The following is a 144,179-nucleotide window of genomic DNA, read 5'->3' as shown; positions in this document are numbered from 1 at the left end:
TGATACAACAGCAGAGGACAAAAGCTGAGCTTGATTTCAAGCCGAAAAAGAAGGATGTGCTTGAGATAACTTGCCTGCTCTGTAACATTCCCCCACTGCAGAGGGGTGTTGTCAGCCTCCGGCATTCAGACCCTTTAGACCCCTTCTACTCTGTGTGTACAGAAGAGCCACAATAATAAATGTTTCCATCTGCTTCTGGTTAGGAGTGTGCGTCTTATCCTATCCTCCACAGCAATCCCTGCACTTGAGGCAGCCAGGCGTGATTATTTCCATTAGTGAGAACCAAGATCACACCCTGAAAAACCCCATGTGATCCAAGCCTGCTGCAGATTGCCTGCTGAGCAGTGCAGGCCACTCTGAGATCATCACACTGATGTCCTCTATGCTGACAAGGTCCCGTATGTTGACTGTGTTGCTGTTCCAAGCCCCCTCTGGATGGTTGTCCTGTTGCACGTGTGGCTTTCTGCGGCAGGTGTGTTACACCGTGGCCACACACCCGTGCAGCAAGTGTGGAAGATTTGCATAGAGGAGCCAGAGTTCACGTGTGAGCTGGACCTTGGCTTTGGACGTGTGTCAGAAGAGGTGCAGGGATGACCACAGGCTCTGAATGTTTGGCAGGGAGCATTCAGCTCCTCTAGTGAGCTTTCCTTGGTTGCCCTGCTTCTGTTTCCCTCCCCTTCAGCTCAGTCACCCATGTCAGGTAATTTATGCCTACCTACTGGAAGGAGGGAAGGAAGAAGGAAGGAAAGAGAGGTGATTGATGGGGATGTTTTTAGTTCTTGCAAGGTGGTTAGAGGCTGTGATGGTGGCTGCCAAGTGAGAACTGAAGCCTATAAACACCTGCAAATCTTGGTCATACCTCAACCATTTGTGAATTCTCTGGGAAGATTAAACACATGGGAATAAAGCTTTATACTGCATCATCTCATTCCTGAGTCTACTTAATATTTGATTAATGCAGAGATAGGAAGCTGGTGAATGCTTAGTTTCATAAGTACTTTAAATTTGGGGGCCAAAATGTGCAGTTTTTTACATAAAGCCATTTGATTTCTGGGGGAGTGCCTTGTGAGCTCTTTGGTCCCTGCCGTGCAGAGTTCCATGTGTGTGGCAGTGTCTGGCCTATGCACCTCTATGTGTAGTTTTTAGATCTTAATTTTCTATCTATGAAATCACAATATTGGCAAAATTAGTACTAAATAAGAATTCACAGCCTCTAGAAATTAATTTAATTTTTTTTGGAAGCTACTCTGTTTTTTTTTTCAAAACAGGAAAAGCCCCTCAGACTAGCATGCCAGTACTTGTATTAAGATTTCTAAATTCCAGTGTATACTTTGGTATGTTCTTCCATCCCCCTTCTTCTTGAAGTTATCTCTAAGAATGTGTAGAAACTACTTCTCCTTAATCTTTATATGTTCTCTCTCTCTGTATCACATATCCTTAGAAATAAGCTGTAAGGAGTAGGGTTTGCACACTGACCAGAACGTGCTGCTGTTTCAGATGTTAGCTCATCAACACACTGTGAAAAAAAATTAATTCTTGTGTCATTTTAAAGATGTTTCACATTACAAGTAGAAGTTTAACATTTTTAAGATGCATAATAAGTACTAAATGTAATACAATGCCCAACCCTTTCTGCTGTTTAAGGATTGACCAGCACAGTGAAGATGGTGAGAATTACTTGGGTGTAGGAACTAATTAGACTAACTCAAAAATCAGACTAGATGGTAGTTTTAATGTTTCTTAAGCCCACAACTGTGTCCTACAGTCTTAAAGTTTCATAGGTGGATGAGCCCATTTAACAACTGGTAGCGGTCAGAAGGGAGAGATAGTATCCTCTCACCTTGAGATGGCTTTGGTGTTTGTGACTGCGTTTAAATCAATTTAAAGCACTCAAATGCCTTTCTGGTCTGCTGAATGTTCCCACAGATATTCTGGCTTGTTTTCAAAACTGTGTGACGTGGGGTGTTGGTTTCTCTTCTTGATTTTTTTTTTTTTTTGGGGGGGGCGGGGAAGGGTTTAAAGTTCTGCTGGGATAGTAAATTGCATCAACCTCCTTCCACACTTGAATGAGTGCTGGTGTCAGCACAAGGGAGGGGGTGACCTGCACAGCTGGGGAGCGAAGGGAAAGGGCTGAGAAGAAGGTATTACAGAAGGGAAGAGGGAAGCCTTCCATCTCTGGAAGGGCTGGCATGTTAATTCGACTCAGTTCTATCATAGTGCTATATACTTGTCCTTCAGATATTATAGATGTCCCCTTCGAGAAGCTGAAGGAGTGCAAGGAGGATAGTGGGGAGATGTCCTGCCTGTTAAATGAAGGATGCAAAACCCTGCTATCTAATTAATTCACTGAGGAAATACATGTATCTTTGTCTCCCACTAATGTGTGAAGAAGGTGTCAAAATTTGCTTTAGCAGACAGAAGGCACCATAATAGTAACACTAAGAATGGAGCTTACCTGCTCTTGATTTATTAATGGCTCTTGTGGAATTTGAGCTGATTTATCAAGATGACATCTATCATGCTTAGTACTTCTACACAAATAGCCCATCAGTCATTCATCAGTGACACTTCATTGAAAGTTATGTTTTGTTGGTTTTTTTTGCTCAAAGCCCTCTAGGCACAGAAAATTGTTTTGATCTGTGTTCACACAGCTCTTTCCCCCTCTTCCTCCTCTTACAGTAATTTGGGTTTGGGTGGGTTTTTGTGGGTTTTTTTAATAATAAGGGTATACCAGATTCATACTACCAGCTGTATTAGTTTGAAAGGACGTGGGTTTGTGATGCTTATACAGAAGTAAGATGCTGTACATGGGCAGTCTGAGGTGTTCTGGGAAAGCCTGGTGTCCCAGGTCACCTGGGTAGTACTATTCCTAAAGGGATTGGATTAAGTTTTTTCTGGATGTTTGCAGAGTGAGAGAATTCTGCAGTTTAAAGATGAAAACTTGTCTCTATGATGTCACTGTCATCTTGCTTTGCATTTGATGTCCCAGCAGGTACCTTTTCCCCAGCGCTGTGAGTTGCAGAGTCCTTTTCCCACTCACCACCACTGGAGCTGAGGGTTATTTTAGTTCAGCTGCTCACAGGTATCACACTCCTTCCATTGCAAAAAGTACTACATGGCCTCAAATAGTGTCCTTGGCCTCCCAGCTTTCCCCCACGAGTGTGCAGTAGCTGCTACAAGAGGGTCCCCACACCTAGTGCAGGATTTACCTCTGGAATAGGAGCACAAGGAGGTGTATTTTGTGATTGTTGATAGAGGGGTGGAAAATGTCCTCGTGGTCTGGTGGCTTGCAGGGCATGAGGAGGAGGAGGACAAACAGTGGCTTTGGATTGGGTTTTGTTGGGGCTTCTTTTCTGGGAAGAGGAAACAACATTTCTTCTCTGGATCGGGCCTCATGGAAACAACAAACAAAAGAGGAAGCGCCCAGTTAGAAATGATTGACATGGGGAAGGGAAATATTGTTTGCTCAACAGATACATTTTGGGTGGGGAGAAAAGTGAGTAGAAGAAATAGAATAGCCAGTTCTAAATGGGTGTAAGAAGAAAAACTGCAGATTTAGAACAAGCTATAGCCAAGGAACAAGATGTCTAAATGCTCTAATTAAAACCACAGCTCTCTTTGGGAAGTGATATAGGCCCTTACAGCAGACTAGAATTAGTACAAGTACAAGCTAACAATACCAGGAGGGAAAGATTGCCTGAAGGGCTTTCATATCGTAAGTTTTAATACCTCAAGGCAAGCCAGTGTGAAAGCTGTTCACATCAAGGATGGCTTGGCAGTGCTTTTCCCAAAATATTATTTTTGGGCTGCTCGTCTCTAGTGCCTGGTGATGTGGCTTCAGGGAGGGAGACTGCACGTTTGTGTAGCATGTGAGTTCCTGAAACCATGCTGAGCTCTGGGGGATTCTTTATATGGCAACCAAAGCCAAGCCACAGCTGCCAGTAAGGACGGTGTCCTCCAGGTAGTGCTTGTTATTCAGCAAAAATAGTTGGGCTTTTCAGTCTATTTAAGGTGCTTCCTCTCCTTGAACACTTCATTCTGCCTGCCTGCCTACTACCTGGGAATGTTTGGATTGCTTGCTCGTGATTGGATTGAAATGCTTTACTGCATTGTGCCCAGGAAAGCCATTTTGGTTTGGAACTCAGTCCCTTCCTGCGTTCTACTGGGAGGACTGGTACAGCCTTCAGTGTAATAGGCTTTTGTTCTGCATGTGTACCCTCACCATCCAAGCTCCTGCATTTTTAGAAATTGTGTGCTAGGTATGATATCCTTCTGAACTTGTAATTTCCTTTTTCTTGGACTACTGTGAGAGAAGGTGAGAATAAACATTCAGCATGACGTATTAAATGGATATGCATAAAATGCATACCGAGTATAACATCTAAGCAAGGCAACTGGAACTGTGAAAGGAGCAAAGCTGACAGTGATAGAGCCTTATATTGCAAACTTGGTGTGAGGATCAAGTTAACGTGGACTCCCAGGGAAAGGAGAAAGAGGTCTTGTCTTTCAGATCAGATGTGAGAAAGAAGGAATTAACTCTTGAAAAGGAAGATTGTTAGATACATGGACAAAACTCCTGGAACAGAATCCCAAGTCACCTTGCATAACACTTCGGGAAAGTTGCCCATGATAATTGTATACCCCTGAATATACATAAAGAAGTCAGGAAGAATTAAAAGAAAACCAATAAAACCATAATGTCTTAAGAAAATAAGGTAAATTTATAAAACTTACAAAATATGCTTATTTAAAACACTTTATAAAATAACTTGAGGGAACGGTTAATGCAGACTAAAATAACCTTTAGTCAACAGGATGTAACTGGTCCTGTTTCCTTCTATTTTGAGCATTTTATACCAACAGGTAGGATTTGTGCAGTAGTTTTAAATTACTGTAACCATAAAAGAGAAATTGGGAATGTGAAGGGAATCAAAGTACTCACTTTGCCTAGTTTAGACCTGGCAGAGGAGATCATATTCCCCAAACTTACTCTGCAGCTGGTGGGAGGAAGGCTGGGCTGGTGGCTTTCCACGAAGATCTAAAGTTCATGGAAATTTAAACAGCTACCATAAATTTCCAGGCTTGACCATAAAGAAGAATCTGGATGAACTATTTTTAGTACCTGTATCAATGTAATTGTATGCCAGCAAATAGTGCTGACCTAATGAGGAGATTAGAAAGTAAACTCTCTCCTTACCTGGTAGCAGTTGGGGTCAGTTGGTTTTGTGTGACTAGATTAGATGTTGTCAGAGAAAAATAGACTGCAAACATAGTTTGTGAAAACCTGAACATTGATCTTTAGAAGTTTGATGATCTTGTTATCATAATCTGTCTCTTACTTAATCTTATATCATAATCTGGTTTAGGTGAGTATATAACAAATGGGTGAAGGTTTTCTTAAGGTTTCCATAATAGTTTTCGTGTTCTTTTTTTAGTGAGAATGTTGATAGGAGAGTCTAGGGGGAGGAAAAAGTGCCAGATATACAAACCTAGTGGTGTCTTCCAGGAATCTCTTACCTTTCTGGATCAATCTGAACGCTAAAATGGGACACCCACGGCATTTAACTTGGCATCCCTTCAGGAGGTGGCTGGGACAGCACAGCCCCCTCCTTTGGCAGCAGCTCTGGAAGGAGACATGCTGCTCCAGGACACAGGAAAGGAGATTCCAGCAGAGTACAAACACAGCTCCAAAATGCTAACTTTGAAATTCAGACACTCAGGCAAACAAACATCCACACACTGTGTCTTACAGGGGACCTGGAAGGGACACATAAGCCAACGTGCAAGTTGAGCTGCAGAGTTTTTGCCAGTGGTTGTGCAGTTTCTGTACAAAAATCTCAGCTTTCTGGAGTCAGAGCACTGACAAAGACATGGCTAAACTCTCTGTGATCAATCTAAGCAAGGAATAGTTTCTTGGCAGGAGATGCTGAATTAGACCTTAAGTAGAACCTGGCGATGAAACAGGAGAGAAGTCATTACACACACCTCATATCCCTGGGAAACTGGGATGGAGGGACCTGGCCAAAATTGTGTTGCTGTTGGTTAATCTGGTAGTTGTACTCTCAGCATTATGTCAGCTGCCCTATGCTTCTCACAAAGGGAAAAGTGTAAATAACTTATTTACCACTTAGTAGACAATTAGTAATTTACAAAAGAATTGTAATAAAAAAGACCCTGGTGTGGGTGTAAAGGCAGGAGCTTTGAAGTCTGGCTATGATTATAAGTTATGCATATTTGTGGCTGAGGGAATCTTTCTATCTATCATGTTTCTAAAGTTCAATTTTTTACAAGACAGCTATATTAGTTTTAAAAGGAAGCTGTTCTGAATGCCTGAGCGCATATGTCATTCCTCGTTCAAAACTGGATATTAAAAAAAAAAAAGAATATTAATATAGGAGACTCAACTTGGACTGCTGGGCTTTTGGATCCAGACTTTATGTATTTTAAACAAGGGACCACATGGGAAAGCCAGCTAGAAATGTGGGATTCTAGCTGAGTTTCCGAGTGAGCCTGCTCCTTCTCTTCAGTCTGGAGAAAGGATTTACATTTGTTCCTCTATGAAATTTGAGTGCAGACAGATACACAGGCAGAATTTCAGATCTAACCAGGTAGAGGAATATACAGAAAATGAGATCATATTTTTTTAGAATCTAGACCTACAAGTGTTGTACAAAATTTTTCCATTGAAAGTCAACAGGTTTTTCCATCCCACTAGAAGATCATCTGTGGCCGGAATTTTTGTTGAAAGCTTGGGATTTTTGCGTACATTGAAAACTCTGGAGTTTCCTTTTTATTGCTTTCTTCCCTTTCCCAAGTTAATGAAAGCATAAGAAACCATTGATGATGAAAAGCTCTGGGCTGTTGTGTTCTTAGGAAATGTAGATGGCAAGTACTTGATCAGTGGAACACCAGGAAAGGGGAAAAGCCTCTGTATTTGTTGCTCGCGTGGACAGCAGAAGTAGCAGAATTTACAACTGCAGAAGAAAAACCACATAACTGTCTCAAAACCTTCATACTAGGTATGCTCTGTGTAACTCAGGCTGTACCTCCTTTTTTACCAGCTATAAAACAGCAAGGATATTTCATCTTAAAAGGTATTTCATCTTAGGGAGTTATGTAAATGTACAAATGACTGATACATTATAGATATGCAGAGATATCAGGGTGAAAAGTAAGGAAATGCATTAGCATAAATCAATACTTGTTGTACCTACTATGCTCGCAGAAATAAATTTGGCTAAAAATTATTGCCTCTGAAACGCAAATCTTCTCATTATTAAACCATTGTTCACCAGTTTACAATGTGACTGGTTGCATGTTCCTCCTTTGGAGGAAAGATCAAATATTTTGCAAAGGAGTGATACCTTGGTTTGTGTGCTGCTGTGTGCCCCCACTGAGGAGCCCTGGGGATGAGGAAGATCCCTTCTCTTGAGGTTAAGATAAGGTGGTCCTAAAAACATATGTGCAAGGTCTAGATGCACTTTAAAGTGTATTTCTCCTGTCTTCAGAATCCAGAAATAGAATGAAAATTCAAGAAATGAACATTTCTTACCAACAGCATTTGAAGACGGCATGTTCTCTTAAGTAAGCAACATGTTTTCAGTAAATTGTTTCAAGCTGTACAAATGTGTTTGCCAATCCTCAAAGCAATCATTTGCAGCCAGTTTTTTGGATGATAATAAGATTAATGATAAAATAACACTGAAAACAATTTTAAAATAACCTTGGGGATTTAATACAAATCCGTAAATACAAGGAAATTCTGAGTTAAGGCAGCCAGAGTGTATTTAACTTTAGTCTTGTTTTGCTCCCAACTAGCACACATAGAATCATTCATTAGGAGAAAAAGGTCTAAGCACACTTGATAAAAGTACAGGCCATATGTGCTCCTTGCCAGAGCTGTGAGCAGGGCAGCACTAAGAGGATGTTGTGTTTATCTTAATTACAAGCGGTTCCCCATGTCTGTTAGAATGGATCAACAGTTTTAAAGAAAATATTGTGCTTTATTTCCTCTGCCTGTTTTATAATACTGTGTGAATAACATTGTCATCAGCTTTTCCCAGTGCCCAAGTTCACAGTGTAATAGTGATTACTGCAGCTAGACTTCAGGCCTTCCAAAATAAAAGGTATTCATTGTTCTATAACTTATTGCAATGAAAGGTTTGATCTTATGAAATCATTATTATCTTTGTATCTATGTGACATCTTTGTCGTACAAATATTTGCCATAATTACTGGGTGGCGATTATACTTTTCCAAGGTAAAATATACTAATAATTTCATACTATTTTTGTTCATACAAGCAAACAAGAGAGAAAACCCCCAGAAAGACTAAGCTTGTATTGAAATAGGTCTGACCAAATACTTCTTGGGAAATGAATACGCCTGTTTACATCATAGAAAGTTTAATCTTGGTGGGTAAGTTTATAGAAATATGGAGTTAAAAGAGTATTGCTGTCAGTCAGTCCTTGGTCAGGAAGTCTCTTTCCCAACTTATCTGTACTCCTCCATGTAATGCAAGGTCAGATACGGGCTGTGGGAGACCTCTTTCTCTTCCATGTTTTTCACAGGTAGTCTTTATCTCATACGTTTCCTGTTCTTTGAATGCCTGACTCTGAGACCTGAAACAGGTTTGCTGAAGTCTGAGAATACACAGGTACAGCTGTGTCAAGCCATGTGCTTGGAAAAATAATTTTAAAAAAATAAAATAATAAAAAAACCTAAATTTTACTTCTTGGCTGAATACCCAAAAACCAGTGGATACACTTGGCTTTAAACTTCACGTATCTCATATGAGAATCTGTATAATGGGGATAATAATCCTCACTTTGCATGAGTTTTATACTGTTACTGAGTTTTTTTAAAGCATTGTTTTTATGCCAAATTTCTTAAGCTTATGAAAGATGCAAACAAGGAAAATTCAACTGTGTAATTGTACCAACAATGACAGGATTTAGCAGCAGCCTCGAGACTTTAACTCTGCTGCGTAGACCTACGGCTCAGCCTGAAGGAGCAACTATTACAGGTGTTGGTATATAAACCTTCTTGCCACAGAAAAACCTTGTGAAGTCCAGCATGCTCATTGCAGACAGCATCTCTGAAGTGTGACCTCACACAGTTCTGGCAAGTCTCTACTGAACATGTGCAAACTCCTGTTTTTCCAGACATTCTCTGCATCGCTAAACCGTGTTTGATTTTCAAATGACAATCCCTTAACTCCCCCCCCCCGCACCCTGAATTTCTAGTCCCTGCTACATGTGAGCCACAGTTCTTATATGGAAGATTTAGCAGGAAAATAGCATCTCTCTTTTCAGCTGCATTCTTGGAAATTAGCATGGGTTTTGGCAGAAAATTTTATTAAAAAGAAAAGATTGAAGAAGGCTCACAGGATGAAATTTTGGTTGAAGAGTTAAAACTGCCAAACTACACACAATGCAAAAAGGGGTTTTATAATGAGAATCCTGGGACAGCTAACATAATAATGATCCTACTATATTAGTCTGTAATTAGATCACTTCCTTCTGTGGTGGCCAAGAAATAAATCCCTATAAATACAAGCTTTTGTGACACCAGTGGTGAGATAATATGTCCCACTCAAATCTTTGCCTGAAATCCAAAGATGTAAATGTATAGAAATATGAACTGCCATCACAGGAATGAACAGCACTTTGTAACATCACTCACTGAAGCAGGCAGGCACAAGAGGCCAAGGGAGGTGACATAATTTACCCCCCATTGCTGCACCCATTGTGGTGCAGCCAAAACAGAATCTAGCAGAGCTATAGCCCAGGCCCTGGTCTGATTGCACGGTATGAGGTGGGACTTTCAGGCAAACATGTGATGGAAATGAAAGACCCATTCAGCCTTTTCACACGAAGAGTTGAGGACACAAAAATGTCCCCAAAACTGAGTTGCAACTTATTCCAGAAGTCAGTCCTTCCCTAGGTGACTCAGCTCAAGGGAAAATTCAGCAAGCGGGACAGCCACAGAGAGGAAAGAAGTAACATCATGAAAGCAGAAGGACGGAGGAGAAGGGATGGGGGTGGAGGAGAGGGAAAATGCTCCTTTTCAGTGCCTGTGAAACTTTGGTTCAGCTTAGCTTTTCTGGGATGTTGTGATCCCAGGTAAGACCTAAGGAACAGTGTTTAGTCAGCTCAGAGCTGTGTGAACGCACATCTTCTCAAGGGATGTAGGTAGAGAGATTTGGATTGGATAGCCTTGGCAGTTTTTTCATCACTTTAACATAGCGCATATGTTGTGGAAAGAATAATTCCTATCGTGAATCTTCTGTTATTAATTATAATTGTTCAATTCTATGTCAGTAGTGCATATCAGAATTCAGCCTCATTCTTGGGGGTGGCTTGTGACTGGGTCTTCAGACCAAAAAAAAAAAAAACTCAGGAAGTAACATCCAGAACTTGGAGCATTGGAGGGAATATATTTAGGAAGTGCTGAAATGCTTGAAAATGCAACTCTTGAGGTTGTTGTGAGTGTCTCTAATTTAATCCTCTTGTTTTGTGCACGTTACGATACCTTCTCCAGTGGCATGATTGTTATCCTTCCTGCAGCTTCCCTTCACCTGCAGAAATTAGAGATTCTGTGCAGGTTTCAGGTGGTGGGTAATAAGTAGGTCACTAGCTGAACTGTGAAGACTAAATATCTTACAGCTATCTAGCTCTTTGAACAGGCAATTCTGTAATTAAGACAGACTCAGCTGTAAAAGAATAATTTATATCCCTGAAAGTAATGAATTTATCACAAAGCTTGCATGGAAGATGGGCTGGACGGCAATTGTATAGGCAATCCAAGTTTTGGCAATACCTGGGTTTGAGAGCTTGATTTTTGCCATCCTCATTGTGTGGGTAGGCCCTGCACAATTGCTTGTGTGTCATTAATATTACAGAAATGAATAACCATTCAGAAGGTCTTTCCTATGCATGTTCTGTTCTTTGGTCCATGAAGATTAACTCCTTTCTAGACAAAGCTTCAAAAGGGAAAATTATGTACTATTAAAATAACTTATTTCAGAGCTTCATATTTTCACTTAGATCTTAATCAAGCTATTATTGTTATTAAAATATTCTGAAGTCAATTCAGATTTCATAAATATGGAATTTTTTTCTCTGAGCTGCTTTTGCATGCAGAGCAAGTTAGAAATGTACACAGAGCCTCTAAGGGGGCTTAGTGGTTCCCATAGTGTTTGCTTATAGTTTCTTCAGTGACTCAGCTGGAGACTCCAGTGATCTCTGAAGTCTTTGCCACATTTATTTCTCTGACATCTCATCAAGTCCCAGTTGCAAGAGAGTCTCTTGCTAACTCTTCTACGTGTAGTTTTCTCAAGATTGTCAGAAAGACACATTAAAAATCTGAGTTAAATTGAGAAATCAAAATGAAATAGCTTGGGATGAAGCTCCTATTGCATGCTGAAATACCCTTTTCTTGTGGCTGAGTATTATAACATTCTCCCAACAGGGATGCATTATGCCTTTTAGCATCTTTATTTTTTTGTTGTTGTGTTAGTTTAACACCATATTTTAGTGTTTACATAGTATATCTGGGATGTGTTCTTTGAGCTTTTTCATAACCATGTGCTCGTAAGCCCGGCAATTGTGTGCTCTGTGCTTGCTCTTGTTGCCTTTCAGTAGGTACGAGTGGAAAGCTGTGCTTACCCTGACACACAGCAACCTTTTAACTTAAGCTGAGAGGGAAACAACCGTCTCCCCCACTTCCACACACACTTAGGCCTTCTCTTCTCCTCAGCATTAATTTTGCCCTGACCTTTGGTTCCATTAAAGCACATCTGTGATGAATGAGCCTGTAATAGCCAATGTATTCAGGGCATTCTACACCAGGCAACAGGCCACAGGAGGAGGCTGGTGATCTCTAGGTTTCTCTCTTTGGGGTTTTCCAGTTGCCTGCAGCCGTCCAACAGTCTTCCACTGGTGCGTGTGATAGCTAAATATTCTCTCATGTTAATATTTATTTTTCCCCCTGTCTGTCCCAATCGCCTTTTCTCTGTTTTCCCTGGAGTGCCTTCTAATTTTCTTCTCTTTTTTTTTTTTTTAATCACTACTTCTTCTAGTTATCATTACAAGTAACAGAATCATAGAATGAGTCAGGTTGGAAGGGACCACAGTGGATCATCTGGACCAACCTCCCAGCTCAAGCAGGGCCATCCCAGAGCACATTGCACAGGATTGTGTCCAGATGGTTCATGAATATCTCCAGTGAGGGAGGCTCCACAGCTTCTCTGGGCAATCTATTGCTGTACTTGGTCACCTGAGTAGTGAAGATCTTCCTAAAAAGAGGTGTGCAATCCAGGTCTCTTCCCTCCAGGTGACTGTAAGCTATATATAATACCTTTAGGGAGCTGAAGGAGATGTGGCTTTGGGACATGTAGTAGCTGGTGGTTGCCTGCAACATGACAGCCTGGTACCAGTGCAAACCAGGGAAGCCTAAACCCAGTTTCAGTTCCCACTTACACCCTCTAAAGCTGAAATAACTGACTCCTGATTTATAGGGATGCAATTGAGAATGGAAATATGAGCCAGTAGTGAAGAGCTCCTCTTTCTGGAGCTGTTGCCTGTGATGCCAGTTGGTGATGGGATTTCTTTTGGCAAAGACTTTTACAACTACAGAGTTGCTGAATACAACTGATTCACTGAAAAATTAACCCTGCCTATCCACAGGAAGTGGTGAGTGAATTCCTTATTTATGCTTTACTTGCACGTGTGGCTTTTGCTTTATTTGTTAAATTGTCTTTACCCCAAACCACGGGTTTTCCCACTTTTGCCCTTTCCATTCCCCTCCCTGTCCTGCCCGGGGATGGTCTGTGGGGGGCTCAGCTGCCAACTGGGGTTAAGAAACAACAAAAGGTTAACAGAATTAAGCTCCTATCTGGGTGCAATTCTAAACCACTTCAGAGGCCCAGGAAGCAAAGCTCTTCAGATAATTGTTTAAAACTGGATGGGATGCGCTCCCAGGATCACAAGAACTGCTGAGGGTGGCAGTCACCTCTGGGGTCGTCTTCTCCAGCCAGGGCAGGGGTCCCAGGTCTGTGCCTCTGAGGTTTGGTATCTTCAAGGATGGAGACTTCACATCCTCCCTGGTTCATCTACAAATTTGTTTGGAAATAGCTCATAACAAGACTAAATAGAACACACTCGAATGTACTGCTTTTCGGGAATGTTAAGAAACGTTATTTTCTGTTTTTCTAAATGAATTTCCAACCTTAAACTTGCCTCAAATAGGTTAAACCTTTTAGACCAATTACAGCTGACTTTGAGAGGGTATATTACGTGCAAAATGGATGGTAATGCTGCTTTCTTATTCACTTGCTCCAATCAAGCTGCTCTTGAATAATTTTTTCTCCATTTTCTCTATTTGCTGTCTTCAGTGACTTTGAAAGTATAGAGGGCCAAACTGTATTCTGTCATACATGGGATCATTGCCACTAAAAATAGGTCTTTTTTCAGTGATCTTGACAGGGGCTTTGGACCAGTTTCCCAGCAGTGCTGCAAAAGTCGTGCACCTGCTCCCATCCCTGATGCATCACAAACTCACATGTAAGTGTTCCACAGAAAGCAAAAGTACAATTATTATTAGTTTTTTAATTAAAAAAAAAAAAAGCAGCATTTTCTCTCTGATAGAAAAATCCCTACCAGATTAAAACATAACTGAAAAAGCTTTGCTTGTAAAACCAGTAATATGATTATAGAATATTTTGCCTATGAGTAATGGTTTGGAATCCAGACTTATTGGCCAGAAAGTTGATTTTGCTAATTTACACCACTGTGGCACTTCCAAAACCCCCTTTATGGTGGGGGTCCTGTTATGCCATCACCAGAGGAAGATGCCTACCCTGCCCCTCCTAAATAATCCCTTGTGCTCTGTAAATGAAACGAGCACAGGGAGGTTCCTGAGGATACAAAATAAAGATTTGTAATAAGAAATATACCTTGCCGTGGCCCAATAGATTTGGATCCAGATTTTCCAAAATTCAAAATTCTTTCAGATCTGAGTGCTTACCCCACAGCCACTTTTAATTTGAAAATTAATCTCCTCGTTTGTTGTTTTTTTTCTCCCAAGGTTGTCTTAAATATCTTTAGCAATTTAAAACTAAGTGTTGCCAGCTCTACCAACAGCTTCGTCTTTACGGATATCCCACGAATAACTTCTGCTTAAAGGAATAATGTAAAAAAAATACAATAAATTAAACCTTTTTTTCTCCCACTGTGCAGTCCACTCCCTTGCACTGAGTTCAACTCTCAGTCCAGACCACCCACATCATGAATGAATGCTCTGATCTTGCCCTCCAACCACCTGGAACTGGATAACTGCCTCTTAAAATAGACTACACCCTCTTTTACTTCCTAAGGTCACAGGTATATTTTTCAGTACTTAAAGGCTTTGCAGACAAGAGTAATATTCACTCTACTGCTATAATTATTACTGCAATGTTTACCATTGGGAGAAAAGGAAAAATACAGGATAAAAGCTATCAGCACACAATATTTTCACTAAACTCAAATTACACCTCGTTATCCATTTCTGCACAACAAGAAAGTCGGGCTTTCGATAGGGAGCCCAAGGAATCAGGCTTGCACACCTCTAATTCCTGCTGTTCTGGAGCCTGCAGAAATTTGGGGGTACATAACCTCTTGGCTCAGACAACTTGGGTGTTACTGGTTGGTGCTTGAGAAGAAACTGGTTCCTTGAATCTGCACAATGTCCTGGTGATTTGGTCCTCACAAATCTGCAAATGGATGTTCTGGAGAACTGACATCTCTCAGGGGCTGTTGTCACTCACACCCTTCTTAGATATTGGACAAGAACCAGTCTTGTCATTCTTAGGACTTCTCCGCTGAGAGAGGTATTGATGATGGGAATATTCAAGTTTGACAAGGTTGGGATGAGAGACCTGGGGAGAAGCACCATGAACAGAAGGACAAGAGAAATGTCACTCTCACACATCTGTAAGGCACTTTAGCTTCCTAACTCCTTGGCATACCCACTGAGAGCAGAAAACAGGCTAGAATGATATAATTATCAGAAGATACCTAATGGTCCATTCCCATCTGCCTAACATCTTCAGAGGTGAACTCTGGGAGGAAAACTGCCATCTGTGCTCCAGGAAAGAAAGAACTTTAATTTCACATCTGTTGGGAGTGTGCCTGGCTGCAGACAGAGAGAAGGGTCCTGCTCAAGGAATCACAAATAGCAACAATTTGTGAAAAATAGCAACAATCCATGGAAATACCATTGCAAGTTTGTACCTAAGAGCCTCCATTCCTGGACACGGCCACAGCATCAGCCATCGGGATTGTCCGCTGTTTCTCTACTTTCAACCTTTGTCACATTCAGAGAAAACAGCAGAGTTTTTTAGAAGATGGTTTCTTCTGGTGATATGCGGTGCAGAAGGGAGAGGATTAAGGAAAGTATGAAACTGCTGATAAAGACATCAGAAGGGAAATACTGATCAACACCTAACTACATAAATAAGAGATCATTTACTGTAAATGATGAACTTTGATCTTTGAGTCAAATTCAACCACAGTGTAACCTCAATGATAGACCCAAAGGATTTGTTTGGCCTTTATTTTTTAAATGTTCTCATCTTGTTTCTGGAGAAAAGATGTGATAACAGATTTGCAATGTGCCTGACCTACATTCTTCAAGTTTACAATGGCCCAGCCCAGTCCACATTCACATTCCAGTATCTCCTCCTGGACAAACCAAAGCACCTTCCAGATGTGTTTGATGTACTGATTATAATTCTACACTGCAAACGTTTTACCAAGGTGTCTTAATCACGAGCATTAGTTTTTATTTAATTTAGGATTTTGCCTTCCAGTAAACTCCTCTTTTCAAAGCGACAAAGCCAGTTCTACAAGGTGCAAACTGGAAGCCCTTTGAGGTTGATTCCCTGCCAGCATGGGAGGAGTCAGTCCCTACTGCATCAGCATCAGCAGGAGGTACAGGCGGAGAGGATTGCAGACCACCATCAGCCAAAGGAAGGGAGGAGAGAGAAACACAAACAAACCTCAAATTTTCTAAATTAATTCTTCACTGTATCCTGGCTTGTCTGTTTTGTCTTTCATCTTATAAACTCCATGCGATACAGAAACGTCTACATTTTAGGATCTGTGTCACAGTATTGTCACAAGAATAATAATTCAGTACTGATGAAAGAATCCTAGCTATCATGACTGGAGACAAAAAGGAAAATATTTTGAAATGCATCAGTACCACTTCTAATGAGTTATAAAGAAAAATTCAGCTCCCCTTACAGTCAGGGATTTAGAAAATATGTTAGCTATTCATAAGCCTAATATTTTAAATTTGTTCCTGTCATTATTCATGCAGAAGGCTAAATAGTATTTAAAAATGGGTTAATTAATACAGTTTTTGCTAATAAGTCTAAAAACATAACCTGTTTTCCCAGATTAGATAGTTGCTTATTGCAACACTGCATTTTAAGCCGCATTCCACTGCTTGGAAGAGATGTACTTAGCGCTTTGGAAAAGATTGCTAAGAAGTGAGAAATTCAAAAATGCTGGCCTCATCAACTTTTACAGCCAGAACATTCCCCTTTACTTGATGTTTGCCAAGAACTTTTATCCACTAAGAATATACACACTTACATAGATCCATTTTGCTTATGCAGATCTCTACATTTTGAGATTGCCAGCAGTTACCCGGCTGCGGAAATGCTGCCGATCCCTCTGGTCCTACGAGACCATCCGTGTAAATGGAAGCTCACATATTGTCAAGCAAACTTTGATAGATTAAATGGATACTGAAGGGGGGACGGGGGCGGATATTTCTAAAGTTATAAAAATTAATTTAGCACACTTGATGTAAATTTGACAGTCCCTTGCTTCTCTGTATGTCGTGACCCTTGCTTATATGTCAACCTGAGTCTAGAGATAAAACACTGTGATAATATAATATCTTCCTTTTTAATAACTGGAAATTAATTGTATTCTCTGTTCACATTCAATTACATTTTCCATTAGGGATGTTTTTTTCCTTTTGTATCCCTCAGATTCTCTTTATGCCCTTTATGCCCTTTCTGTAGTACCCTGCTATGTCAGCTGCACAAAGATTTCTGATTATAACCATTATCAAATAAATTGTTTTCCATTCTCCACTAGTTGTCCCCTCCCATCTTGCTATGGTAAGCTTTTTGTAGTTATTTTCGTTGCCATATCTGATACAACCAAAGTATCTCTGTGGCTGCTAAGGTCTGGAAACAGTCTACCTTTTTCTAGCAGTGTTGCTAACATTAGCATTCCTTTTTTTTCTAACCAGAAGGCACACAAGGACATTTGCCAGCACCACATTTCAGATTATCCAATTCTCTTCCTTTCAACAACATTAACTTCTTGTAATTCACATTCACCCGGCCCTGTGGGAAAAGCAAGCCTTTTGTCAGGGATATTGAGATGTCATGTTTTTATTTTAACTCTAATTTTTATAAGGGAAACTAGCTAAAACATGTTGTTCCCTGTTTTTCCCCAGTTTCTTTGGAACATCTGCCTTGGCTGGCCATACATGATTCCAGGCTAGCTGAATCTGCTCTTCATAGGGACTTTTTGCTTGCCTTCTACTTTTATTTAAAATAAATCATTTGAATTTTGGTTTTAGTGCATTCAGAGATGGCTCCTCACTACCTGATTTTATTGCCTAAAGTATTTGTTGTGTTGTGCCAGCGAGTGACAAAAAGAACAGCGTGCCATTTTAATTTCATAATTTAATTTCATTTCTTGTCCCCTTGTCAGCTGCTGGTAGTGGAGTCTTGGGATGAGCTCAGGGAGACTCCTGGAGATTTTGTTTTCTGAGGACAGTGCTGAACACCATTTGCTTCAGACTCATGAGGGAAACTTGCCCTCAAAAGTGCTCCCTTCCCTTTCCAGTGATACATTTGTCATTCCATAGCAGGCGCTTGATCATACCCAGGGATGATAGTGTGGGTTCTGTTGCTTCACTTCTCTATATCCTGGGCACATTTCACTCTGCTGAACAGAAATTATTTGCATGCAGTATCAAGGAATCCGTAAAGTTGTTACAACTTCTCTGATTGAATCTCCTCAGGGAGAGCAGCTCCTCTCATCCAGCCTGTTCTCCAGTTCCCAGACACCGACATGGGCAGCTACACAGGACCAGGAGAGATCAATATTTTGTTTGCCAGTTGCTGTACACAACAAGCTTTCTGTTATATTCTCTCTGCCTGGTGCTTTCCCAGTCTCCTTTCACAGAAGAGAAGATCCTGTCAGTTTGGTGGCTCATGAGGCTGGGTCCAGCTGTGCTCCTGTTGGGAACGGGGCAGCCACAAGCTGTTCCTGTGATCCACAGTGTGCAGTTTCCATCAGGAAATGCTAACAGCAGGCTCATAGCCCTCATAACTTCCTTCCTCCTTCCAGAAACAGGTGTCTGCCCTTCAGACCCATACTTTCTCTTCTGACCTCCTATACTACAAATCTTGCTGCTAAGGTCAATGCCTGAAGTATCTCCAATAGGATTTTAACACCAACTGGGTTCTTAGCAGAAATATGCTGTGATTTCAAGTTGTGTGCAATAAAAGTAAGCTCTTTCCCCCTTTCTGTTGTTTTTGTGGTGGCCCTCTGCATATCTACTGATCGAGAAGAAGAAACTCTCACTCTTCCATACAACTCTTCTGTTCTACATCTGTACATCTATACATAGAACATCTATAAATACAAGCTTCCCTCACACAGAAACTTCATATTGCATATTATGACATTAATTATTTTCTTGCAGAAGTTCAGAACAGTCCATATTTCAGTGCAGATGTCACCAGATTTTCCTCCCCTACGTGTTTGGTTCAGCGCTGTTTCAACACAGCCTGTAGCCTGGCCATGTGCCTTCCGCAGTATCATTTGCCATGTGTTTGTCTTGCAGGGGGAAAGTTGTATCATCCAGTGGCACACATGGATTATTCTGTTCTTGGGAGTTTGCTATGGTTTATTTTGTCCCAGTGGGGAAAAAACAAAAAGCAGTTTGTGGATACCACTGTTTAAGACACCTTTCCTTCAGCAGAGTGTGCCCCATCAACAGAGAGAAGGGACGATTCATTTAGGTACTCTTCTGCTGGATGCTGCTGGATGAGGAAGCCTCATCCCCTCAAGGTGTTAGCCAGCTTATTTGACCACTCTCTATGGAAACTTTAACAGTAAAAACATACATTTCTCGGCTCATTTTTTATTTGGAAAACTGATTTTAAAATGGTGCGCTGCCACATATCCATGCAAAACATACGTGCCGGTTTCTAACAGCTTTATTGCATGTGCATTATGCTGAGGTTCACTGCTTAAACACAGACCTTAACTGGAGTAATGTATACTTTGAATCCTATGTGTTTGGAACGCTGGCTATTACTCGAAGTCATCAAAATCCTACCTCTTTGGCTAATTTCATGGGGTTTCTAGTAGAAGGTGCTGAGTGACCGCAGTTTAAGGTGTGCCAAGAAACATTCCTCTGTGTCTGTGGGCCCTATGTGTGTGTCTGCCTGCTCCAGCGGAGAAGCAGAGATGTGACCCTCCCTCGTGTCTCAGCCTGGGAAGCCGTCTTTGCTCTGATGCAAGGGCAGAGGTGCTAAATTGCCCATCTCCATCTCGGGCAGTGAGGGGCTGAGCCTCTTTCTCTTCCCCCAAAGCCAGCTTAGCCAAGAAACACTCACATTCTGTGAGGAACACAGACAGCAAGAGGTGGGATAGGACTAAGAAGAGGGTGGCCTAGGGTGTGGCCCTTCCTGTGGTGATAAAGCCAGCTGGTTCACTTCCCAGCTGCCCTTGCTTTCCCTCTTCCCAGAGCAGAGCAGGATTCACAACGCAGCACAATTAACCAGAATCAACAAAGAAATTGACTTAGCTTGGTTTTGATCTGAGAGTTTCCAACCAAATTTGGCATGCTGGTTGTCCTTTCTGGGGGGAGAAAAGCCCAACACCTGCAAAAAATAACCTTTCTTGGGAATAAACCATGCTTCCGGATGGCATACATATTCTTTTAATTATCTTTTTTGTATAGTGCAAATCCCAGAAGGAAAAAAATCAAAATATTTCCCACATCCTCTAGTGAGCCTGAAAGGAAAGATTTAGCTGAAACCTGCCAGTCAACAAAAGGAAGAAATCAGGTCTTGATCTGATTAGACCATGACTGTACATGTATTAGGCCAGTCCTTCTGGACAGATCTATTAAGCATAGAGGCAGAGAAGGGCTGATACCTGAGTTCCATTAGCCCTGGCTCTCACAATAAGCCAGGCTCCACCATTCTGGAGGGTTCTCTGCTCCCAGAAAGAGCAACCAGGGCCCCCTAAGCAGATGGCAGGAATGCTACGGGATGAAGAGGCAGGAAGTTTGGCACTGTATGCTCATGAGGGCAAACAGCAGAGAATGAAGAGGGAATCACACACATAATGGGGCACATGCATAAATGAGGACTTAATAAGTAGTTAAGAATCTGAAACTGGTGAGAGAAAAGAGGAAGTCAAAGGGAAGGGTTAAAAAAAGACTACACCAGAAAAAAAAATTATTGTATGGGGAGTAAAAAGTGAAAGTTAGAGTCCTGGACTTCTTTTCACAGTCCTAGCAGAATGAGAAGAGGCAATATGAACACAAGGACCAACTGAAAATCAAACAAGGGAAGATAATGATAGTCTGAGAAGATATTTTAGAGAATTTCTGAAGTCTTTGAAATGCTGACAATGACCAAAGACACATTCAGTGACAGCTGTTCTGCACACGCAGGCAAAAATCTTTCAGATAACCATCCTGCTCATTCCTTGAAAAATCCCAGAAAGCAGAAAGGCTTTCCATACAGTTCTTATATCTCACAGATAAGTATTAATCTAAGAGAATATTTTTGTGAAAAAGGTATTATTTCAAGTCAAGTTTTACTTTCTGAAGGGTCAGTTGTCTTTGAAATTGGTTAAAGAGATTGGGGTAACCAGAGCTCAACCTGAGTACCACACACTTACTCTTCAGCCCCAAATTGAGAGGAAAAATATGGGTATGGGTTTGTTTGGTTTATTTTGCTTTGCCTGTTCAGGGAACACTCCATAACATCCCCTGGTGAAATGTTGTCTCTGCCATTTCACTAAGGGAGGAGTACACAGCTGATCTTTCTTTTCTAGAGAAGGGAATTATATTGAGGTTAAGGGAGATAGCTACTGGAAAAGAACCCTATTTAATAAAGAAACAAGCAATTTGTTTGGCAGAGTGGACAAAAAAGGCCTGACAAAGGAACAATAATAGCGTTAACCTCAGGCTGTGTGTGGTCCACAGATGAAGTGTTTTGAAAGCCACAGTTTGCCTGTCCTCACTGAGCAGGGAGAGAGAGAGAAAAACAACAAACTTTGTGCCATTGCTGCCTGAGAATTTTTCGTCCTGTTACAGGAAAGGCAAAGGAAACCATGAGGCCAACTTATTCTCTGCTTGAAATTGAACATCCTATTCTTGTGGTCATGGCAAAAACTAAGCAGTGGTTTGGGCTCAATAGATCCCACCCCAAGCTCTAGATTTCACCAAGAATACTCCGAATTTAACTAATAATTTGTTCCTTTAATCATTGTTTTCCAAGGGAAATTTAATTTAAAAGATGTATTTATAACTGACTGAAATCCTAAGCTATGCAAACAAAACAATTATTGTTTGAAATAATTCCCGTCTTGTTGGGACTAGGTCCAGAAGTCATATTTTGTCAGAGCCAAGCTGCAATGGAGTGACCAGCATTCCCTTCCAAACCTAGTAATCCCCAGCTTCAAGGGCCAAATCCTGCCTTCAGCTCCACCACTGTACGTTCAAAGTTACTCCACTGACTTCACATTTGGCCCTATATGTGGAAAACAATATTTCACCTCCGTGTCATGTTTTGCTCAATTTCTTCTTGGATTTCTCTTTGTCCATTTTGCTCTCATATTTAAAAACAAGGCTTTGATCCAGCCAGTAGATTAACTCAAGGAATAAAGAGTACATGTAACATGGGCCAAAAAACCAGTAGAATCTGGAATGTGCTGGTGCCTGGAACTGAGGTCCAAAGGCTAAAAGTGTCTTTTGCTCTGGCTGACGGGAAGCTGCCTCCTATTATTTTTGTATTTTTGAGGGAGGGAGGGAAATCCAGTGCATGCTGTTGCATGAACTAAAATTTGTTTTAATTGATTTCAATCACCAGGGACTGTCAGCTTTATGGATTTCATTTCACTATGATTTTCAGTAAATTGTTACCATGATTGGTTCTGCTTTCAGAGCCAAAGCCTGGCCCTTATGTGTGTGAAGGCAGTGAGGAGGAAGGAGTCTACACTAGCAGCCTTTCCCCTCCCATGGCTCACACAGAAGTGAAATAAAATTTCAGTCTGTGCCTTCCCCCCTTTCCTCCTTTCTGCTGTATTATGAAGAAGGCAAAGAAATGTGTGGGAAAATAACTTTGCTAACTTGCAATATTCCAAAATCATAAGACTGATTGAGTCATAAATTGTAGATCCATAAGGGGCTTAGGATTCATCTTTCCAAACTTTTGTCTGCAACCAGGAAATCTCAGACCTTTTTGGAGAAGAGTGGAAGGGGGGGCGATCAGATGTCCCCATGCTGACAAGTCTCTGGAAGAACGGGTTGTTTAAGACCAAGAAGTATGAGATTAAGCAACAAACACTCTTTCAGCTGCAAACTCATTACTGGAATGGGACAGACTTGCATGTGCAGGGAAAGAAATAGAAAATAATCCTGTCCCAGAAAAGTAATTCCTTTTCCATGCGTGTGAATTCAGAAACCTATGACATGATTTATTGCTTCCTTAATGGAAATTAAAACTCAAATATGTTATTACAAACATTTCTTGAAGGCAATAACATTAGAGGTGCAGAAGCAACTGCAAAGGATGATCAGTGATCAGCATATTTACACTTGGGAACTACCTAAGCAAAATATGTTTTCTTATGAACACATTGCCTCAGGGTTCACACTCCAGCTTTGGTTTCTATTGAAAGTGCAGATATCTTTAAACAAAAATTTAGCAAGGCTGCCTTTCCATATCAGAAACATATTCCTCTCCATTAACTGCATTCCCATCTGCTTTTTATTCTGTCTTCAGTTTTTTCTGTCCTCTAAAGCTTTGGCTTGCTTTATATAATTTCACAGGGTTCTGTGTGAAGGAGTTTCTATTTATTGTTGGGTTTATTATTACTATTGTGGTTAGGTAAACTTTCGCAGGGATTGGGGATGCTGAGCAGAAGGAGGGGGGTGGGAAACAAATGGCAAAGTAGTCGGTTGCTTTGCAACCCTTCCTACAGCAGAACATGTCCTGCCTCTTCCCACCTCTAATCAAGAAATGGGAGTCAAAAAGTTTATCAGACCCTAAAGAAGTTGCCTCATGTGACACATGGTCACAAGTTACTGCTCTGTGTTTCGTCTAATGTACGAGTCACTGAACGTTACCTTCCTCCCTTGGCTTCTTGTAGCAAAGCATTCTTACATAAACAGCCGATGGGAGAAAAGGAAAAACCTTGGGAAAAGACAACTGCAGCTGACACAGTTTTGTAATCACTCTGCAAAATTTCGATTTGTTTAACTTTCAAAAACTATTATTATTACGATTATTGTATTTTCTGCTGAGATTTTCTTTGCAACAATAGTGCTTGTCACTGCCATCACTCGCTCTTGTGCACAGAACAGTCAAGGGCCCAATGGAGCCCATTTCTCCATGATCCCCTATGCTCTTTTTTTTGTCCAGGAGAGCACTGGGGAGTGCAGTGATGCACAGCAGTGATGCTGCTCTGCATAACATAAATGCAGCCAGGTTTCAAGTTCACTTAGAGGCAGGAGAAAGACTGATCTGCTCCTGTTCCCCAGGTTAAAAGGGGAGATGATCCATTGTGTTTCAGTAAATTTACATGGAGAGAATATACCTAAAAAGCTCACACAAATCTTACGCAATTTGTGAAGTGCAATTTTTAAAGTGAGAAGCGAGTAATGTTAGTTGCAGAGAAATGTCAGGTAGGGCTTTGGAAGGGATTGCTGCTTCTTCAATTGTGTGTTTTAAATACACATAGTTAATGTCATTCCTAAATGTATTGCTGCTAGTGAGGTCTCCAGTACAGATGGTCTCAAATGATCTTCCATCAGCAACATTTGCTAATTACTTTGCATGGTTGTTCTAAGTAGATTTTTTTTTTATTAGAAGGTCCTTAAAAATACTCTCCCCCTCACAGTATATAAACTCTTCCAAAGCATTCTCCAGATGGTAATAGGAGAAGAAAGGCACTGGAAAGCCCTGAGATCCTGGCTAGTGCATTTCAGAAAGAAACAAGACAGCATCATTTTTTCAGTTCCAATATTGGTCTAAAATAAAAATTCAAGATATAAAATTACACTCCAAACATTCAGTGATATAATATTCAAGCTAGGTTTTCAGTCAGTTCAAGTGCCATGCCAGAAATTGTTATAGTGATTGTCAAAAGAAACAGTCATGGTCATTTAGGCAAAATAATTGCCTTTGACCTTTCCTTTCCTAGTGAATAGTCTTCCTTCTGAAAAAAAGCAGACTTCCTAATGGTGGCAGTTCTCCAAAATGGTATAGAAGTTCTTATTCATTAATGATGTGAAATGATTATCATTGGAAAAATCCATATTATGTTGGATTTTTACTATTTTGAGTCAATTCCAAAAAGCCCAATCCTGATTTCTATCACCTAAAAGAACCAATGACTTGAACAAGGGAAAAAAATAGAGCAAATCTATCTCAGCAGGGAGCAATGCATCCACTTCATGGATACAGCACACAGTGCTTTATCCGTGTTCAAGGCAGGTGCACTACCAGGTACATCCCATCGCTCGGGTCTCCCAGCCAAGGGACCGGTTGCAGCGTGATGTGTCTCCTGAGCAGTGCTGGGGGCACAACACAGCCTTGTCCTCACACAGATCTGGGTTGAGATCAAGCTGTTCCACAGGCGCTGGATGATGGAAACTGCTGCATACACAGACAATGTGCATGTTGTTATCAAGCCAAATACAGTTATACAATATTGCTCTTAATTACTCCTGTCACTCTGTTTGTTACTGAGGCCTCACCGTGCACCCTGGAAAATCTTGGTCCCCGTATGTTTCTGATGTATTTTGTTCACTTCAAAGCTCAGAGCACAGATTTGCAGCTTCCTAGAGCTGCCTGATTCCTCAAAAAGGTGTTTCTCCCCTGGCATTTTTCCCAGATTTGAGCCTTTGCTTGTGAAACCCTCCACCACCAGGGGTTTGCAGTGTGTAAATGCATTGTCACTGTGCACACCAAAGTCTGTGCAACTGGGCATTAATTTTTAAGCCTTCTGTGGGTGAAAATGTGTCTGATACAGTGTTAATTTTTTTTATATCGAGACAATCATTGTATCACAGAACGGTTTGAGTTGGAAGGGACCTTAAGGGTCATCTGGTTCCAACCCCCCTGCCATGGGCAGGGATACCTTTGACTAGACCAGGTTGCTCAAAGCTTCATCCAACCAGGTCTTGAACACTCCCAGGGATGGGGCATCCACAGCTTCCTTGGGCAACCTGTGCCAGAGTCTGACATGGTACTAAATCAAAAGCTACTATGGTATCATTAAAGCTCATGGTACAACTAGGATGACATGGCATCACTGAGGTTTGAAGGCTGTGTGAAGGACTGTCTGCCTTTGCTTCCCATTCTCTTTGGATTTGGTGGATCCACACTGGGACACTTCACCTTACAGTGAAATCTGTGGCACAAAGCCGCCCTGGAGATCCTCCAGCTCTGCACAGTCTCTGCAGAAGACTCTTTTATGCCTCCTTTCACCAGTTTGCCCCTAGGTCCTATAAGCCACAGTAGACTTCACGGTGCAGGGAATTTGATGGGATGGAGGGAGGAGCCCTGGAATCTGGATTCAAAAGCAGCACAGCCTCTATTCCCCCTGTACAAGGAGAAAGGCTACATGGTTACCACTGCCTTACCTCTGTACGGAGGGGCCTGTAAATGAAAAAAGCAATGTACAGCAATGCACAGATCTACTACTGTTAGCACTGACAAGCTGCAATAGCACTGGCCCTTATTTGTTTTAGTAACATTTGGCATCGTGCACACTTACAATTTTGATTAACCTGTGATGCACTCCCCACCACCGAGGAAGTGTCATTACATGGCTATACACCTCCCCTCCCACAAGCTGCACTGCTCCATCATCAGTAGCAGGTCTCTGACAATACACCAGCAAAGGTTTTGAGAACCTTAATTAATTGTTTCAGTGTATGAAAAAAAAGCATAAATAAATAGTATTGAAGATTTCAGTCTTCTAAGCTCATTATATCTGTGGATACTGAAAATGCTTCTAAGCCCAGGAGATTATACAGGGCAAAGCTCCTCCTGTAATGCTCCAGAAGATTACAGGAATATAGTTATAGATATACTCACACATGCACCTTGGTGGCATTCCACACAGTTGCAATGACTTGTAAATCAAAGTGATTCTCACTCCACTGGATCTCTTAGAAAGCTGCTGGTGTACCACACTGTGGTGTTTTGCCAAAGTTATGTTGCTGATTCCCATGACATATGGGCTTTCCTGATGTGGCAGATCTGTCTTGGTTGATGGTGGTTTGTGAAAACTAGCAGCGTGAGAAGTTGTGCTGTAATGATATTGTACATATGCAGAGCCCTGCCCTCTGCAGAAAGGCATCCCAAACTACTTTAGTGCTTGTTGGTTCCCTATCTACAGGCAAGATAAGGGAGCTGCTCTTTTTACCTTACCAAGCCCACGTTTCTGAAGGTCACAAATTCCAAAAAGCTTGATTGCAATGTGGTGCAAGCCTGTGTTTGTGTCTGTGGCCTCTTACCAATGGCATCTCCACCTCGAAGTGAAAAATGTTTTTGCCTCACATACAAATGGTACGTGCAGAAACAGCACATGTTTACTTACTGCTTCCCAGCTACTGCGCTTTCCACCTTTTCCATGCTGGTTACATCACAGCAAGTGAGAAAGGTCCCTCTCACAACTGTCATCTACGATGTTTATTATGGGCTGCAGCTGTTGACAGTTATGCAACTGGGATGAAATGCACCTCCATAAAAAGCGTGAGGTTGAGGCCTGTGCCACAACACAGAGTCTGTCTAAATCCTCGAAATAGACTCAGGTACAACATGCAGCAACTAGGAGTCTAAGTGGATGACTGTTATCCAAGGCATTTAGACCATATCCTATAATATTTTTAATGTGTGATCCACCTACTCCAAGCAGTTTCACTTCCCCATCTCTGGTGCTGCCTAGGCACTTTGACTAGAAAACAGCAAACGCAGCAACTTTCTTTCTCATTTTGCTGTTTTTCCCTCAGAGAAACTTAGGAAATTGTGGCTCTCAAATGATGAGTTACAGCTTGTTTAGACCAAATACTAACTTTGCTCACCAATATGGTCTCTTATTTAAATTTACACTTTCTTTTTATGCAGCTTTGAGGAACATGTCATGCACTTTCCTCCCTGAGTTTGGTATAGTGCAAAACTACTTCAGTTCCCACCAGCTTCAACAACTTGCAGGGCATTTCTCTTTTTTATGCTGAGATTTTACAGGGGCTTTGTGGAAACAGCAGTACAGATGTATGGTCATGTAAGAGTGGAATCATAGTTGCACACTAACTTTTTAGTGGTTTAAGTTCATTGTCATAAAGTCCCCTCACAACTAGGCTTTTCACAGTGTGTTAAGTAGAATAAATATGTATACTTGCAAGTGCATCTCTTCTGGCTGCTTACACAAATACAAAGCTGGTGTGAGTTAGCATCTGCCACTGGTACAACTGGGCCTGGGTGCTGCCAGTTTGTCACACACGTGTTCAGTGTCCCAGTCCCCTCCCCCAAAACAGCCCAGCTCATACCAGTCAAAGACAGCCCATCAAGAGAAGTGCAACAGAGCAACGTGTATCTGTGTGCTTTAATAAATCTTTCATTAAGTTTGGAAAGGTCACATAGAACACTCAACAACACTCTTCAATTCAACAAAGCTGACCCGTAGCACTAGGTCTTGTTTTTACACACTGGCTGAGGTTTTTCTCAAACGTTGCTATTGTGTATTTCAAAATCAGAGGCCACACTGTTATTGATTATTGTTTTCATGCTTGTAGCAACAAGGACCCACTCTCTGTTGAGCTGGACAAACACAGGCAGCTTGGGAGCAGGCAGGGGAAAACTTGGCAGTTGCTTATGCCACGAGGCTGAGTTGGATGCAGAACAGGGTTTATACAGTATTTCTACCACATCTCTGGAACACCATAATAAGCACCACTGTCATACTAAATTTCTGCTCCAACCCACCCTCCCCACCCCAAAAAAGTCTGAAGCAGAAGAGTTTCCAACATGGTCCCCCAGCCCTGTATCTGCCAAAAGATGTAGCGTGGATGAGGCCCTAGGACTCTGCCCCATGGCTCCCTATCCTAACACCTCTCTTGTTCCCCTAGGAGTAATGAAACTGGTTTTAATACTTGAAAAGTCCTGGAGTTAGATCTCAATGCAGAGTGGAAAGAAAAAAATCCCATGGGCAATACAGGCACTGCACTCTCCTTCAGCTTACAGCTTTATTTACTTTACCCCATCTTTACTTTTAATTTTATTATTTTTACCTTGTCTTTCTCTTTGCCTGACTAATAACAGCATCCACTTGTCCTATAGAAAATACATGTTCTTCACTTGCATGCAATGTGGCTTTGAGAATGCTATTGCAAGATTGTTAGAGAATAAAATTAAAGCAAAATCACTGTTGACCATTAATATCAATAGACTCTTAAATAATTTTCTTTCATGCTTTTGCACTCTGGTCTTATTAGATATGTAAGGCACTGTAAGATTCTTATTAAGATGATAGGATGTTGCAACTAATGAAAATAAACCATTGCAACAACTTTGACATTAGTAGTCAGGAACAGTTCACATTTCAAAACCTGTTTTATGGGAGGCTCTAATTATACATTAATAAGAAAATATGAAGTATATAGTTTGCAAGCTCTTTAATTTTCAGACAGAAAATTTCAGTGTAGAAGCTAGGTAATTTTCAGTAGGAAGAATGTGCTGTATTGGACCAGGATATGAAAGAGATTAACTGTTTACCCAGAACAGAACAACTTTTTCTTGCAAGCAAAACCACTGTTGAACAAAATGTGGGGGTGCAAATTTTGGTGTTTTGCGGTAAAGAGCCTGATTGCTCCATGGAGATGGAGATGTATAATCACTGTGATCGAGGTCATAAAATACAGCCGAGGTTATAATAATTCTCACCTTATCATGTAAAGTGATTTCAAGTCACTTTTAACCTTTGGTTAGGTTGTAAACAGGTCTTTATCAAGGTTGCACATGCGTGTAACAAATTAGACTTTAGCTTACCATCACTATTACTCTGACTGGCTTTGCTCAATCAGGTGTGTTGAGTGCTTCTCAAATGGGATTAAACACCCCATTTTTTACTGCCCTAAACACCCCAACAGCTGGGCCAGGAAGAGAGGAGAGGTACCACTAAGGCACCTCCATCCAACAGTGCACTGGGGAGTGACACTGCGAGTGTTGGGAAAGGAACCTCAAAGCTGCTACTTTCCTGGAAGAGGCTTGGTGGAACAAAAGTTGTGGGCTCACTGTCTCTTTGATCACAATACTTGGTTATTTCTAATCCGTTGCCTGTGGGAGGCCAAGGATTAGCACAGAATTTAGTGTTGCAAACTCAGATCTTCCTGCTACGTGACTGTGGTATTACACACATGTGATAGGACATTAGTAATACGTGGGATGTGTTATTCTCATGGAAAGGCTCACAACAGGTTAGAACCACGAGGGTCAAGACAGCTTTCAGAGAGTGAGCTGACTGTTCACATGCAGTTGCTTGGGACCACAGAAGGGTGACAGATGAGTCACTGCCCTCCCTGTTTGCATGCCTGGCTCCAAGCCCCCTATATGTCTGTTCCCCTCACCCTCCTGCTGTCCTCTCCACACCGAGTTTACAACGCTCCGCTCTTTCTTCCTCTCCAGGGAGAAACAAGAGGAGGTGCTGCACTCCTTTCACACTCCTGGCAAGGCATGGCCCTTTGACAGCACCACGAGCACTCTGCCATGCACCCTCTCCAACACTCCATTGGAAGCATTAAGAAAGAGGTTTGGAAATTAATACAGTAGAAATATTAAGAAATATAATAAGCATAACAGTGAGTTTTCCTCAGCAATGCACTTTCTGAAGGAAAAAAAAGTCAGACAGACACACCTTCAGTGATAACTTCACTCTGCCCCCTGGGTAGAGAGCAATGCTGGTCTTACATCTTTACATTCAGCAACATACTGCATGCGAGGTGGTGGGTGAGCCATTCTCCTTCACAGGTCAGCTTCTCCCTTTTGGGGAGCTATGTGTCGAAAAGATTTATTTCTTCCTCCTCTCCTTCTGCCTGAAGTGTTGAGCAGCAGCACATTGGAGGGAACATGATTAAACCAAAGAAATAATTCAGTAATGTTTGCCCACATTATCTACTTTTTCTTGCTGGCAGTGTCTGCTGGTGGTGTTGGAACCTGGCAGGGGGAGGCCTGACTTGCTGTGAGCCTGGATAAACACCGGCCACCCACCCCAGTCTGGAGCTGCTCGTTTGTACCATTTTGATCAGGACTCAGCAGCCCCCCAGTTCCCTCCCCCAGTCCTCCCATTCTCTGAGGAGGTGAGTTACCCACAGCTCACTGCATGTTTTTCTGCTCGCACCCTTCTCTCTGTTTTCCAGGAGGATTTTGTTTGCATCACTGATTTATAAAGGAAACACTGCCAACACATCCAGCTTCCAGAGGAACAGGAATACCCAGAGGAAGCTTTCAAGCAAACTGAAAACACTGGGAAGAAGCAAAAAAAAAAAATTAACAATAACATTTATACAGAATTCTAGTAGGTTTTTTAAACCTACTTTAAAAAAACCTGTTAATCACTACTTAGCAAAATTATTATTTGAATTGCTTTTTTCACATCCTACCTTTAAATGTTTTATTTTTTCCTCAGGAAAAAACAAAAAGCCAAAAAGCAAAAACACCAGAAGAACACTTTGTGAAATATTCGGTGCATGTGATGAAAGAGCTTAATGATACCTGAGGCCTACACCAATGGCCCTAGAATGAACCTCAGAAGACTGCCTTCTTCCTACAGTATTTGTGTAATAGATACTGAATGGTAGGAATGCCTGTGCCTGCCTGCCTGCCTGCCTGCAAAAGCTACTGTTCTGGAATAGATTTCAGCACATAGCAAATGAAGTGACCAATTCAAGCTACAGCTTTGCCATGAAAATCTATAAAAACAAATATCTTTTTCCCTGAAATACCAAATCCTTTACTAAAGGCTTACATCTCAAAAAACCACAAAGAGCTGTGTCTGTGAAAGCCTACAGTAAACATGGACAGCTTACAGAAGAATATGGAATTTATACTCTAAAAAAAATGGTGACAATAAATCCTTTAACATATGATATAATAGTCTCCAGTAGAGGAAGATAGGAATCAATAAGTGGAAAATATTTATTTGGGGGTCAAATGTAGCTCCTGATCATAAGTTTCCTAACAGTTAAGTTCATATTTTTTTTTGTAAACTTGCAATTTTACTACGACTTGTTCATGGTGACTGTTCACCTCTCAATACTGGAGCTGTGTGGAGGATAAAGTAAGTAGTATTCTTATTTCTTACCACCTTGGATGACTTTTTGCATAAGGTGATAGCCTGATCAGTGAAGTGGGATGTTACCCTCCAGGAGACAATGGCAGGTGGAGGGATAGAGATAGGAGGTGATTCCTATGAAACCTAAATTTTTGCTTCTAAATACAAATAGAACATTCTATCTATTCACCTGTAGTTCAGAAATATTTTTCCCCATTCTTTATTTTTTACATTAAAATACTTGTTTGTGCCTGGAAGAAGCAAGGGAGTGTGGCAATTCTGTTTCATGACTGAGGAGCTGCAGAAGAGACTCCTAACACTTCAACTCCACTGAAAAATGTCAAAGACGCATCATTTTGTGGCAAGAAGAAAAAGGAATAGTTATTGTCATAGTGACTTTTACTGAACTCTTCAGAGTTCATCTGAATTTTGCAGTAACAGCAAGAATGAGTCCATACCTGTCTCAAACTTTTGTCTTCCTCGCTCCTCAGATTCATCTCATTGTGTATTACCGCTAACTGACAGTCACCCAAAAGCAGTGGAAATAATGCAAGAGAAAATTAACAATGCTCCTAACTTGTGAATCTGATCATTAATTCTACTTGTAAAATTACTTATAATTGTCCCTTCCTACCTTTTTTTTTTTCTGGACTTGTTCTGAGACATCCTGAGGAAGCTGCTGTGGCTCCACTGTCCTCCTGCCACCCCACTTCTCTTGTTTGTGTTTACAGTGTCTCAGACACTGTGTGACCTCAGGGCCAGGAGTTTCTCCTTCCCTGACAGTGGCACTACACAGCTCCAGTATGATTTTTGCTTTGTGGTTTGAGGAGTACAGAAATGTTTGGAATATGTAATTGCAGCTCAGGCAATATGGTATGTTCCACTCACTTAGCTGAGGCAGTTTGCTTTGTTCCACCACAGTGCATTTCTGACAAGATAACAATTCTTGCTGGAAAGCTCACGGGTAGCCTGAAAGAGTTCAAATCTACAAAAAAAGATTTTTCTGATGGAGCCCAGTGTGAAAGCCCTTAAAATAAAATAAAATAATTAAAATCTTGCAGAGTAAAAAAATCCTCGTTCCCCTGTTTGGAAAGGCAGAAAAGAAGTACACCTTCCTGTTTCGTATTTTGGGGATTTAAAATGATACAGTGGTCTTTGATATTAGAGATTGATAAAATAATAATGATGGTAGAAACACATTCAAATCTCCTAGCTTCAGGCTCTGGAAATCTCAGGCCAAAATACTAGAGGTTTTATAAATAACTATAGAAAAACTGCATGCCTTCAGTGTGCTCTGCCTGGACAAGACTGTCCTGTCTTCAGGCAAAGTGTTTGACTCTGGTTCTCAGAGCTTTTAATCCAATCTGTTAATTGATTAGACCTCCTCTCCCTACTATTGATACAGGCTGAGGGTTTTCAAAATTCTCAGAAGTAAAATAAATAGAATAGATAATAAATAGGTAGAAATAAATAGATAGTCCCCCATTCAGGACTGAGATTATGTCACTTTTCTCCCTCACATGCTGTGGTTTCATCTTACCTAACTTTACATGTCACAGGCATGGTTGTTTACCTCTGAGCCAGGTGTCTAGACATTTTTATAGTCCATGGAGATAAACAAGCACTTCAAGGACACAATTCACCTAATCGATTTAGACATCTGCCTCTGGAAGAGATTGCCTGTATCTCGCCACTGACTATGAAGAAGGTGTAGGTGAGTCGTGCATATGCAAACCACCAGGCTGTAGGTGACTCCAGCCAGCCTAGATGGCTTGCACAGCTGGTTGGAATACCATAGTAGGGCTCCCTTTGGCTGAGGCTGCAGGCCAAGTGTCAGGACTCCCCCTGAAACTACCCTTACTCCAGCAGAAGGTATTAGAGGCTTGCATTTCTTACTCTTCCAGTAAGATAAAAGATAAGTAGATGTGGCTGTCTGAAAAGCAAGGGCTTAGAACAAAGGCAAAGCATTTCCAGTGGAGACACCCTCAAGTCTGCAGAGAAAGTAATTTGTAGTGGTGCTAATTTCTCTGCAAAGTACCAGGTCCCAAACAACACAAGTTTGGGCCTTAATGTGTCACTCCTTAGCCTGAGAACATGTTAGAAAGGCACCTGCTTGCCATATTCTCTGTCTTGTGATGGTAGGTCTTTTTTTTTTAATGTTCAGAGACATCTGTGTGATCGTTAGATGGGCCTCTCCTCAAAAGCATCTTTTATTTTTTACCTAAATTTCTTGGGTTTCACTATACATTTCCACCGGCTTTCAAAATATTCCAAGACATCTGACTGTCCTTTTTGGTTTAAATTATTTTAATAATTGAAATTTGGGAGCGCTGCAGCATGGTTCTTGGATTAATCTGCTAGGGGAAGAGGGGAGCTTCAGCTAAACACTTCTTAACTCTGACTGGCGTTCAGACATTTTTCCTTCTTTCTTTCGATACTTCTAGGAAATCCTTTGATTTCCCTACTTCATTTTCAAAATACCAGTTGTAAGGAACTGCTTAAGCACAGAAATTCCAACAAAGAAAGGTAAGAAAAAGCAGAATATCTAGTTGACTTGCACTGTAAGCTGAATTTGCTGAAACTGTTGTATAACCAAAATGGTCTTTGATATGAGCCTGCTTTTTGATGCTGTAACAGAAACCATCAGCCTGCAACGTCATCATATTTGCTGTCTCTTGGACTTAACTTGCCCAGTATTCTATGTTGCAATCAATTTTCCTTTTGAGAAGTGTTCAGTACAACTTTCACCTTGTGTTTTTGGAGGACAAACCACATTTAACACAACAGCATGGGTGATGCTTTCTGGATTCTGCAAATCTTTGGAATATTGGTCTCTTACATGACCATGCATTACTTTTTGTCCCAAAAACATGATCATCTCTACAGTAATTTTTATTTCTATTACAAGACCAAGCCTGAGGTGTCTGAATTATTAAGTTTCCATTGTGCTGAACTTGTAAAATGCAACCTATGATAGAAGAAGCCCACACATTTTCAGTACATGAGGGTAGGTGCAAAGGTATCGTCCTGATGGAGGGAAAAGCTTGTTGATTAATTTTTGAACAGCATAGACCTGAGGAAGGTTCTGCATGGCTGGCCAACCAGCCAGCCTGTTCCTTCTTTCTTGCCTAACCTAGAAAGAAAAGGGAAATTCCCTTGCATGAAGTAAGGTAGTCAACTGATCCCCTGACGAAAAAACAGAGGACAAACATTTACCAGTGAATTTCCACTCCAGAACTGGGAATGAGAGTTTTCTACAAAATATACAAAGGGAATCTCAGTGTATTACACCAATGCAGAACTGAAAACTGCTCCTTTTTTGTATGAGCTCTGGAGTATTGCATTGCCTTTATTTCTCTACATCAATAATAAAAGCAATCACAGAAAAGAGATGAGGTAGCTTAACAACCAGTAAACAACCCTAAAGTGTGTGGACATACAGTCATCTCATTTAATTATGTCTGGTTTGTATTACTTTCCTCAATCTCTTTGCCAAATAATCTAAATAACTATGGTCTGAAAGAAACAGTAGATAACGTCATCCACGAACTGACCAAAATAACTATGTAGATTAAATCTACGTGGGAATAATTTTGAAATCAAAAGGGAAATATTTGAGATGAAAACAAATGTGTAAATGCAGGTTTTTGCAATCTTAAAAGAATCTGTCTTTTTGCACTGGTTCATCATTACATAAACACCTAAAGGTGTTTTGGAATATAGATTGACATGCAACATTTTTTGTTAAATTAATTTTCATTAGGGTTTGAGGTTTTTTTATTAAGATGTTTAGTCTGTTTTGTCAAAGTACAAATTTTGTTTTCCAGTGTAAGCAAAGTGCCTAGAGGAGTTTAGGGATCACAATCAGGAGCCACAGCTGACTGTGACTGCAAGGTGAAACTAGAAAGAAATGCATAGGTTTTTATAGTAGAAGTATAATACAAAGTTGGGAGCTGTAGCAAGCACTATCTTATTATGCAAGTCTAGAATTTCTCAGCTATTTGCATGAGGAATTAGCATCATTCCTACTTTTAAAAACAAACCCATGTGTATTTAATCTCCTCTTCTATCAGCTCCTGTTTCCTTTGTCAAGGCGACTTGGCAAGCAAACCAGAGGCAAATAGGATTTTCACATGACCTACTTTATCTGGCGAGATATATAAATAGTCTACTCCAAAATTTTGGAGAACCATTTAAAACACTTTGGAACATACTTGCGGAAGAACAGAAAGCCAGTGGAGGAATCAAGGCATCTTGCACGTGCTTTGTGAGCTGGAAGGGTGGCACAAGCACGGTGACCGTGCGTGCAGTCGTCACAGACCAGGGCATGGCATCACCTTGCCAGCTGCAGTGTATTTTATTCAGCATGTTGTGTACTGCAGTATTGGTCACAGGTCACAGAGCAGGGACTGTTTTGGATGGCAGTGGCTATGTGGGATTCAGGAATGGCAATATGCCCCGTGGTGTGGGAGCTACAGCTGGATTTTGGCACTGTGGGCAGTGAGGATGGCTCCCTCCTGAGCTCTCTTCTCTAGGGACATCCTCTTCTTGGCCACCAGCAGCTGCCAATTGCAAGCTGCTTGTTAAAAACAGGGAAAATCCTCTTTCTTCCAAGAAAAAAAAAAAAATCCTCTTTGCTCCTCTCTTCTTCCTCAAAGGACTGGCCTTGTACAGAAATACCAAAGACCTCCGTAGTGCAATTAATTGAGCTTAAAGGACCTTTGTCCTTCAGGCTTCCTGAGGAACAGCACAGAAATAACCTGAGGGAACAAAGTGAGGGGAAAGGGTGGTTGTGTCCTGATGTAGGGTTTTATAGCAGTCCTGCAAGCAGTGGCTGTCCCCAAAGGGTATTTCCTACTTCCAAGCACAAACCATACTGCAGGAGAATTTAAAAATGGAGCACGTTGAATGTTGTTTAAACTTTCAACTTAGCAGGCAAACCAAGTCTAACAGTCATTCCTGATGGAGATCTTTGTGATTTTTATCCTAAATTCAGGAAATTATACCCTCGTCTAAGTTTAGCTAAGTGAAAGAATTTTTCTACATGGAGGAACTGTCTGGCATAATTGTTTCACTGTTCTCTTCATAGACAGTTTTACAGCTGTAAATATGGAGGTGTTAGAGAGTCAGACCTAAATGTTGTGCTGTTTATGCATTTCATTAGTCTTAATTGCTCCTGTTTACCCTAATACAGGGTATCTAAATTATGCACTGCAGAGCATTGGTTATGCACAGAAATCCACAGCATTAATAATCCCTGATTTGCTAGCTGTTCACTTACTTGGGAAGAGAGGGTTCCGTGCAGCCCTCTCCTGAGATGATTAGTGAAGGTGCCAGTGGGGTTGTGGATGGGTAACTCAAATGGTTGAGAGCAGGAAAGGAAATCACTGCCATGATAGGAAGGGAGCAGTCCATTGGACATCTTAACTAGGGATTTGGAAACCTTGCTTTGCTGCATTATGTTTTCTTCAATTCAACAATGCAATAAAGCAATTTTATACCTAGTGTTGGGGCTTGTGATTAGGCTCAACAACAAAGTATGGTATAAAAGGCAGTTTTTATTACTTTATTATTCTTCACAATGATATTAACTCTTTTTTCCCCAGTGTACATTTTATTGTTACACGGCAGGGATAAAACCCTCATACAACATTCGCCTCTGGATGGCTATTTCCAAGAAAATGAATTGACAAACAAATATATGAAAACTAATGCTGGAGTCCAGGCTAACACTGGTTTCAGCATGTCTTGAAATACAAATGTAATGTTTTGAAATTTGACCTCAGGGACAATCTTGTGTCTTTGGACCAGATAACTTGTTTGGTTGGTGCCTCCATAGTGTCTGCTTAAGCCAAAACAGGCTTTCTTTGATTGGCCCTCAAGACATGGGTTAATTAATGGGATTTAAATGAACCATTGGATCATATTGCAACGCCCTAAAGCCAATGGCATTTTTAGTTAGTTTACACTGATTCTATTTGTTCTTGATCTGACAATACTAAATTGTCTCTAGGGTTCTAAAGGAAACTGGAAAATTTTGTGGTCTTATTTGACACTTGGATAATCTCAAATGTTGAGATCTTAAACAACGGCATTAGTAGTTTAAACAAAAGAGCTGTACTGAAACCCAGCTTGAAATCTAAACCTAACAGCACAATTTGAGTTCATGTTTACCAACTGCACTCATCAAATCACTTTCTTACTCTTTCCACTGGCCCCTCTGGAGCAGCTGAAGTGATGATGTGCAGAAATGAATGTGAGGATGGTTTGGATGCCAGGATTTGTGCACCCTGAATATTGATAAAGGCCAACGTTCACCAGTTTTCTTATTTCAAAACCTTTTGGTAAAATATCTTCTTCTTCGATGATCTTTCTTTTAGTGCTTAATAGGGTTTCACCTGTCATAATTATCATGAAAAGAGTGACGTTGGAATTGCTTCATGGATTTTAACGCCTCTGGGCTGTCACCTTTATTTTTTTCTGTTATTTCTGGAAATGTCCCTAAACACCACAGCTTTGTAACTTTTTAATGCACTATGCCTGGATGAATGGCAGCACCGCCGGGCTCCCTGCAGCCCAGGCACACTAGGGGGACTATTTCTCTGCAGTGGAAAAGCACCGGGGCTATAACAGCACAGCAGCAGAAGTCTGCACTTAAGTAATCTGAAAAAAAAGAAAAAAAAAAGAAAAAAGAAAAAAGAGAAAAATTATAGCTATTTTAACTGTAAATGAAAATGTAAAATTTATTATTTATGCAATATTATTTGATTATATTGATTATATTTTATTTGCTATTATTACTTATTTGGAGGTCTTTCCTGGCAGAGTGAAAGAGAGAGGGCACACAGCAGAGATAGATGGTGAACAACGAGTTGTGTCTTACCTTTTTTTTTCTTTCTTTTTTTTTTTTTTTTCCCTGCGGCAGTTGCAGACTTACTACTTTGACCGAACTGTTTTTTAATGCAGTTTTAATAGAGATCTTTAAGTTGCTGTTTGTTTGTTTGTTTGTTTGTTTGGGGTTGGTTTGTTTGTTTGTTTTCCCAATCGCCAACGAACGATTTTGCATCAGATTCCCAAAGGATCACCATTTCAGCCGCGGTTTCAATATTTGTTATTTCAATCTCCACAAGCTTTGTGGACCCCTCCCTCGGAACCGCGCAGGAGCCACCGCACCCCGCCCTCAGCGCCGCCAGCCCGTCCTTCGCCCCCAGCCCCTCCGCGCCGTCGCAGTCCCCGCCGGCCGCTGACTACAGCTCCCAGGATCCCTCTGGGAAGCCCGTCCCTCCCTCCCTCTCTCTCTCTCCAAGCCCTTGTTGTTTGAAAAGGCTCCGGCGGAGTTTCGGGGGGAGCCGCCGCCGCGCTCGGGGCGGCGCTGGGGCGGGGGCAGGCGGGGCTGGCAGGGGAGGTGCAGCCGCTCGGCGCTGATGGGGAAAGGGGCTTAAGGGGCCGGGGGGGGGGACGCGGCGCGGTGAATTCCAGGGTAAACCCCTCCTTCGCTGGCCGGGAGGGAGCGGACCAAGCCCCCGGCCACGGCCCCAAGTCCGGGGCGAGACCACCGCCCCGCCACTCCCCGCGCAGGGCAAGGCGAGGGAGGGAAGGCAGGAGCGCTGGTCGATCCCCTCCTCCCGGGCGCAGGGGGAGGAGGAAGCAAGGGAAGGGGAAGGAGCGAGCCCGTGGAGCCGCGGCGGCCGGCGCTGAGCTCGGCGGGGCGAAGGGAGGAAGGGGAGCGGAGCCCCCCGCGGCCGTTCCCGGCGGGAGGGTCCCGGCGGGGCGCGGGGGCGGTGCCACCGGCGCGGGGCGGTGGCTGGATCCTGGATCCTGCCCTGGGACGCCGAAGTTGCGGCGGGGCGGCGGCCGCCCCTGTCGTCGCTCCCGATGTCCGTGTGACTCGGCGGCGGCGGCGAGGAGGAGGAAGAGGGGACCCTCCCGCCTCAGCCCCGCTCGCCGCTCCGCTCCGGCGGGTTGTTGTCCGAGAGAGACAGGCACACACACACCCCGCGCCCCGTCCCGCCCCTCGCCCCGCAGCCCCGGGAGGCCGGGGCGGGCACGGTGCTGCCGCCGCCGCGGATCGGGGTTCCCTCGGCCCGGGCGCCGGTGCCATCGCCGCTGCCTGAGAAGAAGGACAAGGAGAAGGAGGGAGCGCCCCGGCGGGCAGCGGCGCAGCCATGAGCGGCGGGGAGGTGGTCTGCTCGGGCTGGCTCCGAAAGTCCCCGCCAGAGAAGAAGTTGAAACGCTACGTGAGTGCCCTCTCCCACTCGCAGCCCGCGCTCTCCCTCTTCCTCTCCCTCCCTTCCCCGCTTGTCTCCCGCGGGGCTCCGCGCTCTCCTCCCTCTCCCGCCCGGCCCGGCCCGGCCCTGCCTCTGCGCGCGGTCCCTGCCGGCCGGGCCCGGACCAGCCGCCCTCCCTCCCGGCCGCCTCCCTGTTCCAACCGGGACTTCTGCCCGGCACGTCTCGTGCGGCTTCTCCAACATTTATTCCCCCCCCTCCTTTTTTTTTTTCTTTTTTTTTTTCCCTACTTTACCTTCCCCCCCCCTCCATTTTTTTTTTCCCTTAAAGAAAGGGGCGCCGAGCGGTCAGATGTTTCCAGCCCAGCTTTTTATCGCCTTTCCGAGAGAGTCGGGAGCAGGGAGGGGGGCGGAGTTTCCCCCTCTTCCCTCTGGATCCGGGGCTCAGTCTATATGTATTTTTAAATGTAAACACTTGCCGTGCCGGTGCTGGTGCCCGATCGCAGGGAGAGCGGGGTGCGCCCCGGCACTCGGGAGCCGCTCCCGGCGGGATCGCAGCCGGGGCTGACGGCCCGGAGACGACGGGAGCTGGGGATGCCCCGGGAGCGCTCCCGCCGGGGCCGAGGGGGGCTCTGCCCTTGCTCTCCGCACCGGGAAGAAGGCGGAGGGAGTTGTAAGAGAAGTGCCTGTCTGTTTTCCCGAAGTTGTTCCCGCTGTTGCTCGGCAGTGGCTGCGCTCGCAGGGGCTGCAGCGGAGCGGACACCGCGCTCCTGGCAGGAAAATGGAGCGTGTTTGCTGAGCGGGCAGATTCCGTGACAGGGCACAGCGGAGCTGCGGGGCCGCCGGGGAGGCTGTCAGGTCACGTAGGAGGGATGGGTGATGCCAGGAGTCATCGCTGCTGGCTGAGCCCTTTCCCATTGGCACCCGGCTCGCTTCGCGGCATCTGTGTAATTGGGACAAAATGTTGGGCCTTCTTTTTTTTTTTTTTTCTTTTTCCAGTGTTAGTTTGTGTTTGTTTGGTTTTTTTTTTTTTTTCCCCTCCTTTTAAGCAGCTAAAGTTTCGGATTCGTTTGAGAATCTGGGAATTACGGGTCTTAACGTGACCACGTTGTTTTCATCTGTTAGCGATTAGCAACCACTTCTCGACAAACTGTTACTCTTATGGACGTGTGGGTTTTTTTAAATGCCAGGAAATTGGTGAAATGAGACTCTGTTTAAATTAAAAAAAAATATTTGGGATAGCCCGCTCTCTGGTTCCCAATGGTCAGAGTCCTGTTTGTGCGAAGGACACAGGATCAGACTTGAGAAGGGAATGTCCTGATGGGAAATAGCAGGGTTCTGCTTCCCTGCTGATTTGGACATGGACTGTATTTTTGGCCAGCTCTCCATGTCTATTTGTATATTCACGGGATGCCTCTTTACCAATGTGTAGGAATTAGGCATTAATGTTTTTTAAAAGTTTGAAAAAATGTCCCACTCAAACTCTAAATCCTGTACAGTTGTGCTGTCTGTTAATGAACAGAGTTGTAAGCAAGAGTTTGCCCTCCTAAATCAATCCCATAAATCAGTCCCTGAATATGCCAGCTTTCTTTCCGTGTAGCTGTCCCTTCAATGTATTTATAGCTATGTCCATACTGGAATCACACCAGAACCTTTGAGGGCAAAACCCTCACTACAGCATTGGTCAAGTTGTTCCCTGTCCGAAAGAGGTAAATCCTTAATTTTCACTTGAAAGGGGGACCTGCTTTTTGAGGAGGCAGAGTGATAATGTGGCAAGCTTATAAGAGCATGACTTTATCATCTTCACGATGGTTTATCATCTTCATGCATTGTAGGCCATAAGGTCACGAGTTTAAATCTTGCACGTTGTTTTGGACTGCTTTCTTCTTCTATAAAAGAAAGGTGCGGTTTAGAGAAGGACTTTGAGTAAAATTCCTCCTACTTGTCTGTAGTGCCTGATCAGTTGTAGGCTGGAGGTTCACGCTCACTTCAAAGACCTAAAAGTGACCTTGACATTCTGGTCGCCGTCTTCGAGCAAACAAAAAGTTGACGTCCTTAAGACGATGAACTTTAGCTGAGTGCATTGACTGAAGGGTTGGCCTGTGCTCTCTGTAATTCTACGCTTAAGCGAACGCGCAGGAGAGAGAGAGAGAGAGAGAGCGCGAGCTGTGTTTTTTAAAGCCATATTTTATAGTGGTGATATTTCAAGGGGCTGCACCAGATGAAAAGATGGGAAAGTGATTTCAGTAGGAAACGGCTTTTCTGCAATGCATACTTTTCACATGTATATATGGAAAATTGTAGCTTCACGCTCTATTAGTTTTTGCATGCAAGTGTTGGGGCAGACCCAGGTTACCATCTGGGAAGGGAGATAAAAAGTCTGAAATCGCAGTTAAATATGGTTTCAGTTCTTAGGAAGGGCGTAAAGGAGCACTTTGAAGCTAGTACGTAGGCATATGTTTCACAGGGACTTCAATTTTTAGTTTGAAACAGTTGGACATGGTATTAAAGCTGGCTTACACACATTTTGAGGCTAAAAAAAGAAAAAATCTCCAGCCAACCTTGTTCTGCAGGTGGAAAAGTCAGATTTCCTTTAATGTATGCCTTAAATGCCAGTGTCTGTTTTCCTTCTTAAAGGGAGTTCTATTCTCATGCCTCTTTCATGTGCTTTTGGTATGAATTGACGTTCTGATAGCCATTGGCACCTGCTGTTGGTTCCCTTGAGCTGGTATTCAGAACAGTTTGATGGAATAGAGTGGCTGCTTCCCGCAGCAGATCTCTGAGGAAAGTACAGGTAACTTGTGGTGCCAGCTGGGGGTCCAAGATGGGCATGTGGATTTAGTAGAGGAGAAGGGGAAGGGACCTGGGGCTAAATCCTGCACAGGTCTCCACAGCCTATGCTGTGGTTGCATGAGTACCTGAAAGGACTTCCTTGTGCAGAGGGATGGAGGAGTGCTGGATTTCACAGCTTCTGCTACCCTCTTGTATGTTTTTCTTTCTTCCATTGTTCCATTGCCTTCAACTTTGCAAACTTTTATGTTCTTTACCTTAACCTGCTGTACTATTTCTGCTCTGGTCCCCTTTTTTTTTTAAGGAGGTAGTTGGAAAACCTGTTTCTACCCATCTGTCCTTTACAAAGTGATAGTAAGCCTTGGCTTCGTGGTTTTCTGCTACGTTGCAGTTCTGCTGTGCACGTGCCAGTTAAAATAGCTGATTCTTTGTGGTAGCAGCATAGAGGGTTTTTTACTGCCATTGTGCTATGAAACCACCAGATATTTAAACACAGCTGTCCTTGGTAAAGCAAGGGAGAAGAGCTTTAGGGAATGGGAATAAGTCTTAAATTCTCTCCTAGAACTACTATGCTTTTGTCTGGGGTAGGCTAGGGCTCTGTATGACAACTGGATGTGCTTAAAATCAGGGTCTTAGCATTGACGGTTGGTTTATGAAACCAGTTTGTAAAAAGTCTACTGATGTAATATAATAATTCTCAGTATTCTGAGGGGATCTCATTAATGCACATAAATATCTCGAAGGCAGGTGCCAAGGGGATGGTGCCAGACCCTTTTCAGGGCAAGGAGCAATGGCCAAAAACTAAAACACGAGAAGTTTCACCTCAACATGAGGAAGAACTTATTAACCTTGAGGGTGGTAGAGCACTGGAACGGGCTGCCCAGGGAGGTTGTGGAGTCTCCCTCTCTGGAGACATTCCAAACCCACCTGCTCCAAGTGACCCTGCTTTGGCAGGGGGGTTGTACTAGACTATCTCCCTTCCAACCCTAACAATTCAGTCATTCTGATGTGTCCTACTTAGAGTGAAATACATTTTATTTGATAAAAGGTAAAACTCCATCAAAAATATCCTGCATAGACTAAACACTTTTGGGGGTAAGTTGGTTCATATTTTTCTGTACCTAAAAGACTTCCCTACACTTCTTAGAGTTATTAAGAAGTTTTTGAAAGTAAATTAGGAATCAATTTTGATGTAATTGTTACTAAAAATCCTGTAGTTATTTGACCATTCCTATTGATTGTGCATTTAATTATTTAAAATCGAAAGAGTGTAAAAATGAGAAATAGGCCTGAGCTCCCCAGGACATAAGGAGCACTGATGTAATTCAGACGAGGCTACAAATAGTATCTCCTGACTTTCTAATCTCTTCAGTCATAGACACAGACTTGAAAAGTGCCAGACTATTAAGGTTAGTTATTGATGTTTGAAATAGAGGCTCAGACAGTACAGGTGCAGAAGTGGAATATTTTGCTGTGGTTTATTCGGCATTTGCTCTTTGGCACTAATCACATAGGTGCCTCTTCTGTCTTGAGTAATACTTAAATGTGCTAAGATATGTAATGGTGTTAAGAAATGTTTTATTCAGCAGAATAGTTGTAATTTGGTACAAGCTGCCGTGCCTGACAAAGGCTCCTTTTCTGGAAGACACCTGTTTGTGTTAAAGCTTTTTTTTCTGATCTTTCATCAGCAGAGTGAGCAAATTTAACAATCCGGTTGGTTTACAGGAGAAAGAAACAAGATGAGCTAGTTTGACATCATTCAGTGTTGTCCCTGTGGAGCTGGGTCAAGTTAAGTTAACTCAAGACAGATGTGTAATCAAGTACCATTATGTGACATCTTAATATTCTGAATGTGACTGTGCCTGTGCTACTCCAGGAGTTGCTGAAGACCTTGCAGGAATTGGTGTTCATGCAGAAAACTTCCCTTCTGGAAGGAAGTCTGTCCCTCCCCTTCTACTGTGCACTAGTCAGAAAACAGCAGTTTGACTTTTGATCTTTTCAAGCATGGGTTAGTAAACCCCAAAGCATGAAGTTCAAAACATGACTAAACACAATGTTTTTGTTGATTATAGAAGGAAGTTACACTGTTTTGTGTGCCAACTGAAGATGCTGAAGCAATCTCTGGTATACAGGGGTTATACCTACCCCCTAAGCTTACTCTTTGGCTGTCTCACATGAGGAGTGTGGAACTCACTGTACAAGTATTTGTGATCTTTGACAGCACATCAGCAGCTGGTGTTGACTCTGCTGCCAAAGCTACAGCACTGTTAGTGCTTGACCTGTACTCTGAATCAACTCCCTGGGAATGGTTTCAGTGGGTAAGAGCGGGCAACAGCTCATCAAACAGATTAAGAAGTCTAATATATGTGTAGCAAGATTACCTTCCACTAGTTATTTTAACATTTATGTAGTATACCACACTGATGGATACTGTTAATTTAAATGTTTCTCAGCTTGTATGGTCAGACAGTACCTGGACTACTTGGATGCTTTCTCTCCTTGGTGTAGATAGGAAAGTCGGAGGTGTAAGGAACAGAAATTGTCCTTTTCCTCTTGAAGTGCAGGTGAACTACTGGACATATGAAATATGCCAAATATTCTAAATATGGTAAATGATGTGAACACTTTTTCTTAGCAACTGCTAAATAATAACCCTTAATTTGGGACCAAGATAGCTGAGAAGTGAGAACTTCTGACTCTTTGTGATATTGAAGATGGTTCTCAGTTGGATGTATAGCAGCTTATGGATATCCTTTCACTATACTTTGTATTTTGATGGGTGTGTTAAGATTTGGTGCAGCTAATCACAGGGGATTACAGTTCAATGAGGAACTAACAGGGAGCAGGGAGAGGAAGTGGAAAAACAAATTGATGTCTCCCACTTTCTTGATGCTGCATACTGGCTGCTCCTCCATGAATGCACAAAGTCTTGCAGCATTGAATAATTCAGTATAAGCAACATTGTACTAAGCAGAGGAAATAATGAAATACCATGAATTTGACTTCAAATTATAAGCAGATGAGCTTGTTTTGCACCCCTCTTAGTCAGTCATAAGCCCCAAACAGATGTGTGAAATGTAAATTGGATGTATTGAAAAAATAATGTTTTATTGGACAGTTTAGCTTAAAAAAGTGTAGGCCTTGACTGCCAAAATGAGCACCAATTTTGGAAGCCTTTGATTGACCAGGTCACTCTTTCAGCTGAGAGATAATCCTTCCATTTTCATTGATCTTTTTTGGTATCCAACAATTCTTTATTTAGAGAGAAAAAAGTGACAAACATGGAACTCTTTCAACTGTCCTCTTCTCTCTCTTTAAATTTTAAAAATCTTGGAATGATGGTTTGATCACTTCTGAGGAATGGGGGTGGTTTTTTTGACATAACTTTTGGATCAGATGATTTGAATAAAATGTAATCTTCTACAGACATTTAGAAAACATTTATTTCCCATTAAATTTGGTTTACGGCTCCAACAGAAATCTTGACAAAAAATGAAGGAACATCAGTGATTCAAAATGTCGTAATTTTAAGGGAAAGAATAAGTTTGTATATTGTAGATGGCTCTGGCTTGGGTATTTTGTACTTCTTCAGTCTTGCTCTCACCTTTTTCTAGTCTAAAAATAGATATCACCAAAATATATTGGGGGAAATATTTTCTTAAATCAAGCAGGGGAGTACAGCTGATGAGGTGCAAGTTTTGTTTTGATGCAGAGCAAATAATTGTGAAGCAAAGATACACCTGCTCATTTTTTTCATCTCCACTTCTGTAGAGTTGCTGTGACAGACTTCTTGAGACCTTTTCAAAATGACCTTGAAATTTTCTATGCTTCAATGACTAATCATTTGATTGCCAATAGAAGCAATTTCACCTGTTGCAATTTCATTGCAGTATTTCATTAGGAGGGACAGACCTTATGTCATGCAAATGACTTGAGCAAGGCAGGCTGAAAGATCAGAGAGAAAGGGATAATCTTGTGAAGGCAGGTACTTGTTGTGTACAGGTGAATATTGTAGTCCAGTGTAATTTGCTGCTGTTTTAGGGACTGGGATGGGAATTCAGCTCCTCATATGTACAAACCACTAGTTCTAAAGCAGTACTGTAGGGTTTGTTCTGTTGGGGTTTTTTTGGGGGGTCAGGGAGGGAAGGGAGGATTCTGCCATCTCCCAACTGCAATAAAATATTGTTTATTCTCAACTCTCCCTTTATCAATTCTTGATTAGCTATTGCAGTGGTTCTTTTATGAATTCTGTGGCTTGTTTGCCTTAGGAAAAGTATTCATACTTGCAAAAATAATGTTAGCTTTGCAAATATTTTCCCTGCAATATGCTAGTTGTATTTTTTTTTCCTTTAAAAATCACCCCTGGCTTGCAATAAAAGGTTACATAGTATGTTTTTTGTACTTGTGTTTGCTTCCAGCTGTTGACAAAGGTTTTGTTTCTTCTGATGAATTTTTGAAGCTCTTTGAAACATGCCATGCTGCTTTCAGTTGTAAAAAGTAATCTGTTACATAGTATCTGCCTGTCTCTTTGGCAGAATCCAGCAGGGAAATGTTTATAAGGTAACTTTCTGTGAGATGAAAGAGACTGAATTAACTGTTGAACTCTCCAAGCATCTTTATCTTTGTATGTTTTTGGTTTTTTAACTGAGGAGAAGGAATATATTTAATTGCATTTTGTGCCCCAGAATTACAACTTTAGGATTTAACTCTCTGAGGTTACGGTGACACATTTTTCTTCCCATTTTTTTTCTGGTGAATAGCAGTTATTTGGGGTAAATGACAGCATGAGAGTTGTCTCTCTTGGAGCTGGTAGCATAATAATATGTAATTAAAAATGTCAGGCAGTTATGTCCATATGGCTTGCGTATCATTATAAATAATATTTGTACGTAATGCAAATAATTCTGTTTAAAAACATACCATGAAAAAGAGGCAATACTTTGGCTAGGAAGCTGTGCCAGGTTGCAATACCAGCTTGTCAGTTCTGGATAGCTGAGCTAAGCTGAGATAGCTTAGCTTTATGTGAAAAAGTGAATTAAATGTGCCCGGGTTTTTTTTGTTTGTTTGTGTGGGGTTTTTTTTGTTTTGTTTGTGGTGTGGTTTTTGTTTGTTTGGTTTATTTGTTTTTTTTTTGTTTTTTTGTTTGTTTTTTTGGTTTTGTTGTTTTTTTTTGTACAGCAATTTATTGGCAGAGTGGGTTTTAAAACAGCTATGGTTTTTCAGGAGATGTGCTTGCTCTTTTCTCAGAGAATTTCTAGGAAGCCAAGAGAAAGCTTTACCTTCTCTGCAATTTATAAAAGGAGGTAATTTTTGTCTTCTGCCACACACTGGCTAACTAGGATCAGGAATCTTGATGTGGGGTGATGTGCAGGCAAGGCTGGGGATGGCAGCTGGGGACTGGGATAAAACCTTGCCTAGCAGGAGAAAAGCAACCTTGTCCCTTTGCCTGTTTCCCACACAGGAGTTTTCCAACCAGCTCGCTTGTCACATGTGGGTTGCTCTGCTGCTTTATAAGTGAAAACAACGCCAGATAAACCCTTCATGGCACTGGAGATAGTGGCTGTCACAAAGTAAATCTGGTTCCCCACCCACTTCCCAGCACAGCCAGCCTTGGGGCAGGGTGATGGCAGATCTGCTGCCTGCCTTGCTCCGGGTGAGCCTGTCTCCACCCCGGGAGGAATGTGATGGGTTTCAGTAGTGCAGGCCAGCGGGCTCCCCGTGCTCCCCTCTCTGGGGCCGCAGCTGCCGCCAGGCTCTTCAGGATTTCTACCTCAAAGGGAAAAGGGGGGAAAAAAGAAGATCAACACGAAATTAGAGTTAGGGTTATTTTTATATGTTGTCTGGGGCTTGGGATTTAAAAACAAAATAGACTCTCTGTAGGTGTTTATTGCTGACAGTAGGAGTTCACAGGATTCGATATTGGGGTATGGAATAAGAATACAGGAAGCTATTCAAACACAGTTAATACCCTTGCCTTCAAATAGACCTTTGATGCAATCAATGCATAAGAATTACAGTCCATTTGGGAGAGTTATTAAAAGGGTAAATAAACACAAGATATCAGATGAAAAATGGATTTTAGGTTTCAAAATGGAATGATACTCAGTTTATAAAAAAAAAAAACCACAAACCTAAATAAAAAGAAGCAATTCCAAAAATTATGTGTCAGTTTGTCATTTTCCCTTTGTATGAAGAATAACTGCACTGAGTCACGTAATGTGCTAGACAAATGTTCCCATTCACACTTAATGCATGTTTCTGTTACAGTTTTCTGACGTTTGTGTTTCCATGTAGATTCTTAAGCGGGATCAGATGTAGTAGGGAAGCTGTGCCTGGCTTTGGGATTGTGCAGGGAGGATTGCTGCTTTGGAAGGACTGCTTTTGGAAACCAGTCAGTGTAGAGCATGTGAGCAGTCCCTTATCTCAATGAACTCCAAAGTCCATATACAGAATCTAGCAGACATTTATGAGTTTTTTTAAAAAAGGCATATGAATATCTGTGATCTTTAAAAAGATGGTAAAATACTGGGAGCAAGTCTGCTTCTTTTAACACTGAAAAGCAAGGACTGTATTAGGAAAGAGATGGTGAGGATAATTTATTTGGTGTTCCTAATGATTATTACAGGGATTGGTCTGTGAAACAAGAAAGAGGATGTCAAAGTATGGACTTGATCTGAACTGACAATTTGTCCTTGCATGGTTTAATTTAAAAAAAAAAAGAAAAGAAAAGAAAAAAATAAAAAGAGACAGGGAGAAGGGGGTGGGGGGAGGGTTTGCAGTGCAATTTGAAACAGAAGAGACTTATGTGTCCCAGGACAGATGAGGCAGTGAAACACTCTACCATGTGGTGTCCACGTTGGGAATGCAGGAGATTCCAGGGAGGCTTGGAGAGAATCCCCCAGCTGTAAACATGAATGCTTGGAGGTCTGGGGTGTGATAAGAGAAGACTCTAAAGTGTCAGTGTTGTAACCAGTTCCTGTGGTTCACTAATGTGATCCAGTCTCTTCCTAGTTCTGCCAATGTGAAGGAAGCTTCAGAGGTAGGCTATGGGTGTGATGCCATCTGGCAATTCTGCTTTCCTAGAAAGTAGTGATCTATGTGAACTTAATTTGGCGTTTAAGCCACAAACTGACAGAAATGTGCCCCTTTTGAATCTGTCACTTATTGTGTAATTCCATGATTTCTTGTGGTGCTCTTCATTAAAGAAATGTTTCTTCTTTCAATAATGTGTTACACTGGGTGATGTTCTCATGGTGGCATTAGATAAAGTTGTTGTTTACAAAATCCTTTCCTGTTACTAAGGGAGATAACTTCAGTAAGTGCAAAATATCAGTAACTGTATCTTCCTGAATCTTGCATGTCCTAATGCATCTCCATGCACTTGTCTGTATGCTGTTATTGCTGAAATGATTTGCATCATGCTATGTGAGTAAGTTTTGCAGTCTAATGACTTGTTACTCAGTGTGAAATAATGCTCTTAAAGCTCAAAGCTGATGTCATGTTACACTCTTAGTTATGACCTATCTAATACAGTTGTCAGTGTGCACAAATGAAGTTAAATTGCATAAGCTTGTCACCACTATGAGAAAGAACTTAAGTTACTCTTTACTACTGAAGATCTGTTGGCAGAGAAAACACACTTACATGCACTCAGGAGTCAGTCTTTACTAAGATAAAACCTGATTTTGATTTTTATGAAGTTTTGGAGAGGGGAAGGGAGAAATGAGGCAGGGGGGGAATCTGAAGTGAAGAGCAGCATTCAAATGACTCATTAGTGTAAATTGGGAAACATAACCCTGGTTTCATCACAGGGTAATTTTGTCCCAGGACAAGTAACTACAGAGTTTTCTGCTATGTGCTTCAGTGCTAAATTAATTCACAGTCCTTTTGCATTTTTCTTTGATTTGATGACTCTGTTTTTCTGTGAATCTCTGCAGCTCCATGAAAAAAAAAAGAAAAAAAAAAAGAAAAAAAAAGAGCAGGAATTTATTGTCTGATTTATAAAGAAAGTGGCAGGAAGATCTTTACTGATTGTATGAGGGAGGCACCACAATCATTACATAAATTTGATAGTGTTCTTTGATGGGGTTTTCTTACAGTACAGCCATAACTTACTGTGATTCAGATCTGCCTGTTTGCTGGTTTTAGCCTTGGAAATGGGCATGCTAATTATGCAGAACTGTTACTGCAGTTTAAGAAACTAAACTTTCGCTGGGATCTGGCAAACTGTGGATGGGAGGTGCAGAGTGGTAAGCAGCAGTACTGAGATGCTCGATTGCTTCCAACAGCTGCTGGGAAGGCAGTGCTGTTCCCATGGGAGTGCTTCTCCTGCTTTCTGCTTACGGGAAGAGGTTTTCCTATCAGTCTCTGCAACCAGCATCCAACAGAGCTGAAGTATGTTCCTGCCTCCCTTAGCTGGCTGGAAAATGAGCCTTCTTTTTGTCAGTCCTTTGCTTCTGGGAGCTGTTGTTTAAAGGGATGGAATTCTCTTCTCTGAAATCTTGCTCTGCTTAAACAAAATAGGGAATAAGGAAGACTGTGATCTGTCCTTTCCAGCTTGGAGACTGAGCTGGACAGATGTTTCTTACTCAGTGCTAAGGAGGAAAGTCCCTGGCTAGGGGCTCTAGAATGAGGGTTAAAAGGTGAAGAAATCCTACAGGGGCCTCCTGCTGCAATGAATGGCTTCAGCCTTGCACAAGTGAGACAGAAGATCCAAAACTTGTGTCTCTTCATCCTTTCCTTCTCCTTCTTCCTCTCATTGCAACTATTTTGTGTTTATTTTCCTACTTTTAAATTGCATAATTTAGTCCTTCCTGTCACTTCCTAATGTCTGAATCATAGGTAGCTCTTCCTGCCTGCAGTAAACAAACATTTTATTCTTGGCACCTTTCCAAATTGAAATTGTGTTTATGAATGTGGGGGGGGTCCCTCTGGCAGTGTGCTTGGGAAGCTAATTCACTTGTGTACAGGTTGGATAAGCTGCTTACTGCATGCTTCTGTGGCCAGCTGATTTCCTTGTCTCTCCTATCTTCTAAACTGATGGAGCTGCTTGGCTGATCAGGACCAGCAGGTGAATGGTAGCAGATGATAAAAGCAGAGTGTAAACAGTGGGATTATGAGCTTCTGAAGTTAATAACAGTAGCAGCTAGGTTGCCTCAAGTCTTGCTGCTGTTGGTATCGCCTCTTCTCTCTCTCTCATACCTTGTATATACATACAGTGCTGAGATACACAGTGTCTACCGTTTAACCAGTCACTTGTGAGAAACCCTGTCTGGTCTAACGCTTGGGCTTTGCTCATTTTTTGGATTCTTTCACTGCAAGGCAGGGAGATAACACAGGGTACTTTGGGACACGTGGTCTGCCTCCATCAGCCTGACAGACCTCTTAAGCCATATTTGTAAAAGCTGCAAAATAGGAGTGTGTCACCTTCACTTTTCATATTATTTTTCCTATTTCTAAGCTTTATATATTTTATTTTTGAATTTGCTGTGACTACAGAATGAAGCATGGAAGACATAGCTATAACACCCATGGGGACTCCCCACCTCTCCTGTTGCGTTCACATTCTCTCTTTGATGGTTTTTGTCTTTTATTGGGAAGATTCGTCTTGAGTCATGATAGACCAGCCTCACAGCGTGCTGAACACTACTGCAACTTTATGTGGAACTGTTAAATGGACTTTACTTGGTGAATGGAGACAACAGAGGAAAGATCCAGTCCTTGTTTTGGCAACTTTGCATTTCTACCTTCCTATCCATCTGTACCTCCTCACTTCCCTCTCTGATTCTTCGTCCTAAGACACCAAGAAGATGAGAATAAGTCAAATATATTAAGGACAGATTAGATGAGATAAGAACACCCTCAGTGTTATGCTGACTTGATCATGCTTTCTTGTGAAAAAGAAGAGAGAGCACCTTCTTTTTCCTCAGTTACAACTTACCTTGATTTTCTTGACGATGTTGTGTATAGCATGGAAAGCATAACGTCTATGCAGGTGATCTAAAAAAACTAGCAAAAACGTTTTGCAAGCTGTGCCAGGATGACAAAGCAACAGAATATTACTGTAGTCTAAAGTAAATTTCAGACAAGACAGTTGTAGCAAAAGAGCCCTGCTGTTACATGCCATAGGAATGCCTCACGTTCCGGTTTCTTCTGGCTGAGGTTGCACGTGCACAGGGATGTGGGCTTCTCCCTTGTGCCATTTGCTTATATCCAGTCAGCAAACGAAAGGATGAAGTTCCACCGAAAGATAAGTTAGAGGGATTTTGAACCTGGTTGCTCATCCTGGAAGTTGATTAAGTTGGATACCGTTTCTGTTATCATTGCCTACTTACACTGTTTGTTTGTGTGTGTACTAAAGAATTTATATTTCTTTCCCACAGTAGTGGGAGGAGTTACTGTTTCTTGTGGTTGGGGTTGAAATGAGTTTTCTGTATTTTCTTGGAGGTGTGATTTGGTAATGTACAATGCTAGGGAATTGGAAAGAAAAAAGTATGATAGAAGGCAGTATCCTGTTTATAATATATTCTAGTCTAAAATCATGGCAACCTGTTTCTTAATAACACTATACCATGTGGAAACTGAATGTGACAACAATTGCATGAAAATATTTTTATTTTATCTGTTAGTTACATGTGTTTTGGATTTCTTAGAATTTAAAAGTACATATTCAAATAAATGCCATGTTAAATAATGTAGAAAATACTTTTAAGTCCTTTATACGCTGTGTGGTGAAAGTTTTGCTGAATCAGAAGCAAAAATGTAAGGGTTGGGTCCTGTAATTATAGTATTACAGACCTGTCTACTATTGTCTTTTAATTAAAAGCTTGTAATATAAAGTGTCTTGGTTAGAATGAAGATAACACTGACCAAAGCATAACGAAACCAAATTTTTCAGTCATTTGCATTACCTTAAGTTGTCTTTTAGTGTTCCACAGTACTATTTTATTGGTTCTAGTCAATAAACATCACAGTGGTGCACAAACCTTTTCATTTGAACTTGAGGCTATTAAATTATGCTGTTGCATTGAGTTTCAGTGATTGCATTATTGTCGTTCTTCTGAGGCAATGACAATCTTGCCTCCTTGAAGGGTATTGGGTTTTTTTTTTCTTTAAGAAGACATGAGTAGTACCAAATGGAAATCTGGTGGAGTGTTGTATGATTTTTAGCAAATTGTTAAGCAGCACTTCTGAGTTGCTTGTGAAACTTCAGTAAAGTCTCAGTTGAAAGTGCAAATATTTCTCTAGGCAATCGAACTATGCAGCCTTGAGTTGCTACTAAACACCTTTATGGTGTTATGAAAAAAACCAGGCTAAGCTTTATACCAAAACTTGTGATTCTGTGAACAGGCATAAGCCAAGAAAGTTGTTGAGACTATAGTAGAAACATGCTTTCCCACGAAATAGAATCCAGGGATGTAGCCACTGTAATTGTGCAATAAATTATCATAAATGTGATGTCATAGTCTCTGCAACTTTCTGAAGGGGTAGTCTGATTTTGAAATCAACCAAGTAGTGAATAACAAGCCTCTGAATTGGCCCAGACAACAGCAGACATGTCTGCATCATTTGGGGAAAGCAGTCATCTCCTCAGAGAATTAAACTATTTCAAAATAGAAGTTGTTGACTCAATGTGTTAATCTTGGCTTTTCATGAAGAAGTGCAGCATCCAACACTGATTAATTGTTTTTTTAATAACAGATCCTTAAACTACAGGCTACACAGTTAAAAAGAGACAGATTGGAAGAAAGTTCATTGAGGTTATTAAATGCAACTCCTCTGAACTGCAGTTATTCCCTGGTAGCGTTCAAACGTAGAAAAAGGTCCCCAGATGCAGGGGTGGTTGCAGGATTGTAGCTTTTTATTTACAAGGGTAATTCCACAGGCTTGCCCAAAGATGTGTTGTGAAGATTAGGCAGAACCCAACAAATCTTTAAGATTGCAGTAGCATAATTCAGAAACTTTGTTTTGGATAATTATTGTATGTGATAGCAAGGACATATTGCTCTAACTGTGGTTCTCTTAGTCATTTACTACTGTAACTTAAAAAGAGAAAATGAGAGAGTCCTCTAAGTTTGTTATGGGACTGGATTAAAAATTAAAGTTGAGTGGGGTAAAACTTACCTCAGTGTCCAAATAAGTGCATATTCTAAATGCAGTAAAGCACTGTATATATTTTTCAGTGTTTACCATGAACTCTTGGTGTGTATCTAGTAATTAAAACAGTTCAAACAACTTGAAATTAGTGGCATGACAACAAAATATATATCTTTACCTTCCGAGTAGGAAGTAGGAGAATCTTCACAAAATCTCCATTCCTACGTCCTTCAGGTAAAAGCCTGGGTAAGTAAATAAGCCTTGCAGTGTGCCCAGAAGGTCGTCTGTGAGGGGTAGGTTGGAACACAACTCAGAGCCAAGAGCCTCCCTAGAAAAGTATCTACTGGTACATCTTCATGTTTGGGAAGCCTTGGGTTTGACCTGATTCAGTCTTTCCTCATGACCTTTGCAGATGCCTGCACAGGCCTTACAGGTGACCTTTTCCAAGCGGAGTCTTGTGTCAAAAGTTCATTCATCCTTTTTATTTTTTTCTCTTTTCATCTTCGTTCACTTCAGAAACAATCAAAAACTCCTTGCTTTAGCTCTTGTTTTTAGCCTTGTGACATTACACCCTACTTCTCTCATAACTTAATTCATGTCCTTACTAAAAGGTACTAGTGTTTCTTATTTTCTCTACCCCCCCCTTTTATTTTCCTTTTGTTCTCACTTTACCATGAGGATCTGCAGCTTCTGTGTTAGCTTCCATCTCTTCATCTTTGCTCTTCCTTCCCATCGATCTGTCTATGGATGACTTCTCATGCTCATGTTATGTAAACTTTGCATCAGTAACGCATGCTTCAGTCTCTGCTCCTAAACACTGCCTCCTCTCTGACTTGTCTTTTGTGTACTGCTACCATTAATGTTTTGCTACCAAAGTAAGCGTATTTTCTGTTTTCTTGGAATTTGTCTTTGCAGTTCACATTCTCTGTTCCTTTAACTGATGCCCAACATTTTCCTAACTTTCCTAACTTAAGTCCCTTGACCACTGGAGTTACCCGTTCCAGGAACATGTAGGTGTTGGCCTGCATTCACCATGTGTTGGATGTATGGGCTTTTTCCAGATGGATACAACTATAGCTGGTGTCATATTTTTTTTTTTTTAATCAGACTTGATAAAAATATTCATAGAATCATTAAGGTTGGAAAAGACCTCTTAAATCATGGAGCCCAACCATTAAGCCAGCACTGTTAAGTCCATCCCTAAACCATGTCTATGTGGTTTTTGGACACTTCCAGGGGTGGTGGTTCTGTCATTTCCCTGGACAGCCTTTTCCAGTGCTTGACAACCCTTTCAGCGAAGAAATTTTTCCGAATACGCAATCTAAACTTCCCCTGGGACACCTTAAGGCCATTGCCTCTTGTGCTGTTTCTTGCTAATTGGAAAAAAAGAATGCCCCCTACCTGGCTACAGGCTCCTTTCAGGTAGTTACAGAGAGCAATAATGTCTCCCCTGAGCCTCCTTTTCTCCAGGCTCAAGAGCTCCAGATCCCTCAGCTGCTCCTCATCAGACTTTTGCTCCAGACCCTTTCCCAGCTCTGTTGCCCTTCTCTGTACATGTTCCAGCACCTCACTACTTTTCTTCTAATGAGTGGTCCAGAACTGGACACGGGATTTGGGTTGTGGGCTCTCCAGTGCCAATTACAGGGGGTCAATCACTGCCCTCGTCCTGCTTGCCACATTATTGCTGATCCAGGCCAGGATGCCACTGGCTTTCTCAGCCACCTGGGCACATGCTGGCTCATGCTCAGCTGGCTGCTGACTAGCACACCATGGTCATTTTGTGCTGGGCCACTCTGCAGCTACTCTGTTCCCATTCTGTATTGCTGCATGGGGCTGTTGTGACCCAAGTGCAGGACCTGGCACTTGGCCTTGTTGAAGCTCATACCCTTGGCCTTGGCCCATTGATCCAGCCTGTCCAGAGCCCTTTGCAGAGCCTCCCTACCCTTCAGCAGATCAATATTCCCACCTGTTTTGGTGTCATCTGTGAACTGACTGAGGGTGCACTTGATCCTCTCATCCAGATTATCAGTAGAGATGTTAAACAGGACTGGTCTGTATATCTCTAAGTGCTACAGCTGTTTTTTTCATAAATTTATAAAATTCAGGCTCCTTGAAGGTTGTACTAAAAGCCATTTGTAACTGGACTCTATCTCTACATAGAGACTTGTATCTCAGTATTTTTCCTGCCTGCTCTAATAGATTTATCACTATTTTTGAACTCTACACTAAGTTTGGGATTAAGTGGTGGAACTATTTTCCAAACTATTAGAACTAGAGGGTGTCTTTTTCATTTAGTTCTCAATTAAGGCTACTTTATTCTGTTACGTGTACAAAGGGTTTGTGAGGCTGTTCTATTCACTTGTGTATTTTTGTGAAATGCTCTTATATCTATACTGAGGGAAGGAACTGTGTATGAATTTTTCAAGAGAGTTCATGGGGAAAAGCATCTCTGTCTCTACCTGGAAAGCATGTAGCAGGCTTTAAATGTGACTGCTCTTTTTTAATCTAATCTGGGTAGAGTGAGAGATTCCTCTGTGGCTTGGACTTTGCCCATATGGAGATCCATGAAGGCCAAAAATGGCCTGAATTTTGCATAGAAACAATTGACAGACTGGTGAGCACTGGAATTATCTGTGCTCTTTTGGGAGCACTGCCAAGATAAGCTGCTGTCTTCTGTATCAGCTGTAAAGTTTCTTTGTGGTCATCCTTCAGTAAAGCCCCAAATAGCGTGCATGATTCAAATTCCATTGAGATATAAAAGCAAACACAAATATGAAAACTGACCCCTGAAAGAATGCAATTTTAATTATAAAGCCAAATTTCTTTCATTTGATGATCTCACTACTCTAATAATGAAATATATATAAAAAATAAAAAAAACACCCCAAAAAACAGAACCTGAAGCCAGTAGAATTCACTACATGCATTCCCTCATCTGAACAGGGTAGAAAGCTTTGAAGTCTTTGAGTGCTTCCTGTGGCATCAGTGTTGTCTTCCCTGGGCTGTGCCTCTGTCATGTACTTTTTTCCTAACCTGTGTCAGGCAAGTCTCAAGTGAGTTGGAGATGGGAGGTACCTTTACAGTGGTGATAGGGCCACTGGGGCTACTACTGTCTGTTTTCACGGGTCTTTAAAAGTTCTCTAAAAACAAAGTGTGACAAAACAGAATTAATTACTCTGCACACAGGAGAGACTCTCAATCCTAAGCAATCCAAACCTGTTGCTCTCCCAGCGCAAATAGCTGTGTGAGCCCCCTCACCAGGATCCTGCACGTACTGACAGGGATCGAGGTACCGAAGGCTGGTGCTGATCGAGTTAAAACTGATCAGGCTCCATGTTTGAGTTTTGCAATGACCGTGCTTAGGGGGAAAAGATAGACCTGTCTGCATATAGATGGGGGGGTAAATTGGAAGTGGTCCAGAGCTGTTTGTGCACTCTCTGATTTTTCTGCTGCATCAATCTGTGCAAAGGATTCCTGGAAGTGGGGAGTGGGGAGGTGGAGAAGGTGATGACTTGTTATTTTCTGATCTTGCTAACTTGCAGTGTTCTTAATGGGAATAACTGGAAATGAAGAGGCTACTCAGGTGTAATGAGGTTTAACTAATGTAACCAATGTTTCAACTTGTTCTACTGCATGTTTGCTCTAAGGCTTGTTTACGTATTGTATAAGCCAAACTCGCCTGTCTTGTTAGGTGAGTGTGGTTAAACTCTGCAGAGCTACGTGAATGCACTATAATATCTTACATAGCATTAACAAAGTATGCCCCTGTGGTATGACACATTAATGGCACATGAAGTCTATATGCTTTTGAGACACACCTTGTAATGATGGTATCAATTTTTTGCAGATTGGGGGAAATCAGACACACTCAAAAAATATCATAAACATCCTTTAGGTATTTAAAAAATAAATCAAGGTGGGGGACAGGGACCTGGGTTCCTAAGGAAGGTAAATGGAAGTGACAGATTTTCTTATTGATGGTCTTTAGACTTGTTCTGAAATACGGTGGAAATGTTTATGTAGTTGGACAGTTTATATTAAATGAGGTGACTTTTTGTCTCTTTTTTTTTTTTTTTTTTTTTTTTTTTTTTAAGTCCCCTTCCCCAAGCTCATCACCTTCTTGGTCTTTTGGTGAGCTTTTGGAGTTCATCATAGGAATATTTTTGGTATTTCATGTAATATGGCTACTATGAATAACTTCTTTCACTGAGAACATCTAGTGTGAAAAGAATGTAATAGTCATTCAGCAAAATACTTCCAATGCTAAGGAAAATTGTGCCAGTTACATTTTTTTTTTCTTTTCCTCTTGGACTCAACTTCATGAGTTAATACTAAACAAAATTTAGTAAAGAATTTTTCAAGTGAGACAGTTAATCAGAGGTACTGTAAGTTGATCACTATTCTGCTAGACAGGAAAACATGAAATAAGTCTGGGTTTGAACTAAGTTCTGCAGTTAATATATTGTTTTCCAGTTTTGTTCATGAGAACAGCTTCAGCTATAGAATCTGGTCTGTTGTAAAAGTTTGGGGGTTTTATGCTTAGATTTGCTTTTTATTGTTCCTTTTGAGTGTTAATATGTAATATCTGGTGGTCTCTAAGAACCTGAAATTACTCAAACAAGAAAGTTAAAGTTCCCCTCAAGTTGAAGACTCCCCAGAGTCATATCGGAATTGCTATCTAGATGAATAGAAATATTTAATTATAATCTGTTGTTTTAATGACCTGTGTAGAAAAATGTTTTGATAAAATAGAAATACTTAACTGTTATGTCTTTCACAGTAAAAAACAAAATATTTTAATTGTACAAGGAAAATTGTAATAAAATGTCATCAGAAGACTCAAAATACAGCTCCACTGAAACAAAACATTTTGAGATTTTTTTTTTTCTTCTGCTCTCCCCACTCTTCCAAAAGGTTGGAAGGAAATACATCTTTGTAATCTTGGGGGTTCCAGACTCTCCCTGTTTTGGTAGCCTTCCTAACGTGCATGTCATAGTTTGCTGGATCTGGATTGTTCAGGGTATTTGAGGGTAAGTTAAAGTAACTTACAGTTTACCATGTGGCTTGTATCTCAGTATTGCTGAGTAGTTATCTGCCCTCCGTAATCTCTCTTACAGGAAGAAGGTTTGTGCAAAACACTGGCTTTATAACAGCAGAGGCCGTGACCCGTAGTGATTTTTATCTGGAAATAGTTGCTGGAAGGGAAGATGTTCCCTTGTTTGAAACTTCTCAGTAGTTTGGGGGTTTTGGTGGCTTTTTGTTGTTTACTCTTGTTGATTTTTTGTTTGTTTGTTTGTTTTTACTATTTCAGTTTTCAGTCAAATTATTTTATGTGTCATGTAGGACATGGCCATTTTCCCACTATACTGATGTTAGCCCAGTGTGTGGGTATCGTAGTGATGAAAATCTGGCTTTCCCTGGGATCCAGAGGTGATGGTGGAGCCAACAAGGCGCATGCAGCACTGTGAAGATTCTAGACTTTACAGTTCTATATTACACTGTCTGACATTTCTGTGTGTGGAGAAAACTACAGGCAGAAGCTCTGCCTTGAAGTAAAGGAGATTGTGACTGGTCAACTTTCCTCTGGAGTAGAATAGATTTGTGTGTCTGGCAAACTGGAGGGAGTAGAGGAATTCCTTGCTGCTGTTTTTGCTTTAAATTGAGAGGATACAGTGAAGAATTGAATAATGTGGGCTGCATGCACTGTGGGTGATGGGATGGCCTTGTATATTTACATTTGACTTATTATAGTATAGTCATTTTTCTTCGTCTTCTAAAATTAGCAAAGCACAGCACAATTATAATACTTTCATGCTTCGGGATAAGCTTTGCATTGCATTAGTTCATTGGTTCTTATTTATGCTATGTCAGTTCAGGAAGAAAAATGTTAAACTGGAATAACTTGTTTTGAAAGTTCAGTACAAGTGTGTGCTTTCTTCATCTCTAATTCTGAATCTCCCACCTCTTCTCTTAATGTGCAAGTCTGTTTGCCTGTCCTCTGCGCTGAGTTGTAGGACTTCACCACGGAGCAGCATCAAAGAGGTTTATTTGCTTTCAAATACATGTGTGTATTTGATGAGAAGGTTTTAGTTGACACCCCACTAAATCCTCTTTTTTTTTTTTTTTCCCCTCCTCCCCCACATAAATATTTTTAGGACAAGATTTACTGGTAAAAATAGTAACAAGTTAGAGGCATCTTGCTTTATCTTAGTTAGGCTCCTCGTTAGAGACTGGTGTTTGTGCCTCTCTGCATGGAGGCCTCTGTCACCTGAAGGGCTGGTGCCAGGCCAGCAGCACCGAATGGCTGCTTCTTTGTCATAAACTGTGGCCTTCAGCAACAGTGGTTTCTAACTGTTTTGGGAGCAAATTTGGTCGGTAATTTGAGGGCAGGTTTTCTTCTCCCCCTAGAAACCCTGTTGGGTGTAGGGTTGGAGGCCTCTCCTTGCTCCTCCCTTCCAGGCTGAGATTGTTGAGGGGCTCTGTCTTACTCCGTGAAGAGCCTTCCGAGGAGACCACCAAGCGCAGCTGGCTGTCCAGAGGGGACCTCCAGATGTTCCTGCCCTGGTCTGGCACCACTGCTTTGCTCATGCACCTTGCGGTGTCTCTCCCACCCAGGCTGGACGTGCGCGTTTCTGGTGGGAACGGCAGGCATGGGAGATGCTGGTGTTCCTATGGGAAGCCAGGCCGTGGTGTTTATCTTCCTTGAGCGCCACTTCAAAGTTAGCTGGCGGGGAGTGCACACTCTTTAAAGATCACAGCCTTGTAGTATTTTTACAGATACTTTGAAAGGCAAAAAAGAGTGTTCAACTGGGTTAGCGGGCAGATAAATGTATGTGGCCCTGGGGCCTCGCGCGCTGTTGGAGCGCTGTGCTGACGAACCTTTCAGACAAAACCAGAAGGATGAGGTAGTTGGGAGTCACATTTCTCGTCCTTCCGTGACTTGTTACAGCGGCTGGAGTGAAAGATGAAACACTCGCACTCAGACCACTCTACAGAGTGCAGACATGTACTCCATCTCAGTGTCTTTCCTGGCAGTTGATGTTAATGGAAGTAGCCTTTTTTGCCACACATTTTTCTTGTTTCACAGACTTCTCCGTGACCTTGCAGTGAAGTCATAAAAGCTTGAATCTTTGCTATCGCAATCCTTGCCATAGCAACATGCGTCATAGCCGTATAATTATTTATTTAATGGGTTTAATTATGAAAACTGGGAAAGGCACTTACGAAAACTGGATCAGGTAGGGGGAAGAAAAAAAGCACTAGTTTTAAAGTAAAAACAAAAACCAGCAACACTTTCATGATAACCTAAGACAGGAATAAGTTAAGTACTGGAGCTGTTGTTTTAACTACTTTATTTTCTTCTCTGTCTTCATTTTCCTCCTTTTTTAATATTTTTTTTTTTGTCCACTGTGCAAGAACCATGCAGCTGCTTCAGTGATTTTCCCCCTGCCTCCCCCCAGGTTGCAAATCTATAAATACACTTACTTTGTCATGTTGTTTCCTAAGAGCTTTGCTTCCAGATAGCTTTACTATTTAAAGTTTTTCATCTTTGAATTTCATATTATCATGTTAAAAATAATTAGAAATCCTAAAATCAAATACTCTTTATTAGTCTTTAAATTTCAGATTGTGTATGGCTTTCTCTCCTCTTGTTCAGAATTTAATTTTGTTATTGACCAGCCTTCTCAGAAAGAACTATCTACAGCAGTAAAATTTAAAGTATTTAAAAACATATAGGCACTAGCACATTCTCAGAGTAGAGAAACTATATATTTTTTATAACTGCAAGTGCTATGCTCTGGAGAATTTCCTCATTTATTATTATCAGTGTATACATCAAAAGTTATATGATCTGCAGCAACTTCTGAGTAGTAGTTGTTCCTTTCCTTAATTCATGAGGAAAGAATGAAATGAGACAAATAACTTTATTTATTCTACTTCAGACTTACTGATACGTTTTGAATCTTTCCATTTAAATTGATAAATACCTCAGTAGCTGTAGCAGGAAAATACCTGGACTCCTGGCAGAGGTGCTCTTTCCAGGTCTCTGCCTTCAAGCTACACTGGAGTCTTGAATGAGAGTGGGAGCAAGTGGAGTGGGAGCATCAGAGCAGGTCTTGGCAGTTTAGGATTTTATAGATGGTTCTTGCTACAAATGCATTGAAAGCTGGTTGCAAAATATGACTTGGTGACAGAGCAATGAATTGTTAATCCGGGATGGGGCTAGAATTTCAAATTTGTGAACTTTTGGCAAGGAGAGAAGGGTGGGGTTTTGAAAGGAATTTCATTTGTTGGATCGTGATATAAAATGCAAAGACTTTTAAATGAATAGCTCAAAAACTAACTTGGATCAACTTTTCTGTTGAAGTTATTACTTAAGTCAGAAGCTACATTAGTGAATATTCCTACTCAGGCCTGATGTATGGAAGCAGAATTTCCTTTTTTGTTGTGTGGGTATGTTTTTGGTGTTTGGTTTTTTTTTTTCTTTCAGTCATGAAAAATGAAACCTTTCCTGTTGGCACACTGGCTGACTTAACTGCTTCTTTGGTAGACTCTTTCTTGCTGTGTAGGAAGAAGAGACATCCACTCCTCTGCTGTCTGTGGAGAGCTTTGTGGGACATAATTTTTTTTTCCTTGGAAAATTACTTTTTTTCATTTTATTCCACCGATCTGATGCAAGACTGTGTACAGGTCTCAAAGGTTAAAAAAGTATGTTGGAAGAAAAGTCTTGCATTAATACTTACATCTGGTTCATTCCTGCTGTATCTTCTTGGCTGCCTGCGAAAGTCTGCATTTTGAAATTGCAGTGCTTATGAGAGAGTGCCTTGGACTTGGGAGCTGCCTCGTGGCATCACTGTTCCTAAGAGGAATCAGCAAAACCATTTTGGGTTAAAAACAGGAAAGATAAAAAAAAAAAAAAAAAAAAAAAAGGCTGTTCTAAAATAGACTGGGGGGTGGTAAGCACTTGCTGGCCCAGATGCCTTGTGAGTGACAGACGTATTGAACATGTGGATGGAAACCACCAGAGGGCAAATAAATGTATGTGGCCCCTGGGCTACGACAGCAGAGCCTCAGAAGTACGGTTCTGGAGCTCTGTGGCCTTCACAGGTAGACTCGGTGGTAGTCCAACAGAGCATACTTTTATATTCCTAATTGATCTTTACCCTGCATTGAAATCCAAGCATGAATTTAGTATTCACAATATTACTCTAGGTGACTTTCTCCAGACCTGCAAAGACAAAGCCGTACTACCTTAAAAGTACTAATGCAGAGGCATGCAGACGTGTGTACAAACTTGTAATATATCTCTCTTTCTCTTTTCTGCAGCTGTTTTGTCTTAAACTGTCTCCCTTAGTCAAGCATCAAAAAACTCGAGAAAATTTGAAGGGGAAAAGTTTTCAATTAAAAATAGTAGGAGAGTTCCCCTTTAAAATCACTGCACTGTAGTGTCAATTTGGATAAGCAAAAGCTATCTAAGGTCTTCCACAGCATGCTGTGAGTATTGATACTCTTTGCTGAGGAATTTGGGTTATCTTGCTGGTGTCTGGGTAGTATCTGCAGCAGATGCTTCTCGGTTAGGTTGAACTTACCAGGGATCAAAAATCTGTTCTTTGGATGTATTTCAGCCTTTGCATTTGGAAAGACAGGTGAAGTTCTGACAGTGTCCTTTCCTCATAAGCTACTCCTCCCTTTTCTGGAACAAAGGGGTCCTTTTAGAGGTCTTTCACTACCCAGAGTTTGTAGTTGTTTTGGGGGAATGTACCAGTGACAGGACTCAAGGAAACGGCATAAAGCTGAGTTAGGGGAGGTTTTGGTTGGATATCAGGAGGATGTTTCTCATCCAGAGGGTGGAAGAGGCACTGGAACAGGCTCCTCAGGGAAGGCTGACAGAGTTCAAGAAGCATTTGGACAGTGCCCTCAAGCGCCTGGTGAGACTTTTGGGGGTGTCCTTGCCAGGTCAGCAGCTGGACTCAGTGATCCCGATGGGTCACTACCAATTCAGCATACTCTATGATTTTGTCTGCAGCAGAAATGTTAGCACAACCACAGTGGAGCTCCTCCCGTCTCCTTGAGTGACTGTCCTGGTTTAACCCCGTTTGGCAACTATGTAACAATTACTTGGAGAGACAAAATGCCATCACTCCAAATACCCCCCTTCCTTCTTCTTCCTCTACCTTTATGTTCTGATCATGATGTTGTATGGTCTGGAATATCAGTTTGGTCATTTGGGGTCAGCTGTCCTGGCTGTGTCCACTCCCAGCTCCTTGTGCCCCAGCCCATTCGCTGAAAGGCAGAAAAGGCCTTGGGTCTGTGTAAGCACTGCTCAGCAATATCAAAAACATCCCTGTGTTATCAACACTGTTTCCAGGACAGATCCAAACATAGCCCATACCAGCTACTATGAAGAAAATGAACTCTACCCCAGCCAAAACCAGCACGTTGACACTTGAAGAAAAAATGGTGTTATAGAAGAAGACATGCTTCATGGACTTCTTTCTCTGCTGTTGCTTATCTTTACTGGATTCCTCTTCTCTTGACTTGATGAATGTTTCTGCTTCAGATAGAAACTAGGGTTTTATCTTGGGCTCTGAGTATAGAAACCTGGAGAGTAGCTGGCCTGCAACAGCCAAGCTTTGCTTGAGAGGGGAGGTGGTTTACTGGGAGCTTTAGAAGTGAGCCTACACCTGGTGAGAAGGGAGTGGCGGGAGTAACTTGCACCTAAGAAAGCAAACAAAAAAAGCCAAAAGGAATAGAACTTTGTAATATTACAGTCTCTTCCATCTGCCTAAGGCAAGGTCAGGAAATTCACTCTTTGCTTCCATAAATCTTGGTGTAGGAAGCCTTAGCTTTTTAATCCAGAAACTGCTGAAAAACCCTTGTTTCTTCCACTGCAGCTTTTATCTTTTTTTTTTTCCTGTCAGTATCTTGACAGTGAAACTGTATTTTTTCAGAAGAAGATCAGATGTTCTTTTAACATTGCAGCAAAACTGTGCCACTTAACCATGTTTTGATGCATAATGTAATCAGCTTGATTGCTTTTTAATATGTCATTCAGACCTACAGTTGCTGTCAGCTGGGCTGAATCTGTTCTCTTGGGGAATTTCAGCATTACTTTCTGATGGATCATAGCACCTGGTGGTAACAGGGGTTTTTTTCAGGGCTAAATCTGTGTCCCCAGAGAAAATGGTGACCTTACAGGGGAAAGCTGAAGCAAGGTGTGAAAAAGGTGATGGGTTTTTGGTTTCCCTCTGCTTCTGCAGAGGGCAGAGAAGGGCTAGACATAGTTTAGACTCTCTGCACATGTGCCAGGCAGCACAGCTGCGCTGGTGTATGACAGGCCTAAGTGATGCTGGGTACATACCTCGCAGGTTTTCTCAGGTGGAGAAGCTGAGGGGGATAAAGTAGCAGCCTGGAAACTTTTCTACTGAGAAGTCTTCCTTCTTGGATATTAGCTGTGCATGGCTTATTATGATTTGATCACTGCAAAATCAGTGCTAAGCTGTAACAGCTTTGAATGTGTTCTGTTTACTTTGCAAATTAAAGTGCCAGGTTCCATTAAGGGACAGGGTTTTTCTTTTTGTGTGTTTTACTTTTGAAAAGTTTTATTGACAGTATGAGGTGTGAAAATAAGGCATGCGTGGGGCAGTGCTTTTTTTTTCTTCCCCATCTGAGTGTGTGGTAACATACGATCTTTAATATGAATATGATCTCACTAAAATACCAGCTGGTTGAATGAGGGAGCTTTTAATGTTATGCATTCTTAATTAATTGGGAACTAGACAGGTTTGAGTAATTAAGATTTTTAAGTTTTCTTATTGGGATGTGCTGGTCCTAGAAAATACAGGTGCTTCTATTTCTCTTTCATTAAAAGGAAGTATTAAAAAAACCCAAGCCAAACCCGTGTGGACTCATTAGAAATCTACAAGTGACATAGGTAAGAAATTACATTTGGCATTTTCATGTATTTGCTTGCTTAAGCATACTTTTATAACTTAAGTGTTCAGAGACCTTTCTCTTAACAGCACTATGCCTAGTTGACAGTTTCTGTGGCAAGATTCTTGGCTGCAGGTTGAATGAGTTAAAAATGGCAAGTGCCTGTTTTATATATACTGGGCACAAAAAATAAATTTGACATCATGAAGTACTTGGGAAGTGTCCTTAAGGAAAAGAAATCTTCTCTGTGTGGGAGTGTGAGAAAGGATTAAAACTGAGACAGTCGTTAATCCCCCTCCCCTCTTTTTAAAGAAAGAAGGCTTTCCAAGGAACACTGGAGAAAAGAATACACTAATTAGAAATATTAAAGATAAGAGAAGCAATATTGATTAAAACAAGACTAATAACTCTCCCCTTCAGACTGATTCAGCACTGCATGTGACTTTTTCTTGCATAAAATACAGATACTGGTTTCTTACTTTCATGTCTGCTTCTTTAGCCTTTCCTCGTTCTTTCTTTTTCTCTGTAGAAAACTTTTTGGCGAGGCTATTGATGCAAATTTGACCTTTAAGTTTTTTGACTGAACAGCTCGTGCATCAGGAAATAGCTCAGAATGTGCAAGATAATTTATTGCAGGAATTTAGAGCATTTTGTTGCTCTCTGAAACTTCCAAGACCTTCTCAAAATCCGTCTCTTTAATCTTACCCTTTACTGAGAAGAGGTTCTGCTTGTCAGGTGCCCGTGTGAGGCGCTCAATGGCGTGTGGCTGGTACACCTTGGTATGTGAACAGTGGCAGCCACCCAGCGGGGAGGGGGATCTCTGTCTGTCTGTCTGTGGTGTTTTTTTGTTTTTGTTTTAAAGCAAACTGTGGCCTGTGCTAGGTGGTGGCACAGCAGGTGCAGGCATGGGTGACGCTCTGGTGAGTGAGCAGGTTTCCTGCTCATCTGGCTACGGAAGGGGGGTTGCTGAGCAAAGGGTGCAACCCCCTCCGTTTTCTCCGGCTGTCCCCTGCCTGTTGCTTCCGTGGCCATATTAATATGGAGCAGTTGAAGTCACCCAGCTGGCTGTGGGCCAGCCTGTGCTGTGCATGCCACTTGTGTGAAGACCCACTGTGAGGCACAGACCGGTGCTGTGAGACAGGGAGAGGGGCAGCGCTGAGGGCAAAGGTACGTCCTATCTTTCTGTCCAGCCATCTTCAACGGGTCCAAATCATGCTCATGCGCTTCACATTCCTTTTATTCTCCTTCCTAGACTCCTTCTCTGTCCCACTGGGTTAATTTCACTTTCTCTCTGGTTAGACTGAACGATGCTATTTTGTGAGCTAATGGTCTGCCTCCATTAAGCCACTGCATTTCATTGATGAAAGTCTCCTTCAACAGGGTTGATGTTTAAGGTCAGTACACTATCTCTGTGTAACAAAAGGGCAGGTGTGCAGCTATAAGCATATCATGCAAACCAAATTTTTTAAAATCGTAGCTGGAGTTCTTTGCACATGATAACTCCAGGTACAATAAATAAAAGTAGCCACTCAGATTATTACTATCTTGAAAGTTTCTGTATTTACTTTTTCTTTTGGAAAAAGTCAAGCATTTTGCCTGAAATCATGTAGAGGTTACTAAACTGTGGTGAAAAAAGTGATGTGAAATCTGAAGTCATCTTGAAAAGGATTTCATATCGTAATTTGATAAACCTGTTTCACAAGCCTAGAACTTGGTATTTCCCTTTGCTTTCAATCTCAGTGACTTTTTACTTGGATTTACAGAGACTTTAAATGTGTGGTGAAACATTAACTGGGTTTACTACAGTGTTTAATATGTTTTTTCTTGAAACAATGTTGGTCAACTTTTAGAGAAAGCAGTTCCTCATAATCTTTTTATGAGTTCTCCTCAAGAAGTGTAATAATAAATAAAAGGGAGGATTGTTTGAAAACATACCACAGAAAGCTAGCAAAAAAAACCAACACAAAACCAAAGGGTTTTGCTTCCTCAGAATATAATGCTTGCAGGAGGAAAAAAAAATCCTAGTGGTGGTTTGCTAACTGTCTAGGTTCTCAAAATGGTCTGAAAAAGCTTAAGAAACAATTGAAATACATTCTCTGCTGTTGCAGTAACTTTTTAAACTTCTGTGTTATTGCAGTGATTTGTGTTTATGTTTAAAACTGTGACTACCAGTTTACCAAAGCTATTTCAAAACATTTTGTTTCTTCTTAGTGCTTTAGGTAGATGGATCTGGCTAGTGACTCACTCCCTGCTTTTAAGAAAAAGCCTGTGAAAGACAAAGAGAAAAGAGGAAAGAAAGTGTGTTTTTCAGATGTTCTACACACTTTGTCTCTCCCTGTGAGGAACAGACTTTTTTTCCCCATCATGCAGCACCTGTGTAAAACAATGTGTTACCTGGTGTTTGCTCAGAAAGTGAGAAAATGTAAAACTAACCTTGGCTGCTGTCACCTTCCAAGTAAATGGTATTCTCATACTGAATATAAACTTAACTCTTGCACTGTTTCTGCTTTTAGGAGTCTGCTTTTAGTACTGACTTTGCTTTAAAGGAAGAATAGGAGTTTGTGCTTTGTCTTCAGGAGCCAATTCTTTCTCCTCATATTGTCTCCTTTCAGTTGTTTACTCAACAGACTTGGTTTTATTCCACATTAACAGCATTACAGTGACAAGTTGTGTCTTCCTGATGTATCCCTAGTAAATAAGATAGATGTGTATTTCCTAGTGATTGAAGTGAGTTATTTGGGTAATATCATGAGAGCTGAGAGGGATCTATCCAAATGCTAGAGTTGTTACAGTTTGGGCTCTGTGCCTTGGCTTTTGTTGTCACTGTTGATATTCTGACCATGTAACCCAGAGCTGATATGACAGCTGGAGTTTTGTCTGGTGACTTTTTAAATTTTTTCTTCTTTTTGCCTTCTGAAAAGTTGAGACTTAGTTTGTTACTGCAGCTACTGCTGTTTGTCCTGGGCTGCTGAATGTCTAAAGATGGAACAAGTTTGTGTTGGAAACAGTAACCTGTAACCAAAATTATGGAATTCACAGGTGTGGGCAAGAACTCTTTGAAATTGCCATGCTACTCTTGGACCTGCAGGTGATAGCAAGAATAGTCTTGCATTCAGATGGTATTTCAGAAGAACTCCTTGCATGTGATGCAAAAGGGAATGAACAATGTGTGAAACAGTTGCTTGAATGCTTTTGCATACATGTTGACCAGTGAAGAGCCATATACACTTTATTAAATGTACGAAATTTGTTCAAATTAGTAAAGCTTCTTTTTTGATAACTCATTTGTGGAGCTGCTGGTCGTGCTGCACGGAAGAGGAGAGGTGTTCTAAAAGCTTAAATGGCTAAAGAGTCTTTTTTCTTGTTCTTCTTATTTACACAATTAATCCAACCAATTTTTATCATAATGAGAAATGTTTTCCATGCTCACTAAAAAGGATCCTTAACTTTGTATGTGGCTTGATTTTTAACTCCTTGACTTACTCTTGGTTTTATCAAGACCAAGATTGTAATTGGAAAAAAGGAATATGATGCTCTACTGTCACTTGTACACCCTGTAGTAAGCCTCAGCAGCATAGAGTCATTCAGTGTAATTCTGATTGTTTTGGTCAATTCTTCACCACTTTTAGAGGGCCTCCCCCCGCTCCCTGAGACTGTTTCCTTCATTTAAATTCTTTGTCTGCTGTCATTTAGTCTGAGGAAAACAGTCATCCTTATTAACATGAAACTGAGGTCATTTTGATGTCATTCTCCAGAAGGAATTTAAATTTCTTTCTAACAGGACACTACTGTGAAAACTGACTCTTCAAAACGAACTGCTTTATTTGCACTGTAGTTTCAGCTGGGCCTTTAATCGAAGGCAATTCACTTAAGTCTCTGCATCAGCTTTAGTTTGTGAAACTTATTGTAATTTTTTTTCTGAATAGTTGTCAGTGTGATCAATTTCTCTATGACTTAGTATTCTAATAATAATGGTAGTAATGAGGGGATGATGAATTGAGGCAGCCTCCAAAAGTAGCAATCAGTTTCTTCTGTAAATGACAGTCACAGTACTTAAGTACACCAAGAGCAGTCATAGAGCAAAAGACACACATCACTAACAGATTAAAATCACAGCACCACATCTTGATGGCATCTTTTGTTTTCTTAATGGAATAAGTGTCATCAGCATCTTATTAGACCAGTCCTATTCACCCGTTTTTACAAATTGGTAGCAGGAGACTTCTAAGATTCCTTTGTTGGCTCTTAGACTTAGGACAGAGCTAATTAGCAAGCTCCTTCATTTGAAGCTTCTTCATTAGAGATAATGCCTAATCATGGTTAATGACAGTATTTTTTATAATAGTGGATAGTCTGAAGCTGCATCAAATAGTGATTTGTTACTCAATGGTGCTGAATAATTAGCTTGTTCCAGTAATCACTCTGACCATGGTTATTTTCTTGCAAGAACATCTTGTATTGGAATACTTCTGTCTGGCTGTCATAGGTGCACTTGATATATAACTATATATATGACTTGATCCTTTCTTGGACATGTGAGATTCATAGATGGTAGAAACTGTCACCCCCTTTCCCAGCTCCTCCTCAAAACAATTCAATTATTTAATGTTTTCTGAACCATGCCAGGAAATAGGACAGTTCTTAGAGTTCAGTTGTTCTGTCTTGCAGGATGCGTAAAGCTGAGGCAACATTTTCTTCTTTATTTTCCTTTACAGACAATGCAGGTTAACTCCAAGCAGGACTTGTGCGACTCTGTAATGGCAAAACTTTACTGTGCAGAATTTTTGCCGTACACGCCCAGTCATTACTAGTGTTTTGTGTAGTTTACACAATTATCTTGTGTAGATAAAATGAATTACTTTTTATAAGTATAATTTAATAAGCATTTACACAATATGGTTTGGCTTAGATGACCCTTAATCACTTGTGATTCAACTTCTTGGATGAGCAAATTCGACAGTACTTATTTTATGGAAAACACAGAAATGAAACTTTAAAATTAGAGTGTGTGTTAGCACAACTGCCTCATTCAGACAACTGTGTGTCATATTGAGCAATGCTGGGAGGACAGTTGATTGCAGGAAGTCTAAAAATACTTGGTATAAGTTCATTGCCTCATGCACACTTGAAGTGGCTGGAAGCTCAAATGTATGCTTGTTAATGTCCTACAGCTTGCAATTCCAGGGTTTGGAACAGAGAGCCTCTATAGAAAAAGTAGTGAAACATTGAAATTGTGTTTAGGATAATGTGCTTAGGCAGTCAACTGTCTCATCCTGCACAGAGTTAGTGCAGTTTCTCTTTCCCCTTGTAAACATCTGGGATTGTGATAATCCTCTAGATCACCTCAGAAAAACAACAGGACGTTACACTTGCAGGAAATCAATCGTTGTTCTCCCTGTCCTCTCAAAACACGTCTGCAACTGTGTGTGCACCCATGCACAGCTCTTGGGACATTCTTGAAGGATGAGCAAGAGTTGTTTTCTTTATCATCCTAAGAGGTACCTCTGATCATGTATAAACAAATACAACAAGCTTTCCCTTTCAAGTTGGAATCCTGAAGACAAAGTATCAAAGATACAGCCATATCCAGTCTGTACAGCCATCCTTCCTCGGAAAACTGTGGCTGTGGAAGTATGTTCAGTGGGTGGTAAGGTGTTTGTTGCCCCACGTCTCCCTCCAGAGCAGGACAGGGCACAGAGCTGGCCCTGTGTTGGCAGAGCTTTGCACAAAAACTGCTAGATAATGCTGCTTCAATTCATCAGGTCTTGGGGCCGAGTAATCAGTTTTCCCTCTTTTTGCAGGTCTTTTTCTTCCATTATACTTTGCACCTGGAAGAGCTTACCCAATCCATGTGTCTTGTCTCTGGTTTCATGCGTGCACTTCAGTGCTTCCCCCTCTTCCACAAAACCCGCTGCACTTTGTGAAAGACTTCAAGCCTGCTTTTAATCAAGTAAAATTAATGAGACTGTTCTGTTTTGCTTTTTGACCATAAATTTGTACCATAAAATCTTATGTAGTTTCAATTCATATGTTAACGAATGACTACTTGGTAGTCTTGGAACAATGGTTGAAATCACTGTCTTACCAAATTATGGTAATTTATAATTGTAAAATCATGTTGTTTCTGGTGTATGCATACCATATCTCTGTATGTAATAATGTAGAACAGAAATTAGGGGCAGCAGGCAGAGTCCAAAAAAAGATGTTATCCTTTTTTTTCAGACCTGAATCTGCACTACAGAGATTAGAAGATATCGCAGGTTGGTTGTTAGCAACGTCTTAGGTCTAGAGCTCATTCTGCTCGAGCTCTGCTGCCTCTGAAGACTTGTCTAGGCCAGCTTTTTATTTTGACTATTAGTAAGACAACGCCCCGGAGCTTGTTACTCCTGAGATGGTCTGTCCCCTGGTAATGGTTGTTCACTGCTCAGCTGTCTGAGAGCGCTGATAGGGGGATAATATCAGTAGAAGTGATCGGGCTTCCCTGCTCTGAGCTGTTGGGATACAGTGTGTTTATCAGCCCCTGTATATATGTACGTGTGTATCTCGTCTGGTGCTGCTCAGGTAGGTTTTTCAGTGTACTAGACAGGAACTGCAAGGGCAGGCTGAGATATGCCTGTCTACAGACGTGGTCTTGGCGGTGCCGTGGAGCGTATATGTTGAGGTTTGTGGTTCTGAGCTGCATCCATTGTAAATCCTGTAGGTGAGGTTTGAAAGCATGCTGGCCTAAGGAGCACCTGCACTTTCCCAGGACAGACTCTTTTAAATATGCAAAATTACAAAAACACCCAAACAACCCCAATCCCATACGTAATGTGGTCAAATGTCCACCTCCAGAAGCATTTTCTCATCTTTAAAGTTTTCTGTGGGTGTAAGTTCCAGCACAGCTTCACACTCTGCTTCATCATAGTGGAGTCAGAAAGAAATTACTGTCAGGTGGGAAGATATTTCTTAAAACCTGCTTTCAACATTTGTGCCTATTGCAATGCCCTGGTTAGAAGTGTGGAGCAATCTGTACATTCTGACCAACAAGAAATGTGTCAGAAATAGCATGTTTTTATGACCCAAAATGCCTTGTCAGGCATCAAGCATTATTGTGGTCTCGCATACCAAGCTTGAGATAATAATTTCCTAATATATGGCAGTAATTGGAAAATTCTTTTTAATTATTTTTATAACTGCAGTTTGCAAATCTCCATTTCCCACTTGTCCTGCGCTATAAATCAGTTTCTTCCTGTATTTCACTCTTTTTCATTCACTGTTTTCTTGCATGTTTGTGCAATTTTAATACGCCTGTCTTGCACTAGAAGTATTTCAGGACCTAGGAGGTCAGTGAAAATATGCAAATTCAGGAATTGCATGAATCTGTTACTTCAAAAAGAAGACTATTTCTTAATTTAGTCTCAGTCTTTTCTGAATGACAGGTCACCTGCATGAGTGAATTCTTACCTACTGATCTTCCCCATCCCTCCTCCCCATTCAACATCCTCCAGAAAAATGTGCAGAAAGGTGAATAGCGACTTGAAAGGTTCAATAAACTTCTGGGTTTTTTCTAGGGCAACATATTTTTCTTCTTCTTTTATCCTCTGAGCAGTCCTGGTGATTCACCGGTGTTTCATCAATATGAGCAAGTAGCTGGGTATCTCTGTGATGCTCAGACTGGGTCTAGTCAGCAATACAGTGTGTTTACTGCTGTACCTTTCTGCTGTGAATAACAAAAATGGTTGTGGGAGAATAATGGTACCACTGATAAATGAGTGACAGAAAGCCAATAAAGTCTGAGCTCTGCTATTAGAAATTCTCTGATCCTAATGCAGCTTCCCTGGGCTTTATGTGACTCTCCCACCTGGGCTTAGAGTTACTTTAATCTAAATGATAATTTTACAGAACATCAAACAGAGGCATTAAACAAACTTCATATAATGTTGATCTCCTTTTGGTATTTTTTCCACAGAGAGTGCAACTCACATGTTTTTTGACTTTTCATTTAATTAACATTTTGGATCCCTATGGAAACTAACGTAATAACATCAGGAATCTTATTATGGATAGACCAACCAATGAATTTCAAAGTTTTAGGTTGCCTAACATCTCCCATTATAGTATTGTCTTAGTTAAATCATGTTTTAACTGGTTGTGCTAATGACTTTTTGTTCTGGATATCTGTCATAAGCTGACTGTGTGTGAGAAAAGCAGTGAAATTGAGATAATTATTGGTTTGTTTAGGGAAGATGTCCTTCCTTGTCCTCTACCTCTGTTAAACAGTTTCAGTAGCAAGGCTGAAAGACCCTGGAAAGCATTTTGGTACTTTTCAACAGGAACTTTTCGTGGGGAGTGGGAAGGAAAATCTTGGTCTCACAAGGCTGTTAGCAGACTTTGGGAAGATCATTCAAATTTAGAAACAGTAGGAAGTTCCTGGATGGGACAGAATTAAGTATTTAAGTCTGTTAACAGCACAGTAGTTTAAAGACAGATGCTTTTGCATTGCAAATATTCCATGCTTACAGAGACTAACTAAGGATTGCTCTTTTTAGGTATATTTCAGTTTTATGCCAGTGGCAGAATAATAATGCTGCATTTAATGTCAATATGTGATACTTGAGATGAAGTAAAACATTATTAGAGGTCTATTTTTTTTCCTACTTGTTTCTTTTTGTGGCCAAGTCAAATACATTCTCCCTCCGCTCCTTTGCCTTCTCTCCTTTTTATCAGCTCAGTTATTTTGATGGAATAGTGGAAGATGCATTACTGATTTGTATCTTAAGTTTTGATTTTGTGCATTTTTAAAAATATATTAACAATTTAACCTCTAAATAGGGAGAGATCAGGTTGTGTAGCAGCTTGTCTACCTGTCATGCTGTTTTAGTTGTGTTCCTGGTTTGGGGTGTCTCACAGACCATTCAAAATGGCTTTGTAAACAGTAAGGGATTTTATTGTGATGGTGTTCCAAATGGGAAAGAATTTGAAGGTCTTTGCTTATGCAGACTGTCCTTTGGCTTGTGAAATTGTGGTAAAAATAAAACTTCAGAACAGTCAACAAATAAAATACTTGACAGTTTCTTGAATATTGATATAGTCACAGAATCACTGAGAGCAGAAGGGACCTCTGGAGATGGACTCCTACTCCCTTGCTCAGAGCAATGCCAAGTTGCTCAGGACCATGTCCAGATGGGTTTTGAGCACCTCCGAGGATGGAAACCTGTCTGGACAACCTGCTCCTGTGTTCAGTCAACCTCACAGTAAAAAAGCTTTCCTTAAGTTTAAATGGAATTTCTTGCGTTTCAATTTGTGCCCATTGTGTCTTGTCCTCTTACTGGGCACAACTGAGAAGAGTCAGACTCCACTGTCTTTACTTCCACCCTCCAGGTATTTATATACATGGATCAGATCCTTTTTATTCTCTAGGCTAAACAGTCTAGCTCTCTCAGCCTCTCATATTAAAGATGCTTCAGTCCCTTAATTATGTCTCCAGCCTTTCCCTGGACTTTCTCCAGCACTTGCAAGGCTCACATGAGCCCAGAACTAGATGCAGAGCTCCAGATGTGTCTTACCAGACTAAGCAGAACAGAAGGTTTGACTCTGACACGCTGGCAAAGCCCATATTTCACTGGGATTGTCTACGAGGATGTCATGGGAGACAGTGCTGAAAGCCTTCCTGAAGTCAAGATAATTAAAATTAACTGCTCCTAAGCTAGTCATTTCATCAGGTTGGCCAGGCATAATTTCACTTGGATGAATCCGTGCTGACTATTCTTGGTCATAGTCTTGTCCTTCATTTGTTTGGAAGTTTGAGAAATCAAAAAATGTTAATTCAGTATAAAAGTAATCAAGTCTGGGTGAAAGAACCATGCATGACCCAGTGTTATACTCTGTATTCTGAATGGCAATTAATTTGGGATAACAAGGGCAAAAGCCTTTTTTTTTCTCTGAGATTGCTGTGCTGGTTTTCCTGTTTTGCATTTCTATTTTAAGTGAATATTCTGGCAGTGGATTGAGATGCTTTCAGAAGAGTTTGGGAAACTTGGCCCAGCCAAATGGGCTGCTACTCAGCAGCAGGGTTGTAAGGGCCTAAAGCTGCTTCATGTTAATTGTGTGTGTGTTGGCTTTTCACTTTTCTTTTTTTTTTTTTTTTTTTTTTTTTTTGTGGGGGGGTGGTTTTTTTTTTTTGGTGATTCTTTCTTTTTACAGGTTGTGTCAAGTTTTAAACAGTTCTGTATATTTTCAGCCTAAATGTGACAAGATTATAGTCTTATGGCACTCATCTGGTCTCCTTTATTTAATTTCCCCTCCCTTTCTTTCACATTATTGAAAGGAATGGTAAAAAGATACAGTAGAGAAGATTAGGGAAACCTGTTCTTTAGTCCCCAGTCAAATCTAGATACATGTAGCCATTTAAAAAAATAAAAAAAGTATTGTTTACTGTGTCTTAATTTCTTTCATTGAATGAAGATATGTTGAAATTCAGGCAGCACTATTTTCAAGTGCTTTGGGAAAAGTTTAGGAGGTAAAGCCAGTGTGATGAGGTAGTGCTAATGAATAGGGATGTCTTAGATTTTTGCCCATGATTCTTGCATTTCTTTGGGCAAGCTGCTTAATCTTTCTTGTATAAAAAGCTGGTACTAGAAGGGCTTGTTCTGCTTGGTTTTTGAGCTGTGAAGTGTGCCTGGCTTTTATATGTGTATACAACAGCTGGATCCCGGTCTTACCTTGGGATACATCAGAACTCAGGGTTGCTTTCCCCTTGCAACCAAAGAATGCAGTGTAAGCTAAGCTTAGTTTTAATATTTAGGTTTTTCTCATTGTCCTTGTGTGTCAAATAGAACAAATTTTATTGTTTTGTGTTACTTTGAGGTGGGATGCTCCGGGCTTTGGTAAATGAATGGTATTAATTACTATACCATTTTTATATTGGTAACAGTAAAATGGGCAGCGCTTCATGAACTCTGTTTGGTGGTAACTGGGGAAGCTTGTGTTTCAGAAGAGGCAGCTACTGGTGTTCTGTGAAGCTTTATGATTTTTCCAAAGTGAAATTTATTAACTGTAAACATGTAAATTGTTATATGTGAACTTCACATTCTCCATAGGAGAACTATTGTACTTCACTATGATTTAGCACAGAACACATGCAAAATTTAAAAATGGAATGTTCCTTTATAACCTGCTGGATAGAAGAGACACTGATTTCAGGATTGGAGCTGGCTGTGCTTTCTGTTCACAATGCCTTTTTATCCCGTGAGGTAGAAACTCTCACTGGCTTTGGTTTGTGTGCGTGGCAGTGCCCCGGCTGCAGGAGTGATAGCAGAGTAAGGCGATTAGCGTGATTGATACCGCGTGTCAGGGGACTGCCTTAATGGGCTGCCGTTGAGACTGCACTGGGAAACCACACACGGATGAGGTAATCTCATTAGATGATTAAAACCTTCACTGAGTCTCCCAAATTGCAGAGCTTTCAGTTGTATTGCTGCTGAGGACTGATGCTAAGTAAGTGTAGTGCTGTCCTCGGAGTGATGCTGAAATGGAGAGCTTGCTGGGTTATTCTCCCGGATAACAGTCGCAGCAGCTGGAGGCTGATGAAGGATGTTCCATCTTTCCGTGTTTTAAAGTAAGATTCTGCATGATGATGCCATTTTGTCTTGGAGTCAGTGTCAGGCTTGTGCTAGCTTAGTTTTATCATGCGTTGCTGTTCTCTGTGAAACTGCAGTATTAGTGTTGAGAGGACATACTTCTGCTTTGTGGAACTTCCTATGGAATATCATGATGTACATGTCACAGCTCTGTTTTTTATAAAGTATCTGTGTTTCTTCTGCAGGTGAGCTTTGTCTTGACCTGTGATGAGCTGAAGTGTGTCACTCCTTATCCTCTTACCTGACCTGTTTACAAGTAGTGTGGCAGGCAGCACATGCTCATACCAGATCTGGTGGTGCACAGAAATCCTATCTGACTTCTTCACACCTACTTGTTTTAAAGGAGGTCATTGAAAACACTGAATTTCAAATGAAAAGTGGTATGCTTGACTAGTCCTATACTTGAGCTTTGCTTTTGCTGGCAAGCTACAAATATTTCTAAATCTGGGTCTCCAACATTACAGTATGTATAAAGCAAGGGTGACTAGAAAAGAATTTTGGAAGGTCAAGACTACTATTCTGAGACTGCTAGTGGCTACTGTTGCTGTATTGTCAGATTTTTCTGTATTAAAAAACAGCCTAGTTAATCTGTTAGAAGGTTAGGGACCAAGAGAAGAAACATTTGTAACTTCCATTGTCTGTTTTTAGCAGTTTGTCATTTCTTTTGCTTAGAGAAAGTACTGAATGACATTAATAAGCACATCCACTGAGATGAAAGCTCAAATACTCTTTTGTTTTGGCAGGGGAACCCCAACAATATCTTCTGAATTCTGTTGTCAAATGTGATTCTATTTGTTTAGCAGTTCTGCAAGGAAGTGAACTTTGTCTAAGAGCTATTTTGGATCTGGTGTCAGGGGAAAAAAAAAAAAAAAGCCAACCCAAAATCCCACAACAACAACAACCTGTTCCAGTATGTGAGGAAGTGGGGAAATATGCACACTGTGAGGAGAGTGTTCTTTCATGTGTATTTGACAAAAAAATAAAATCTCAAACTTGTACGAGTTACTAACAGGTTCTAAACACCAGCATCGAGTGAAATGTGATCCACAGAGCAAATACACACCAAGTTTTTAAGTTCAGTTTTATCAGGTTAATAAAAATGGAATAGCTTGATGATAGGAGAGGTCATCTCATATGATTGATTTTAATATCTAGGGTTATACTGGATATCTGTGATCTCCAAATAAGAGGCAGACCAATAATTTATATGCAAAATCAAGTAAATTTTCATCAAATACTAAATGCTTAAGAAAATAAATGAACTGACAAGCTTTATTGCATTTTTTTAGATATTAAACTGTTCACGAAGTGTTGTTTTTTGTAGTTATCTTTCTGTATCATAGACTGAATATTACAATATCTGGTTTGTATAGTTATGAAAATATTTTCCATTGGCTGAGTTGAATTACCTCAAGATCTCCTTTTCGGAGACCTTGCTCAAGTCCTGATGCTTCCTGGGATGCTTGAGGGTACTCAGTTAATGGCACTACTACTCAGTTACCTTTTACTTTAAGGGCAAAGCCAGGCCTTGTTCTGCAGCTGTATTTTACCAGTGAAGGACCTGTTCCCCTGAGTAGAATATAAAATCATGGAGTATTTCCAGTGAAACAAGGCAAGTGTTTTGATTATGAGAATAGAAACCTCCTTTGTTGGTATGACTGCAACCCAGCTTACTCTTTCCAGAGTGTCTGCCATGAACAAAGGAGAGCAAATCATAAATGAGAGATCTTACAAGGCCCTTTTCAAAGGGGATGAGTTACTGACTTGACTTCTTCGTGCAGCTTTCTTCTTTCTGCATGCTGGGTCTGCCTAGAAAGTGAACTCTCAGGGATGATATCCCACCTTATTGGCTCTTGGAACAGATAAGTGACTTCAGGTTCATCAGGAAAAAATGTAAGCTAAGGGAGATTAATCCACAATCGTATTTGTTACTCTGCCTTTCTTATTTAAAAAGTTGCAACTCTTTTTCTGCTTACATTGGCTGGTTGTGATAGCTGAAAAATCCATAATCTCTCTTGGTCCAGGTATACTTATTTCAACTCTGCATCTACAAACTGAGTGCCCTGGCAAACAGCTGTAAATAACCTGTCTTCAAACACCTCTTCTGATTGGAACGAGGAAAAAAATATTTTAATGTCATTTTTTGGAGAAATGGAGAATTGAAGTCAAATTCCTGAGCTGTTACAGAAGACAGGGGGGTAAGGCTGAGCCCTCCTCATGAGAGATGAAGTGGAGGTTACCCAGAAAGTGCATTATTGTGTCCTTATTCTTTGTTCTTAAAGATAACAAATAAGAGGTTGTTTTGCTACTAACTAAAATTTTGCTGGTCCTTTGTGCTTTGAGCACCAATTTTCCTTTCACTGTAAGAAATCCATATCCAGTGTTTCTTTGTTTCTTTTGCCTTGCGTTAAGCAACCTGATGGAAACTGCTCGATGTGTCTGGCTGTATGAAATGTTCAGGAGTTATTTTGCTGAGTATGAAGCAACTCTTGAGCCTTTTCTTTTTTTTTTTTTTTTTTTTAAGAAACTTTCCACACTTCTTAAAATAGCGTGTTCACAACATATTTTGCTCCACTGTTCTGTGCTGTTTTCTTCCTTCCCACCCCCTGCTCCCTCTCCATAACAGCCTGGTGGGTGAACCGAGCTGCTGTTCTACCTCTTCCCTGTTTCTTTTGTAATATGTTTGCTGAGCTGGCTGGCCTCCAAAAGTGCATAAGTGTGTTTATACATCCAGCCTAACAATAGTATCATAACACCAATTTGTTTAACCTGGGCTGGAAATAACAATCTAAATATTGTGAATCAAAGAGAAAGCAGTCATTTGTATATGCTTCTCTACTCTGTCAGCTCACTTCTGCTCTGTGGGATAAAATCACTGAAACTTCTCCTTACGTTCTGTCTGAATTTTGTCAGTTCTGTTGGTATGATGTGGTACCACTTTCAAATGCTAAGGGAAGTTCAGCTGGAGCTTCTCCCCCAAGCTGCATCCCATGCTGTCATTGTCTTGCTCAGACAGGTGGTGTTTACTTTGTGTGCCTCGTTCAAGACACACACACAGCAGTGCAGAGAATCATCCATCCCCGCCGCTGTGGGGAGGGCATTCATAATAGAGCAAACCATTAAACTGTCAACCATTAAACTGTGCTTTTATTACAGTATTTGAGCAGAGTTATGAGAGGCACGAAGCACACAATAAATACTGGTTATGCTTATTTAGTAGTCACAAAGTGACTGGCAAATTGATGGATCAGCATATTTTGGTTAAGGTGCCAAGACGTTAATATACGTGCTTTTTGGATTTATTGTTACTTTGATCACCAAAGCAGCTTTCCTCTGGATTGGAATGATTTGGACTGTGTCCCTCAGTAGCTGATGTGAGCAGTCCTAGCAGTGTTTATACTCCAGTCATGCAGTAGCTTCAGTGGAGTGGCACCTGCCTGGCCGGGAGCTGGAGCTACCTCCAGCAGCACCAGTGACGTGATGTTAGGGATGTCCTGCCCATTCAGTTGATGACAGTGAAGATACAGTGGTTTCCCAAAATGATGGTTTGACATTGTTAGTGCTGGTTTTAGTTCTTCTCTCGTGATTCAAGTTGGGAGTAAGCAGCTTCAGCTTTGTGGATTTGTGGAAGGAAGAGGCTTGCAGCAGAGGCAAAACCAACGTATTCAAATGTGAAGGTCAGCTGAGTATTGCTTAGAATAACTATTTAATTTCTTTTTCTCAGTATTTTTGTTAGCCTTTCAGGACTGGGAGGGAGGGACGATGGGTGGTTGGCTGTGGAAGTAGGGTAGCCTACTTTTCCACTTGGAGACCTCAATGTGTGCCTTACATCTGTTTAGCACTGAGGGTAAACAACAGTGTAGGCAAACTGTGTGAGGCCTGATGTTGGGTGTAAAAGTGCACTCCTCTGCCAGATCTCACCTGTTTGATACAGAACGCTGTGCCCTCTCATACCAGGACTGCTGGGTTGAGCAGGAGGGAGTCATGCTCAGAGAACCTGGAGAGTGGCCTGGCAAACAGCTGACCTGACAGCAGCATCCCTCTCACCTTACTCAGACAAGTGGATCTTTGTCACACAGCCTAATACAGGTGGCACCAGAATTCCCTAGGGGAGGAAAGACTTTGGATGCCACTGTAATTGGAGGGGAAAATGACAAACTTCTTTTTTTTTGTTTGACATTTGATACATTGTTACAACAACTTCTTTTAATATATTAAAAAATAAAACACACAATGTTATGAGTTTTACTGGGTTCATAAAAATGTGTTATGTATTTTTAAGAGGGGGAAAACTTTGTACAAAATATTGTACAAAATTGTCTTGTTTCTGATCTTGTGCCTCTTGTGGTTGTCCCAAAGCTCTTTCCATTTTGAAGCTTAAAAAATGGTAATCTTTAGAAATGGAATACACTTTTTCAGTGTCCTGATACAGGTATTGAAAAATAACTATTGTTTATAGCAACTCCGGCAGAGATGATTACTTATAAACGGCTCCAGAATGAAAAGGGTTAAGTTACGAGTTAAGATAAAAATACCTGCTGAATTAGGTTGTTTTGTCCATTTGAGGTTACCCGCTATTAAAAATATTTTCAAACTTCTGCATGTGTACCTTATAATTCTCTTAGATGACAAACAAAATGTAGAAAAACATGTTTTCCCCTTTCCACAGTTACATTGTTCCTGAAGTGCTGGCAGTGGTAAGAGCTTCCAGCCAGTAAACAAAGTAGATGCCATTTAGAGGTATAGAGAGCCAATAAATAAAGTAACAAGGCATCTAGTTTTACAGTTTCTTTGCTTCCTGTAAGTTAAAAATTAAACAATTTTATAGTAAGTGAAGCTCGTTATGAAACTCGCTCAAAAAAAAGGTTGGATAAGGCAGTGCTTGCTTTTTATGTCAAAGAGCAAATCCTAAAAATGTGAAGTACTTTGCAAACCAAATAAAGAAAAGGGCCTGTACCACTTGAATGTGCTCAAAACTACAAAAGAAATAATAAAAATCTGATGGGCTTTAAGTTCTTATAGCAGTGTTGGTGGTTTAAGGATAGATTTTTTTATTTAATCTATTTTGAATGTTTGCCTCTGTTCCCTGATCTGATCTGATACAAATGAAGAAATGAACAATCTCACTGTACTGAGCAAACAGCAGGCTAATTGTTCGCTTTTTATCTAGTGCACAGAGGAGGAGGGGAATAGTTTGTGGTGAGATCAGAAATTCTAGGCAATTTTTGTTTTCCATGAATCTCTTAGTTACTCATCAGAAGGATGCTGTTATTAAAAAGGACAAAAACGACGACCACCACCTCCACAAGGATAAATGCTTAAAAGAAGAAATCCTTCTTGGCAGTAAAAGGTGGAGATGAATGGTGATACATAAAATGTCTTGAGTTTGTGGGCATTTCCTAGATTACAAAGATGAGGGCCTTTTGCCTCATCTTGTTCTTTATCCAAAATAATGCCTGGCATGAGAATGCATTTTCAGTGCATTTAATGTTGAAATGATGCCATTTAAATTATTTATTCTTAGATTTTACCAAAGATGTTTGTATTCATTATCTGTCCAGATGCACAAAGCATGACTTTTCTTATCATGCTTAGATGAAGCCTTAGATGTGGGATGCTTTTAACTGAGCTAAATGTGAAACACTGACCATTTGGTAAACTAAATGCCCTTTGTCTGTTAGGTGGTGAGATGGAGGGAGCTGTTCAGCTGGGAGCTGCAGCACAGCTGTGGTAGCTGGCCTTGGGAATGAGGGCTAAAAAACAAGTTCCTTCTTTCATGATACAGCTACATAAAGATATTTTTATTTTTCTGTGTTTGCTTACTGTTTGTCATATGATACTTTCAGCAAAAGAGTATCAGTCAAAATTACAAGAGCTGAGTTGAAGTAAGATTTCTCCCAGCAATTGCTGAAGGAAATGCTTCATTTTTAGGGAAAAAGACATAAAGCTTCCTATCTTTCCACTTACTTAAACTTAGCATACAAACTGAATTCAAGGTGAGTCTGGGAAGAAACATAATTGTATCTGTCACCTTCTATTTCTCTTGTTTTTGCTTCCCCCCTCAAATAGGCTAACTCCTTTTTTTTTTTTTTTTTAATTACTATTATTTTTAATGAAGATTTCATGGACCCAGGGGGTTGGCCATTAATTTTAGGCCATTGTGTGAATGCTAACTACTTAAAAATAGTCATGGAGCCAACCTTGCTTCCTCTCAGGGTTTATCAGTTGGAAGCATCTTCTTTTTATCCCATGTGTAAGTAAAGACCTCTCTGGATTGATGATTTGATCTGTATAATGGAAAATCTAGGCAGGATATCCTTTCTCTGTTATTCCTTGGTGTGATGGCATCAGGTCATGTCTTAAAATGGGGGAAGGGAAAAGGAGGATCCTATTAGCAGACAGGGAAGTTTCAAGGGACTATTAAACTGCAGGCTTGCTGAGGACCTCGTATTTATTTTCCCTGTTGAACCATTTGTGCTTCAAGCTACTATGACAACATGCCAGTGGTGGCTTCTGCTGCTGTGCTCAAAAGCTTGCTCGTGTGCTCTAGGAATGTTTTGTATTTGGAAGCTGTTGTTGGATACCAAGGGGTGTGAGGGGCTTCTCCGGAGTTATTTTGAGCCCTAACAGGCCTTACTGAAATACTGCATTGACAAGGTAGATCCAGTCTTAGCCTGCAGAAATGCAGTGCCTGAGCTTCCCCCTGCCAAGAAAAGAATATTTTGAGTTAAATTCCATTGTTAAAATGCCTCTAAAATGAAGTGGTGCCTAACATGCAGTAGAGATGCAGCCAATGCCTGATGAAGTGTGGGGGGTAGCAAATTCTTTGGGAATTATTTTGGAACATTATTATGATCTTGCATTTCAGCATGCTTGCAACTATTCCACTCTAACACTCTTGGCTTGAAATTTTACTCGGTGTTTGCAAGCAAGGCAGAGGAGGTTACCAGCTCCTGTGGTGGTGGAAGAACCTTTTAGTCATCTTGTGTTCAGGACAAGGAGTCTGTGTAAAAATGACACTGACTCTTTATCCCCACCCTTCTGCCCCTTCCCTTCTCCAGAGAACACAGTATAGCTCTTCAGAGAGTCCCTCTCTGAATTGGTGCTTTCTGCTCTTGTCACTGTGACCTGGATGTGTTGTGGGGTAACTGCAGAGGAGGAACCTGAGGGCTTTGGGGAGGGATGGAGGGGACGGGATATGATTGTGGGTTTGGCAGGTACTTGGAGTGCAAGACAAAAACGTTAAAACTAATAAAAAGAAATGCTGTAATTGCCTGTTTGGACTTTGGAATCTGTAACCCCCAAGTGTTCCTGTCAAGATATTAGTATAGTTTAAAGCACACGAATATTTTACTGTTAATGAAGATATTTATGGGATCATTGCTTGGGCTTTTATGTGAGGAGGAGAAGATAAAGATCTTCCCTTCTATGCCACAAAGTGTATCTCAGCTACTTAGAATTAGCAAAGGTCCTTTTAGTATTAGCAAACTGATCTGTGGCTTCCCATCACCTGATTTTTTTATAGCTTTAACTGCAGTGTTTAAATGGACACTTACATTTCTCACGAGAATGTCCTACTATTCTATGGGACATATACCTCTTACTGATCTAAAAGCTCAGATAAATAAAAATTTAATTTTTTGTTTTAAGAAGAGAGAACATAAACTTCTACTGCTGTTGTTTACACTGTTGGAAAACTAAGTTTGTTTTATATAATAGCCTAATGACCACGGCTTAAACACAGAATCTCAACATGTGCAAGAATTTGGACCTCTGTGCTCTGAAAAGTGTGTTTCACAGTTTTTAGCCTCGTTCAACCCAGGATTTTAAACAAATGTTCCAAGTCTGTGTAGATAACATGTTTTAAGCCACTGTTGAAAAACCAAAGCAAGGGAAGTTTTTCAGATCTTAAGCCCACCCCTCATATATTAAATCATTCGAAATCTTACAATTGCTGTTATTTTCAGTCCATTGTGTCTGCTTCCTGTTGGTCAAAGGTTATGAGGATAGGGTGGTGTAGAGTGAGGTGGGAAGCCGGCAGGAAAAAGAAAGCTTTTTTGCTTATTTTGGGGTAGACACAACTACAGAAATGGCAAGGACATTGCTTAAATTTTCTGAAGACTTGAAGAGGTAAACTAGACAAAAAAGTGTTCTTGATGTTGTTTACTTTTCTGCTTTGTAACTCAGGCATATGGCGAATGAATTGGAGTAGGTAAACAAAGGCTTCCGTAGAGAATGTTATCTTTGCGCTTGAAAAATGTTTTTTGTTGTTGTTCAAAAAGAGGTGTAGCTTTCGTTTTGATTTACAAGTTGACTCTGTAAATTCTGTTTCTGAAGCACAAGCCTAAACCTTGTTTGTTCACTTGTGTCACTAACTCTGAGGGAAAAAAAAAAAAAAAGAAGACAGGTTTTATTTGTATTGTTATTCAAGAAGTGTCTGCAGTTTCTTGGCTGTTACCACTGGTGCAAGTCCTTCAGTTCTGTCCCGGGGAGGCTCACAGGGAGCTGCCGGGAGCAGCCAGACGTGGCTGCCCAGGGCTTGGTCCCAGAGTGCAGGTTCCTCCGGCGGGACAGCGCTGCATTTTGTGGGGAGCAGTTGTGGCCACACCGTTCAAGGTATCTGGTTTGAGAACAAATCTGGGTTCAGAACATTGCTCTGGGGTGGGCAGAAAAAATGATCAGTGAATTGGTTGTGCTGGTAAAGTTCTACAAAGCTGTTGATCCTGATAATATATGGCACGAGGATACTGTTACAGTCTAGGAAACAAACAGTAGAAAACTTTTTTTATGTGAACTGATGAGAGCTAGTTTTGTAAGCTAATCCAAGTAATTATACTGAAGTATCTTAATTTTCAAATATGTTGGTATGTAGTTAATTTGCTATTGGTACGTGGTGTTTCTGAATTTCTTAACCATTTTGTTACTACCAGTGAGTTATTTGAATCTAAAAGTATATTGTTTGCCATGTTGGAAAAACAATATTTTTGTTACAATTGTAACTCATGTTAAGGAGCATAGTGAAAGGAATTTATAGAATGTAATGTCTTGCAAAGAATTTTGACTTTGTGCTTGTTTGTTTTGAAATTAATTTTTTTCTGGAGTTCTTTAGGTCAATTCTGCTCAGAAAACAAACTCTGCTGGAGCCTAGTTGGTAAATATTTTCAGCTATGTAAAGGGAGAGTGTATCTATCAGACACAATGCTGACTTTTACTTTATCTTAGCTTTTACTTTCCTTAGCGACTCTTCCTGCCATTACTTCACACTTGGTTCATGCACATTTCAGATCTGATGATTTGTAATAGGAAAGTTAATAGTTTTAGTCTTAAAAAGTACACACTGCGATTGCCCTTCCTAATTCTTCCCCTTCCTTAGAGCAAGGAGTTTTTTGCAATGCCTCACAGCATTTAAAAAAGTCCTGTGTTGATTCTTTCTGTAAAACTGGCAGAACAATAGGCTTCCTTTGGCTTTCCCTTTACTGAGTAAATGGCTTGGGTAAGTACCAGTCCTTTTATTGCTGTAATAGTGGCCAACTGGTTTATAAAAGAGGCTCCTGCTTTGATCTGCAGATACCTGATTAGCAAAGATGTCAGAGAATGTACAACCCTGCTCTCACAAGGAAGGGATAAGGAGGAACTGTCAACATATCCTAAATTTAATTTGGAGGGATTATTGAAATCACAGTCTGAATTTCCATTGGAGACTTTTCCATCTGTGTTAATGGATGTGTAGAAGGTTCTTTACTACAAGTAGTAGGTTAAACCAGGCTAGTTAGTTAGAAGGCAACTTGTAGAAATTATGGGGTACCTTTGTACTGTCCTCCTTAATTCATTGCTAAATCCACCTGAATTCATCATCCCCTACTGGAGTTGGAGAGAGACTGCTGCTTCTGTAGCTCAATTGCCTTTTCTTTTAGAGGGAGTGCAAAGCACAGGGTTTAAGCCTTATAAGTATTTTGTTGAAGAGATGATGTGCAGAATGCTTGGCCTCTGTCATCTATAGAAACCTCTCACTTTGGTTGCAAAATGGGCATGCTTGAGTGATCCAAACACGAAGCAGTGAAGCTTGTCTTGTGTGTTTGTTGCAACTGCAGTGTCCTTTGGAGGATCCAAAACTGTGTTAGGAATTGCGTGTTTTCACAAGATCCTAGTGTCTTGTCTTGCTTTTCCTTGTGTGTAAGTGTTTGACAGATGATGAAGATAGATATCTACACGGGTGAGTAAGAAAGAAAGAAAGAGAAAACTCTCAATTTGTACAAAATATTGCAAGAAGCACTTGGGCTTGTGATCTGGAAGAATGGAGATTTTTCACACCTTGTTACAAACACCACTTCAAAATTACTGTGCTCCCAGGAAATGAGAAATGCCCAGGCAAAAATATATGGTGAAATAGCTCATCCCTGGCTATTAGTGGGAAAGCAGCTATTGATGTCAATGATGTGTATGTAGGCTTGACATTTCAGCTTTGGATTTACCATGTCTTTAAAAATGCTGATTTTTTAAATTTTTCTGTATGTTGTTTTCATGCAACTTGTCAAGGGGGTCTTGTCAACACAGTAGTAATCCTTGTGATAAGTACTGTACAGAAAAAAAAGGGTAGAACCTACCCCAAATGTTTTGCTTTCTTAGATTAAGACTTGTGGGGGGAAGCGGCTTCTAATTAAAAGCTGTTGAAAAGACTGAAGCAACATTAAAAAAAATAAACCAACCAACAAACAAACCTTTGTCTGATGAATACACAAAAACAACTTTTCTTATATAAATCCATGTGATGCAAAGCCAGATTGTAATTTGGTTGTGTGATCGTAAAGTCACGTTAAAGAGGCTGATCCTTAGGAGGAATCTGAAGGAAGGGGATGCCGTGCCCTTGCTTATTGGTTTGGGAAGCCCTTAAAAGTTGAAGATGAGAAATGCAGGAGAGGAGGAAAAATGAGCCAAATCTGGTATTGGTGGTAGAGCAAAAAGCAATAGGAGGTGAATTGCAAGTGGCAGAGGGTCAAGAAAGATGGATTTTTCTAAGAAGAAAAAGCCTAAAAATAGGAAAAGAGGCCCCAAACTACAATAAAGCAAGTCAATAAATCGAGGACTTTAAAATAGAAGATGATGTGATCAGAATGAGAGAAAGGACATTCTCCTGGCAATATTATTTTTAATAGGATGGATATGGGAAAGAGTAGGGAGGGAGATGGTCAGAACACGCTTGTGATCAGAGAACAAAACGCAGGATTTCTGAAATGTTCTGAGAAACAGGGCAGCAAAGCAAAGACCATGTAGGTATGTGAGCAAGGGACCTGCAGCGGATACGTTTCTTATGCTGTGACAAACCTCATGCCATGTCAGGTTGCTGACATGCCATGTCTTCATTGCTGACAAGGCAGTGGGATGGAGCAGTGAGAGGAGATGGTGAAGCTACTGTCAGTGATAGGGAATGTGTTCCTGGCAACACCGTTTGAGAATTATGTCTTAGCCACACAGGATGGGTGGTGAAGAACAACAACTAGAAGTGAAAAGGCAGGTTTGCAAGTGATCAGAAGCAGCAGAACTTTTACAGGCATTAGAACTGGATCGGAGGATGTAGGAATACATAGAGATATGGTCACTGGTCACTGGTCCTAGCTTGGAGACAGTGAAATGAGGGCTGGGGTCCCAGCACTGCTGCAGATCTGTTTTATTGCTCTGTATAGGCTCTCCTTTGGTGAAGAGAGGATGGTAGTTCTCTGGTGTGCAGGAGGAAATTTGTGCTTGCCATTAGAAAATTTCTGGCATATAGCAGAAAAGTAAGTATTTATTGAAGTGCCTGATACCACCAGTCATAAGGATCAGTTTAATGGGAATTAGATGATACAGACCTGGTCGTATAATTGCACTGGGAATAGGGATAAGGCTGTAGGGAAACAAAAACAAAAACCAGACAAAAGGCCAGAAAGAATCAAGAATCCCCATGCAAAATGGAAAGGATGGTGAAGATACTCAGTTTTAGATTCACAAATAAAGTAGCAGGTTATTGTTACATTGTAATTTGCACCTCTTTTGGCGCTTTAATTAGAGGTGTAACCCTAACTAATTCACGTGCTGAAACCTCAGTTATGAAACAGCTCACAGCAAATGTGTGTGGAAGTATTGTTCTGCTGTATTTTCAGTATTTTCTTTTGTTTATTTAACAAGCTAAAGTTAGAATCGACAGCACAAGACTAAAAAACGGTGACAATAGTTTGAAAACAGGAAATTTTGGCCTTGTGTGTATTCGGAACAGATGATCAGGATGATGGCCAGGAGAGTGGAAACTTCCATTGAGACTGTTTTTTCCTTATTTTGCTCAGTGAGAAAAGATGGTGCTTCCTGGAAAACAAGTCTTAGGTATTTAAAGAAAGTTGTAATGTATTCTGTATTTTCCTCATCTCACATTTGTTTATTTTACAGCAATCTGTTTACACTTGTTAGTATTTAATACTACTAAAAGTTGAAAGTTTGGAGTTTTTTGTCAGATCCTGGAAATGCAATTTCTGCTGTATAGAATTAAGATACTAAGACGTGCTTTTTTATTGTGCTCAGTTTAGTTGTTCTGTCTTAAGTTTCAAAAAACAAAGGGCATTATTTTAAGGGAAGAGTATAAGAGGATGATGATTGATGGTATTATGATACTGGCTTCAGAACTAACTAATAATTACATATTTCTCAGTTCCTAGTGCTCATGATATATTCTTTAAAAAAGAAACAAAAAACCCCAAAACCAACCAACCAAAAAACCAAAACAAACCCACAAAAAACAAAACAACAAAGAACCCCAAACAATCAAACAGGTTTTAAAATATTTCCAAAATTTGCTTTCTGTAAAACACCCCTTAAATTGCTTTCCATGTAGAAATCTTAAAGTGTTAATTTCTCAGGGAAGACACCAGCCAAAATCTGGAAATTTCACCATGTTGGGAGTTAGTTCTGCAAGCAGGAAGAGCAGCAAATGGAAAAAGTAAAGCTCTGTACTTGAAGTAGTGTTGCCTAATGTGACCTCTTCTTGCTACTTCCCAGCAGTCCTCCCAAGTACGTGCCTTGTGGGATGAAGCTCCTCAGTGATAGTTGTCACTGGTTGGTGCTGACCACAAATAGGATTTAAAAAGAAGCACAGTGTGAGGGACACTTATTTTTGTTTCATTTGAGCTTCTAATGGGATTGCAGAGCACAGGTCTAACGTGTGAGTCAGGTATGTTTGTCTCCTGCAATGAATGGAACACCCAGACACTAGAAATGTGGAGGCAAAAAGGACAAGTAGTACTCAGCTTCTGTTTGTGATCCCTCTTCTGCTTGTTTGTCTAAGACATCTACCAGTTTCACTGTTGTTTAACCTTTGCACTGAAAAATAAGTAAAATGAGAGGGATAAACTAAATAGATGGCAGCAAAAAGTATAAAGAAAATTAAGCCTTGATCCCAGCAGAAAAGTGAAAAAACCTCAACAGTACCTTCAATCCTTAAACAAATGTCCAGGAGAGTATGATGAAGTCACCTCAGGCTGTGCCTTTTGCTGTTCCTGCTTCTCACTGGTTCATGCTCTCCATGTCTTCTGTTTACTTCATAATTTCTTTTGGAGCAAGGAAACGTTCTGTTGTGCATTTATGAAACACCAGGGTTTATTTGAGGATCCCTCCTTGTGCCCCTGGATAAGTCACTTCTTAGTGGACTTGCCTGAGAAAGGGGGATGTCAAATACTGCCCTTTTAAAGTATTTTGTGGAATCAGAGATGCAAACCTAAGCACAAATGTCTGCACACTTGAGAGATGAGAAGGAAGGCCTCAGATTTGTAATTTTAGTCTTGGGTTTACTGATCATACATGGGGAAAGATTTATGAGCAGTATAAGTGGAGTGGAAAGTAAGTGATACCCTCTTCAGCTAAGCCAGTGCTCAACAGTTTGGAAAGGTTTTTTTGACTGGATGCTTCCCAGAAAAAAAAAGATGGTAAATGTGCCAGAAGAAGAAAATCAGCTTTAAATGACAGAATGATGGGTTACTTAGGAAAATATAGGAGCACAATTGACCAGTTTATCAGTAAGCACAGTTACTTGGCCCCATGAGAGCAAATTCTGTAAAAATGGACCAGAAAAAGTTGTCTTTGATTTAACATTTCTAGGCTTTTATTTAAACATGTCAATGTAATCATTTTGGCCTCTTGAGCAACAGCTTGAGGGGATCCAAATGGAAGATTAAATCTTTTTAAAAATATAAATTATCTGCTCTTTCCTACCCCTTCCTCCTTCCTTTCCCTCTCCATTTACACATACATCCCCTATTTCCTACATCTTTGAACTATAGCCAGCAGCTGAATGAGGTACATCTCAAGTGTACGTGATGGGAGGGGAGGGGGAAATCCATAAATGGAAAGATTAAGGGAGGTATAGCTACAACTTTTTCAACAGGTACACCTCTTGTAAGGAGAATATGTTGTAAAATCGGTGTACTGGATACAGGATTAGCTACAGTATTTAAAAAAAAACAACCAAAACAAACAGAAAGCAACTAAACCCTAACAATGCTACATGGTGCTTTCTGCCAATTTCTTAGCTGATTCATTCATTTTTAGATCAGCAGTTTGCATATATCTTAGTAAAAAAAAAAAAAACCACAATCTTAGGATTTTCTTGTTTTTATTTTGTAACCTACTCAAAACGCTGTGTGAAAAATACAGAATTCCACTGTTCCTTTGATCATTTGATGCTCTGTGGGTGAGCAGCTTGTCACATTTCAGCCTGCCTCAAAAACAAGAAAACAAGCTCGTTTCTATAGTTATGATGGTCTCATGATACGATGGTCTCATGATAGAAACAGGACAATGTTTGGCAGGCATGGCGGTGTGCTATGTTAGGCCAGCTGATATGCTTTGCAGCTCAAAGGAGAAAACAAGCTGAGTGGCACACAAAGCCTTTCTTAGTCTGAAACAAAAGCAGCAAACCTTGTTAAACCATGTTTTGTAATAATCTACAAAGCCTACACAGGCTTTTGGTGAGCTTGATTCCCATGATGTTTGCCTTACTACACTTACAAAAGGGACCATTTTACTTCTGAGTTATTTGCTCTGCAAGTGGTGTTTAGTGACTGTTACTATATTTATAAAATATATTTTGAAATCCTATTTATATTAATAACATATTTTTAATATATTTGATTAATTCTTTCCTTCAAAAAAAAAAATCTTTATTTGCTCAATTTTTTTCCCGGAATTAAATAGTATTTGTACAAAATGTTTAAATCCTGTCACAGCTGTTTCTTCAACTTCTCTGACTTAAAGCACGGACTTAAAGCTTGACTTTTAGCACAGAAAACCAGTGTTTGATAATGTATGGCTGATAACATCAGTTATGTGATGGATAAATAATTACTACCTGTAATTTTCCCGTGACGTAAACCAGTTGCATCTTTTTTTGGTGATTATAAGAAATAGACTGTAATGTGCTCTGTAAAACAAATTGCAATATTTTTAAACAAAAAAATGCCCAAAGGGCGTTAAAAAAAAAAAAAAAAAAAGGAAAATACAGATATTTACACACGTACACATGCTCTCTTTTGGAGATTTCTCTTTGGAAAGCTGTTACTGAAGAAGCTCTTCCTCACACATACAGCACACTGATCTGTACTTCAGTGAGGCAGTGTACAGCTTTCTTTACAGCGACAAATACTGCAATGCTAAAAATAGATCAAGCTTTAAGAATCCCAGATATTTTCAAATAACAAAGAGTGATTTATGTGAGCTCATTTTGCACTTTGACAAAATATAGAGACGCTTTTGTACTACGATTAGCAAGGGTGCTGATGTCAGTTCGCTTGTCTAGCTTTACGCTTTATTCGGCTGCTAAATTGTGCTTTGTACTGTAATCCAGAGAACCTTTGTATCTGCCTTATTAGTGTGTAGTTTATGGAATTGCTTTTGTTTTTGAATATAATCTGTGCCAGTTTCAGTGAGTGTGACTCATTATAGGACTGAAATAAACGTTCACATATGCACTATGTGAAAACTCTGCAAAAATAGTAGCAGGTGCTGGTAGGCTAAATTCAGTGTTTTAAGTACTTTATAGTTGCTGTTTTGTAGCCTGGAGGGCTGAAAGGAAATTCCTTTAGCTGGTTGTTTTTTCTCAGTTTTAGAGGATCCTATTTACTCGTTAATGCTCAACAGAGATTATCAGAATTGCTAAGAACCTTTCACTCCTTAACATAGTACTAGAAATAAACTCCTAGCAGAAGCACCTTATTGGTACAGAGTTGATGGGGTTTTTTGCGTGGTGGTTTGTTGTTGCACAAATTATGAGACAACACACATTGTGCTTCTCAACTGCTCTTGTCCCTCTCCTATCTCTAATCTCTTTCCTCCTGATTTCAGCTTTCAAAGTTTCATCTGAGTGACTGAAGACTGAGGTTAAAGATAAAGCCAGTTTTTGAAGCAGGAGAGTTTCACAGTTTGGTTTATAACAGTTATCTGTGACCAACCTTGCCTGGAGAGAGAGCCTCCGATACTGACGTTTCCTGTTATCCCAGCATTTAAGTTGTCACTTGATTTGGAAACAGGAAACAAAACAAACTTTGCTAGTGTTTTTGGGTCGCTGTAAAACAGTGCTTATCCAGCTGTGCTACTAGATTTTATCCACATTTGAAATCTAAATTTGAAGGGATTTCATCTGTTATATTTTCTATTTCTGTGTTTGAGTGTTCACCCAGTTAAACTTATTGCTACCATGGAAATAGTTCCTGGAGACTTTGACTTGATTCACACAGTTCAGCATTTAAAGGCGGATGCTGTATTCATAATAATATAATATAATATACAATAAATATACTATACATGTATATTGTACAACTACAATAAATATACTTGTTTTGTGAAGTGTAGACGTTATCTTAAAATCAAATAACTTTTTGAGTGTTGGTAGTTGGAGAATGGATCATAAGCCTTAATTAAGCTGTCTGGCATTTTTCCCTTCCTCCTGTTTTCTGTATTATCTTTTCATAATAGCTTTCTAAGCTTGATACCCCAAAAAGGCATTCCCACTTCACAATGAGGGTTTTGTGAGTCTTCAGGGCCAAGCTGACGATGCTAGTTCAGAGCTGGGAGATGGCAGTGCAGTTCTTCCTCTTTGTCCTCCTTCCACTAGTTTGTTTGAAGGTAACAGCTATATAAAAATGAAATGGAAGCACTCTTGTGTCTCTGAATCTTGTCCTAACACATAGTAAGAAACACTTGTTTCAAAACCTACTCCCAGTGTGTAAGGATGTCGCACATCTCGACTTCTTCTGTGACCATCCTTGCTGATTTCATTCCTTTCCTTGGTTAGCCTGCAACCAAAGCTGACCAAAAGGAAAATGCACTCACCTGTCTTATTTATGCATTTCTTGTGTTGGTTTTTATGATCCTCCAAAGGACTTGCTGACAACCTTGTTTGAATATCCCAAAGAAGCTTTAAATGGGGTGCCTTGGGGCACGGTGTGAGCCTGTGGTGTAACACGCAGGGACTTGGCTACTGCATTGATTTTTCTTGGTCTCCAACTTAGCTGGAAAGTGTAAGAACAAATGGATGGCACAGTGATCGCTCCCCACTGTACCTGGGCTCTGCTTTCAGATTTCTGACTCTGCAGGCAGTGCAACTCTTCTAGTGGGCAGTGGCAGCACATCTGGTTTCTTCTGCTGTGTCCATCATCATGGACTTTGGGCATATAAAGAAGCTTGCAGTATAGAATGTTGTATTGCTGATAGAGCTGAGGAACAAGTGGGGCAATAAAGTTGCTGTTGGCAACAACAGGACAGCTGTATGCAAACCTTGTTTTCTTAGTTTGAGTTAACTAACCTTTGATGAGAACTATGACAGGGGATGGAGGCCCATGGGAATGAAAGGCCGCTGAGGATTAGTTAGAAGATGAGGCAGTTTAGTTGTGCTTTTCTTTCAGACCAGCTTCTTTGTCTCAGCAGCATCAGGAGGGCTGGTGTAATAAGCACAGTGTCAGACTATCAAATATATTTCTTCTGTGGATGTACCTTCCCCAAAGACTGGCTTTATGTGGTAAAATTATAACATATGATCATTCTCTCCATCCTCGTCTCTCTAACGGTTTCAAGAAGAAAAATGTAGCTCTTTTTCTGTGAGAAGTACTACTGTAGAAATATTATGAGGTTCTGAGTGCAGAGGTCCCCTGGCATCGAGGCAAGTGTACAATGTGAGCATTGTCTGTTCTTTAAATGCAGGTCACTATTGTTGAGTGTCAGAGAAAAATTCAGTTAAAACGCGTCAACCTGAAGCAACAGATATTGGAAACAAAATGCTATGGAGCACTTAAAAAATGTATTTTATTTTCTTTTCCCCATGCCTACAAGAGCTTCCTTCAGAGGCCTTTGTGTGGAGGTTCCCCCCCGCTCCCTTTCCTGGTCTCCTTCCCCCTTTTTTTCTTTACTGGATTCATTCTTTCTCATTTTGTAAACAGTGATTTTATTTATATATCCCCTTGTTATAAGCAAAGCTAAGAAATAAACTTTAAAATACAAATTCACTAAACCTCAAGTCCACTGCTGTAACAATACCTAAGTCGTTGTATTAAATGTAGGTATCTGGTGTGTAATCTCCTAAAATAATAATTGAACTATTTATTAGTACTTGGTTCAACCCAGGTTGATGCCATACACAAAAGGTAACAGTCTTAAAGTTTGATTTCTTCTAATTTTTCTCCCTTTTTTCTCTCTCCAATTTTCAGGCATGGAAGAGAAGATGGTTTGTTCTTCGGAGCGGCCGCTTAACGGGGGATCCGGACGTGTTGGAATACTACAAAAATGACCATGCCAAGAAGCCTATCCGTATTATTGACTTAAATTTGTGTCAACAAGTGGATGCTGGATTAACGTTCAACAAAAAAGAGTTTGAAAACAGCTATATTTTTGATATCAACACTATAGACCGAGTTTTCTATTTGGTAGCAGACAGCGAGGAGGAGATGAATAAGTGGGTCCGATGTATCTGTGATATCTGTGGGTTCAACCCTACAGACGAGGGTAAGTTCCGTTGTTTTTTCTGAGAAGATGCAGTGCCTACATGCAAAGAATGTTTCAAAGATCAGATGGCTATCTTTAACTGCATATGTTTTAAAACTTGTATACATTGGCTATGAAACTTCCTTGTTGCTCTGAAAAAAGTAAGCAGAACAGAGGGGGATATTAAGAATTTGTTACAAATTGAGTGTGCCGTAGAACTTGGATGATGCTCTGCTGTTTTGCATGGCATTAGGTCTCGAGAACACAGGAAAAATCTTTAAGTAAAATCATGTGCAGCAGTAGATCATCATAATCATCAAAGGAATCCCATTTGGTATAAAAACATATGGTTATGCAAGCAGGAATGAGTGCAAAATGTCAGGTTTCTAATATTACCATTTCTCCGTCTGCTTTGCAACTTGGGGGGAAAAAAATTCCACCCTCCACCAGCTGAAACAAACAAAAAATAACTTGTAGTTCTGCACTATCCAGCTCTAATCCTACCAAAATAGACATTTTGTGAAGGCAGCTTATAGGAAACAGGATGGTGTGTTTAATTCCTTACAAATACCTTGTGGCCATTGCTTGTCCTGAATCCATTCTTATTTATTTACTTATTATTCCTGCATTCCTTGTGGAGATTAGTGGGTTGCATGACTTGCTGTAGCTCTGTGCACAGTCCCAAGAAAAGATTAAATAGGTGGTAAGAGGGTTATGAATAAGGCATGCCTGACTGAAGGGGCTAGAATTAAACCCTGCTTTTTGCAGGATTGTGGACTGAGGGAGGTGAAGGGGAAAAGGGCTTGCATCACTTCTGCTGTAACCAAAAGTGACTGGAAAATATTGTGCTCTGAAGAGGGGCCCTTTTCTTTCTCGTTGCTGCAGTTTTGAACTAAAACTTTGTCACAGAAACCTGATCTGTGAATTACCACTCAAATAGCAAATTCAGTGAAGGGTGCTTGTTTTGACAGTTCCAGCATATTTTCATGGCATCCTGAACATACCCGAGACCACCCACAGCACGTTTCTAAGAGCGATTACCGGGTGATTCAGTGTTCAGTCTGCCAGGCATCCCTTGCCTTTGGGAGAGGGGTGGGCAGGTGGTTGCCTTTCACTGGTGCACACAAGTGCACCAGTGCAGCTGTAGGCTGGAGGTGCACAGAAGTCGTAGGTTCTGGGGACAAACTAGGAATCTGGGAAACGTGTTTGACTGGCAGCTCTTTGGCAGAGCACGAAGGAGCTTGTGTCTGTTGTGTGGAAGGGAGAGGTAGAGTCCCCTCAAAACTATGAGGCCTTTCCTCTGAGGGCTGGTTTATTGCTAATCTTTAATTTTCTGTTGATGGTTACAACACCTGTTGTTGAACTGAAGGTGAAACACACTATGGATGTGGAGAGGTCTAACAGTGCCATCATAGGCCATTTGGACCAAAACTGGTTTTTGCTCCAGTCAATTGTATTGGTAAATTATCCCCATTGTACTTTCACTGCATTTTAGCTTTGGCTGGAATATTCCAACACCTTTACTTCACACAACTGACAGTTGACAGTACTGTCTGTTTTATGGGTTTAGTAATGTCTTGCAATGAGAATGAATTGCAATGAGGAAGAATTTAAAAGAGGAAAGTGGGAAAATCAGTTGCTGAGTGTTTATTGCCAAGTTCTTATTTTTCGAAGATGAATCTTCCTACTAGTGGAAGAGCAAGTCATAAATACACTTTCTAAAATCTGTATTAACCTCCAGTTTATTTTGAGAAGTTAAAGAATAGGAGAGGTTCAGGCAGTAAAAAAGCACTATTAATATGCTCGTGTGAGACCCCGCTCGGAGTATGCATACGGTTCTGGTGTCCCCGACATAAGAAGGATGTGGAACTACTGGAGCAAGTCCAGAGGAGGGCCATGAAGTTGATAAGAGGACTGGAGCACCTACCCTATGAAAACAGGCTGAGAAAGTTGGGGCTGTTCAGCCTGGAGAAGAGAAGATTGTGTGGAAACATCACAGAAACCTTTCAGTATCTGAAGTGACCTACAGGGAAGCTGGAGAGGGACTCTTCATCGGGATCTGTAGTGATGGGACAAGGAGTAATAGATACTAGTTGAAAGAGGAGAAATTTAGGCTGGATGTATGGAAGAAATTCTTTACTGTGAGAGTGGTGAGGCACTGAAAGAGGTTACCCAGGGAGGTTGCTGTTCCTCCAATCCTGGCAGTGTTCAAAGCCAGGTTGGATAAGGCTTTGAGTAATCTGCTCTAGTGAGACATATCCCTGCCTGTGGCAGAGGTGGGACTAGATGATCTTAAAGGTCCATTCCAACCCGTTAATGTTCTGTGATTCTATGATTTTAGTCTTGAACTAAACAAAATGAGTGTATGGGGCATAACCAATCTCCCCTTTAGCCTGTGGAAGCAGAGGATAATTTTCTTTGAAGCTGGACAAAATGTCTCTTGCCAGACTGGTTAAGGGCTGTGTTTTGCGAGAATTGTCACCGGCATCCCTTGCTCCATCAAGGACTAGGGGCACCACTGGCCGATTGCTCCTGCTGGTGTTTGTTTGAAAGCCCAGGCCTGTTGTCTCCTTGGATTTACAAAGGAAGAAGTTACAAGTTGTGGTGGCTAATGCTATTAGAAAACGAATATGGAGTTGTTATTTTGGTGTTGGGAGGAATGAGGGACAAAGAGTTGTCATAAATGTAGGCAGATCAAAAAAATAAAGATTACTTCAGAGTAGCTGTGAGCTGCTCTTTTCATAGTTAGTGAAGGCTCAGAGATTCCTATGATGCTAAGTTTGTGTTTATTGTGTAGAAATTGAGTACTCATTTTTACCTAATACTTTGCTGTGACCTTCCAACTAGAAACTGATCTATGCCTGTGAAATCTCTTTGTTGTGGAGATCTGCAGTGTTACATTTGTATTTGGACACGGATAACTTTATGTTCTTCAGTCATTATTACAAGCCATTGAGTCTCCAGGTTTCTGATTGCATCATAGTATAGTGTAACCTGTAATGATTGCATTACAATTACAATATACGCATTACATGGCTTTTTATAGGGAGTTTCTTTTAAGAAAGTATTCACAGTGGTTTAGGTATTTTAAACTTACAGCAAGACAGAAACATGAAGGAATTTTTTCTCCTTTTAAATAAGGTAAATAATTCTTTCACTTTCAAAAATTAATTTCTGGGTACTTGTTATGTTTTCTTCAGCCAATGCTTCATTTTTCATTTGTTTTCAAATGTAAATTTTGTTTCTGTAGCATCTTTCCTTTTAAAATGTACATGCAAAGGTGGGGGAAGCGACACATGAACATGGGGTTTAGTTTTACCTCAGAGCTTCATACTGCATTTTTAACATTCATATTCTGTCTCTAAGGTCATAATATTATAAGTCATCTGGAAGTTAAAATGGAACTATAAACAAAAATGTGTCATCAGTGTTTTGTGTGCTTTGATGTCCAGTGAGAGATGTTATGGGATGAGGAGACCCATAAATGAACCTAGGAAATGTCTGTTCTCTGCTGAAATATTGTGGCCTGAACTTTCAGAAGGATGGAGAGAAAAGTTTAAAGAAAGATAGAAATATAGGAAATGGATTTTTTTAAAGTGATTGATGAGAAGAAAGGTTGAAGGATTTTCTTTTTTTTCCATGGGAAGAAAATACTGAGGGAAGAACTGACTTTCAAAAAAAAGCTGTGATAAGCAGGACATGGATTAGTTGTTATCTGAAGAGAGAAGTTGTTTTTTTCTCAGTGAGTGATGTAACAATAAAGAAAACCCTTCTAAGGATATTTAAGCACAGGCTGTGAAAGCGCTTCCCTAGAATTCAGTAGGCATCTGTGATGAATGTTCTATACATGATCCAGCTCCATGTTTCTGTAATTTAGTGAATTGCATGCTTGACAGAGCAGGGGAAGGAGGAAATAATCTTACTATATGCAAACATGTTACTTGCATGTATTTATTTGAATAAAGATAGCAATAGCAAAGTAAACCAGAAGAAATAACAAGGCAAAGCAGAAGAAAAAAAAAAGGAAAGAACAAGACATTGAAATCTACTATTACATTTACACAAATAATTACGTGTGGTAAAGAAAGTTTGTCATGAGAAGGACCGTACTTTGAAGGAGCTGCAGCTTTTTTCACACACGGCACTTTCAAAGTGTGCAGTGTTTGTGTTCAGGCAGCTGCTATCTGCTGTGTGCCTCTCGTGCCTTCTGCCTTTGGGACAATTCTTTTTGGAGAACCATGCTTTTTTTCATCGTGTTCTGATAATCCCTGCACTGCAGGTTGATCACAGCTGGGCTGCAGTATCAGTGACAGGATGAACATAACTTCACCTTGCCATCCTGGCTCCTTGTATTCTCTCCAGTTGATCTCCATCTCCCATCAGGATATCCCTGTGCTGCCTGTAACACGTGCATGGAACAGAAAACAGGCTCTGCCACAAAGAGCTTACTGTCTGCAGTAAGAGACATCAGCACAGGAGCAGGGGCTTGGGAAGACGTGAAAACAAACAAGGTGGCTTTGACCATTGTGGCAGTATTAGTGCCTCAGGTGTTGGACTGTTGTTGAGCTCTGGGCTTTTTTCAGAAGAAATTTTCAGGAGGTCTTTGATAAGTAGTGGACACTGGAGGTGAAGGGTCTTCCTGTAAGAAATAAAAGATGTTGTTCTTTGACAGCTTTAACAAGTGGATGATGGAGGCTGGAACACTTGACAAATCAAAATCACCAGCCCCATGGCATAGGGAGAATAGTAGAGACCTTGGTCATGAAAGGACTCAAAAGTAAGTACAGATAGATGAAGGAAGGGAGGCTCTGGAGGAGCATAAAGAGAAGTGCAGTAACAGAGAAATAAGCTTAAAAAAAAATTTGCAGGAAGTTAGCACCATGGGGATGATGTACCTAGGGATGAGTTGAGGGGTTTTTGTATCTCTTAGACATGATTTACTAGGAACAATGTTGGCTCAAAGGTGACATGCCAGAGGGATGAGTGACTGGTGACCTGAAGTGCAGTAAAGAATACCATAAAAGGACTGAGTTAAATGTTAGGAGAGAGACCCTCCAGAGAAGGACTGTGAGTCTATTCTCTTAAAAGTGAGGCAGTAGGTTTAGAGGGAATAGTGGCACTGGGGCATCTCTTTTCTGGAGGCTTTTTTGGTTGTTTCTTTGAGTGAGTAAAGTTTCAGGGATAATGGCCACTGACACATATAAACATGATTTTTTATTTTGTTTAAAGGATGGAATTTCTGAGAAGCGAGGATAGACTGTGATGATATTAGAATTATGTGGCAAAATTGCATAGGAATAATCAAATTTTTGATAGAGGTGGTAGCTGGTGGCTCAAGAGCTGAGTAAAAGGAGGCAAAGATGAGATGATCATTGCCTGTTATCTAAAGGAGAAAGAGAAGACAGCAGAGAGGACTAAAATGTCTTCAGCTTCAGATGATGTGTTAAAAGAATAGATGGTTAAGTGAGATGATGGTGAATAGAGCACAAACTCTGCAACTGTAGGTCTTCTCTTACAAGATGTGAGGAAAAAATACATCTATTTAAAAGATAATGTACTATCAGAGGTACAGTCAGAGTCTTAATCTTGAGTGTTTGGGGTTATTATCTTAAGCTGCCAGCTGCATGTAACAGGAGTTCACATGGAAGGTGATTCTGCGCTTCCTTGAGGAAAAATGAACTGAATCTATTATGCCTAGATAATTAACTTCATTTTCCCTGGTTCCTGCTGGACACCTTTTGTGCTGCTAACACCACCTGATGAGTCCCTGGGAGAAGGGGGCTGCAGGGGGGTGGGGTGGAAAACTGTTCTGCAGATTGCTCACTCTCGCAGCTTGAGAGGCTGAGAGGCAGGCACAGGGATGCCCACGGTCCCAGGCACTGTGCTGGAGCCCCAGCTGGGAAAACTCACCAGGTGGTCAGAGAACCATGGCTCTGCTGAGGAGAGCTCTGGGCCTTGTCAGAGAAGAAAAAAAAAAAAAAAAATCCCCAGTGTTTTAATGTGGTGGGCTGCACTGTTTCTCTTCACAAGCACCTACAGAAGTTAGCCTGTAACAGGGCTCCTTGATTATTTTTCCTGCGTCACCCAGCCCGTGAGCCATCTGAGGACGGAGAGAACAGGCTACAGATGTTTCTTTCTTTTTTCTCCTTTTGAATGACCAGTCTTCAAAAGAAAATTGCAGGTGGAGAGAGGGAATAACTTCTGAGTGGAAATGCTTCTGGTATTTTCAAATCTTAAATGGGTAACCAGAAGTGTAGCTTAAAATTACATATAAACTGCAGATAAGTACTAAGTACTAAATTTTAGATGTTAGCTTTGAAAGCTGAAAACTCCAGCATGTGATAGGAACCTGGTCATGTTTCTTGTTCAGATGCAGGAGGCAGAGTTGTCCAAAGCATAATGTACAATGAGCAACTGCTCATTAGTGTGCTTTGGGGCATCACGTTTGTCTTCAGAAGATGAGAGATACTGTGAGATTACAACTAAGGAAACAAACTCATGAAATGCACAGGAACTTTTAAATGAAGTATTTTAAAAGATCATCTCTGGGTATAGCAGGAAGGTTCCTAATTGAGGTTTGCTGCATAGATTTCATATGGGCTGCAAGCCGATCGCTTATGCCGAAAACCAGACCTAGGCTCTTGTGTCTGTGCACCCTCTGGGCTCGGTCTGGCTCACACCTATTGAGTCAGTGTGTGAGCAGAGCAAGTGCCTGTCTGTCTGTGCCCCTCAGCGTACATGTGCTTGTGCTCTGGGCAGGCACATCGGACATGTGGCCCTTTGATTCCAGGATCTTTCACTTGAGACCACAGAGAGGCTGACGCTAGAGGAAGCTCCAGCAGTGTGTTTCAGGATCTATCAGGTTAAGCAGCAGAGATAACGACTCGACAGACCTAATTTAAAACAAACAAAAAAGAAACACACACTCTCCAACAAAAACCCCTAAGAAAACAGCAAAAAGTTCTTTTAAGGTTTAAACTGAAGCTATGAAGTTTTTGTAATTTTATAAAGGCTCCTACTGTTGTATCTGTAAATTTTTGCTCGAAGTTATTACTTTGACATTTTGTTGGCCATTAATTATTTTAATAACATCTACATCATAGCAAATGGATTGAATGAAGCATCTGAGAAGAATAGAAGAATCATGCCACTGCATATCTGTTGCTGATTCACTGTTCCAGTGGGAAAATCCCATTTCTGTTTTCATGTTTCTACCTACGAGCTGCAAAGAATGCATTTTCTTACTTTGATTGTGATTTTGACATTTAAAGAAATGCTTGCTGTAATGAGGCCTCTGTGTTTTGTTCACTATGAGAACATTCCAAGTATTTACATAATTAGAATTTTAAGAGACTATATATCATAGTCTAGAAAACAATTTAAATTTTGCTTTCATTAAAAAAAAAACAAAACACAAAAAAAACCAAACCAAAACACAAACCTAATCCTAAATGGAAACTCCCACACTCAAATGTTCTAGGTTGTCCACAAAGCACAGATATAGGAACTTGTGCAATAAAGAAGCTTTATATAGTTAAGAAGGAAGAAAGGGAAGCCTTTTATTATTCTTATTCAGAAAATGCTCTTTTTACCTCATTTATTTTATGAAATGCAAAAATGATTATGAAGGAAAAAGTATAAATTCTAGCAAAGATGATGCCTGTAACTGCTCTTAACAAACCAACTGAGAACAGATAAAACTCTTGCCCTGTTTTGAGAAAGCTGCTTGTTCTAGCTTTACTGAATGTAGGAATTATAAAAACAAAATAGGATTCTTGTTAGACTCATTTGCATGTTAAATATTCTGGCTGTTTTTCCAGCTCCCAGTTATTTCAAAGCAGTCCGAGTGTCTGAACTCTGGGAACAAACCAAATGACTTACAACGCTCTTTGGTGTGCAGATGACCCCTTCCCTAAAAATCTGCTAGTCCAAAGTGGAGCAAGTTGTTGATTGTACTCTTTGAAATCATAATAGGCTGCTGGGAGAGAAACTTTCCTTCATATCAGCTTCAGAAGTACGTGGCTAAAGAGAACATTTGAGAGGGTACAGATAGGCAAACAACATTCATTTGCTCAGTGATGAAAGCTTTAACATGCCTGTTTTCTTCGTAGTCAAATTTGAAATCCCATCAATACATAAAGCAAATATGAAGTAGCCCAGCATGAAGTGCTTTAGACTAAATTCACTTGCTCTTTAAATCAGGCATGAGCCCACACTATTTAACACATACAAAATGCCTGTATGAGGATGAATTTCAGATCAGAAATTTGGTATTTTAATAGTTTAATGTTCTGTCCACTGGGAAAAAAAAAAAAAAATCAACCAAACCACACCCAAACCCCACAACACAGCTGTAGGAGGATCAGGGATTTTATCAAGTGGTATCTGTGTCAAAAGAAATGAGGCAGCTCATCAGAAGGAAGATGTCCCTAACGATCCATTAACATTTATGGGCTCGAAATCCTTGCTCAGAGAACAGACCATGAAATTTCTAGACAGGTGAACAGCATCACCTCTAATATTCAGTAACAATCGAAAGGCAAAGGTTGGCATAGGAATAGAATGAATTATTGTTATGTCTTTGTAAATCAGTAAGAGTGTCCCAGACCTTTCTCTGTGCTTTTGATGCAAGAGTTAGTTTCCTTTCTCAGGAAAAAAAATAATAGAGCTAGGAAAGGTGAGGGTGAATGGAAACCAGATCTGCAATGAAATGGCTTCTGTACCAGGAAAATTAAGCAGCACCAACTCAGTAAAACTGTGACAAAGATGTGTAAAGTTGGGAATGGGGATTGTGAATAGGAGGCAATTGTTCACTGTTTCTCTGAAGATGGGAGCTGAAGGATATCAAGTGAAGCTATCAGGCAGCAGATTTAAAATAAAGTGGTTTTCATGACACTAGTAATAATGTGCAGACCTCACTGCCACAGAAGGGTAGTAGAGACCAAAAATAAAAAAGCATTCAAAAAAACCAGGAGAAATTCAGAAAACAGTGTGTCAGGGGCTGGCCAGCATTGGTTGTGGTGCAGCCTCTGCATTGGGGTGCCCCAGAAGTTGGGGGTCATACATCAGGCTTGATGTCTGCAACAGGCCACCATCAGACATGGCATCGTGGGCCTCAGAGAACACAGCTCTGTGCCAGGATGTTTAGCCTAATGTTTGGTCTGCACCACCGTGCCTCATTTCACCAATCACAGCTTATAACCAGCCTGTAACTTCTTTTTCTTTCTCTCTCACGCACACTTTTTTCTCAATGTAGTTTTTTCTTTCTCCAAATTTGTTGAATACATTGGTCCTCTTTAAAAGATTTTGAAATTATTTTTCCCTGGAAAGTTACCCTTGAGTCTTGCTGCTCTTCCTGGGAATGCCAGTGCACGGCCTGTTTAATTGCATTGGTGTCACGTAGGCATGCATTTTGCTGTATACCTGTTGGACTCTCCTGACTACGCGAGGTCTGATTGACACACCCATCTTCCCTGGAAGCCCCATGGACGTCCTGTTTGATGTCTTTTTTTCTTCTTGTGTGAACTTGGCACCACGCAGATTTAATGACGTGAAAGCTGTGTGTAGTCGGGGACAAGGAGCAGGGGTGGGGACCATGGTACATCGAAGCGCTTGAGGATCTTGTCTGTAAGTGTGGTCAAAGAATGAGACTGTATTTGGCAGAAAACCTTTCCTCTCCATTCTCAGTCCTGCATTCCTCAGTTCTGGAGGGGACAGGACAGAGATAGGTGTCCTTTCTCTCCACTATCTCTTTTCCAGGAGCAAGAAGTACACACATGGTAGGTCCATTCAGGCACCTCTCCATTCCTGCTGTTTAACCCCAGCATTAGGAGAGTCAAGAAATATCAGTAGATGCCTCAAATAGGCTCTTTTGAGCTCTTGAATTTCCTAAATAATAGAAAATTGTTCAAGTCCCTGGATACAGTCTGGTTCTGCTTTTCTCCTGCTAACTAGCTTGATGGTTAGGTCACGCATAACCTTTAATAAAAGCTTTTTTTTTTAGGTTATCCTACCTTTTCAGGTAGGTTGAGTTGAAGAATTTTCATACACCTAGACTTCTTCCACCCACATGGGTGTGGTGGGATTTAATTTCTGAGCCTGTGTAAGTGCCATGGGAGTTCAAAGCAAGTGCTGCTATTTTTATTTCCACGTCTAAATCACTTGTACCTAGTGTACACAGAACTGGAAGCAGGAGGGCTATTTTCTGGGCTGCTCATCTGGTTCTTCCCAGAATAGTGCTGGAGTTACTTTGTAGTGCATACCTGGCCTGTAAGCCTAATAGGAGCAGGAGCAGTCTGCATATGTTCATTTAAACAATGCTAATAAAAAGCATCCATTCTTAGGATGTGCAAATTGGAATGTACAATGAGTTGCAAGTACAGGGGAGCCTTGATAATTGAGGAATAATTTGCTTAATTATGTTGTTCTTAATCAATGTGTCATTAAAACAATGAAAAAGTTAAATGATTGTTTAATGTCTGTCAATATTTTCTAGTCTCCCAGATAATTAAATAGTCAGGATAAATGTATTTGGGAGGAAAAAGAGATATTACTTTAGAATATACATGGATAGGAAGTGCATAAGAATTATAAAGATAAGGTTATTTAAAAAAAACCACAATCCAACACCTCCTTTACTCCTGCAAGAGAAACCCAAACCAAGCCAAAACAAAACAAGGGAAAAAACCCCAATCCAATCACAACTGCTTCATTTATTGCATTACAGTAAAAAGTTTGGCTTGGTCGAGCATGGTACCTGTTGTACCTCTGCATTATTTTTATACTTCTAAGGAATCTTCCTTTGCAAAAGCAGCGTTTTTCCTGTTGCTTTTCAGATACTGAGAGTGGCCAGTTCTTGCCTGGTGACTAATCTCAAATGTTGAAGTCACCTTGATCAAAAAGGGAGGAATACTTTGCAAGTGCTGACTCAGGTTGCGATATAACTTATAATAACTTATAGGCCTTTGTCTGCTCTTGATTAAAACAACAGATTGGTGTTTTTAGCTGTACTACCACACCTGTCAGCATCTTTGTTCTTTCTGTGACCAGAAAGCAGGTAAAATAAGTCACTAAATAAGGCATACTTAAGAAGTTGATTGCAGTTTGAAAATCTAATGATTTATATATAAATTTAATTACTTTGAAATGAGTCTTAATATCCAGATGTTCTCATGACCACCCATTTTGACAGGTTTGAATTAAAGCCCAAGAATTTTCTCATCCTCTGTTAATAATTTTCTTTTTGTAGTACTGAAAGACTATTTATTCACTGTATAAGGAATGCTTTGCTCCTGTGTTTTGCAGATGCTGTGAAGCCACCAGTCAGTTCTTTACAACCATCTGCTGAGTTACCCTTGCCCATCAACACTTCACCACCTTCCATGCAAGCAGAATCTTCCCTACCTTCTCCTTACCGGCTTATTAACATCCCCCCACTGGAGTCTTCCTCCGGTCAAGAAGATCCTCAAGACTACTTACTGCTAATAAACTGTCAAAGTAAAAAACCTGAACCCATGAGGTAAGTGACTTTTATTTCTTAATAACATTTATTTGTATTACAAGCCAACATGTTTGTGCTAAAAGCACTTTTTTATTGCCAAAATATTGAGCATTCGGATGCACATAATCTATCCAAGGAAGCTGCCTGTAACTTCTGCTTCTTTTCTTTCTGTTCTTGAACTTTTTGCAGAAATAGTAAATTGTTTGATCAGTGCTAGACCCATGGTGTGTTCTTCAAAAGGGTGGGCAGCAATTGCTTGAATGAAGTGTAGGAATAATGCAATGATCCAAGCATTTCATTGTAGCTTGGAGTGGTGCATGGCACAGAGCTGAGAAGTACCCTTTCTTTAGCCACAATCTGGTGTGCTTAATCCAGTTTAAGACCAGAAAAACCTGGAAGAATTTAGCCTTTCTCCCTTCTGGTATTTAGTGCCCCAGTTTTGCCAGTAAAAGCTTTCATGGAAGGGATTTAGAAAACATGCTGATATTTGTTATCACCTGCCAGGTTACCACCTCACTGAATGCAGCAATCTTCAAGTGGTATTTGTTTACCATTGCTAGCATGGGTCAGACTCTCAAGCAGGAGTAAAAGGCAATTATTTTGTGATAATTAAGAATGCAGGAGGCTGAAACCACACTATTTTCGTGTTCTGAATTTTAACTTTTTCCAAATAACAGATTTTTAAAAGCAAGCTCAAATAACCTTTATTTTCTGCTGAATAAAGAGTACCTACATAGTCAGCTCTCCAGAGAAGTGTGCAATAGGAAATTTTAAGGAAATAATTTAGAACTTCTACTGAATTAAATGTCTATTTATTTCTTCAACTGCTACTTCTAGCTTAAATAAATGCAAGCACCTCCTGCATAGAAGATGTTCATGGTAGCTACCTGGGAAGTATCACTATGTTTTGCTAGAATGGATCACCATGGCCATTCCTGGAGTAGCTGCCCAGGGACATAGTGGAATTTGTGTTCTCTTTAAAAAAACGTCAAAAAACCCAAAAAACACCAACCGAAAAAAAAAAAACAACCAAACAAAAGAACCACAATTGAACTTGACTGGACAAGCTCCTGAGGAGCCTCACCTGATTTTGAAGGGTGTTGCTTAGAGGTATTGGAAGAGCTGGAGCAGATAATCTCCAAAGGTACCTTCTAACCTTGAGTATTCTGTGGCAGAGCCCTATAAATCCCTCTGGCAAACTTCTTTTCTGCAGTAATTTCAAATAAAATCTGCTGGAGTATTTCCAGAAAAATAAACAAAACGTCATACTATTTTTGTGATTGCAGACAAGTACATGGAAGCTGAGAAAAACTTCCTTTCAAAGTGTTTTCATGAGTATTTCACATATTTCCTTAGGGCCATACCTTTTAGTGGTGGTGCCTTCTTCATCAAAACCTTGATGCTCTGCCAGTTTTCCCTCTGCCATGTGCTCTGTGCTCCCTTGGCATTTTTATCTTGCTCTGTTGTGCCTGAGGAGTTTCCTGCTCCACTTACTGACTATTACATGGTGGAAAAGTATCCGCCCTTCACAATCTTCCCTATACAAACAGGCAGTGAGCCCACAGTTCCCCCAGAGTATGGAATGTGCAGGTTACAGGCAGCATGGTGTGCCCTAAAAACTCCTGCAGGAGAAGGGGAAACCCAGTGTCTGCTTTCTCACTGTTTAAAGGTTTTGGTGTTTAGTGATGTTTAGAAGCTGATAGTGCCCAAGAGGTATGTCACTGTTTCTGCCAAAAGCTTTTAAGAGTTTGGTATTGGTTCCAGAACATCTTGGCGGAGGAATCATGACTTTCATTTCAGAATGGCCCATCAGAAATGTGTCTGAGTGCCCGTTTGCTTCTGTGAGGGATGGGCAGCAGAGCAGAAGTTTTACACCACCACAGGAAGTCTGTTTTTAGGAATTATGAAGGCTGAGATGTGTAATTTACTTTCTGACCTGATTTCCGCAGTTATGTGATAAGTGGGTTAAGTAGGGGCTGAGGAGACCATGAAAGGGGACACAAAATGTGGCAAAGTAGAATGTCCATACATAACCTACAAAATTTCTCAGTGACGACACTGGTGACACAGGGGAGAAGGTGTTGGCGCAGGCAGAAAGTCCAGTGGAGGTAAAATGCCCTGTGAACTGAGAAAGAACTGATCAAAATCTTTGGGAGTGTAGAGGTTGTTTAAATGAATGATGGTTTTATAGGAACATTTGAAGACAATGAAACATTGGCAATGTGATCACTTGGATATAATATGGGCTTAGTGTATTATATGTAACTAAATTCACTAAGTAGCTATGTCCTTTCATTATAAAGGCTGTAATAATGAAAATTCAGAATAATATTTGTGCTGGAATTTCAGTTCCACCTAAAAGGATAATTTATGTTTTATGTCTGGTAAAGTAGGTATTCTGCTGGATTTGGGCCAGAGTGTAGAGCATATAGACCTTTTCCAATGGAATTAGACCTTTGTTTATGTGTGTATCATGTTACTAAGATGATCAGTAAGAGTGCACTCTGTGCACTACCCCAGTCCATATCCTTAAAAGCAAAGAAAAAAATGAAATGGCTGCATCATTTTCCTAATAATTTCCAGGCTTGGAGCAATATATCTGTGTATTTCATAAAGACTTAGTGCAAAGTGCAGAGCTAAATAGCTGTAATTAAACAGGCAGGTACTGTTAATTAAATGATTTTATTTCTGTGATGTTTTCCCTTTAGACTTAAAAGTTGCCAATATGCAGAGGGAATGTTTTCTATTCTAATTCTGCATTTTACTTTATAGGTGATCTGGGAACCACTGAATTTTATTTCAAGGCTTTGAGGTTCTTTTCTGGGTGAGATGGGTAACTGTGAAATATAGAGGAAGTATCCAAGCTGCCTCTTTGGAATTTTTTGAGCATTGTGGTGTTTCAGAACTAGTAAATAGTTTTGAAATGCTTCATTACAGTGTCATGCAGTGCAGCGCATACTGTTGTGAGAACATCTTGGATGCAGCAGTTGCAGCTGTAACAATCATTCTGTATTTTGTCTAAAATAGTTTTATGCTCTGATCACCCTTGACTTGAGAAAGAGCATTGTTTGACTGTAACATTTAGTGAGATTTTAAGGTTTGCATTTGGATCCTAGAAAGGAAAATGCAGCCAAAGACTGTTTCCAACGCCGTTATTGTTCTGGCTCATTCGAGGGGTATACTGAAATACTAAACACTGTCTTCCTCGTCTTTCCTACGTTTATGAACCAGCCAAGGATCACCCTTTCTCTCAGAAGAAGAGCAGGAATACCTGCTATTAGAAGACTTTGAAAGTAAAAAGATTCCACTGCAGTGAGTGAACAGTAGCCATTCTTGGCACACGTGTGAGAAATTAATCACAGAGCCATTAACTTGCCTGAAAATATTGTTTGTTTGAGATGCGTCTTGCATGGTGTTCTGTGAGTTTTAACAGAAGAACCTTGTAACTTTGGCTTGCATTTTCTGGAAAGAAAGCTGGGTTATTATTTATTTATATATCTCCCACATTTTTTTTCTGTGCTTGCTCATTTGTCCCAGATTGCTGGCACATAAGAGCAGTTTTGCTGCCATTTCGTTCGTAATATTCTGTTTAATCGGTCATATTGATTCCTGCAGATGGGAAAAGAATCAGCTGAAAAGGATGAGTGGTCAAGCCAACCTGAATACAGTATTTTTAAAAATGGGATGATTGCCCTCCAGATTAAAACATTTCTTAAACGTTTTTTTACTGGGTCTCTGTCAACATGTAGTCTTTAGCACATGGATGCTTTTCACTGGATTCCCCTTGCACCTCCTCTCTGTGCACCTTAATGCCTAGTCCTTCTAGTCCAGCAGGCTGTACAATATTCTTTTCTTGATATGTGGAAAGAGATGTCCAGTAAGGTAATACTGGGTAAGGGGTAGTTTGGCCACTTAGCATAATTTGGAGATGTGTGATGCCCACATGTGATAACACTGAATTCATCTCATAGCCATCCTCTGCTTGTAAAGTGAGGAGTTATCATTGTGTTATATCCAGCCTTGCCATTATTTTAAACTGAGGAACTAAAAAAATTAATGCTTATCTTAATAACAAATTGGAATATTTAAGGCAATTGTTGGGTTTTTTTACTGAGCTATACTAAAGTGCTTGGTAAAAATTAAAATTCCCAAAGTAGAGAAGGCATCCTGTCAAAAAAAAAACCAAAACAAACAACCAACCAAAAAAACCCCCATGAGTAAAGTTTGTTCCTGTTAACTATGCATTGTGCATTTTCAGAATTGTACATGGTGTTCTTATCGTGATCAGTCGTTAATGCTGATTTTTGAAAACTAGTTAATGTTCAGAGGCTGAATTCCCTGTCTCTGTTTGGATTTAAACTGCTTTCTTTGTTTCAGACTCTCTTCAAACTTTTAGTCTTCCAAAATCTGGTTGGTTACAACCCATTCATATTTTGAAAACTGTTTCAGTAGACTGAGAAGTTGATTCCAAAAGTTTACTTTAAAAATTGTGAAGTAAATCAGAAATACCCTCTTACAATGAGAAATGTAAGTTGTTGCCATGAGCTAAGCAAATTACAGACCTGGCTGTCCTATGTGTCATGGTTTTTGAAAGTCTTCTAAGTGCTTGTGGTCGAGGAGAAGCACCATCCACTTAGAGCCAGAAAAACTCCTATATTCGAAATAACATTTGTTGCTCGCATAGGATGGGTAATCCTTAAGCACTGGCATTGTACATGTGCTGTCGTAGCATTTTGAGCTATGGTTATATAGTCCTGCATGTTTTCACAAGATAAATGTAGTGTTTATGTTTTATTTCCGTAGTTTTAGAACTTTTTTCATTTTAAAGTATATCCTAGTGAAGTGGAACTAATAATTTTGGTTCTGCAATTGATTGTCAGTGTCCAGCTTCTCTAGACTGCCCACTTTATTTTTATAGCGTAAAAAACAAGAGATCCCGATCCTTGCCACACTTGCTCATGTGAAAAACAGTTGACTTTTGCTGGGATTTCAGTCTGAATGAATATCATAGAACTGGAAGAGTACATCTGGAAAGCGAGGAACTCCTGAATCAATTCTTTGAGTAAAGAGGAAGGGCTGCAGGGGGGGCTGAGCTCAGTATTACTGGTCACACTTTTGACGATTTATTACGCAGTCTGTAACCTTGTGTAATTCCTTCAGTCCTATATGCTCTATTTTTTCAAGGGTTTTAAACCTCCAGTGGTTCATTCATGAATTTTTGAAGCTCTGAGGCAAAGGGAGTAAACTGTTAACAAACAAGAGATACATTTTTTCATGGTCAGCCTCCGAGGGAATATAGAAAGTTTCACTCCCCTGGTTGTGCCAAGGATAAAGAATGAGAAAATTCTCATATTTTTGGGGGGAGTCTACTAAACTAATGCAGATTAATGTTCTGAGTTGCCTAGAAACCAGTTCTGACCAGTAAGACAGAACTGAAAACTATGTTTAAAATAATAACCAGAGCATTTTTCTACTGGAAAAAAGTGTCAAACTCCCTAAGAATAAGGAGAAGGTGATATAACTGCAGTGAGCGAACTCTCATAAGCTGCTCATCCTGATGGAAGATTGTATCTCTGCTGTTAAACAAAACAAAACAGTTCTGTTGGTTGGATGAATGACATTTTTCTTGACTGCAGATGTCCATTCCAAGCTAACCATGTTGGTTCCCTTGATAGCTGTTAGAGAGGCACTTTGGGAGGGATTCCTCTGGTTTAGATGGATATTTGAGAAGAAAAGACTGTGTTTCACAGAGTCTCCATTTCTCCGATGACTGCAGAGGAAACCTAAATGAAAAGCTAAACTGGATTCCTTTCTCCTCAGGTTGCTAGAACCCTGGGAGATAAACTCAATTGTCCTTTGAGAAAGTTAGTTTTGTGCAAACTTATTGACAGATGAAATTTGTATAAAATATTGGTTGTGATTCCTCTGAGGTAGAGAGGAATCTAAGGGGGGAAATGCTTCTTGTGGTAGTCTATGTATTTTATTCCTCAGAAGTTACGGAACTGTGGGGTCCAGTTGCTTAATTGAGCTTAGTGAAATAGCAGGTGTTCACTGATACACATGCATGATGAAATACTTACATATGTATGTGTATATTAACACAATGTATTGTGCTAATGAAAATAGGAAATACCATGGTATGATTGATAAAAAAGTGTATGGACTGCCTTAACTCCACCAGTGTTAGTATTTGCTGCTGTCTTGACTTTCATTTAAACAAGGAGTCCAATACAGAACTGAGACCAGTAACAACAGAAGTTCTCTGCCTGGAGCACAGTAACTGGGGAGGTTTACAAAGAAAATAAAATCATTGCAATCTGGTTACTTTCCACGTAAGCTTACTGGTAGTAAACTTAGTAAACATTAGTACTGGTTAGTACCAGTACTAGTGAGTGCTATTCTCATAAAAGAATTTCCTAAGAAATCAAAGGTAAACAGCTGTGCAGCTTTATCTAACACCACTGCTTTAATTTGCATTCAAGACAAAAGCACTCTGTTGCACATGCAACGTATGGATTTTTTTTCCCTCAAAGAGCATACTGTTTTCCTCCTATTTATCTTCTTATCTCTTACTTCTCTTTCCTTTACGTATTTCAAATGAGTTTTATATGGTCAGTACAACTTCAGGCATGCATTTAAGAGCATTACAAGCAGTCATGTTTTTTTCCTCTTAACATCTTTTTCATACTGATTAGAACTAGCAAGTACTGCAAACCCAAGAATGGAGTGTCTTACTTTTACCTTTAATAGTGCCATTAAAAAGCTGCTAGTTTCCAGCATGGGTTAAAAAATAATAATAAAAAAAAATCCCCTCAGCCCCCCCCAAAAAATAAAAAAATCCCCCAGCTACCCGAAAAACTGCTCCAAATTGGCATCTTGGAAATCACTTGCTTTATGAAACATCAACCTGTTGTGGAGCTGTTTGTAAAGCTCCATAGTTGTGTTACATGTTTCACATGCATGGATTTGTATGTATGTAGTCACTTAGGATCCTTAAGCACTACTGTTTGTTTGATAATTGAGTTCCTGCATCTCATTAAAAAAAAAACAACAAACAAAACAAAGCAAATTGGAAGACACTGACAGACTTTTTAGTTGTTTATATTCCAAATGTTGTGTCTACTGTTTGTAATGTTTGTTTTTTCTTTGTATTGTTCACCAACACTTTAATCTCACATATAGATCTCACGCTGACTCGGCAAAATCCAGCTCTTCTGAAACAGACTGCAATGATAACTTGCCCTCCCACAAAAACCCCGCTCCCTCAGCGAGCAAGCACGCTGTGAACGGCTTCTTTCCGCAGCAAGGGGTCTACGACTCCCCTCCTTCTCGGACCGGACTGACGCTGGCAGACTGCAGCCTCTATAACCTGCCCAGGAGTTACTCCCAGGATGTTTTACCCAAGGCAGCGTCTCCGTCCGGGACCGACGCAGAAGGAGAGCAACACGTTTTCAACGCGCCGTCGGCAACATCTTCGTTGGACGCGCAGATGAGACACGTCTCCATTAGCTACGACATTCCCCCCACACCTGGAGGTACTTATCAGATTCCACGAACTTTTCCAGAGGGAACATTGTCTCAGACTTCAAAACTGGAGACTATTCCAGATATTCCTCCACCTCGGCCACCAAAACCTCACCACGCTGCAGATCGTTCTCCTGTGGAAACATGTAGCATTAGTCGCACTGCTTCCGACACGGATAGCAGTTACTGCATCCCCACAGCAGGAGTGCCGCCCTCCCGCAGTAATACCATTTCAACTGTAGATCTGAATGTCTTTCGGAAAGGTCAGTAGTCCGTGCTTTATCCCGCAGAATTTCTGTGTTAAGCGGTGTGGTCTTGTGAGGAATGATGGGATATGAATGATATGAGGGGCGTTTCTAGCCCTTCGAAGCAAGTGTGTAGCCCTTCACAAGGCCTGTGGTCAAAGTATGTAAGAAAGAGGAAAAAGAGATTATTAAAGGGAACCATCAAAACAGCAAAGCACAGAACGTCAATAAGGGATGAACGTTGCACCGTGACATTTGGTCTTGGCTAAAAATATTTGAAGATCTAGACATATTTATGGTGTTACTCATCTTTAGAAAACAGCAGTGAAGAACTAATCTTTTTTTTTTTCTGATACCTAATAAGTTTGTATCACTGAATTCAATACTGCCATTATCAGTCTTTCAGAATGTCCAAAGTGAGGTTGGTAAATTGTGGTCTAATCTGCAGAAACTGAAAGAGTTTCATGAAAGTCAGTGGGACTTGGTGTATACCCAGAGCTTTGAAATCAACCCTTATTTGGTGATCATTGCCACCAATGTTTATTTCTCTTCTTGTGATTGATACACTTAGTGCAGTTTTTAAGTAAAACTGAAGTTGTACCTTGTGGCCACCTAAATGTTGGTATTCCAGATGTGCTGTCTTGTGTATTGTCTTGTTAACCACATTTGTGCTGAGTTTCATCATTTTTTTAGGTTCCTGAAGCAGATGGGTATTACAGTGTTATTTTTAGAGTGAAATTCTAAGCTGGTAATGGTGGATGCTAGTGTTAAAGGTCTTTTTAAAGAGAATTGTTTGAGTTGTGCTAGGTATGGGATGGGAGGCTGAAATGAGGGGATGGGGACAGGGCTTTTAGAGGAGGCAAAATACAGAGTAGATGTGACATACAGGTGCTCAGATAGTATTGTCCTGCTTGTCATTCATTTTGTAGGCTGAGTGTAATAATATTGGTAGTTGATAGCATTTTAAAACTACAAAGTTACACCCTGAAAGACCCTTGTTTGCTCTGTTTCCCTTCTTTCATTTTTCCAAGTTTATGGGTGAGTATTCCTACACTAAAGCTGAGATTCTCTGCCTCAGGAAAAGTAGCTTTTCTGAAAATATTATTTTAATTTGATGCTCAACAGCAGAGGTGTTTATTTTTCCTCTGAGGTGGAAATCTCAAAAAAATCTTCAGAGTTTTTTCACAGGGCAAGGTGGGGCTAAAACCCATAGTTTTCCCAGTTTCTATATTGGCACCAGGAGGAGGGGCATGCCTGTTGCAGGATAAGGCAGCCTGCCACCTGCATGGATGAGCAGCACCTGGGATCCAGATGCCTCACAAACACCCCTGTGCACCAAAGAACCAGACACAAAGCTCAGGATCTTCTTAATGGGGACTGCCAGGAGCCCCAGTTCCAAAAATGGAGGGATCTCTGCTTCTGCAGCAGTTTGTTCCAGTTGAAAGCCCCTGGAGACCACACTGGGGAGCTGAGAGAAGGGATTCACCTGTTCCTGCAACAGATGGAATCCTGTTGAATCAGCACTTTCAAAGGGAAGGGTGTTGGTCAGGAAACCTTTCTTCAAACCCTGAACTACATCTGCCATTTGTTTATTTTAGAATTGCTTTCTTATGGGGGCCCAGATTCTGACTCTTACCCTGAGTTCATACAGGTGCTCGTTCGAAAGAAAGACTTTGCTGCTTCTTTAAAAGCAAAAATTCCTTTTCCTTTTCTTGTCGTGGAAAACTGCCACCATAAGAGCTTCACGTTGTGACTGATGGGCTCCAAAGTAGTTTGTGAACACAGCCCTCCCAAGTACAGATAAAATCTATGGGCCACAGCTTCAGGAGGCTGTTTGTATGCTCTCAGAAGCAGACAGTAAATAACAGTAGACTCTGGATGCCTGGTGCCAAGTGACAGGAAAAAGGATGATAAATAGCCACTTTCTCTTCTTGTTTCTTTAGAAATTAGTTCTCAAGACTGTTATGATATTCCACGAACGTTTCCGAATGACAGATCTAATTCATTGGAGGGCTTCCATAACCACTTTGTAAGTATGACTTGATCTGATGTGAGGCGACAGTGACAGTGCTTGAATGCTCTTGGTTCCTGTGTAAAAAAAGCAAGCTGTACAGTGTTTGTGATTTTTCAGTTTCATTATTAATCTGAGTAGATTAGGTTAAAAAACTCATATGATTCACAGCTGATTGCATAACTTATTTTGTTAAAGGAAATATATGTTAATTCTAGAAAAACAGAAGCATGTTGACAGTGGGAAGTGTTTCAAGTGAAGAACTAGATGAAAATTATGTCCCAATGAATCCCAACTCTCCTCCACGACAGCATTCCAGCAGCTTCACTGAACCCATCCAGGAAACAAACTATGTACCAATGATACCAGGCACGTTTGATTTTCCATTATTTGGAAAGCAAGTCCCTCCTCCTGCTCACATGGGTTTCAGGTCCAGTCCAAAGACCCCTCCCAGACGGTCGGTACCTGCTGCAGAATGTGAGCCACCGCCAGTGGATCGGAACCTCAAACCAGACAGAAAAGGTGAGGAAAATGTCCAATAGAAGCTAATTTTTATCATCTAAGAAAATAGCATAGCTCTCCCAGCTTCCAATTAGTGGAATATTACCATATTTTTAGAAATTATTTTAGAAATAATTTTTATCCTATGAGATAATTGTAATACAAAGGGATCTTAGGATTATTTTTAACTATGTTAAAACATCACAATAGCAATATCAAATACAAGCCTAGGTTTATACTATAGCCCTATAGTTACTTTAGAAAAAATGACACAGAATTGCTGACATTTAGAGGTGTGGGTCCTTATACATAGGAGACACTCATGATGCAGAGAGAACCCACAAGGAATTGGATAAAATAGAGGTTTAAAGCCATAACAATGCTTGGTACAGGAGCATTTTCACTTTAGAAGGCCCTTCCAAATCTATCCTAAAAGATTAATCTCTTAAATCTGGTGCATACTATGTTTACTTTTCCTTTAAATAAGGGTTATTTGGGTGACTGGTGTTCTTAAGGAACAAAGAAGATAGGGTTTCAATATGTCTATAAGAGATACTTGTATAGAGAATCACTAATAGATAACTTGGACTTTCCAGTTCAGCTGAAATTTTTTATCAGCCGTCTTGTCAGAAATACAGACAAATGCTTAAGGAATTCATTTCCCCTACTATGCAGTTTTTCAGACAAGATAACTAACTTTCTTGTAGAAGTGGCAACTAAAGAACGTTAGGTCAAATATCTGTGCTATTTTGCATATGAGTAAGTCCTATTTTTAATCTTATGCACTTGAAAAAATTAGTATTTACATTGAGAATACCTGACTTCATTGCAGGAAAGCTTGATGGCAAATATTCAGATGGTTCAAAATATTCACTAGCTGAACACTAATTTAAGTGTTTTTACCACTAAGTGAAAACAGCCTGTAATTAAGGGAAGGAGATAGTATCATTTATGGTATAGATGAGCTCAGTGTGAAATTGAATGTCTCATTCTGCCTGCCCATCTTCAGAAAGTGAGGCATGGCCTTTTTCAAGACCTTGGCTCTATGCATGTGTCTAATTGTTTCTGTGTTACCAGGCAGTAGTTTTGCGTAGTTCTTAAGAAATACTGGACAGTAACAGATTGAAGAAAGCTGATAATGGAAAATATTCTCAAAATAAGCACTGAACTGATTTAAAATATTTTCCCTGACTGGCCAGTTTGTGTATTTTACTGATAAAATGTTTGACCTTCAAAAGTAGTAAACTTCTTTGTTGAAAAGCATCTCACTTTTGCTGTTGGGCAGTGCAAAGCCGCCACACAGATGTCTGCTGGTGCAGCATCCTTGCTCTTGCATCTCTCTTTTTGAAGCTGAATCAGTGGTTCACATTCTGAAAGTGGCATGTAAGGCTCCTGCTTTGCTCCCATCCTCAAATGCTTTACAGCTAGAAAGACCTAGCTAACATCAGGGAAAAGATTTTTAGATGTGCTAACATACCTCTTTATAAGTATAGAGTGACTGGCTGAAATTTTTGCCTGTAGACTTTTAGAACTTCTTGTCACTGAAAAATAATAGGATTATTTAATGTAATTTATAAGATAAAATAATTTTAAAGTAAAACTGTCCCTAAAAGTAAATATTGTATAGTAAATGCTTAGGGTCTACAAAAAAATCCATGAAAATCTTGAGCTACCAAGAATGGTAATGATTCTAATTTATCACTGAGGGTTTTATCTCAGTAACACACACACACACACACACTGCCTCACTCAAATTTTATCAAGTGCATTACTGTGAGTTTTCCACTGTTGTGAAGAGCAGATATGATGACACATCAGAATGGTAATATATTTCCATTTTAGTAGTTGAGTTCTTCATGCAAATAACTCCTTCCAGATATACCTTTGGGAAAATAAAACTGCAATTTCTTTTGAACTAAAGTAGGATAAAACTCTTGTTTAAGTGCACCCTTACCTAACTAAAACAAGCGTGTGCTTTATATTCTTCTGTGTTGCTTTTTCAGCTTTCAAGTTCTTGTAGCAGCTTCTATTATCAGGTCGTTTCTGCTTATGTAAATGTACTGCAATGCTCTTCTGCTGCAAATGAGTGCACAGAAAGTATCGAGTTGGCCAGTAGGTTCAATAAATCTTTGGCAGACACAGAAAGGGAGGAAATGGAACATAAAATATTTACCTTCTGGGTATTGCTCCATTAAATATTGGGGTTTTTTTAATATACCATTGGTTCAAGAATTTGTATTGAAGACTACTGGTGCTTCTCTAAGAGACGGTGTTACCACAGAGATCAGGTGTGTTGGGGCAAGGTATTGTGAGGGCACATCTCACGTTCTGTTGGCAGAAGGTGCTGTATCTCTTTTTATTGGTTACAGATTGCTGGGAAAGTAGTGTTTGCACTACCTCCATTTAACAATTGCTCTTTGGTAGCTATGAGAACTATCACCTTCGCCTTTCAGATGAGCATTAGCTTTAGCTCAGTCGTGTTGGTGTGGGCCAGGGAATTTTGTTCAGTGCTAAAAATGCATTTGACAAAGAAATAATGCAGTGAAACTAGCAGATAAAGAAAGAATATACTGCTTTTTGTTGTCAAATATATGTGCTTAGCATCTCTTCTACTTTCCTTTGGTTTAAGGGCTTACAGCTCACAGGCAGTACAGTTTGACAAGAGTAGAAAATGGAGGGTTTGGTGATGGCAGGGCCCTTTCTCTGGCATACAGCCTGCTCTCCCCTTTGCTGTTCTGTTTTGTACACCTGACATGAAACAGATACTCACTTGCTTCTGGTTCTGCTGTCTTTGAAGAATAATGTGTCAGGCAGCAAGGACCTGGCTGTCTGTCCATCAGCAGTGACTGTAGGTGTGATGTCTTCACAGCTCTCATACAGCAGCTGACATTCAGGGCAATTTATCAAATCATTAATACTCTCCAAATTTCTACACTTATGTAGAAGTAGTGACTGACAGGGGACTGAGTTATGAAAAATCATTAACCCAGGTAAACTGAATGTAGGTAATAGGTCTAAAATTTGCTGAAGTACGTGCACATTTTTTTGAGGGGGGTACTAGTGCAGCCCAGCTGTGAGAGGTGTAGGTCCTTTGGTCTTCCCAGCTGGAGGAGTAGGCAGGGCCAGGAGCCATGGTGAGCCATCACATACACCGTGTCTTTTCCCACTGGATTTTAGAAGAGCTTTGCTTTAGAAAATAGATTAAAAATAGTAACAAAAAAGAAATGTATATATAAATAGCCTTGAGATTACACTACAGGTTCACATAGTTTCATTTTCTAGCTCACAGCTGCTTCTGTAAATAGAGGGAGCTTCCAGTACTTTCTGAAAAATAAAACTGCAGTTTTGAACCATGTTCAAAACATGGTGTTGGCTCCCTGCCCCAATAACTTGAATCAAAGCACTTTACTTTTTCTTTAGAGAAGCATACCAAAAGGTAAGTGAAGTACTACTTGGAACAAAATGGAGAGTGTTTGGCAGGTACTTTTCTGCATTCACCTGTAATTGAATGACCAAAAAAAAAAAAATCTTTTTAATTTAATTTTTTTTTCAGGGTGCTGTTTCTTTAGTCAAACAGAACCCTTGTCTGTATTGATTTTTGTATTTCTGCTTTTTGGCCGCTTTAGCTTGCCACGGTTGCATGTAGTCGTGATGTTAATTTGGAAGCGTGTTTGCTAGCAAAAGGCTTCGAGCAGAAGAAATATTGCATCCATCCATGCAGTTGAATCTTACTCACTGAATTGCTCAAAGACTGTGAAGGGTTCTGCCACAGAGCAATTGTGGCATTTGTTGTGAGAGTGACGTGTTCCTTCCTCAAAACACTATTTATCCAAAAAGGAGTAGTGGAAATTAAAGGTGCCCAAACATGGTGGGCAGCCAAGGCAGCAAAACCCACCAGATTCTCTTTTGTTCAGCCTATTTTAAGGAAAAGGTGCCTGGTCAAGAACTAAAGGAAAAAGGTGTGAATTCTTTTTTATAGCAAGAAGCCTTTGAGTGATGCAGTATTTGAGATAGGGGTGTCTGTGAACCTCTGGGCATGCTAGTGACCCCCTCCTGCCCCAGGGTTTATTTCCAGGACTAGGGGGATGGAGTATGTCATCTTAAAACAAGACTTCAAGACCAAACATCTACAAAATAAGATTTTTTTAAAAAAAAAATTAACTGTTTAGGAGTCCTTATAGCTATGTGGCATCATCTCATCTGTCAAGTTGAAATCTGCGCTTGTCATCTTGATTGATAAAATGTAGTTTTTCAATATCTGAATCAAACTGTTAAGTCAGTGATGGAGTTGGGGATGGTGGAATTTACTTATTCAAAATTTCTGTTTGATGCCTAACTTATATTAACTTGGTAAATTCTTTTTTCTGAGGCCACTTCTACCAAAGTGGGTTTTTTAAGGTTCTGAAAAGAACTGTATGAACCACGGGCATATGGCTGAATTAACAATTCATAACCATGATGAAATGAAGTTAAAAAATTAATTTCATTCAACTGAATATAATATTGGAATGTAATGCATGAATGAATATAAATGTAATTTTAGTCATGTTTTTGATCCATAGTACTTAAAAAGACCTTATGAGAGAGTTCCATTTAGCACAGGTCCTAGTTCAGAGTCACGGGGAGCTGAGATAGAATGATAGCAGATTGCTGACAGTGGCAATACAAAATCTGGGAATCCCAGTTTACAGCATGGGTTTTGGGTAGGATTGCATAGATTATTTTGCTGAAATAACCATAGCCAGTGTAGTGCATTTTCACTTTTTTTTTTAAAGGCTCATATTTCAACAAAAATATATCAGCATTTAATCTGAGATGCTTCCTACAACTTAAGTCCATATGATTGCCTTTAAAAGAGGCTGCTGCTTGGCCCTGGCAATTTTCAGCCCAGCATGTGGTGAACTTGGATTTAGAGACAGTGAGTGATGCCCACATTTCTTTTCATGCCAAGAAAATACCCAGTTGCAGCTTGAAAACAAGAAAACAAACAAACAAAAGAAACCTAGGGAAAGGAAGAAAATTCTCATGGAGCTGGGAATTGTGATTGTTTTTAAAAACGTTAAAAATTTTATCTGGTTGTTTTTCTCATAGTTTTTTCTCATTTAAGATGTTAAAAGACAATTTCTGTGGTTAAACCACAAATATGTGGATTGCTTCTAAAAATGTGGCTGTACCTTGGCCATGACTCCTCATGAGCATCTCCCAAATGCATTAACTTCATAGAAAATTCCAGTTTTCTTTATGTAAGAGTATAGACCCACTTTGAAAAGGTATTTGTGTCCAGAGCTTTCCCGTGGCAGGAAGCACCTGCCACATTCTGGTCCCCAGAGGAGCCGCTGTGATGCTTCTGGGTGACCAGCATAATCACCCATTGTTTTAGTGCAGTAATGGTGCTGTAAAAATCCCAAGTAAAGTAGGTAGTTGTTAAGGAAATTAAGAATCCTCATTAATCATGGAGGCAGTTATAAATAGCCTAATAAACAGTTTCCTTGTTAGACACTCAGACATGTAAATATTTGAGTTGGACAGTGTGAACGTGTTACACGTCCTGATACAGGAGGAGCATCACACCAGCCTGAAATAAAACTTCAGAGAAACAGTTAAAGTATTTGTGAATGCTGACAATTCTTTTAAAATAATAAATAATAATAAAAAGTAGAAGCTGGCAATACTGCAGTGTTCTACACTATCTTAATTGTCTTGCATGTTCTTTAATAGAGGTTCACTTATGTTCTCAGTCTTTAGGACAAGTAGATATTGAAAAAATGTGCATGGTGGTTTTAATCAGCAGCAAGAACTGAACTAAAGATCTGTTAAAAATAAACTGTAATTTTTATGATGACTTTTTTGAAGAGAAGTGTTGTTCATTTTGCTTTTAAGAAATCCAGGCATTTAACCTTCATTTCTCTCTTGGAAACTCCTGTTCATTCTTTGTAGAAATTCTAAAAAATTCAGTTTTGGAGGGATGTTTTGGTGCTTCCTCAGAATTCCTAAACAAGTTGAATACAAATTTATTGAATTATGTTTTTCTTCTTTGATCCCCCCACAAGCTCCAAAAGCTTCCATTTAGCTGAAAATTAAACTTCCTCTGTGCCTTTACAAATTATTTCTACAAGTCTAGTTTTTACTTCATAGCTTGAAATGAAGTTTACATAACTCCTAGCTGCAATACTCCAGTCCTTAACTTGCAGCTGTGATTTGTCTTACAAACCTTTGAAACAACAAATAATTTCAGCAAAGATTTCATTTGGATGGCTGCATCGCAGCTGCAAAGGAAGCTCCGCTTTGCTGGACACAATGGCTTTAAGAAAATCAAACACACGAGCATTCTAAAGACAAACTGCAATACTTGCTCTGGTACTACCAGTAGAGATGGTAGTTTTTAACACCAAAGATACTAGGGAGAGCAGGAACAAGTGAGTAAGTGTAATAATGTCCTGTTTTTTTTCCTCCTCCATGGAGTTTTTCTTGTCTTCCTTGTTTGCTTATTGTTTTCTTTTAGGAAAACATAGATTTGATGCACATATTGTCATGCTGTTCCATTGGCTTTTTTATTCAGACAATGTTAGGCCTTACTTCTCCAGTGAATAGGTTAAATTCCATTACTTTTTTCATGTTTTGTTTTTGAAATCCCTTGTACTTAATGAATCTTAGTGCAGCTTTGAACTACCAATCAATAAACACTCCAGAACACTGTACTTTGTTATTGAATGCTTTTAGTTCATCATGCTTTGGGGGCTTTTAAAACATAGACATGTAGAGTTACTCACAAATTAGAGCAGTCAAATAGTATTTTGATGATTAATAGCTTTGGTATTCTCTGAATAGTTTCATGGCATTTGGCAAATATTTTAGGAATGCCAGTGAACCTTAGCTGTCACCTCCAGTTTGATTTCTTCATAATCATATTTTTTTTCCAATTCATTCTTAATTTCTGGAGCATTCAAAGTACCAGTTCTCTGAGAAAAGTTATTTTGAGAAGGTAAAGATGTCTAAGAAAACTGGAAAGCCTCTCTTTAGGTGACTGCTTTTTATATTTCACAATATTGAAGAATAAGTTTGGTTTTGCTATCCTAAAGAAACTGTAGTTATCACCATTCACATCACATCACTGACCAGAACAAAGCACGTGACTGATGGTGGATATTACTATGGAAATCTGTTTGAATGTTGTATAACTAAATACATGTTTCTAATTAGAAGTACCTTGGCAGGAAATAGTCTTATAAAAACAGAGATAAAAAAGCAAATTCAGGATATTTGTAGAGCTCTGTGCTGAAGACCATGTACTTGGGAATCAGAGTTCACTGGGGTGAGGAAGAGGAAGAGAAGGAAAGCGGGAGTTTATTCTGCAGAATTGAAAACCAAATAATAAATCCTGTGGGAGTCAGACAGTGAGTTTCAGCCTTGTTTTCCAAGGAAAAATCCACAGTGATTCTGAGTACGGGGATTATTTGACCTCAGTGCAGATTTCAGTTTCTTCTAATTACAAAGAAAAGGGGGAAAGATGTGTACTTTTTAATGGAAACAAGAAACTGCTGTTAGTTATTTCTCTCTGAAAGTACTTTTGTGGATGCAGGACACTAATGTGGCTGGTTTTTCCTTTTGCTCTCCCCCTGGTATTCCAAGTACAGCACTGCTCTAACATTCCTACGTCTGATCTCCTTGTCTCATGAGAATTACTCCCATTGGCCAGGAAACAGCATTAACAGATCATGCATTTTTTAAATTTTATGTCACTTTAGTGTATTTACCTTCAAACTTTAAGCCCTAAATAGCTGGTGTTTAAATCAAGATTTGGCCTGTTTTGTGAGGATGTTTGCAATTTCCTGATGTAAAATCCCTTGCCAGCAAGCCATGGAGTGAGCAGCCAGTTGGGAAAGAAGTGTCCTTAACAGAAGTCATATTCAGTACTGCTGCTTCAAGGCAATAGCCTGAAAACAAATGAGGCTCTTCAGTGTTACGTCCACAAAAATGTTGGGACCCACCTACACCGATGCAGGAATTTTGTTGCAGTGGGACACGTCTTTTCCCCTCAACACTGTATATATTCCAAGTGTTTCATGGAAAACAACAAGATAATGCATTAGCTGATGCAAAACCCAAAAGGTTTTTCAGTTGCAACCGTTATTTGAAACAAAATCAAACATGTAAAATGGACTCTTCTCCTGATGACTTCTCAGACAAAGACAGCATTGACATGCACTGAAATGCCAGGAGCAGAATTCATGCGTCTGAGTGCGCTCCAATGCTGGAGCCACCATCGCCTGCTCTGCCTGGCAGTTTGTACAAGAAGCCATTTGTTAGAAAAATAGACTTCATTAGTGATTTTTCAGCTCAGAGTGCCCTTGCACAGTGTTCGTCTGATAGAACGTGCAGAAGCTGAGCTTCTCTCTCCTCTGGCTGTAGCATTTTGCATTTCACAGGTGGTGACTTGACTGAACAGTGAAAACATCTAATTTTCACTTCTTGTTTGGTTGGTTTCACTTGACATAATTTATTTAGGGTTGTTTTTTTTTTCCCCTTGTAGGTTTGCATCCAGTGGTGTCGCAACATAATTTATTTCCTTTTCGGTTAAAAAAAATAAAATTACATAAATAAAAGCGTTTTGTTTTGTTTTTACCCTGGATTTATCTTTCCCAGAATAGGTGTGTAAGTTAAAAGTGTTGTTTTTTGTGGGTGCCTGAACATGAGGTGAAGTAAATCTGGGCCTGTGGGAACCACAGGAAATGCGTTCCTCAGTATTGCTGGCGTTGGAATGCTGTACAGAGCCAGGCTTTCCATAGAGCCCTACCGTCCTTCCACCTTCACTGTGCTGATTTGAAGAACAGCCCTGTGACACTTACCTTTAGTGATTATTTGGGGATAGATGAGGGAGATCAGTGTGCTGGATGAGGCACTTTCTCCTCCGCATTATATTCAGCTTGTTGCTTCTCAGAGGTACTCGGAGGTGCTCTTGGGGAAAATTCTGTCTTTTGAAGGCAGTAGAGGATATTATTAAAGGCTTTCAGTGCCCTAGCTTGTGTCACTTGATCTCCTTAAATGGGCAAAAATGGGGTATAGGAATGCTGCACTTAGACAAATACATAATCTCAGTTTTGTGATTTTGATCTCCCCCCCACTTTCTCTCCCCTTTTGCTTTGCCTCATATCAGGTCTTTCCTGTTACACAGTATAAGCTCCTCAATAGAGATTAGGCCTTTTGGGTTTTTGTTTTTAGGGAGGAAAAAGAAAACACTCTGCCCCAAAATTTTAATTCTCTGTGACATACTAAGCTCGAGGAATTGCATTATCCTGGCTGGTTGGTAGCAGCAAGCTGTTTTGCCATGACGTTTATTGAGGTTGAACAGTCTTCTAGCAGCAAGAGATGAAAGCTCAGTGAGTTTTGTATGTTTTTGTCTGTTGTGGAAGAGAAGTTTTATAGTGACCTGTACTTAATTATATAGCTCTTCTGAAAATCTTGCAGTGGTTTGTAAGTGCCAAATTAAGTGTGAAGCGGGCAGTTACATAATATCCATGTTTTACAAATAGGGCTAATCATAGTTCAGGAAGATTGGCTGCACGAGACCACGTAGCATCATTAACAGAAGTAGAAATAATGACTCATAGCCATTAATTCCTTGAGCTTATCTCTGTATTACGAGTTTCAGGCACTTCAGTCTGTTTGGTTATGAGAGCAGAGGTTATAAAGTACACACTGCTTAAATAATTTCATTAACTCTCTTACCTCTGCTGGTTTTCTCACTGTACTTACGATCTGTGCTCATATGTCAATTGATTGGCATTTTAAGTTGGGTTGTATTGGGCCAGATTTCTTTTAAATCAGATTTTAAAACTGTGGAACACAAAATTAATGTGATCAGATAATGATATTCACCATCAAATTGCTCTTAAAAGAGGTGTTTTAATTTGAACTCCTACATTTGTTCAATCGATTTTAAGATCCTGCTCTTTTTACAGAGGCCAGTTTTTTTATCAGAGAGTTGTAGGCAAGGTACTTAAGAGTATTGGTTCAGCTCAGAATTAAGTACACCAACATGTTGGGTCGTGCTTTTGACTCGGCTCCAGTCAACTGTACAGGAATACTTTGTGTTCCACTTTGCAATCCATGTCTTTGGTCAGCATTGCCCAACTGCTCACCCTTTCCATTGGCACATCAAGCCATTTAAGGGAGCATCTGATTTTGAAATTGGGAAAGAACTGTCTGTGTCAAAATAATTCCATGTTCTTTTCTTTTTAAGGAAGTTGCTATGCAGCACTCCTAGTAAATAAATAAATTTTATCTTACCTGCAGGGTCTCTCAGAAGCACTGTGTAGAAGTTAGGATACAGTATAAAACCTTTGTGTTTATACAACCTTTCTTGTTGTTACTTGATTATTCCCAATACTTCAGTGATAACACTAATAGAGCACTTCATATGCAAAACCCTTGGGGTAGAGATTTGCAAACTTCTTGTGTTTGTTGCCAAGTTTATTTTTTTACAAAGCATTCTCACTGATTGCTGGGAGTACCAGCCCACATCTGAGTCCGTACCAGTCCTTTTCCATTTTGTGCTTTAGGGCAATTTTCTAACATAATCAGACCTAAACTTTTCATTTGGTTTATTGTAAAGATTTACCTTTCAAACGGCTTCTTGGTGGACCACTTGAAGGCACTCATCTTTTTTAACAGTAACACCTTCTCAGATTTTAATGGAAGCTTAGGGCTATTACACATTGTTGATCGTGTTTGTTTAAAATGTGACCTGAAACACCTGCAGGGTTTGGCTAAAAAACATCCTTGGGAGGGGAGTTCCACTGCTGTCTGTAGGGAGCTTATTGGTATTTTCATGACAGGGGTCATTTGTGGTAGAGGTTGGGGTGTGCTGTGGGGGCAGGGGACAGTATGCAGGCTGGAACCTTGGAAAGAAAATCCCACTGTGTCTGCAGGGCCAGAGAGGTGTTCTTTGGTACAGACAGATGGAGATCTCTAGGGAACAAGTTTAACAAATGCATTGCTGAAAAAGATTCTTGGGGCATCTTAAGTGGGAGATGCCCAGTGCATAGGAGGCCTCCCAAGAGTATCATGATTTCCAAAGCAATATTGTGACGAAGGAGGATTTAATTTCCCTGAGGGTACCTCAGCTTGCATCTGAAACATGACTGTTCCCCTTTCATGCTCGATACTCCTCAAATACAGATTACTTTTTTTATGAAACCATTTAATAGTACTGATTATTTGCAGTATTTGTTGATGCACTTTTTAGCCTTTTTGTACACCTTTTACGCTTGCCTCCAACATATTACTTGCATGCGGTGTTTTCTTTGTTTCTGGTTTGCTGCTTAAGCCCTTAGTGTGAGCCCCTGCTAGACTGTAAAACTCTCCTTGAGCAGCTTGCTTATGCTTGTGGCATTAACCTTTCTGCAGGGGGTTGTGCTGTTTGTTTACAAAATTCCAATTTTCCACTTAAAAATAGAATATTATTAAGAAGAGTCTTCTTTTTACCAATTAGGTCAAAGTCCTAAAATTTTAAGACCTAAACCACATGGTTTAGAGCGAACTGATTCACAAACCATAGGTGACTTTACTACAAGAAGAAAGGGTATGTACTTTAGCACTGTATGTATATGGAGCTTTATAAAAATAAGTGAAGCAAAAATTTAAAAAAACTGTTATTCTAGAATAACTCTTGTATAGTCTTTTTACTTCTGTTATAGTCTAAGATCATGGATGCATTTTCCATGCCAAGCAACAGATTTCCTTGATAAGTGCATGGAAACATTGCCTTGATATTGACATGGGTGTTCTGATCTCTTAAGTTGTAGCTTTTCATATTTTGGATTTACTTTTGTCTGTTTGTGTAGAAGCAAGTATATATAACTTGTAACTTATATATAGTAACTTGTAACTTACTTGAAATAACTTTTATTAGGCAATAACCTGTCCCCTGCTTTTGGCTAAACACTGAAATGAAGCAAAACATTGATCCTCTGACCCTATGCTAGTAGAGAGATCTGTTTATGCATCTTAATGAGGTTTGCAATTAATGTGATGAGCTCATCACACTAATTGTTGAAGGTGCCTTATACAGTCACAAGAAGTAGAGGAGATTATGAATAATGTTAAAAATTTTACAGCAAAATCATTGATCCTTACCTTTGGTTGTTAAAGCCCATTGCAAGTGGATGAAATCTTTCTGCTGTTCTCATGGGCTTTGGACAAAGTCCTGGCTCTGTTTCTGTTGGAGCAGTACCTTGCCCATTGTTTGTACCTGCCAGGTAGTCTCAGGCCTTTACAGAGGACTCGAGCCAAGCTCAAGATCAAGCAGAAAGATCAGTTTGTGTCACTCGTGCTTTAGTATCATCTTGCCTATGTCACATTCAGTTCTGCCACTCTTATCTCATTTGATACCTTATATCTCTGGATGGATGAGTTGTAGTTCCTTTTCAGAGTCTGCGGTGGCAGCTTTTTATAAGCAAGTGAGTGAAAGTGGCAGAATTCTGGTGTAGGCTTGATATGCTTGGAGTGTGTAATTTTCACTTAACAGGGAATAGGAGAAAAGTGTTGGGATACCAAAGACTGATAGTCATCCAGAAAATTTGAATTTGGAGTTCTTAAGTGCAGTATATGATAGCTGACCTTTTAATAAACTCAGTCTGAGGAGTGAGTGTATACACGAAAGTATAATGAGTACAGTTCTGCTTTTCCCATGTGATACAAACACACTGATCTGGCAACTGGTTTCTCTCAGTTCCTCATGTGGTCACTTAGGGCAGCTCTTATCCCACATGAACTAGTGCTAGATGCCTGACATTTGATCTTAGTGAATCTGCTAACAGTGAATCAGCAAACTCATGGAGTGGGGGGCAAGGAGAGGAAAGGGTGATATTATAATGACATTGCATTTCATTTTCTAGAAACAGTTTTGGGGAGGATGAAGTTGAGATTCAAACTGCGACAGCAGTTTGCCTCTGTGATTTTTGTTTCTTTTTTTCAATTTTTTTTTCTAATGTTTAGAAGGGGTGAGATATACAAGCTAGAGGGAGGGATAATGGGTTTCTCACTAGTAGTCTATTCATGGTTCTGTTCTGAAAATGGAATTTGTAAAATGGCACTTTTTTTGAGAACGATATTAGCTGTTATGCATGGCAGAGGCACACCACCACTCTGCTCATTTCTTGATAAGCAGTGCAGTGAGCCAAACTCCTCTTGGTGTTGGCTCATCTCTCACTTTTTCAGACTTAGTCTTAGCTGCAGGTTCTGCCCACAATTTGAGCTGTGAAACCTCATCAGTAAGGGCAGCGAGGGCACAGTTTGCGTAATTATAACTGACCGTGAGCCAAGAAAAGAGTTGGCTGCGTTTGTCAGTTCAACAAGTCATTGTGGCAGGGTAAAGAACCTGATGCTGCCACTTTATGAATCTCTTTTCAAAACAGAATTCCTATGTGCAAGTATATGCTGGAAAATTCTTGAATTGTGGTGGATTTTTAAAAATTTACATTTTAATTGTTTTTTCATTGTTGTTGCTTTTCGTTACCTGGAAAGATTAAAACTATAAGTTAATACAACATGCATTTCTGAGAACTGAACAGTGTCTCCTTTTCCTAAATAGTGTTTACAATTTAAAGTTTACTATGTAAAAGTTTACTATATAAAAGTTTTTTTCTGGAATGTTCTGTGCTTTAAGATTGTCTGTTCCTTACTTAGCAAAACCAGCTCCACTAGAAATAAAACCTCTGCCTGAATGGGAAGAATTACAAGCCCCTGTTCGATCTCCTATCACCAGAAGCTTTGCACGAGAGTAAGTTTCTCAGATTTTCCTCATTAGGATTAATTGGTTTTGTTGGCTAGAAAGTTAAGGAATGTGTGTGCATCTGTATGATATTTTTAGCCTGTGTAATACAAATTGCAGTTTCCTTTGGAAGTGTGTTATATGTGTGTGTGTGTGTGTCTATATATTGAAACAAAGTGTGTCCATGTGAATTTTTATTTTGTAATATTGAATATAAGGGACTGTGTATAACCAAAAAATGTGGCACTCTAGTAAACTTGAATGAAAATTTCCTCTCTAATATGCTTATTTTTGTTGTTTACCAGGAGGTTTAAGATATTCGAGATGTATTGTTTGTAAAATAATTCCTGGTAATTAGCTCCTCCAGGTTTCCCGTGTCTCCCAGACCGGATTCAGTTCATAGCACAACTTCCAGCAGTGACTCGCACGACAGTGAAGAGAATTATGTATCCATGAATCCAAATCAGTCCACTGAAGACCCAGTATGTAAAATCTACATCTTAACTACTCTCTTCCTGTGCAGTCCTTACTTTTAAATCATGCAAACGCAGATCCTTCACTCAACCTCACTCCCTTGATACTTCTAGATCAAAATAATAATAAAAAGAATTCCATAGAAAACCTGTAATTTTGGTAAGATTTCACTGAAGAAGAGCATAATCACATATAAAGAGAGTGGTTGATACACACATCTATTATACAAAGCAGTTCAAGGCATGACTTTTTTTCTACCTCTTCCCTAGAAACTGTCTCCTCTTTGTAATGGCTTGCCCTTGGGCTATGCACCAGTTCAGTATTATGACATCAAGGGAAAGAAACTGTCTTAGGACCTCTGAGACATGCTTAAAAAACCTGTATTAAAAAGACATCTTCCAAGAAATGTGGAAGGAACAGGGGGGAAAAAAGGATTGATATTTGTTGTTTGCATTCTATGGGAACTGAGCCGTGTGTACTTTTATTAGGCTTCTTTCAAGGAACAGGATAGAAGGAGTCTTTGTCTATTGAGTATCTGTATTTTTTCCCCTTTGGGGGAGAACTTTCTCAGATAATAAAGTTTCACATACAGTGCAGTAAGTGAAGACCTAGTTGGGAGAAGTTAGTGATGCACACTGTGGTTTTAATTTGGGGGGAAAGGAGAGAGAGAAAAAGAAGGCAAAATAGCAGTAGTTTAAAGGAAGAGAATAGCAGTAGACCTAGGCCTAAACTGAAATGTAGTCTAGAATACCCATAAAACACTGGAGGAAAACCTGAATCTTGAGCTCAGCTTTTTGTTCAATATAAAATTATAGAATAGTTTGGATTGGAAGGGACCTGAAAAATCATCCAGTTCCAGCCTCCCATGCCATGGGCAGGGACTGGGTTGTTCAAAGCCCCATCCAGCCTGGTTCAGTGCCTTCACTGTGTTTTCCAGCTTGGACTCTTGCTAGGTAATACAGCAGCATTTTTCACTTTTAAAGCACTTACGAAAGACCTTCTTTGAGGAGGGCCTGTCTAGCACCGTTTTTTTGTCCTCTTTGTCCGTCTGCCTCCTTATATGTCATGTGCTGGCCCATTTCCCTACGCCCTGGACCCCTCCTCTCGCAGTGCTGTTTGCTTCCCAGTCCCCTGCTGCTCAGGATACCCTCCCGGTCTCCTCCAGCCTCCCTCCCCTGGGCTCGCCACTGCTGCCCGTGGATGCTGCGCCTTAGGTGTCCCCCCCTGAGCGAGCCCCTCCCGCTGCCTCCCCCGGGGCAGCTCGGGCGGCTCAGGAGCCTGCGGAGCATCCCGGGCTGTGCTTTGTGCCGTGTCTGACCTGCGGGCAGCGCGGGTGTGCTTCCCGGGAGAAACGTGCCCCAGCAGTGGGGAGCTGGTGATGTTAGAGCCGGGCCCCTCTCTTGCAAGGGCCCTTGGTAAGTAACTGGTGACGTTCCCCTTTCGCAGGCTCAGGGAGCATCCCATTTTACACAGAGGATTAGTGTCACCCGCGGTTCTCCCTGCACAGAATCACAGTTCAAACTGGGGATTTCTGTGGATCCTTAAGGCTGATTCAGGGATCTAACGTCAATGCCAGGATGGTGTAATTAATGCCATGGCTCAGGTGCCTGTCATTAATATCTTCTGTTTGCTTGCACTGTTCCTTCTTTAAGGTTGTTCTGCAGATTTCCTTTCAGTTTCGTTAGTATATATTTAAAGTTTGTTTTCTAATGCACATGTTCTGCCTGCCTAGTTTGTTCGAAATAACAGATTCTTTTTTTGTTTTTAATTTATGCTGGAAACATTAATACAGAATCTGACTTTTGTATGTTAAATATGCAGAAATTCGTTGAGAGAATTTGGGCAACAAAAATGAACTTTGTATCAATTGTTTGTGTTTGTTGTCCTTTGTTACCACTTAATACTACATGAGTTGAATGACAAAAATTTAAATTCAATTTAAAAAGCCCAGCCCACTGAGCTTTAACCATAAAATATTTTATTTCCTAGAGAACCAGAATGTTTCCAGATACCTCACAGCATTTGTTTTAAAATCTGCCTATCAAACAGATTTTTTGAGAATTTTTATTCGTTCCAACTCTGTCTGAGCAAGGAGTCCATACTTCTTCATCTTTCTCTGTCATCAGCTTCCAAGCATCTTGTTTGGACATGTCATACTTCTGTTTTATTTAATAAAATCAGCAATATTCTGCTTTTTCTTTCAAGTTGCTGTCAGCCTTACCCTTCTGTCTTTCCTTCTGCCTTCCTCTTCATTTTTTGCTGACTGCTGCCCTCTGTCTTCCTGTTTTTTCTTTATCTTTTAGAGAAGAGTCCTTCTATTGTACTGTTCCTATAACACCTGTTAAGAGGGAGGGATCAGGCTGGGAGAGGACAGAGGAGGTGAGGTTGTAAAAGTCTGAGATAATTGAAATGTAGGTATATACAATGCAAATTCAGTTCAGGCAGCCCTACACATATTTTCCAAAGTTTTAATATTTTGATCTTATCAATTGAATAATACTTTTTGATTTTCAGCTTAATCATGATGCCTTTTGAATAAAATGTAAAAGTTTCACTTGAAGTTTTGCCACTACTGTAAAGCTGAAATTATTGTAGGTATTAAATGGCAATTTAAGGAATAAAAAAGTTGGCAATTAAATAATGCTAAATTTGAGATATAACAACTACAGTTAAAAAGAACGAAGCACACTCCATTCTTATCTCATGATATGAAGGGGGCATTAGGTGGAAGGCACAGATGGGTTTGGTGGCAACCTTAAATTTGGGGGGTTGGTTTTTTGGGTTTTTCCCTTCCATTGGCTATTGACTCTGTCCCAGTTTTGACATAGCATATATCCCCTTGTTTTACAAGGTCAGTGAAATTTGCATGATTTAACTCATTACAGGAGCTCTTAGTCATTTTTTTAACCTTTAAGCTTTTGGCAGTTTTGTAATAAGCATATTTGATAATGTGGACCACTAGCACATCCATTTGTAGCTGAGGTTATTTATTTTATAATTTCAGAATTTGTTTGGAAGCAATAGTCTTGATGGAGGAAGCAGCCCTATGGTAAAACCTAAAGGAGACAAACAAGTAGAGTATTTAGATCTGGACCTAGATTCTGGGAAATCTACCCCACCTCGTAAGGTAAGTGGGTCTTCACCTCTTGCAGTCCTGCCATCAAGAGTTTGAAATTGCTTCACAAGTAGTTGCTGAGAAAGAGGAAGCCTCCAGCAAGATCACAGAATCATAAAATCATAGAATCAGCAGGGTTGGAAAGGACCGCTGAGATCATCAAGTCCAACCCTTGATCCAACACCACCATGGTTACCAGACCATGGCACTCAGTGCCACATCGAGTCTCATCTTAAAAATGTCCAGGGACAGAGAATCCACCAGCAGCCCATTCCAATGCTTGATTACCCTCTCTGTAAAGAGTTTCTTCCTAACATCTAACCTAAACCTCCCCTGGCAGAGCTTGAGACCATGCCCTCTTGTCTTACTGATAGCTGCTTGGGAAAAGAGACCGACCCCCACCTGGCTACAACCTCCTTTCAGGGAGTTGTAGAGAGTGCTGAGGTCTCCCCTAAGCCTCCTCTTCTCCAGGCTAAACAACCCCAGCTCCCTCAGCCTCTCCTCATAGGGCTTGTGTTCGAATCCCTTCACCAGCCTGGTTGCTCTTCTCTGGACCTGCTCCAGCACCTCAATATCCTTCCTGAACTGAGGGGCCCAGAACTGAACACAATACTCAAGGTGTGGCCTCACCAGCACTGAGTACAGGAGAAGAATCACTTCCCTGGTCCTGCTGGCCACACTGTTCCTGATCCAGGCCAGGATGCCATCGGCCTTCTTGGCCACCTGGGCACACTGCTGGCTCATGTTCAGCTTCCTGTCGATCCAAACTCCCAGGTCCCTTTCTGCCTGGCTGCTCTCCAGCCACTCTGTCCCCAGCTTGTAGCGCTGCAGGGGTTGTTGTGGCCAAAGTGCAGGACCCGGCACTTGGCCTTGTTGAACCTCATCCCATTGGAATCAGCCCAACTCTCCAGCCTGTCCAGGTCCCTCTGCAGAGGGTTCCTCCTGCCTTCCAGCTGATCAACACTCTCCCCCAGCTTGGTGTCATCTGCAAATTTGCTAATGATGGACTCAATCCCCTCATCTAAATCATCAGTAAAGATGTTAAACAGGACTGGGCCCAGCACTGATCCCTGGGGGACACCACTGGTGACCGGCCGCCAGCTGGATGCAGCCCCGTTCACCAGCACTCTTTGGGCCCGGCCCTCCAACCAGTTCTTAACCCAGCACAAAGTGCCCCTGTCCAAGCCGTGGGCTGCCAGCTTTTCCAGGAGAATGCTGTGGGAGACAGTGTCAAACGCTTAACTACTTTCTCAAATGGTCAATCCAAAAGACAGTGTCGGACCTTTCAGGGAAACCTGTGCTTGTTCTATATCTGTGTGGGACATCGACTTACTTTTTGCTGTTAATTTATTTTAACATGTTTTTCACTCTTCCTTGCCTTCCCCAGAAGAAGAGCAGTGGCTCGGGCAGCAGTGTGGCGGATGAGAGAGTTGATTACGTGGTGGTTGACCAGCAGAAAACGTTAGCACTGAAGAGCACACGAGAGGCCTGGACTGATGGGAGACAGTCTACAGAGTCTGAAACACCTACGAAAAGTGTGAAGTGAAAATACTGCTCTGTCTTCAAAGAACAGGAAGAAGTGAATTCTGAAGAATTACAGAACCACAATGGCAGTGTTGTTCGACTGTACAGCACCTGATTCACTGGTGTGTGAGCAGGTTCTTGACCGAATAGGATGGAAGCCAAGGGACACTTTGAATATATCAAAGGAACTTTTAAGATCATAAATCGGCTCTGTGGTGTCTGGAAAAATCGCAGCCTGTAAATAACATGTAAAATAATATCACTTAGCTTTCAGAAAACCTTTTGTTCTGTAGTTAACACATTTGTAGTATTACCATGTTTATGCACTTTTTCAGTTACAATGTTGGTTCAGGTATTCCCAGTTAGTGTACCTTAATGCCTAATTCATCTGGAGAATTCTTTTTTCCTTACACTACTATTCCTTACAACTTTAGGTTAATTAAGCTACATGTAGATATGGAAATTAATATTTGAACTTCATTTTAACAACTCAAAATTGATTTTGCAGAAATACTTTCACAATTGAATAATCTACTTGAAATGCCAAGAGATGACCGTTAGTTACATACTTGTTTATATTTAATACACACAAGATTATTTGGAAGTCTACAGGTTACCTTCCTAACAAAAATTGCTGTGAGTTAATAATAATGAACTGTACTGGGTTTAGACCTACAATCCTGGCTTATATGTTAGTTGTTAGTGGTGGAACTTCTATTGTATTTTATTAATGACAGTGTTCTGTGTTCAATGGGTGAAGATTCTGCAGGGTGGGATCTTACACTTTCAAAGACTGAATAATTAAATATCAAGTAAGCCTGCAAACCACTGATGGCATGCAGTAATGTTGTGATCTCACACTTATTAACAGGAAATAACCTTTATATTATTTACAGAAGGTAGAGTATATAAATCAGGTACGTACCAAGCACTGTTGTGCTAATACACTGATCAGGTTTAGACAATGAGCTTTAGTTTTGTACTATTTAGAAGTTCTAATGTCAGTTTTCGGTTTGAGATTAATGGGACAGTTTGACATTCACTTTTTGTAGTACTAGCAAAATACTGTGATTTTGAATTAGACATTAATTCAAATGGAAATACTATGTTTTGACACCATAGTGCCCTTCTTATGAGCTCTATTTTACTTTAATCTCCTGCTTGGCCTTATATTTAAATCCCTATGCAACTGATATTTTATATCTCTGTTTTTAAAAATTAGATAATATACCTAAATGATCCCCTTGTAAACCACTTGTTGCTCTTTCCTGGTACAGGATTTTAAGCTCTGTATACTGTGATCCTTTATTTTACTATGCCAGTTCCAAATAATAATCTGCCTTGGTTTTAGAAACATTTTTTTGTTATTTGGAAGAAGATAGAGATTTTTTAAATACATGAATGAGTTAGGTCTAGATAGAAAACTTACTAACACTCTCATTTTACACAAACACCCTCAAGTAAGTAGTTGGTATCATTTTCCCACCCAGTTGTTTTATTTTGTCCAGATCATTTAAAAGTTGAACATAGAGCTGCATTGTTTTCTGGCATGTTGGCCTTAGTACTGTGCCTAATCTACCACCCATTGTTTCTCTCCCCTCACAGCCACAATCTACAGTATGTAAATTATCTTATTCTTAACAAAGGTTCTTTTTAAATTAGTAATATTTTGATGCTTTGAATGTTCATTTTAAAAAAGAAACTAAACACAATGCATTTTGAGGTGAATTTTAAATAAATCAAGTTGTTCAGTTTTGATGTGTAAACTCTGTCCTGTGAAACAGTAAACCGGGGTCAGTGTGTCTGTGAGGGTGCCTGGATACCAACCACCCTTGGTCAAAATTGTAGACTGCCTCCTAGTACCTCTCAAAAAACAAATGTACTGCTAAAACAATTCTCAAAAAGAATCTCTAATTTAAAACCCTGCACCAAGAAGGTAAATGATGTGATTCCCACTCCCCTGGGAGCCCGAAGCACTGATGTGAGTCAGGGAAAACTTGATGGCTCCATCAAAATTATCTCAGATCTGTAAAGATTCTGGAGCTGTAGCTCAGCTCTGCTTTGATGGTCTTGCTATCCCGTAACAAACTCTCCTTCACTGATGCCACAGCTGAAGCAGCCACAGGCATGGTGAGTACTTGGTAACCAATGTAATGATATTTTGCTTGAGGACATTGGCTTGAAGCATTTTACCAGTGCAGTGACAGCTGTGCATCTTGACCAGTGAGATGCCCATAATTCTTCACAAATGTGGTTGAAGTATCACTTTGGTTTATCCTACACAACTGTTTTGGTTTTTGCCACTTGGGAGAAGAACCCATGCTGAGGACTCCTACACTCATGCCTGCACCTGAGGAGCGAGATGATCTTGGAATATTTCCAACTTGTGTTTCTTTGGTCTCTCAATAGAATTTGAGGAAAAAGGTTTGGAATCGTTTACCTAATCCTAACCTGTCTGTCCTTGAAACACTGACCAACTACACAACTGTGTTTTACTTTAAAACTCTTTAGGTTTTTATGATACTGATATTTAAATATCAATGTTATGTTTTCAGATGTGAGCATCTCTGATAGTGAGGTATAAAAGCCTGAAAGAATCAGTTTCCTAGGCTGGTCTCTCTTGCTGAGCTAGTGATAGAAGGTGGGTTTGCTTTAAGTTTGCTGATATCAGTCCTTGGTTTACAGATTACACCTACTCTTTTTTCATTTAATATTTGGCAGCATTCACAACGTTGATGTTATTATGATTGAGAATCCACTCTTAATTTCTAGGCTTTTTCCCTTTCTTCTGCTGAGGAAAGCAGGAGTTTTCACACTGTACAGACAGTATCATGCTTTTTGAATAACAATCCAAAATTTCCCTTTAATCAGATTTCTTAGCAGTTGTCTCCCCTTATTCCAGTAATACATTTTCCATACTTACATGTCTTCCAGAGTTCAGAATCAGAGGCGTGATACTAACTTTTGATGATATGTCTCATTTTCACCTATAAAGCTAGAGGGGCTTCATGCTGCAGATCTGTCTGAGCTCTTTGATGGTCTAAGGATATGAATATTAAATTGAAAATGTGAATCCTAAAACTGTAGGCGTTAGAAAGTGAGCTGGACTGATATTAGCCTTGTGCCACTTTCTGTTACTAGCTTTGTGAGGACACTCTAGTTGGAGGGATGCCGGTGGAAACTCCAGTAGATACTGGTGCAGAAGTAGTTTGTGAGTGTTGTTTGTCAAGTGTTCTATTTCCAGACAGGTAAGTTCTTTCTTGTTTCACTAAAACAACCTGTTACTGGTTGTAGATATAGTTTTCATTGTTGTATAACCTTCATAAACCAGGTTCATTATAAACTGCAGATACATGTATGTAACAGGTCTTGCTCACAGAAATCAATGGAAAAACTTAGTGCCTTGTGCACTCAGATTGACTCTAGAGGTGATTTGGTGTCGCTCCATGGTATGATCTGAACATTGTGTTATCTGGTAAGTACCAACAGCCACACTTTTACACACTGTGACATAATCACTATTACCTCATGAAGTGCAGTGCAAACACAGCTGCTCTGTTCTGCTAAACATTTGTAATGTGGCCATGAAAAAGATACAAATATGATTATTAGTCTTTTTTTGCTTTTCTGAGACTTGTATTTATGTTAAAAAATTATTAACAATCCACTCATGTATGACAGTTGTGACATAGTGTTGATCAGATGTAGATGAACCAAATACCAAGCAGGGAGGTTTTTGGCTTTTTGCCCTAACTGAACAAGCAGTTTGAGGTTCAGTTCACAACCTGACAAGGCATAAAGTGGGACAAAAAGAAAAGGTGCTTGAGATGGTTATGAATAATGTCTTTGACATGGTAAGTTTCCCATTATATGTTTATGGTTTGGCATCCTTGGTGTTAAGTTTCAGTACCAGGAGTGAAAGGATAGTAGGTATTGGGTGCATGACCAGGTGAAAGGCTTGTGCCATCTCGTCGTTGGATAAACAGAGCTAGACTGTTCTGATGCCAGTGGTTTTCTTTCTAGATGGTCTTTAAAGGAAAATTTCCATGCTTTATTTAAAAGGGACCATCTCTGTTTGCTTCAACTTTTTTAAAAGAGGTTTCTTGAAGTGTATAGTTGTATAATCTGCTGTGCACACACATAATGTTTTAGTTTACTATAGTTAAATGGAATAGAAAAAAAATCCTGTACAGTTCAGAACATAAAACACAGGGTTGTTAACATTGAGACTCTTGAAATTTTCTTGTAGTTATAAAATCAGCCTGTGTAGTAATCACAGGGATTTGCTCTTGAAAAGTCTCACAGGATCTGTCATCATTGCCAAGCCTTTTCTAGTAAGGTGTATCTGCAGTGAAATAATAAAAAAATGTGTGTCACATCAAATTTGAGAAAGGGCAATCCTAATAAGGTTTTATTAAATGCTGTGTGAGGTCCTGGGTTTAGTGAGTGTCTGTGGGGCTTGCACAGGGTACCCATATGGTTTCATTGCACTTCAGGAGAGGATGTGGAAATCCAGTCTTCTGAAAATATTTAAAAGGTATAACACAAAGTAGAACCAGGCTTAATACTACTTTTAAAATCAACCAAAGGTATTTTAAGTATGAAATAAAATGCTTTTGATTTGGGGAAAGAAAAAAACCTCATAGTAGGGCATCTCAATGCTTTATTGAATTTAGTTGTAGATATTGCAAGGGAGTTGAGTTGTTCTTGGACTAGCTGTAACTAGCTAGTAACTAGCTATATAAAATGCTAGGGGATTTCTTTTTAGTGACACTAAAATTCCAAGGACCAACACAGGTGAAGAATAGGTTTCTGTTTGAAACCCCTGTTTACAGAAAATCTGTTGGTATCTGGAAAGGTGCTCATTGATGCTGAATGTGAGCAAATACAATTGGGCATATCAAAGTTGTCTGTACTACTTTTTCTTAATTAGAAGGCCAGAACAGGAGCGAAGTATAGTTATGTCTTATTTTTCCTGAATTCATACCAGACTTTAAAATACATAAGCTTTCATATTTTTATGCTCTTTTCAGGGAATAAATTTTAGAGGGAGGAATCACTACTTGTTTCTCTGCAGTTGCACTGTGGATTTACACACTTGTAAACTAGGAAGATTTAACTGAAATGTTTAGGGTTTTTTTTTTCTTGTTGCCTGTTAGGGCTGAAGGATGTAGGCCTAGGAGTTTTGGAGATGCCTCAGACTGGCCTGCTAGAGTACTTCAATTTGAGTCTGGAGTTAATTGCATCAAAATGGTGATTCAACCCTCTGCTGAGTTGTCTTTATATTAATATCTATAAATCATGGTGTGCATATTTAATTACATTTTAAAAGTTAATTGTAGTTGAGACTAAAATGTTGGAAACAAATAGTGTTTAGATTTAGGCTCCCTAGACTCCAGTTAGGCATAGAGCAGCATTTTAAAAAGGCCTCAAGTGTAACAGGGTTCAAATTCCCCAGGCACACAAATCCGCTGCATGGTCTTTTGAGGAGCAGAATTTAACATTCAAGGCACCGGTGAACCTTCTTTAAGTAAGTGAAGGTTCAAAGAACTTTTTCAAAATAATTTAATTTCTATTCAGGTATGTAGATATAAGTTTAGGAATGAAACTTTAAAAATACTCTGTGTTTTAATTATTTTTCTTCTCCTTCATAAATGAAAGAAGTGATGATCCTGAAGACATTTTTACCATTAGCTCTACCATTCATAGCACAATATGAGGGACCATGGAAGAGACTTGCCCCTTGAACTCTTTTAAAAACAAGAAGAAAATTAAAAGAGCCAACCAGGACCAGGATTTAGCCTCTGATCTGCCTTGCAGTGAGCCCCCTTTCCCTCATACACCATGGAGTGGAGCTACCCCCAGTTCCAGTGCTTGGCTTAGAAAGGGACAGAAATCCTGTGGCCAGTTTCAGAAAAGCACCGACAAGCTCTGAAGAAGTGGTGTGCTTAAAAACCAGATCGAGTTGTAGCAAAAATTTAGTTTTGGAGAGGGTTGGTGGATGGTGGATTTGTTTCCCCTGTGTAAAAGGAACATGATGAAATTTGGGATTGGGATGCAAGTACACTTGGTACTACCATTTATGGGCTGTGCTGCATCTTGTTGTGAATTTTATTGTTCATCCTCATTTTTTTGTAATGGTATCTGTGGTCTATATTTTTTGTAGAGTATCCTTGCTTTTGGTGTACCAGGAGGAA

At 40.3% G+C, this 144,179-nt stretch overlaps 1 protein-coding gene across 6 annotated transcripts; it reads left to right on the top strand.

Annotated features, from left to right (window-relative positions):
• The first annotated feature begins 39,692 nt into the window (after positions 1–39,692).
• Positions 39,693–139,748, top strand: GAB1 (GRB2 associated binding protein 1). Of its 6 annotated transcripts, none has more exons than XM_050330628.1 (11): positions 39,693–39,898; positions 97,044–97,338; positions 108,622–108,835; positions 116,000–116,604; positions 118,530–118,615; positions 118,909–119,119; positions 130,590–130,679; positions 132,785–132,878; positions 133,228–133,351; positions 136,348–136,470; positions 137,846–139,748. In XM_050330628.1, exons 1-11 carry the CDS (start codon positions 39,827–39,829, stop codon positions 138,002–138,004), a joined length of 2,073 nt encoding a protein of 690 aa, XP_050186585.1. In that variant the 5' UTR covers positions 39,693–39,826; the 3' UTR covers positions 138,005–139,748. The 6 variants fall into 6 exon arrangements, with proteins under 6 accessions (XP_050186585.1, XP_050186583.1, XP_050186582.1 ...); XM_050330626.1 differs by lacking the exon at positions 133,228–133,351 and adding an exon at positions 135,647–135,722 and having other exon boundaries at positions 118,816–119,119; XM_050330625.1 differs by having other exon boundaries at positions 118,816–119,119.
• Positions 139,749–144,179: the final 4,431 nt, after the last annotated feature.

This window comes from Myiozetetes cayanensis, unplaced genomic scaffold, assembly GCF_022539395.1.
Source record: "Myiozetetes cayanensis isolate MyiCay16 unplaced genomic scaffold, myiCay2020 scf42, whole genome shotgun sequence".
Classification (NCBI taxonomy): domain Eukaryota; kingdom Metazoa; phylum Chordata; class Aves; order Passeriformes; family Tyrannidae; genus Myiozetetes; species Myiozetetes cayanensis.
Note: the sequence above shows the minus strand (reverse complement) of the source record. Positions and strands in the feature narration are given on the sequence as shown.

Bases quoted from the DNA above. Each gene is read 5' to 3' on its own strand.
- GAB1 (XM_050330625.1), top strand. From the start codon at position 39,827: ATGAGCGGCGGGGAGGTGGTCTGCTCGGGCTGGCTCCGAAAGTCCCCG. The intron at 108,836-115,999 runs GTAAGTGACTTT...TCTCACATATAG, and splicing joins AAAAAACCTGAACCCATGAG to ATCTCACGCTGACTCGGCAA. The intron at 136,471-137,845 runs GTAAGTGGGTCT...TGCCTTCCCCAG, and splicing joins AATCTACCCCACCTCGTAAG to AAGAAGAGCAGTGGCTCGGG.